Source organism: Mesoplodon mirus (assembly GCF_964341445.2).
Source record: "Mesoplodon mirus genome assembly, chromosome: 11".
Taxonomy (NCBI): domain Eukaryota; kingdom Metazoa; phylum Chordata; class Mammalia; order Artiodactyla; family Ziphiidae; genus Mesoplodon; species Mesoplodon mirus.
Window position 1 is genome coordinate 26,912,526 of NC_138987.1, and position 144,179 is coordinate 27,056,704.

General features: G+C 44.2%; 2 protein-coding genes and 1 long non-coding RNA gene across 3 annotated transcripts; 1 reads left to right on the forward strand and 2 right to left on the reverse strand.

The window, feature by feature from the left end:
- Window positions 1-1,348: 1,348 nt before the first annotated feature.
- On the reverse strand, window positions 1,349-19,113 carry LOC309811641. The gene is made up of 3 exons (XR_014295220.1): window positions 19,029-19,113; window positions 3,050-3,182; window positions 1,349-1,780 (listed from the first exon to the last, which is right to left on the reverse strand). It is a non-coding gene; the product is annotated as an uncharacterized lncRNA (long non-coding RNA).
- Window positions 19,114-26,706: 7,593 nt separating this feature from the next.
- Window positions 26,707-98,160, reverse strand: PAH (phenylalanine hydroxylase). The gene is made up of 13 exons (XM_082634617.1): window positions 98,043-98,160; window positions 90,511-90,618; window positions 77,495-77,678; window positions 62,299-62,387; window positions 50,297-50,364; window positions 42,808-43,004; window positions 40,549-40,684; window positions 39,413-39,482; window positions 35,831-35,887; window positions 33,379-33,474; window positions 32,766-32,899; window positions 29,684-29,799; window positions 26,707-27,628 (listed from the first exon to the last, which is right to left on the reverse strand). The coding sequence occupies exons 1-13, from the start codon at window positions 98,094-98,096 to the stop codon at window positions 27,585-27,587; spliced, it is 1,353 nt and encodes a 450-aa protein (XP_082490743.1). The 5' UTR covers window positions 98,097-98,160; the 3' UTR covers window positions 26,707-27,584.
- A 19,384-nt stretch (window positions 98,161-117,544) lies between these two features.
- On the forward strand, window positions 117,545-118,219 carry ASCL1 (achaete-scute family bHLH transcription factor 1; the record flags this gene model as incomplete). Its single annotated transcript, XM_082635963.1, has 1 exon — window positions 117,545-118,219. The coding sequence occupies one exon, from the start codon at window positions 117,545-117,547 to the stop codon at window positions 118,217-118,219; it is 675 nt and encodes a 224-aa protein (XP_082492089.1).
- Window positions 118,220-144,179: the final 25,960 nt, after the last annotated feature.

Below are 144,179 nucleotides of genomic sequence, written 5' to 3' on the forward strand. Positions count from 1 at the left end.
CCTGTTTTTTGTCCTGAATTCCTTTCAGGGTGTATTGTCATTCTGGAACTGCGGTGGCTAATGACTTAATCTTTGTAGAACAGGATGATGGGCAACATTCTTTATTTTACAGTCCTCCCTTTTGGTCATAAATTCGACCAAGGTGTGGGAAGCATTTCATGACCAATTTGTCTCACAGTCTCATAGTGCTGTGAAGGCTAATTCCTAAGTCAGGTGAGGGTTTCTTTGATAGGCCACTCAATGTGCTATGACTGGACTGGACCTTGTTAATGGTAGCCATAAGAGTCTCTGGACCACTGGCCTTACCAGTCTGTTATGGTCCAGGAAATGATTCTCCCTTGTTGCTTCTTCCCACATCTAGAGTTACACTATTACAATAATTTTAATCTTATATGGAACTATATATTTGGCCAAACATTTTGAGTCTCTTAGTCATCATTATTTTTGTCAGAGACTCAGTTATGCATTAGGTAATACAAGAAACAACAATCTTATAAAATAGGCAGAATACAGTATATAACATAGCTAGTAGCGTAAATTAGGTCATAAGTAAGAATTGAAGCCAAGAATTTCCATTAGATGCAGCCAAGTATATCCCCGGTTGTCTGATCCAGTCTGTTCCGTACCCATTGCTATTTTTAAGGGTAATGATATACTGGAATTGTTCATAAGGGATCTAGCCCAGTTTCCTAGCGTTATTAGGCTGATTATCCTTAGTATGATCTAATTGCCCTAACATAAGGGGATCTTTAAACTTAAATGACTGTAGCCTGTATGTATCCATCCCATAGTTGAGGGAGAGTCCCTCATAATAAATGGGTAGTTATGATTTTTTTTTTTTTTTTTTTTGCGGTACGTGGGCCTCTCACTGCTGTGGCCTCTCCCGTCGTGGAGCACAGGCTCCGGAAGCGCAGGCTCAGCGGCCATGGCTCACGGGCCCAGCCGCTCCACGGCATGTGGGATCCTCCCGGACTGGGGCACGAACCTGCATCCCCTGCGTCGGCAGGCGGACTCCCAACCACTGCGCCACCAGGGAAGCCCTGGTTATGATTTTTGACTGAAACTTAGCTCATCGCTCTGATTTAGCCTGAGTAACTTTTAAAGAAAATTCATATTTATGGCCAGAGTCATAGCAAGTATGATTGACTGGCCAAGTGAGGGGATCTCATCTAATAATATTAATAGTATCCTGAATAGACCTATAACTTCTTTCTTCGAAACTAATTTTCTAAGGACCATCTAATCAGAGCCTTAGAGAGGAGAAATCCACTGAGGTAAACCAGAAGTACTAGATGTAGATAATTGACCATAAACCCAACAATTGGATTAATTTTTATGCTCTGCATAGGGTCGTGCCCATGATAGAAAAGCATTTGATTCATAGGCAAAATGTCCAAGAAATCAAGAAAGTACTATAAATAATCATATGGGTCAGGTCCAGCACCTTGGGATAGCTGTCTACTTCTATGTCATCTTCTGGTCCTGGCATGGGTGTCATTTCTCCTCTGTTTGAGCATTATTTTAAGGTGAATTTGAGGTCAGCAGTCCTCTCTATAGACCAGTCCAGTGCTGGGTCCCCTTTAATGTGGGAAATATGAATCCAAGAGCCAATTTCCTTCTGGTTTTTTTTCCCCCCCGCTGCACATAAGCTAGTTAAGAGTACATGATAAGGGCCCTTCCATCTAGGTTGGAGGGAGTCCTTTAAATGATGTCTTTTCCAATACACAATTTCCTGGTTGCAGGTCATACGGCATCTTATCTTCATCCAAAGATAAATTACCTTAAATAAAAAATAGATAAGCTTCAAAAACAAGCTTAGAATGTGTTTTTCCTAATTCAATTAAGCTTTACAATAATGCAACATAGTTACAAGGAGCCACCTAGGAAGTGAGTTTAGGCAGTAAACACCAAAATGCAAAGTCAATTAACAACACTAGAACTTAATATCCACTGAAACATTTTTTTTCCTCTAAAATTAACCCTCATTTTTTATCAAATAGAGCTGAATTAAGACAGTTTTCCGCAAAGTAAGCCTGGTTTCAATAAACTTGGTTTGACTATTTACGTAAGTGTAATTGATCATAGGCTCTTTTCAATTGGCTTTACTGGAACTTTTCATAAGGAATCTCAGACTGAACTTTAAAAGGCCTCTCAAGGCAAAGAAAGCCACGCCAAGTACTTGACTTCAGATTTTGCCTGCAGTACCTACAGATTTGGGTGAATTCCCCTCTTCTTGAGGTCCCCAAAATATTTTGAGGTTCTTGCATTTGCCAGGAAGTAACTTCCTTTATTCACCTTGTAAGGATGCTGGGAACCCTGTGAGCAAGGTATCAGGTCATTTTTCCAAGGGGCTTTATGGCTCCATAAAGTCCACCTTAGTTCTTGAAAGCTATCTGGTCATATTTGATTTTGTGTATATTCTCAAACATATCATTCCAATCAAAGCCACGGTGACATACCAATGTTCCCAATTATGGCTAAGAAGAACAGATTCTTATTGAACTTATGCAAATAACTATATTACTATGAAAATAAGAATTCTCACTAAGAGTTTCCAGTTCTGGAGGGATCAGGTAGAGAGAAAAAGATAAAGGTTTCAATTCTGTTTACAGAAGTATAATTTGCCAAATTGTTGTAAGCTATAATTAGTTTAAGGGGAAATGTTTTCTATATCTGGAAAACAAAGATGAAAAGCAAGTAATATTTTAGACAAAAAGTCATAAAATTATCGTTCAGCCTTACATAACTAATTCTTGTTGATCTTCTGATAACAGTTTTATGAAGCCATCAGAGCTTTCATTATAACTCTGTAATTTCTTATCCAGTTCAGTGGTATGACCTGAAAGTTATCAGAAACCTGTACTTGTCAAAAAGTCCTTTCTATGAATCTTCTAGAAGAGAGGCATTTTTATTAAAATAATAACAGCCTATAAATGACCAAAGACTTTCTCAGTGTCCTTCAACTATGTCAAGGACCTCTTTATCCACCCCAGAATAAAACTCAGGATCGTCAACCAAAATGGGAGATCTGAGAACAAGAGAGACTTACTGAGTCGTCTGGACTTGCCGAGGAGGCAGATGGGCATAAGGGGCCCTTAGCGGTAGTATGGCTTTGGATCCTCATAGCGTCCAGGAGAAGGAAAGAAGTCTGCTCTGGTCCCTTCGTGGTCATCAAAAGCTGTCTATTGAAAGGAAAGCGCACAATGTAAGAGCTGTGGGTTTTGGTTTTATTTAGGGATCTTACTGAGGACTATAGCCTGAAAAACAGCCTCTCAATAGCTCTGAGGGAACTGCCCCCAACAGGTAGGGGAGAAGTCAGTATATATATGATTTTTGACTAGGGAATACATGTAGTTAAGCATGAATCTCAGTAAAATATTACTGCTAGTCACAAGGTCAGATATCTCAGTTAATGATTTTAGAGTGTTTCTATGTTTCTGTGGAAGATGCAAGAATCTGGGTTCATTAAAATTCTTCCTGAGATATACATCAGCTCTCTAAGGGGCCTGTTTTTCCAAAGCACAGAGTGCCTCATCCTGTTTTTTGTCCTGAATTCCTTTCAGGGTGAACTGTTCGTCAACGACTGCAGTGGCTAATGATTTGATACTTGTATAACTGGATGGTGAGCAACATTTTTTGTCTTACAGATGTTTTAACTTTGTTCTAAAATGGCCTGTGTTCGTCAGAGGTGCCACTCTTATTCCAGCTCTAATGCTCCAACATTATCTAGAATCTCGGTCTTAGTTTTGGATTCCCATGAAGAGGTGAGTATTTCCTCATTTTCCCAGAACATTCCACACTCTGTTTAGCTTCTGTGCTGAAGCCTGTGGCTTTCTAGTTTCACCTCTCTACTTTCTATTTTTCTTCCCAAGAAAATTCAGTTCTGACTGGTATTTGATATACTTTAAATACATACTTTAGTCTTGGTTTAGTGACATTAGCTTTGAGAATAGAGATTAACATGATAGGAGCCTTCCCATCAAATCAGAATTCAACTGAATGTTAACCATTCAGTTACATAATGGGCCTGTGGATTTATATTTAGGTTAAATTTTAAAGAGGATTTATATTTAGGTTTTAGGTTAAATTTTAAAGAGGGATGGCATCTGTCATCACATTATGGAAGCATTTCTCACAGTGTGTTCTGTTAAACACCAGTCCTCTATGTTGACCAGCAGGAAGAAAAGAGTTCCAAAGCCAAATAAATGTAGGAAACAGTGACTATTAAATTCTTCCTCTTGGAGTCTCACATTGCAAACATTATAGTGTAATGGTCAAATATGCAAGTTCTGTAGCTAGATGGCCTGTGTTTGAAACTCAGCTACCACGTAGGAGCTCTGTTCCTCTGTTTCTTCATTTGTACAATGGAGACTTGTATTAGTGCCTGATCATAGGATGGCTGTGAGGATTAAATATATCAATGTAAGTAAAGCACTTCGCACAGTGCCAGGCACAATGTGAACATGCCCTGGTGACAAAAGTCTTTTAAAGTTTCTGAGAGGTCTTGCAGGGAAGACACCTTTTAACTTTACTTAAACCAGAGTTACCTAAACTTATTTGACTATGGAACCCTTTCTTCAAGGATAAGTCTTCAGACTGAATACTTATTGGGTCAGTCATTTGGGAAACACTTCTTGAAAGGCTTGTGTTTGAAAGCCAGGAGCTCAGAAAGCCAGTCGTTTCCTTCAAGGTGCTTTTCTATGTAAGGATATGCTGCCCCCAGGTGGACAGAAAGGTCTTGGCCAGAAACTTGGAGCTGAAAGAGCCAAGCTCTCCACCGGTGCAGTTAAGAGAAAGTGAAACACACAAACAAATGTTTTTTTTTATAAGACATATCTTAAAATAATTTGAAAAAGAGTTCTTTATTAAAATACTGAGAGTAAAATAGATATTACCAGGCAGAGGGAACACTAAAGGGCTAAGGCTGTAAGACACCTCCCATGAAAAGATACTGTTTTCATTTTTATATGCCCTGATTGGACCACTCCAGGCAGGCACAACGTAGGTGATCAACAAATGTTTGCAGAATAAGTGATTGCCTGGTTGATTTCTCTCAACGAGGGGCAGAAAATTCAACTGAGTTGTGTCTCTCCGATCTGCTCTGTAGGGACCTTAAGCAACTGCTGCAGATCTATATAAAATGTCAGATAATATGGCTTGGAATCTTTTTCTCTGGGATGATTCACTACACACTAATGAAGGGAAATAAGCTAATAGCATTTAAACAAAGGTATCAACTAGAATTAAAATTCAAAGGTGATGAACAGTTAACTAGCAAATTCAACTAACCAGAAGAGCGAGCTCTAAAAACTTACAAGCCTGTAATTAAGTTTTTCCTGAAAGAGCTATATGAGAAAGTGGATGATGGGACCAGTGGTTCTCAACAGGAGCACATCGAAGACGTTCCCACTTTCCAAGTTCTTAAAATCCTTCTTGTTCTCTTTCTCCTCCTCTTCCCACCCTTCCTCCTCCTTCCCTTCTCCTTCTCCTTTTCCCTCCCCACCTCCTTCCCCTTCCTTCCTCCTCCTTCTCCCTCCTCCTCTTCTTCCTCTTCTTCTACATAAGTTTTTTTTGGGGGGCGCCTCTCACTGTTGTGGCCTCTCCCGTGGCGGAGCACAGGCTCCGGACGCGCAGGCTCAGCGGCCACGGCTCACGGGCCCAGCCGCTCCGCGGCATGTGGGATCTTCCTGGACCGGGGCACGAACCTGTGTCCCCTGCATCGGCAGGCGGACTCTCAACCACTGCGCCACCAGGGAAGCCCCCTACATAAGTTCTTTTCTTGAGCACAGTTGGGAATATAGACATAAATGCAGTGATCTAAATGCCAACCCTAGAGAGGGCTAGGATGACTGAGAGAAAACTTGGGCATTGTTTCATTAGGGACCTTTTGTTACAAGCCACACTAAATGACTTTGACTGGGTTAAGCAGAAATAAGAGACTTGTCAGAAACATCCTGGATTGCTGAGCAGCCAATGTGTAGAAGGAGTGGAAGCAGAAAAGCTCCAGATTCTTCAGCAGCATAAATTCACGGACATTCTGTCATGAACCATTAACAGTAGTCCTTTTTTAAGGACAGTTTCTGTGTCTGTTTCCCACCTCAAATTCTAGAAAGAGAAGAGCTAATTATCCAAACTGAGATCACATGTGCACTGAATATTTTCTGTTTTCTCCTCCAGATCCATTCTCTAATCTTCTCCATCCTGTCTTGTGCCCCAGGGAAGTCAACCTGTATGGACTGAATCAAGGATCTCTTGTCTTCTGACTTCCATTTGGGTTCAGCTGATGGAAAGCACTGCAGGAGACTGGAGGGAGGTAGGCGAGTAATTGCGGGTATTTGTTCTCCCAGCTGCCTCCATGATGGGCCATGAGGCCTGGCTACCTCTCTGTACTCAAAGTCATAACTCCTGGCAGATGTCTTTCCTTTTATGCCTAGGGCCAAGGTACTGCCTATCCTTTTTCAATTTCCTTATACCTTGCCCACACTGTCTAGTGTATCTAGTCCCAATATTAAACTCTTCCCCATTTACCCAGTTTGAGTATCTCTTCTGTTTCCTGCTGGAACCTGATAGATACCAGAGACCTACCACAGAATCCACCAGGTAATTACTTAACCTCTCTGGGCTACAGTCTCATCAGCTGAAAGACTGGATCAGTACCTCACAGGGCATTGGGTTAATTAACCCGATAATTATTAACCCTTCAATGAGTTAATAATACATGTAAAGCTTGGCACATAAAAACTCTCAATAAAACTAGGCTATTATTATTATTTTGTCTTTGCAGTGAGGTTATTTAAAAAGTATATATATATGTAAATGTGATTAAAAATGTTACCTTTTTGAAAACTTTTGCACAAGCACTTTTCAAAATCAGGAAAAATGTATGTGCTGCCAAGTGTCTATACTTGGGGCAGGGGAAAGTGGGATCACAATGGCTTGGAGCCCTGCCCAGTGGTAGGTAAGTAGCAGGTTCTCAGCAGTTATGCACTGATTCATATTCATATCTTAGAGATGGGCTGCAAGCAGCTAATCCACCCACTAATCACCCTCCACTGCTGAATGCCATGAGAGTGGGTCTTCAGAAGAGTACCACCAGCAGACACTGCCCCTTCTTCTCCATGGAGCAACACTACGTGCTGGCCCATCCTACAAGATAAAAAATATTCCCATGAGGAAAATAATTCTCTTTCCAGGAAAAGCTCTGGACCCAGGAACACTGCCCGGGTGGTTTGCTTACTCTCTGTAGCCCAGAGCCTTAATGTATGCTCTTAGCTTCTGTACTCCAGATCTGTGTTATCCTAGAAAGGAAGAGACTAGCTGAGAGAGCTCCATCCTTGGGACATGGTTCCATTCGTTCTAGAAGAAGAAGTTACAGCAGTCCTAGTGTTGAGGAGTGTCATCCAAGAGAGGCAGCATGGCCCAGTTGACAAAGGATGAGCTACAAAGCCAGAAAGACCTGAGTTCAAATCCTAATTCAGTCGATTCATAGCTGGATAATCTTGGGAAAGTTACTCACCCTCTCTGGGCCAAAGGATCCTCATCAGCAAAATGGGGGATACTTTCTATTTTTGTAGGATTCTTGTGAGGATTAAGTGAGAAAAGATGTAAAGTGCCTAACATGGTGCCTGGCACATTAAATAAATAGTGACTACCATTGGCTGGAATAATAGTCGTTTTCTACTTGTTAATTGTTAATGTCCTTGCCTTTCATGGTAAGTGACCCCCCAAAGCAACTCGTAGACCCTTAGACTTTGAGTTGGAAGGGTCAACTACTTTAACATCCCCACCTTCCCAAGCCCATTCCATAGAGAACTCCAGAAAGCCAGTTGGACAGAATGTGGGGATACTTCTGAGACATCCAGTTGGCTTAAATCTAGACACATTAATAATAGTTTGCATTTACTGAGCGTCACTCTGTGCCAGGCACTGCACTAAAACCTTCATAAACATGAAGTTATTTCTAAGTTAATCCTCAAAACAGTCTATGCTGTAATTCCTACTATTGCCCCTCCCCTATTTTACAGATTATGAAACTAAGGTTCAAAAGTGTTAAATGACTTTCCCAAAGTCACATAAGCCCATGAGTGGACTCAGAATTTGACCCAGGCAGCCTGATCTCAGAGCCCCCGCTCCCAACCCTTATATTGTAAGGCCTTAATACCTGGCTGCAAGACACAGCAAGGCACAACCACATTCCAGGATAGCTATTTGGATTGAACTGATGAATTAACCAGCAAAGCAAGTGATCTGATTGATTTGGGCATGCTGCATCTACCAGAGATATAAGTATAATCACTCAGAGAGCTTTTCAAAAAGTACCAATTCCTGGACCTCACTGAAAGATTCTTATTTAATTGCTCTAGGGAGGAGTCTGGGTGTAGAAAACAATTAAAGCTCCCCAAGTAGTTTTAATGTGCAGCTAGTGTTGAGAACCACTGGTGTAGACTCTCCTTGCCCTTGATGGGCACTTGATGTTGCCACTTAGTCTTGGAGTCCCTTAGGGATGGTCTGTTTATCTTCACATTTAGTTCCCAATTAATCCTCATACATTAGGCAATAATACATTGTGTAAATTCTGACTTACGATACCGCTTTGCCTAGAAACATGAGAATTTCCAAGGAGAATATTTTTCTGTATTACTAAGTGTAGTCAAGTTTTCTTTGGAAAATGGCAACATCCAAATCCTTTCCTACTAATCATGTATTACAAAAAAATTGCTTTGAAACATTGCAAGGCAGCCAACACCATTCAGTAAATTACACCATGTAACTGGCTTAGGCCTCATTAGGCTTGCCCTCTTTGGCTTTATCAAGGGAACAGCCACTTCTCTTTGCAATCCCTTATGGGAATGGATTTCTTCACTTTTCTTTGAAAGGTCAGTACATCCCCCTTTCCTGTATCCCTCATCAAGTAGTGGCAGCTCAGTCTTTTGTTATCTTCTTGTGCAGCTCCCTTGGGGATGCACTTTACTTACAAATAAGAGATGTTTGCAATTTTAGATAATCTATATTTGAAAAAGAAAGAGAACAATGTTATTTTTTAAAGATTTTTTTTGATATTGACCATTTTTAACATCTTTATTGAATATGTTACAATACTGCTTCTGTTTTATGTTTTGGTTTTTTGGCCATGAGGCATGTGGAATCTTAGCTCCCCTACCAGGGATTGAACCTGCACCCCCTGCATTGAAAGGCAAAGTCTTAACTGCTGGACCGCCAGGGAAGTCCCCAGAACAATGTTATTTTGAACAAGGGTACTTCTGGTGAATCCTGTTAGTTATCTATCCAGCATTTCCTTCCTTCTTTCCTACGAGGACATGGTTTTGTTTAGGTATCATTCCTCTCCCTTGAGCAGTCTGAGTGTGCTCAGTATTCCTTCGTGCTCACTATTCCAATTGCTCCCCCAACTGCATTTTATCCTTCTCCACTCTGATCTAGGGCCTGGGCGCCTGACCTGGTGATGGGCATGCATTGATGGCATTAATGGCTCCTGGCACTGTGGCTTTCAGCAACTGGAAGATGAGTAAGGTTGGGGTATTTATTCTGTTGGCTTCATCCATGGCTAAGTAGTTGCAGGTAGACAGCATTCCTTTATAAAAAAGATCCTCTTGGATAGCCCTCTCCATCCAATTCTCTGTGTGTATGCTCTAATAAGAGCTCCCTACTCCTCAGGCTGAGGGGCAGTAGTGGCTCTCTGTAGTTGCTAGCCCCTGGGCACTGCACCATCCCTTGCTGAGTTCCTTCAACTTTGCCCACAACTTCATAAGCAGTCACTTTATTAAATTTTCCTCATTTACCTAGTTTTAATATGTCATCTGCTTCCTGCTGGGACCCTGACTAAGAAATCACGTGACTCACATCTCCAGTTTCAGGGGCTGGATACTGATTAGTCTAATCTAGTCACAGTATCCCATTTGCCAGCAATCAGTTCAGACAACCAGGATTAAGGCAGTCACTGCATGGTACTCCCTTAACCAATGTTTTTGATCCGGAGATGGGCACCTATCTTACGTAGGCCAATCAGATGGAAGGTGTTTCTTATTCTGTCCAGGCTGCTGTAAGAAAACACCACAGACTGGGTAGCTTATAAACAACAGAATTGTATTCCTCACAGTTCTGGAGGCTGGGAAGCCCAAGATCAAGGCCCCAGAGTTCTAGTGAGAGGGTTCTGTGCAAGCCCTCCTTCTGGTTCATAGCTGGCATTTTCTAGCTGTTTCCTCCCATAGTGGAAGGTGAGATGGATCTCTGTGGGGTCTCTTTTATAGGGACACTAATCCCATTCATGAGGGCTCCACCCTCATGACCCAAGCACCTCCCAAGGGCCCCATCTCCTCATACTATCATCTCTGGGGGTGAGGGTTTCAACATACAAATTTTGGGGGGACACAAACATTCAGACCATTGCGGAAGGGAAGAAAAAGTCTTCAGCTTCTTTCAGTAACCATCCTGTGAGCGTGAAGGATGTCATTGTAAAGACAAAGCATACTCATAGGGCAAAGCCAAAGTAATGTCACTGGAGCCCCAATTGTCACATCTGTGGGCTTACAGTTATGGGAAATTATAAATCCTCTTACAGGTTAAGCCGGTTTTAGTCCGTTTTGCTTTGTAATTTGCTGCTGAAAGCACCACAACCAATATAGTTTTTTTTTTAACCAATATAGTTTTATCAGTATTTCTTTTATTTGTGTAGCAGCCATAGGGCCCATTTGATTTTACATGTCAGTAAACATGTGAATGATTATAATAATAGTAATAACTAAGGTAATATGTACTAATAATAGCTATGTGCCAGGGTTATTCAAAGCACTCTATCTATAAATATTAATTTGGTTAATCATCACAGCAACTCTATTTGGTAGGTACTATTGTTGATCCTATTATGCTTTTTAGGATTATGCTTTTAAATGACAGACAGAAGGCACAGAGGTATAAAATACATACTTCAAGTCACCCAGCTGGTAAGTGGCAAAGCTGGATTTGAACTCAGGTAGTCAGATCCTGGGGTCTGTGTTCTTTATCACTATATTCCAGCACACTGTGGATTAGGGACAGTAGGTTTTATGCCCATATTTCAAATGGGGAAACTATGGTTCAGAGAGCCAAAGAGCTAGTTACGAGAAGACTCAAGACTCACATTAGATCTAGTGCTATTTCCACTATGCGGCCTTTCCCTCCCAGTGAATTTTCCATTCAGGGTCTTTCTAATAATTTATGGAACAATCAATGCAAGTAAGAGTTCTCTACCCTTCTAAGCTGTCCTCAAGTGGAACTGGGAAGGGACTCCCTCTAGGGGCCACTAAATATAAGACAGCCTACAGATAACACACACAGTCTTTATTCAAACTTTTATCTCACACACTCCCTAAAAGAATTCTTTAAAACCATATACCCCATATATATATATATATATATATATATATATATATATATATATATATATATATATTTTTTTTTTTTTTTTTTTTTTTTTGCGGTATGCAGGCCTCTCACTGTTGTGGTCTCTCCCGTTGCAGAGCACAGGCTCCGGACACGCAGGGTCAGCGGCCGTGGCTCACGGGCCCAGCCGCTCCGTGGCATGTGGGATCTTCCCTGACCGGGGCACAAACCTGTGTCCCCTGCATCAGCAGGCAGACTCTCAACCACTGCGCCACCAGGGAAGCCCCCCTTATATATTTTGAAGTTATTATTTTATCATATGTTGCAAAGAATATAATTCCTGGTGTATTAAAATATTGACATTTAAAATAAAACTGTAGACCATACGTCTATAGGTATCCAATGAAATCTGAATTCCACTGCAATTTGGTACTCATCATAATCCATTCAAAATATGTGAATAAACACTTTGCTCATAGTTAGAAAATTTATATCTTTCTATTTTTTAAAAAAGTCATATTTCCATTCCATATTGCATGCAGAATTTTATCCTAATGCAGTATACTTCATTTCTTAAAGCATTTTATTGATCTTTGCAATAAAAATATGAATATAAATTAAAAGTAAGTATGTTTTTTTAAAAATTTCCTGCAACTATAAGATCCTAAGGGTTAAAATATTTCTTTTGGATTGAGTAAAATGTACGAATGTTAATACACAATTTATAAATAGTTAAAATCTACAAAAGTTCACTTTAATTGGAAATGCATTTATTAATTAGATAAATGAGGGGTTTTTTTCTACCTCTATTAGTTCACATAGAGCTAGTTTATTTATTGTAGAATGAGTCAGGAACCAGTATTGATTCTATTTGTGTGTTTTAAAAAATTTTATAGTTGTAGGTACTGAGAAACCTTATTGATGTAAGTAGGCAAATGAGAATATAAGGCTTATCATGGTAATGTCCCTCAACTATCTGAACACCTTCAGATTATTTGCCAAAAGTATAGAGTGATCTATCATCAGAAATTATTTTAATGAACAATCAGATGTTTATTTTCTTCATAGCCCTTATCACACAAAATATTGGGTTGGCCAAAAGGTTCGTTCAGGTTTTTTCCATAAGATGGTACGGAAAAAACTTGAACGAATTTTTTGGCCAACCCAATAATTGCATTCTTTATTTTATGTCTCCCCTCCTGCCTCCTTACCCATATATCAGGATGCAGACGTCACAAAAGCAGGAAACTTGTTTGCATTCTTTGGAATAATGTCTGGCACATAATACGTAGTTAACAAATATTTTTTGAACAAATGACTGAGGCAACCTGGTCCCTAAGGGGAGGCAATCCTAGTGATTCTGTTAGGACAGGGGATGAGGGAAGATTGGATGTATAGGTGACTGGGTTCTCCGTGAGCTCAACTGTTGAAGCTTCTTTCTTCTCCATAAGCAACCTCTTTGAAGTACACTGTTGTTTCAGTAAAACAGAGGTTCTCTTCCCATCCTCAAATGTGAAGCAGGGGCAGCTCTCTGATTCTCCCATACCTCTGGCCTCAGGTACCTTGGCAGCCCTCCCCTGTCCGCTCCTCAGTAGGTCTTCTTGATAGATCTCCCAGTAGACTGAATGGCCATCTATGGTGTCCTTGGGTAATTTTAGGGTGTCTGGTATGTCCACCAAACTTTGCTCATTTCCCTACTGTGTGCCACAGCTTCTAGAAGGCTCCAATGGTACCTTAACTTACATTCCCTTGCCGTTTGAAGGTCTACAAGTTGCATTGTCATATTTGAGTTTTATTCTTACCCTGGCTTTGTGAGGTGGACAGGACTGGTTTTATCATCCTTAATTTAAAGATTAGGAAACTGAAGCCCAGGGAGGTAGAGAAATATGCTCAATATCATATCATTAAAAGATGGCTGAGTATGGGTTTGAATGCCTAGTCTAGAAGTAGTATAGATTTAAATTTAAATCTAACCTGCTTTAGCAATTTACTAATGTGACTACAGTACTAGGAAAGTAACTTAGCTTCTCTGAACTTCAGTTGAGGAAATTAATGTATTGACAGCTTTACCACTCACAAGTACATTGTCTTCCCTGCCATGAGAAGGTATTATATTTATCCCAATTTTAAAGATGAAAAACTGAGGCACAGCGTAGAAGAGTAGTATAGCCTCAAATAGTATGGGCTTTGGAGTCAAGCCACCTGAGCTCAAGTCCTGTCTTTGTCACTAACTAGCTAAGTCACCTTGGGCAAGTTACTTAAAACCTGCCTGGCACAAGGTAAAAGTCAATATATGTCAAATAATATTATTAGGCAACTTGTCCAAGGCCACAAACAAACAATGGCAGTGCTAGGGTTCAAAGCTAGTCAGTCTGATTCCAGAGATTATGCTTTGAACCATGACACTATGTTATCTTTAGAGCCAGAAATTTGGAAGGAGATAGGAAGGTAAATATGAGAGAGAGAAAGAAAAGTTTCATGGGGTGTGTGTTTGAGAGTTATTAAGTACAGGAGAGAGAAAGGAGAGAAATTTGTGGAGTATCAGGGTATTTTGCTGTAAAGAAAGAAATGGTTTCCTTTAGATGCCCTTTCCAAAGATTCCAGTAAGGAATTAAATTGCTCAACAGTGCTTCTTTGCCACCAGTATGATGTTTCTTTAGAAAGCAATACTGTGATAAGATAGGCCATAAGGCAGTGCAGCTTTACTTGGGTTTAAATTTCTGAAAGCATTCCAGCAGTTCACTCTGAATAGGGCCTCAAATGTGAGGCTTTGGAGATAAAGGGGAAGAAATTACTAGGGCAGATGCCAGTGTGTGTTCCACCAGCAGCAATGGGACCTGCATATTATGGATACTCATTCTATCCTGGGAAATGATCAACCGGCCAATCAAGATTTCTACCCGGTAAGCGTGTCGAGGCAGGAGCCATGCTCCTTCTCTGCTCCTGTGTACTTCCATCTCAGTGCCACACTAATGAAACCCACCCTTCCCTCTGGCAAACGGCACCCGAGGAGCCCTGCCTCCCCTTCCAAGGTAGCGAGGTCCCTGCCCACATTCTTGGCCTGGAGAAGAGAGGTGGTCTCCTTTTTTCAGCTGGTGTTAGGTGTTACCTATGGCCACTTGCTGGGTGAGAATGAATAGGCTCTGCGCTGGCCTGTAGCCTTAATACCTTCCATCAACAAGCTCTACCTTTCGCCTGTAGGTCCAACACCAGCACCAGCAACAATCACATCTAACAGGTGCTGAACAAATGGCTCCAGTTGCTTGCTGAAGCCAAATATGTGTGCTGTAGAGTGCTACCTCCCTTTATCTCAGAGGAATGCTGTGCTGCAGGATGTCTATGGTCTCCTTCCCGTGTCCAGATTCTGTAAATTTATTGTATACTATACGGTCCTTTATGGTTCTTCTACAAGATGCTTTTGTTATTATTATTAACAGTTAAAACAAGGGCTAACATTTCTTAGACACTATATGCCATTGTGTTAAGTACTTAATATGTATTAGCATATTTCATTGCTAAAAAAAACCTGTGAGGTATGTATGTATGTATGATTATCCTCAATTTGCAAATGAGGAAAACCAAAGTTTAGCAAGATTAAATAAATTTCTCAAGGTTACACAGCTGTGAAAGAGCCAGGATGAAATCTCAGCCTGTCTGACTTCAGGCTACCAACGCTCCTATGTGGAGTTTTTCCTTCCCAGGTACTCATGAACAAGAGAGTTCAATTTCCCTTTATCTGTATGTCTGGGGTTAGAGTTTGTGCAGTACATATACATTGGCCTAAATCCACGTTCACATTTCCAGCCTTATTATTAGGAAAGATAGGGGTCTGCCTACATGACAGATTCCTGCATGACAGGGACAACGATTGTATTTATTCTCAGTGCAGATGAGAAGCTTCCTGGAGTCCCATTTTAGAACTTTGGAGAGTGTAAATTGTAAGCTCTGGAATGAATTTCAGACAAACAGGGTGATAGTGGTCCAAACTGTGTCCATGCTTGGTTGCCAGATGGTGGCGGTTGTCGAGAGCTTATATTTTCCTTGGAATCCAAGCAAATTTAAGAAAGAGAAATGAAAACATCTGAGTAAAGCGAGGGCAATTACGTCATAGAATAAGGTTTAAGGATGGTGATTGTGGAAGAAAATATAGAAGCTCATATGAGCAACACATGGCACCACCATAGTCATCACTGAAACACTATATTCCTCTCTTACTTTGGGTTCTCCCAGAAGAAGAACCCGAGAAAAGGATTCTAGTGCAAATAGTTTATTTAGGAACTGAAGATAGAAAATTAGGAAAGAGAGATGGGGAAGGAAAGGCAATAATTAAAGGGAGTGTTATCGAGCAGCTCTTACTGTGGGCAACTGAGCTTAACCTCACTGAAGAAATTCTGAGAGCCAGTGTATATATACATTTAAAAAAATCCTCGGGGCTTCCCTCGTGGCGCAGTGGTTGAGAGTCCGCCTGCCAATGCAGGGGACGCAGGTTCGTGCCCCGGTTCGGGAAGATCCCACATGCTGCGAAGCGGCTGGGCCCGTGAGCCATGGCCACTGAGCCTGCGCGTCCGGAGCCTGTGCTCCGCAACGGGAGAGGCCACAACAGTGAGAGGCCCGCGTACCGCAAAAAAAAGAATACAGGTGGATTCTCCCATGATCCTAAAAGGAGTCACAGAGTATAAGAACTGAAAGGGATCCTAAATCACCAACATTCTCATTGAATAGATGAGGAAAATGCTCAAGACCACACAAACATGCAGTGACAAGCCAGTGATCAAATTTCACAGTCTGGACTCCCAGGTCCACTCCATAATCCTATATTCAGGTATGAGCCCACATGGTCTTCAAAGTCCAACTATCAGGTTTGATTGAGAAAGCAACCCCATGTCTTCAGGGAGGAAAAGGAATCTCATTCACAAAGCAAGAATCATCAGATGGGGCTTCCCTGGTGGCACAGTGGTTGAGAATCCGACTGCCGATGCAGGGGACACGGGTTCGTGCCCCGGTCCGGGAAGATCCCACATGCGTGGAGCAGCTGGGCCCGTGAGCCATGGCCGCTGAGCCTGCGCGTCCAGAGCCTGTTCTCCACGACGGGAGAGGCCACAGCAGTAAGAGGCCCGCGTACCGCAAAAAAAAAAAAAGAAAAAAACTTTCAGGAAAAAAAGTGCAGGAGCTGGCAGCTGGGAGTCAGCCTTCCTGCACTGAAGTGGATAGGGCACAGGGATATGGGTGGATCACTGACAGTGTCTAAGCAATTTTGCTTTTAGAGGGCAAGAGAAACAGAGTAGCTAACACTTCTTAATGATTAGCCTCAATTATCACAGCCACTGTATAAAGTGGGCACTATTATTGTTGTCATTTTGTAATTAACGAAAGGTACAGAGAGGTAACATAATTGCTCGTATGTAAATAGCTGGTAAATGGTAAAGCCAGGAGTTGAATCCAGTGGGTCTGATTCTAAAACCCATTATCTTATTGCATCTAAGTAGGCAGACTGTAGCTTCAGGCTCCTTAATCAATTCCCATTTCTCTAGCTCCATCCCTCTTGGTTATGCTGGGTATTTTTATCCAGGAAAAAAAAATCCAACAGTTTTCTATTGCCCCTTTATTAGCATTTTTCTAGACAGGGTTATTGATAATTAATGCTGCCACTTAGCACTCTCCTAAGCTCTTTAGAGGTTTACCCATGAGGCATTTCCTGTTGTATTCCCATCTTACTGATGAGGAAACAGAAGAACAAGGTGGTAATAATTTGTTTGAGGCCATATATTCAGTGAATGGGAAAACCCAAGTTTCAAACTGACTTGATTCCCTTGCTTAATCACTAGGTTCTGCTGTCTTCTTAGTCAGAAAGATTTACAAGAACAAAATTTTGAGTAGGCTGTGGCACTTGGCAATTCCAGGAACTACCTTTAAAAAGAGACAAAGTTAGTGAGTATAGCCAATCCAAGAAAATGTTATCTCTACTCAGTTTTGATTCAGAAAGTATGAACAAGGAAATACAATGATATGCCTCTGGGTGAACTTGTGTATTTCTGAGCTCTTGTTTTAAGGCATCAATATATAGGCTGACACTGAACTTAGAAATGTCATATTCATGTAAATTTCCAGCTGGGACAAAGCACCCTTAGCCTTGGGAGCAGGTTTGGATTCTAGACCACAGAACTTTGTTTCCAAGGACTAAAAGGGAGAGATGTATCAGTAATTGACATCTTCATGTACTTGTTTTTTCTCATTTCAGTGGTATTTGTTTTTACAGAAAATATTGAAATAAAGAAAACAAAATCAACTGAAAAGTTGAAATTTTGTCTTTAATTGCACCATTTTTTTTCTTTTCTTAAAACCACTATATAAGGTAAAGAATGAGAGCAGTCTCTGACCCCCTATCCCAGCCTCAGAAGTAACCACTGTCAACATTCTGGTGCTCACGAGTCTTTTTTTTTTCCTCTGTGATCATAAAAATATACCTATAAACTAAGTACATACATGTACACCATTGACAGCTTTTTTTTAAAAAAAAAAAGAAAATGTGATCACGCTTTTTTTTTCACTTAACCATACCTCCTAGACTTCCCTGATAGTATTAACAGATTTACCTCATTTTATTTTGAGCCCCTGCACAATGCCCCAGTATATAGATTATAATTTATCTAAACAATCTGTTATTGATGGACATTTGGCTTGTTTCAAAATACTTATTAATACAAAAAGTGCTACAGAAATCATCTTGGTGTATTTTTTTACATTGCCCAATTCAGGTTTTTTTTAGAGCATTTAGCACTTGCCTGAAGGTGTCAGATGGTTGGGATTTCCAACCCCCTTGAACCACCCAGATAAAGCTTAACTGAATATTTTCTTTTCAGAGTCCTAGACTCCCTTCCACAAATACTTCCTGCTTCTGATTCTAGTTTAGATGCCCACAACCAGTAGCAATAATTTAAATTATAAATCCCTAAAGGCAAGAGTGTGTCTGCATTCCCATTCTGACACCCAACCGGGAAGAAAATCCAGTGGGCATCTTCCCTCCTCCCTTGTCTCTTCCCGCCCCCCTCAACCTCGTCATAGGTCCAGCCTTCCACCCTGACCACTGTCTCCTGGGCCAGCCCTGAGTACTTTTGGGGTTCACAGAGATCAAAACCTTAGAAGATGCTGCTCAGTTGAATTGAAATATGCCTCCCGTGTGCTTCCTGCCACCCACCGACCCCCCCCACACAAAGAAAGCTCCAGCTCCTTGAACAAAGGTTATATCTGTGGAAAGCTTCTTCAGTCTTGGATGAACAGGAAGCCTTTTTCTCCTTGAGCTCTGCCCCTACACTTAGAATGGAAGCCAGCAGAGAAGGCCAACCTGAAGCAGAAGGGTCTCACGTTCTCTTCCCACCTTCCAACAAAAGGCAAGAACCCCCAGACCTCAACCCCAGCTGGGCCCTGGTAACCAGACCTCCCTCTCAGTTCTTTCTACAGGACCTGGGGATCCTGGGATCTGGAAAGAGAGGAGGTGGGCGTGAGGCAATCACCCAGTGGTTGGCGAAATGGGGACACTGGGACGAAAGACTAATATGGGTGAGGGAATTCCACACCTGGCCACCCCTCCCCCACAAAGAGCCGTGTTAAGAGGGATGGGGTGTGGATGGGGAAAACGGAGGGACTGAGCTTACCTGGGAAAGCTCAGCTGGGAAATCTCAGCTCCACTGCACAGAGAGGCTTCCAGCACATCTCTCTCCCTTCCCTCTCTTTGAAGGGAAGGGGTACCTTGACGACTTGGGCAGCCTTTGACAAGGCAGCCGCCCTCGGGGAGGAAAGCAAGGTCACCTCCGCCCTGTCGTCTCCTGGGTCCTGCGGCCGCCTTTTCCCCTCTGTCATCTCCCTGGGTGCTGCCTCTTGGGCGCGGAAGCTGAGCTCCCAGCGCTGCAGACCTCGGTACTCATGGGGCGCCCCTTCTTGGCTCTCCGGCTCTGACCGTTCATAGGGCGCTTAGCTCAAGGCGGGACTCCAGGCTCCCAGAAGTTACCGGCGGTGGCGGGGAGAGCAGAGCAAGACAGGGCCGATTCCGGAGCCACAGTCCTCCCGGGTGGGACTGGAGATTGCCCCGGGCTGGGAGGACAGAAGGACCTGGAGGCGGCAGCTCTCCGTGGTCCTGCCCGACGTCAACGCGCGGATACTTAAGGCCAACAGCAGCCCGCCCATCTTCCGCTAAAACGGATGGAGTCCGGGGCTGTGGTACCGGAAATGGTTTTAATGAACCCGCTGGCAGGCGGGCTAATTGAAGTCTGCGTGCCGCGTTTCCGCACCCTCCCAACCGTGTGTCAATTGCCAGGGCGAATCTGAAAGTTTCTTTTCACTTCCCACTCAGTGCTATCTCCCCTTGTGAACTAAAACGATGTGGACGCTTCCCACACTCTCACCCTGCTTCCTCCTCGAAGCAATTCCGCCTCGGGCACCCTTACCTGCCCTGCCTCTCGGTGCAGGCGGAAAAGCGGAAGGTGAGGGCTGCGTAGCCACGTGGTCGTTTCCTGCTTTACTCGTGATCCCCAAGCCGCCAGCCTGGTCCTGGAAGCTGCAGGGCGGAATGAGTCTGGGACCGGCTTAAAACCCACAGCCCTGGTCTGTGTGTCGGGGGATGCAACTTGAATTTCACCAAATAGAAACTGGATCTTTGGATCGGTGAGGTTTGAACCCCTTAAAAATGGAGCGTGTGTTTCGGTTCCGTCCGAGCTGAATCTGAGCCAGGACTAAAACACGGGAAGTGCTCCCTTTTATGGAGCACTTCCCGTGTTTTATGTGGAAATATACCAGCTAAACCAACTTCCGCGTTGCCCTCGCAGTAATCATTTTGATGCGCCTGGTCCCGGGCTGAGCTGGAAGTAGACAGGCAAATAAATACTTGTTGAATAAAACGCAAAAAGTGTAATACATTGCATTTAAAAGCTTTGTATATTAGTTGATTCTCTCTTCCCTCTGTCAAAGTATACAGCCGATGGCAGATTTTGGAGACATTTATTCTACGATCCTTTTATGAGGATGCTTTCTTACAACGTCCGCATCTTTGAGGGACTAATTCATTCTCTTCTATTTTGCAAGAATTGTTATTTCCATTTGGCCCTCTACATTGGCTGTTTCTTGGGTCGGCTTTGGAGCAAAATGTTCAGAGCGGGAGATGGCTTGACCATAGTACCAACTACTTTTATTTTAAAAATTGGTCTCTACTTCCTGCCCCTGGAAAGACAAAAAGCCTGCCAACTCTCATGTCCCAAGGCGACCTTAAAATTGGGCAGCAAAGTGAAGGTAGGTTTTCTTGTGTTGGTTCCTCAGTAAAACAACATATCTAGAGAATGATGATTTTCAAGACAATTTCGTTTATGTTAACCATTTCACAGAATGAGCACAACATGATATTCCCAGCAGAAAAGAGTGGCATTAGCAGCAGAGTGAATGCTGGCTTTTTGGAGGTTACGGTTTAAAAGAGTGCTGGTTATGCCATAGGTCCAGAAGGAAAAAGAGAACACACAATGGTGTGGGAATGTCAGAAATGGGATTAAAGGAGTGAAGGTCTATTGCGAGCTTTAAACAGGAAATTTCCATCTCAATCTCCAAAGTTATCTTTTTCAAGATATAGTTTTAGCTTCAAGTTGATGCACATTTTATTATTTTATTGCTCACAGCTTTAATGTATATAATATATACAGCTGGATTGTGTTGAAAGGTTTAAGTTCTGCTTTAGTCAAACTCCTTTCTCAAGTGTAAGCCAAAGAGTCTTTATGTAGGGCACCTCCACAATCATCCGTCTCTTTGGAATGATGGGTCAATTGGGATCATGTTGCTGGACCCAAACAACCATAATAATAATAACCAGTCCTTATGGGAGTTCATTTGTGCTTTATGCCAACATAATAAACATTTAAAATTGTTAGAATGTTACTGAAAGTGGTTGAGAGGCATCTATAAACAAAATATGTTATTTGATTTTTGTGACAATCTTATAAGGTAGGCATTTCTCTTCCCCATTTTACAGAGGAGGAAATTGAGACTCAGGGAGATTAAGAATCTGTCCAAGTAGGTTCAACTTGATGGAAAAACTGGCACTTGAATTGAGGTTGCCAGAGCAGTGCTACTGAAAGATGCTACATCTTCCGGTCTCAAATAGTATCATGTGGGAGTGCACCACTAACGAAAACACGATACCCAGCTTTCATTTGTATAAAGTGTAAAACACTGGACGTTGTCACCAAGGGGACCACATCACACTTGTCCACTTTGCCTTTCCAATATTCAGCCAAATTTTTTTTTTTTTTTTTTTGCGGTACGCGGGCCTCTCACTGCTGTGGCCTCTCCCGTTGCGGAGCACAGGCTCCGGATGCTCAGGCTCAGCGGCCATGGCTCACGGGCCCAGCCGCTCCGCGGCATGTGGGATCTTCCCGGACCGGGGCACGAACCCGTGTCCCCTGCATCGGCAGGCGGACTCTCAACCACTGCGCCACCAGGGAGGCCCCAGCCAAAATTTATTCAGATTCTGTAGTGAGCAAGACTATCATCAGAGTCATGCCTCTTGATCTTTGTATTTACTCCTTCTAGACTCTTTACCCCTCCTTACTTTTGCTCAGTAAAAGGATAGACTTCGGGCTTTTCCATCCTCTTCCAGGCCAGTAATTTCCATTCTGGGTGTGGGTACTGTCCGCGGTGCTGAGAAACGCGGCTTAGGGAGGCGCGGATAGTCTGTTCCTCTCCCTCCGCTCCAGCCTCAGGCACGTTCTAGCTCTCTTACCTGGCACTTCGCTGTCATAAAACCGCTCTTTTATAATCCCAGCCTGCCCTTTGCGCTGGGAAGCGATTTTTTCTCCCTTTCGCCAGGACATTCTGGGAATGGAAAGTTTGGGAAAGGTTCTGTTTCCTCCTTCCTCACTCGGAAATGATTTTTTTTTTTTTTGCCAATTTTAGATAGTTAATTTTTATTCTGTTTAAGGGGCAAAATTCTTGCCCATAAATATAGTTCCACAAAGATCATCTATTTCTTTTTTTTTTTTAAACATCTTTGCTGGAGTATAATTGCTTTACAATGATGTGTTCGTTTCTGCTGGAAATTTGATTTTTTGTTAGGCCAAGGAAACAGAGCTCATTGGGCTCCACAGCTTTAGGCCTGGCGGCGTGAGGAGTATTTGGACACTGGAGGAGATTGAAAGCCTTTCTGTGCGAACAGTTACCCTTTGCAAGTAATGCTGTTGTTCCAGGCTGATTCTCTACTTCTGGATGGTGCCAATGGCTGGAGGCTCTCTAAGAAACAGATTTAAAACATGGTCTCCTCCAAATATGTTCTCTGTGCCTTCGTTGGCAGAGACCTTAAGTCAGCCCCAACTCATCTTTTATAAAATCTCTTAGAGATCAAAGGAATGATGTGTGTGTGTGTGTGTGTGTGTGTGTGTGTGTGTGATAGGATGAGTGACTTTTCAAAGAAACCCAAGGGCTTCCCTGGTGGCGCAGTGGTTGAGAGTGCGCCTGCCGATGCAGGGGACGTGGGTTCGTGCCCCGGTCCGGGAAGATCCCATATTCCGTGGAGCGGCTGGGCCCGTGAGCCATGGCCGCTGAGCCTGCGCGTCCGGAGCCTGTGCTCCGCACAGGAGAGGCCACAACAGTGAGAGGCCCGTGTACCGCAAGAAAAAAAAAAAAAAAAGGCAGTTCAAAGAAACCCAAGGGCCGCAATTTTGAAAACAGAGACATAAGGGAGAAACTCAAAAACACAAAGGAATATACATTCCTGATCACTTCTTTCGAAGTCCAAACTCCACTCTCCCCTGACAGCTCACAAGGAATAGTGGAAATCAGCCTTTTGCCAGCACTCTCTCCATTTGAAATGTGATTGCAGAAAAGGACAGGATGCAGCTGACATTTCTTTGAGAACCTTTAGGAATAAAGAGGCCTCAGAGAAGACTAAGTTTATTTCTTCTTTCATAGATATTCCTTAATTTGCTTCTGGGAAGAATAAACCATAGGCATCCAAAGTATGCACTAATTTTAATAAGCTCCACGAAAGAGACTGATGCACTTACACTCACTGGGCATCACCCGCCTCCTAAGAACGATCTGGGGAAAACTACAGACCGCAGTTCAAGCGAATCACCATTCACCGTTCATCCATTTCGACAAACCTGAAAGTCAGCAGGTATTATGTTTCCTGCAGTGTCATCTCCTTCTTCTGGAAGACTGAAGTCCATCTCTCAGAGAAGCACATCTTCTTCTCTTTATTTTTCATAAATGTTCTATTAGTTAGAGATTGTTGTCATAAAAGAAACAATGTGCAAGAAATATACAAAACAAATATTGTTAAAGAGTACCCTGGGGCTTCCCTGGTGGCGCAGTGGTTGAGAGTCCGCCTGTCGATGCAGGGGACACGGGTTTATGCCCCGGTCCAGGAAGATCCCACATGCCGCGGAGCGGCTGGGCCCGTGAGCCATGGCCGCTGAGCCTGCGCGTCCGGAGCCTGTGCTCCGCAACGGGAGAGGCCACAACAGTGAGAGGCCCCACGTACCGCAAAAAAAAAAAAAAAAAAGAGTGCCCTGAACAATTATGAATAATGTTATAGAGGAGAGTTGTATATACCCTGGAGGTCTAGAATCCATCTTCTCTGCAATTGCTTATCACTCTGAACTTATTCTTTAAAGCAGCGGTCCCCAAACTTTTTGGCACCGGGACCGCTTTCGTGGAAGACAATTTTTCCACGGGGAGGGGGAAGCGGGGGGGGAGGGGGGAGGGTTCAGGCAGTAATGCAAGTGATGGGGAGCGATGTGGGGCAGCAGATGAAGCTTCGCTCGCTCGCCCACCGCTCACCTCCTGCTGTGCGGCTCGGTTCCTAACAGGCCAAGCACTGGTATCGGTCCACGGCCCGGGGGTGGGGACTCCTGCTTTAAAGGAATTGTGCTTACTACAGGTGAGAAGGTAAATTGTGTCTTGAAGCTAGCCAAGTTGCAAGATTATAAATGAGGAGAAAATTCAAGGCACAGAAACTACTAGGTTCATTTATAGCATGTATCAAACCTACCACTGTTTATAGTTTTTGAAACTGAATGGGAAAGCTATTAAAAAGCAGTGACTGTGTGTGTAGGTGCAGACTCCATTGAGAAGAGAAAGGTTTGATCACATTTCTTTTTCTTTTGAAAAGTCCATTTTTTACTAAGCTTTATTCTTTTGTCTCCTCTGTGCCTTTTTGCAATTATTAGGCAAGTCACTCATTGCTTTCTGACCATTTCAGCCCCACTGTGGATAACTAAGAAGTTTCACTGATGCAATTTTGTCCCCTTTATTTTGACATTTATTAAGCACTACCATATGTCAGTTGTTGAAGCAGTATAAATACAAACTATCTGGCCATAACCTAGCCTATACAAGGGATAATATCTTTCTTTAAAAAAAAATCATAGCTTAGACTAAGATGAAAAACTTTCAATAGCTTTTAAAAGGGAAAGTTGCAAGTTTAGTTGTTTCTCAATTTTTTCTTGCAAAATAGTTTATTTGTGAGAGACAATCTTCACTACACTCCCTGTGATTCAACTCAGAAATTTTTTTTAAAAGATTTTGAGCACCTACCATGTGCTACATGCTAAAGCTTTCAGAGGTGAAGAAGATAATCAATGCTGTTGTTTTTATGAAGCTGATATTTTAGTGGTAGATTCTTTGAAGCACAACTAAATGATATATCTTAGAAATCTAGAATTAAAATTTAGTTTCCTCCTTTCAAAAACTCATTGAACACTAATGCTATGCAGTTTTAATATTCTTCCATATATTTCTTTTGTTTGGACACACCAAGATTAGCTGTCAATAAAACATTAATATTGTTTCTTTTAAAACTGCTCGTTTACTATATATTAAATAGATAGTAATACTAACACATGGAAATATATTGAATTCCATCACTATAGCTTTTATATCCAGATAAAAAGTACTGAGTAACACATGAAAATTTCAGAGACTATATCTTCCATTCAGTGTGTAATTTCTTCCTGCCAAAATTACAACCTAAACCTAAGCTTTGACTTAGAACATACTAAATTATCTTCAGTAGGACTAAAACTCACTATAAAATAAAATATCCAGTCTAAAATACTATATAATATTTCAGTTCCAGAGTCAAGAAATTTTCTAATTTTCATTTAATGTAAAGAAACATTTATCAAAATAGTCCCTTTGCAGAGTGTTTGGGCACTAAAGGAACACCAGAGAAAAAGCCCACTTCCACTTTTAGAATCAGTGCTTGTCAGTGGGTTCTTCAAAGACATGAGGAAATAACATACAGACAAGAAAATCCCAGCTTCAAAGCAATGTAACCTTAGACACATTCAGACCAAATTGCTCTTTCCACCCTGCTGGCATACTTAGGCAGGTATTATTACACCCTATTAATACATTAGGGACAGTTGTTTAAAGACACATGTTAGCATGTGAAATGTATTTCAAGGCTGGAAGGGATCTTGAGTCATCCAGTTTAATGCCTCATTGTTAAACTGAGGTCCAAAGAGGGAAAGTGACTTATGCAAGGTGACCTAATTGGCAAGTGGCAGAACTGACCACCAGAAGTCAGGTTTTCTCAAACTTGATGTACCCAGTAGATTTGACTGAGCATAAAAGAATCGCTTGGAGTACTTAAAAACACAGGTCTCTGTGTCCCATCCCCAGATATTCTATTTGGGGAAGCTGGGATGGCACCTAGGATTTACTGTTGATGATGATACAACAGGTCTGAGAATCACACTTGAAGAAGTATTACAAAAATCCTTTAACTATTTCCAAAATAATATGGTAGAGTGGTGTGAAAATTTAAAGCAAAGTTTTTAAGGCATTGTTACTCTCCCCACTGTTTCTCATATTCGTGTGTTCATGTAAAGTGCACAACCAATAAAAGTAAACATCTGTTGACTTGACTTGGATTATCACAATGAGCCCCTGCGATGGGTTGGAAATCTGAGAATCTGATCATTCTTTCAACACAAGTTTATCCAGATAATATATTTCTAAGGGCAATGAGAGGACTATTTCATTCCAAGAAATATTTGAAACTACAAAATTGTGTAACCCCTAAAGTTTTTAAAACATAATTAAAATTCTCACATCTGTTGAAGATTTCATGTTTAATAATGCATTCCTCTATTCATTTAATGAATATTTACTGAATATCTACCAGCCAGGCTTTTAATTAACATCTATTGCATCTTAAGGGTCTTCAAAATGTCTCCAAAAACAGACTTGACAATCAACTGGAGAATGACACTGCACGTTGCAGGAGTTAGATGGGGAGTTCTACTACTCTCCACAGCAGCATTTATGATTACAGTAAAGCATACAGAAATATTTTGATTTTACACTTTGAACTTTAATATTTATAACTATTTTAATAGGCTCCTGAATTAAAGAAAATCTCCACAGGCAAAATAACAAAGCAGTAATTAGAATCATAGTTCCCTGAAATAGAAAATGACCTTTGCAACAGGAATAAAGACGCAGACATAGAGAATGGACTTGAGGACATGGGGAAGGGGAAGGGGAAGCTGGGATGAAGTGAGAGAGTGGCATGGACATATGCACACTACCAAATGTAAAATAGATAGCTAGTGGGAAGCAGCCGCATAGCACAGGGAGATCAACTCGGTGCTTTGTGACCACCTAGAAGGGTGGGATAGGGAGGGTAGGAGGGAGGCTCAAGAGGGAGGGTATATGGGGATATATGTATACATATAGCTGATTCACTTTGTTACACAGCAGCAACTAGCACAACATTGTAAAGTAATTATACTCCAATAAAGGTGTTAATTCAATTCTGACAGACTTGTGTTTCACAATGAGTGATATATACTCCTTTAGGAATTCTCTAGAGCAAATAACCAAAGTATTTAGGAAGGTTGAATGAAGCAGGTCCCGAATTTTCATTAACTCTGATGAAATGTGACAGGTTATTGATTTTTAACTCAACTGAGAGTATGGGATTATCATCTCTAAATCAAAGATGACCCCAAAAGATCTACCATTATGCTTTTGGGTATGTATTAACATGCTGTCATTTCAGATTATTTTGATTTATTTGTTGATCCTCCATCTTGTTCTAGAAAGGATTCAAGGCTGTTATTTTGAATTAAGGTTTGCTTTTCAGACTTTTTCAGATGAAATGAAAGAAGTAGTTGGATTTCCATCAACAGATTCTCAAGTTGATGGATCAGGTTCAGTGCATGGCTTCACTTTAATTTCTGGAGGGCACTGCAAAGGATTCCAACTTCACCTACAAAGAAAAACAAAGGAGCCACTCATACCATGAACAAACACCCTTCAAGTGTCCACAGTGTGTAAAACACTAGGCGATCAGTGGGGTGTGTGGATATACTAGGTACCACCGCAACCTTCAAGGAGCTGGCAGCTTAGTTAGGATGATAGGATTTGGGCTGTTATAGGCGATTCCAAGTTGTAGGAAGCACTAGAGCTATTAATGTAATTAGTTTCCCTTTTCCATAGGCTGTTTCTCGGGGAAAGAGTTAATCGTTTTCTCCCTAGGAAATCGCTAGCTGTTCTGTTTCTCTTTTACACGACCAACCATAGAGGCTTGCAAGGAGCTAAGCCACAGAACCTAAGCCACACAAACCCACTGTGTCAGAATCACCTGGGGCCTTATTACAAATACAAACTCCTGAGTCATATCACACATTCAGTGAATTTAGTCTGGGGATATGACTCAGGACTATTAATTTCTAACTAGCTCTCCAAGTGATTCTAAGGGACACTAGGTTTGAGAAGGCATGGTCTAAGCAGGTAAGTCAGCCTAGATTGCCAGACCACTGGACTAAGGAAGGTACAATGGAGTTGCTTCCATTCATGACATGTTCTCACATGCCAAGGGGCCACAGGGACATAGACTCTTCATAGAAGTGGAAGGGGCCTTGGAGACAGACCCGCCTCACTCCTTCCTAGATCCTGAGGAAAGTATAGAGGTGATGGGGCCTTATATTAGGTCACATAGCTCTAAGGACCCTTCAGTTCCTAAATTTGTTGTTCTGTGATTTTAAAAATTTCCTTATAAACAATAGCCTATGGAGTTATTTTTGCTTCCTCAGGGGAAATGAGAAAGAGAGAGAAAACAGCTATGGCCTGACCCTTCTATCTCACACCCCAGCCTCCAGAGCCCTTGGCTGGCCTCTTTGGTGAGCAGATCTGTTCCAGCCGAGTGTCCAAATGGTGTCTGTGGGGGAGAATCAGCCTTGGGCTTTTTCAAGATGGCTGATTGCAGGGGGCCATACCTAAGGAGGAATGACTATCATGGGCTAGCTCTATGTATTAGAAGTGGCCTCAGGCAACATAAGAGGGGTATGAGAGGGATACTTCAAGCCCACCTGCCCTTTTGGCCTTTGTTAGCATTGTTTGAGATAGAAACCTCCACTTGGCCTAGAGCTCCTCACTTTAGGCTTGATCCTTTGGTGGTTTTACCCATTTATTCAATAGCTCTTGAGTACCTAATATGATTTTTAGGAATAGGGCTAACTGCTAGGGGTCTGACGGCAAACCTGACATGGCCCTCTGCTCAGGTCTAGTTGGGGAGACAAGTAAACAATTACCAAATTATAAAAAATATAATGATAAATGCTCTGAGGGAGGGATCTGTGGGAATGCCAAGATGTAGGAGGGCCACCCAAACCAGTCGTCCTATCAGAAGAGATATCTATGAACGATTCAAAGATGAACTGGGGTTGGGACTGCTAAATGAGAGTGGTAAGGAGACTATTTTAAACAAGAACTGTATGGGCGAAGGCCAGGGCCCAGGGGAAAGCATGGTGGGTGTGGCTGGAGGGGAGTTTGAAGGTTAGAAAAAAATTGGGCGATGAACAAATAACACTGTGATTTTTTAAGAGCAGCTATGATAACATCCTCATTGTCCAGGAAGAATAAAAGGTCAATAGATGAGCTACTCTATGGTTGATAAAGTAGATAGAACCTATTCCTTAGGGGTTGGTATTCCAGGCAGAGCAAGATCCAGTGGACACTTAGAGAGAAAGAGGTGAAGATGCAAAGGAGAAAGAAGAATGTGGCAGCGACAAGCCAGAGTGGAAAAGTGGTGTGATGGTAGGAGGTGCGGTGGAATCTAGGAAGGTCAAAGGAGAAAGGACACGCAAGGCAATTCTGGCCTTTTTGCCAAGTTTTTCTCTTTCAGTAAATCAGTGGCTTCCCTGGAGATGCTCTTCTTCTTAGTTAAATATTTAATATATCTCTTATTGTTCCCATGGTGAAGGTAAGAAGACACAATCCTCTATTTATGGGAGAATGGCCTCAAAGGGTGTAAATTACTTACTATTGATGGAGTCAGCCAAAATCTTAAGTTGTTCGGTATTGTCCAAGACCTCAATCCTCTGGGCATAGGGGTCATAACGAACTGAGAAGGGCCGTGGGATTATAGCAGCAAAGTTCCTGAAACCAAACCCATAGATCTAAGTGAAGGGTACCGTTTGGGGAAAAATAATTTTAAAAGATTTTTCTGTTGCATTTCACATGGCTCTTGGTAGCACTGAAACCTCACTAGAACAGGGGCTTTAGAACCAGGCTGAGAAGTGAAATGGAACTTTAGTGAGGTCCTCTTAGGAAGCCTTTGTGTGCAGTAGGTGTGTCTTATGTGTATATACAAACACACTTTCGCACCTACCTCCAAAAAGTCAGAAGTAGCCTACCATAAAAGCACACAATACAATAAGGTCAAAATTTTTATCATGAAATAAAATAAGAAGAGTAAGTAAAATCCAGCCAAAAAGTGTTATAGAAAAAAAATGGATCAAGAGCCTCCTATGTCCCAAGAACTAGAGCAAGTCCTAACTGTGCTATACTCTTCACAACTAATATCACTAACTTAGTCTTCATAAAAACCTTAGGAGGAAGGTACCATTACTATTCCCATTTTACAGATGAGGATACTGAGGCTTGGGGAAGCTAAGTGACTACTGAGGTCATGCAGGCAATACATTAGAAGCTGGGGAAGGACACAGGTAGCCTGACTCTGGCCTGGGCCCTTCACGTCCATGCCTCCCCGATGCATCATTCCTGGGTCTGGGAGGAATGCACCATGAGGGCTTTATGAAACATAGGAAGCAACATCATTAAGAAGATATTCCCAAATGGCTTATAAAATGCAAAGACATCACAAATGATATTTCTAATTGGCTTCTGGTGAGAATAGAGGCTGCCGTACTGAGAAGACAGTTATAAGAAGACTGCTGGGCTTCAATCCTGCCTTTGCCAATCGCAGCCCTTGTGGCACAGGCAAGGGGCTCCTGTGCACCTCGGTTGCTTTATTCTTCCATAAAATTGGAACCTGAGCACTATGTGAGTGTTAGCTATTATCTTTTTTTAGTGACTGGGGATGCATGAAGAATAAATGGTTAAGTATCTCTCTCCCTCTCTTCTTTGAAAAGAGTTTTCTCAGCCCAGATGGTGACACAAACCAGATAGTACATACCTGTGACTTTCCTGCTCTTCACCTCTTCCCTCTTATTCCCATAGTGCACCTCATTTTTGCTTTGGCGAATCTACTTCTGCTCCACTGGAGCTACATCAACTGGGCTGTCAGTCTCAGGCCCAGTCCTCATCTGGCCAAGGAGTGGGTGTGTGACCAAACTCAGCCTCATCTCTGCTAGAACTAAATCTTGAAACTGAAAATGGTTGGCACTGGTTTCTTTTAGCTGGGATGCTCTGAGGGTATCCCAGAGATGCTCAGATCCCTTCCTTTTTGGAACCTTGTTCTTTAGAACTCTCATTGGCTCTTCGAGCCACCTCTCAGCAGATGGGAGCTTTTGTGGGTGTCTCCTTTGGGTCCTGGACACTAGCAGGTGGAACTTCAAAGACCTGAGAAGCCCATGTGCTGGCAAGGCCTTCCCTGCTGGCCTGGGGCTGATCACTTCCTGGGTTAGGGAGTCGTCTCCAGAAGGGCCTGTACATGTGGGATCCCAGTGTGACACAGCGGTTAAGAGTACTGGCTCTAAGCCCCACTGCCTGGGTCCAAACCCTGGGCCAGCCACTTACTAGCTGCATGACCTTGGGTGAGTTACTTACCCTTTCTATGTTTCTGCACCCCCATCTGCAAACTTTGTAGTCCTATTTGATGATTAAGGGAATTAATACCTGAAAAGCACTTAGAACAGTGTTTGGTACAAAATAGGTGCTAGGCATCTTACCTGTTACTACAATTACCTAGGTGGAATCATTCATGAATCCACTAAAATCCATAACCCTAAAGGGGCCCCAGGAATGGCAGAGTGGAACCTTTAGGGATAGAGGAAGACTAGGCTCCCAGTAAGGGTAGAAGTTTAGGAGAAAACTGGAAAAGAATGGCAGGAAGGACTTGAGGGCCCTGGAGACAGGGGGTAAAGGGAGTCATTTGGGGCCAAACAAAGTGCATATGTGGGCTAGCATTTTGCCTTTGCTTACCTAAGCCCAGTGCATTGAAAGCTGACATGCCCAGCTTCATAGGATCCCCGAGGCCTATATGCTTATTATCCATCACTGATAAGGTATAAAAAAAAGTGGTAGAAAATAGTATCATGGTTGCCCTGTGCTGGTAGACCCTCTGCCTGGCCTACCTCCTGCTGGGAGCACAGTGGCTCAAGCAGGTTGATGGCGGGGCCATCGTCGCGGAGGGCTGAGAGTCTTAGAGTCCTGGTACCACTCCATCAGCCTCTTGCTGAACTGCCTCTGAGACTGGCACGTTCGCTAATTCCTTACTGAGGGCCTACTATGTGTCAGGCGCTGTGCTAGGGTCAGGGAAAGAGCAGGAAAGAGAGAGGACCAAAATCCCTATCCTCGTGGACCTTAAATCATACAAGAGTTTAGACATTAATAAGTGCTAAGGAGAAAAATAAATCACAGAAGGGGACAAGGAGTGCTGGCGGGAAAGGGCTGGGTCGTGACTGTAAATAAGCTGGTTAGAGAAAGACACACAGAGAAGGTTAAATGCCGGTGAAGATTGGAAGGAGGGGAGGGGGCGAGTTATGCAAGTATCTGGGAGAATAAAGCGACAGGGACTTCTCCAGGTTAGAAGACTTCTAGCGCTGCTCGGTGGGGGGACCTCTGTGGCCGCCCTGTACACAGGAGAGTTTAGGTGTGGACTGGGTGGCGGCAATAAGCAAGGATCGGCTGGCAGCCTTGTCTGCAGGGCTCGGCACAGTTCAGCCAATAAGCTATGAAATAGGGTCCTGCGAAGGAAACAACTTCTCTCAACAGAGAGTGGAAAGAGACAAAGGTGGGGAGGCTGGGGAGATAACGCGGTCTGATGCACGCCCTTGCTGTAGTCATTGGAGTCCACTCTCCAGGCCACCCACAGGTCAGTGGCACTAGGACAAATCAGGAGGGTCCCAAGGGCTGTTGACCCACCTTGGTCATCACCTCACCTCACTTTCTCCTTGGCATCATTAAAACTCTCGGCCACGTAATACAGGGGCTGGAACTCCGTGATTGTGTACTGCTGAAGAGCGGTCTTCTCCAGTTCCAGAGGAAGGAGCTTCGGCTTGCCTGACAAGCAATACTGCAGGTCCCAGATGGAAAGTTTTCATGGTTAAACCAGGGCTGGTGGTCCCTGCCGCATCCCAGAGGCCATTGGTGCATCCCCTCCCATCTCATTCTGATTTCTTCCACACCCCAGCCCAAATGCAATAAACTAAATTATTATGCATATACTAGGTAACCTTTATAACTCATCTAAAGCCAGCAGTCAAGATAGAAAGGAGTATTTTACCCCAACCACATATTCTGGCATGTGTTTGCATATATCCCAATGTACAGTTCAACCTTGGGCTCAGGAGGCCCCTCTGCACTGGAGACCTACCTCTAACACCCACAGTCATGACCAAATCACAGCCACTGAGAGATCAATCGCTTGAGGAGAAGCCCACAGGTTGAATTTCAAAGTGAATACAAATGGGTTTCAACAGCACAAAGAGAAAAAGAATGGTCTGCTGCACCCACCACTTTCAGATCCATCCTTGGTTTCTGTTAGGGTCATACCTGTAATTCACCAAAGGATGACAGGAGCCCAGCACCATATGCCTTTATGGAGTCTCCTTGCTTGCAGAGCCCAAACTCCACAGTAAACCAGTAAATCTGAAATGGAATGTCAAGTTGAGAGCATACCTTAAGGAAGGGAAAGGCAACAGATGACCCAGGGCCAAGGACAGGACTGCCCAGGTGGGAGATTGTGCAGGTCTGTTCTCTGAATCAGCATGACCTGGGGTCATGGTTTTGTGCCCTATGTCTTACCCTATCCAGTTACCTGTTGAATCAAGAGTTGGCTGAATGCAAAATGTGATGGGATGCAGTGGTGGAGTACTGAGGAAGCCCCCAGAGGATACTCCCAGCAAGCAACTCTCTCTATGACAGGAACTCCTCCACCCCTTTTGCCTTCTTCTCCATGGCATCAACTAGAGTGAGATGCTCCCCTAAGTTGGTTGGAGTTACCAGACAATCCCATCAGGCTCCACAGGGGGAGGTAGGGGATTGGGTCATGATAGAATCAGTGAGGGGGCATCTTATCATCTGTGTGGCTGAACCACACTGACTCCATTTTGTCAGCTCCATCTAAGCCTGCAGTCCTAACCCCTCCCCTTTCTGCAAGACTGAGCTTTAGCCTATTCACAAGGAATGCACCAGACAAGTTCCTCATCTACGTTTACCCTTGCCTTCATCTGATATAAAAACTTCACCTGATATAAAAAATTTTACTGACGCAGATGGTTAATGGCTCACGAGGAATAATGGTCATGAGACGCCCTGAGGGGATGAAAAAACCCTGGCTCCTGACGGAGCAGACATGCTTCTCCCTTAGTCAGATTCTATCTTTAGCTTTGGCCCCTTTAAATCCCCCTGTACCCTTCTCGTGGCGCAGAGTGTGGCTGCAAATGCCTTTGGATCGTTGTCCACCTGGCCCTGCCTTTGTGTAAGTTACCCACAATAAACTTCATCATTGCATTTTATGGAGTTTCCTGCTTCCTTTTTTGGCCTCAAAGTTCCTTCTCAGTTCGGAGGTTATTATTTAATATCCCTACCATCCAACAATCTGTATTAAAACCCTGTCAGTCACTGCACTTATCCTCCCCAAAAACCAAATCCTTTTCTTTCAATAGCTCCCAGTGCAACGTGCCCTAGATAAATGGCCTGGGCAATAAGGTCCTGGAATTCTGGCACCACCCTACTGAATAGAGCCAAGAGAAAGCCAAGGCCCAGTTAGTGCTAGAGATCGTCACAGTCTTGGAGAATTAGGTGTGGGTTTCTAGTTAAGTCCGTTTATTGCACTAGAGAATGCTAAACCTGCGAAGGCTGTCAGAACTTAGTCTGGCCTCTGCACATACAGATGAGGAGTCTTTAGCCCAGAGAGGTCAAGCTACATGCATACAGTGGCACAGCATCTCAACGGCAGAGCAAGGACCCCAAGACTGTTTCCAGCTCAGTATATCAATAATAAGATTTTTTTTGGAGAAGCTATGTTGGTAATGAGTACTTTTATCATTGTTACAGCAAGTAACATGATGCTCTGCACTTGAGTTTCTTTTTTTCTTACAAGTGAGAGATTCTATCAAGCTCTGCAGTTTTCTTTGGAAGTTGCTTTTTGTATCACTACAGCATCTGGCATTTAAAAACTCACATTCACACAAATTTAACTCTTCAGACCCTCAAGACCCTCATGATATACTTTTGAGATGGGCAGAATATAAACGATTGTATCTATTTTTAGAGATGAGGAAGCAAAAGCCACTTGCCCAGGGTCTCAGAGCAGCTGGTCAGTGAGAAAGAATCTGGGAGTTTGGGGCCTTCTGATAAACTGAATTCATAAACTTCTAAACTGATACATCTTCATGATATATTTGCATTCATCTGCGGTCCCTAATTCCATTATAAAGTTTTATTTCTCATCTTCCCAGCTGAGCACATTATAAGAAATGTGGCTTAGAGGCTGGGGAGGGATGCACGCAAGTTGGAAAGGGGTCTGTAGGAAGGAAAGCCCTGCTGTGCAGAGTCACTGCCTCCATGGCTTCCATGTGATGAGTCACCACATCCACTGGGGAAGGAAGTGTTCAGTTAGAAGGGGAAAGCCCACTCCCTTTTCTACCTTGTGTCTGAGAAAGGAAAGATCTTAATGCTGGCTCCAGTGTAAAGGTAGAAAGTAAATATTCCCTCTTCAAAGCTGTGAATCCAGACTACTTCCCACCTACTTAAAGGAGTTCTCAAGGACTATCATTATAGCCTGTTGGTGTTTTCAAGACACTGTTTAAAATTAAATGTCTGCATACAGTTGATTTCACAATTGAACCATTAAGAAGTCAAAATGTGAAATGTCACTTGCACAAATGTAACCCAGGGCATTCTGATTTTTTTTCTGCAAATGACCTGGCTTTCAGGGAAGGAGCAAAGCTTCAAAGACCTGAGGCCCTGCCACCATCTACCAGGAAGAGAGAGAACTTACTGTTGCGAGTTTCTCCATGTACTCGTCCGGGGCACCCAGAGAGGCGAGGCCGATTTCCTGTAATTGTGGAGAAACAAGGTCACTGGCATGGCTGGGGTCTGCCTATCTTCAACCTTTACCCTCGGGTCCAACCTCAAACTTGACCACAGGAAAGGGATGGTGGTTAGATGCCTTGAGAAGGGTCCAGAGAGACTCTCATTGTTCTGTCAATCTTCCTTGACCACATTTCATAAAATCACAGATCTCTAGAATGGGGGAAGGCTTTATCCATCACTTGGTCCTTTGTATTCACTTTGCAAAAGAGAAAATGGAGGCACAGAGAAGGGAGACGACCTGCTCAAGGTCACACGATAGGTGGCATCTAAAGTTTCCTGTCCTGATTATTCTTCCATAGTCCAAGTGGAACATTCCTGGAGCACTAGATGAGACTTAATCATGTACCCTGAAGACACCACAGGAGACTTGCAGAGAAGTGCTTGACATCTGTCCAGGTATATACATAGCTGGAGAGTCTGAGATGTCATGGACCACCTCTCATCACAGCTCCAAATCCAGGATCCCCTAGTAGTCTCTGTCTCTTTTATAGCATTTGCTCCAGCCTACCTTGTATCAGACATACCATATATATGCAAATATATATGTTTCTTTCCTACTATATGCATTTATTCATTCCTACTATATGCATTTATTCATTCCAAAAATATTTATCAAATGCCTTCTATGTGGCAGGCAGTGTACCAAATGATAAAGATCCTTGAACTTGTAAATAGTGTCTAAGCGGATAGCGAAAGACAGTAATAATAAGCATATACATAGGTATGTTACAAGGTGGCAAGTTCTTTGGAAAGAAGAAACAAAAGGAGGAAGGGACAAGGGGGATCCGGAGTACCAGGAAAGCGGGGGTGGGGTGCGGAGGCTGGGATTTTAAATAAGCTTCCAGGGTAAGCATCATTGGGAAGGTGATATCTGAGCAAAGACTTGATGGAAGAGAGATTGTTGGCATTGCTGATATTTGAGGGAAGAGCATTGTGTAGGCCAAGTGTGCAGCCCGTGAAAAAGCTCGTGAAGGAGGGGCAATGTCGGTTGGTTCAAATAACGGGGAAGGACCACTGTGGCTAGAGCAAAGTAAGTGGTAGGGGTGACAGCAAAGAGGGATCTGCAGCTCAATCATGTAGGAATTTCTTGGCTGTTTTAGGGCTTAGGATTCTCCTCTCAACAAAATGGGGAGCCAAGGCAGGGTTTTGAACAGAAGGGTGGCAAGATCTGATTTGTGCCATCAAAGATTCACTCTGACTGCTGTGTGAGAACTGACTGTAGGGGGTCAAGTGTAGAGGCCTAAAGACCAGTTAGGAGGCTACTGCAGTCACCAGCATGAGAAGCGATAGGGCTGAGATGAAATTCGGAGCAGTGGACGTGATGGGCAATGGTCAGACTCTACATATTTTGGAGGTAAAACACAGAATTTTATGCAAGATTGATTGTGGGGTATGTCCGAGAGGAGTCAATAATGCTTTAGGTTTGAGCAACTGGAAGGATGGAGTTGCCATGAACTAATTCAGGGAGAGCTGTGGGTGGAGAAGGTTTGAGTGGGAAGATCAGGAATTCCACTTTGGACAGGATGAATAGAGATGTCCATTGGACATCCAAGCAGAGATATTGAGTAGTTGGTTGGATATGTAAGCCTCAGTTTTGGGATTGAAGTCTGGGCTAGATATATAAATGTGTTCATCATCAGAGTGGAGATGGTACTTAAAGCAGACAGAGAGAAGGACCAAGGACCGGGCCCACTTGGAAGCAAGAGGCTACATGGTCTTCATCTCTGTATCCCTCCCTGGCCAAGCCCATTACATGCAAAGAAAATGCTGTCTGATTTAGAGTGAATCAAATTCAGACACTGACTTAGCCTGGCTCCACTCTCCTGCCGCTTCCCCATCTGTGTTCCATCCACCCAGCTCAGACATGCCACGGTCCTGAATGGAACAGAAGTCATAGACAAATGCAAGGTTGAAAGGGTGCCCTGTTCTCATAGTCACCATTCTTTGTGAGCCCCTATCTTGCCTAAAACAAGAGGTCCAAAGTGCTTCATCCCCACTCCATCCTGCACTCCAGTGTCCTGCTTTTAGATCAAAAAGGAATATGCTCAGGGAACTCAAAATGACTCCCTGCCTTGGAACTGTCCAGGTCAAAGTTGGAACCGTGAACACTGATGACCCAGTAGCTGACTCTGGTAATTGTCCTGTCTTCTGTGGGGAGTCCCCAAAATGGAACCGGCTTGGGGAGAATGGCCACTTAGCCTCTGATTGGGCAGAATAACCTCTGGTGATAAGAATTAAAAGTTCTTATTCCCCGAGGAAGAAACTGATCCTCCTTTGGCCATATGAACAAATCCTGGTTTGAAAGCTATCCCAAGCAATCAATGACATCTTAGCAGCAGCAATCACACTTCTGAAAGTCAGCTGGTCGGCAAATAGCCCCAGTCCCATGGTGACACTTCCACAGTTAAAGTTCACCTAATTTCTAAACACTCCCACTTCTAAAAGTCCAACAATCTCTGAACTTCACAATCCCCCGAAACCCACATAAAAGCAATCATTGTCTTTGTTTAAAGAGGCGGTGTCTAACAAGTGCAGTTTTCCCTTGGTTAGCAAGCAGGTAATTCTGCTTTCTGTTTGTTAGTTTGTTTCAGCTACTCAGTGGTAGCCTCTTCATTCAAGAGTGCAAATAGGTATTTCTTTCTGCTGAGGGGAAATGCTGGTGAAATTCACACACACGTGGCCCAGCCTTTGCTCATGGGCCATTCCATTTGATCCTTATTCTTCCTTGTGAGGAAGAAGACTGGCAGGAAGGGCTTTTATTGGTCCACATCTCTGTGACCTAGGCACAGGGTGGCCTGGCAATGTGCCCCCCAGCAGCACCATTCAACTCTCCCCTGATCGCAGCTACCCAGTCATGGTTTAAGGCTGCCTCTCAGTGCAAGGAGAGAATTACTAGGATCCTTTCATTCATCCAAAAAGCATTTTCGAGCCTGCTCACCACTGTGCTAGATGAATCAAAGCTTAGCCTGCTGCTTTGATGATGGTGACGAGGCAACTGGCTCTTTATTTTTTGTCAGCTATGAGTCAGGCTATTGGCATGGGATTCTTGTCAAATGCCATCTTACTTAATTAAGGTATATACAAAACTGACTGCTTGACAGGGTAGAAAGTGGCAAAGGCCCTAAAGAGGATGGGAAAAAATGCCCAGAGAACTTGGAAGACGGTAAGGTTACTTCTGCATGGGGATCAGGGAGGTTTTCACGGATGAAAAGGCTCTTAAACTACACCTGGTAGGACAAGTGAGATTAGCTAAGTCAATAACACACAATTCAGAGGATGACTGAGCCACCAATTCCATGCTGTGGTCCCTGGGATTGGCAATTGGCCAGCTCCATGGGACCACATACCCATCTGTGATGGGATCACAGAACTGTACCTGGTTTCTACCCTTGCAGAGGACATGAAGGCCCCCCCATGGATTCAATTTATCTTGAGCAGTTCAGGTCTCACCCCTGTAAGTAGAGGGCTAGAGAGATCCGTTCCTCACCTGCGAAAACTGGGCAAAGCTGCGATCTGAAAACAAGGGTACATGTCCCAACAGCTCATGGCAGATGTCACTGAAAAACAGAAAGCACAGAGCTTGGAGGGGAGGAGGGTTTTAAGCCATGACAGACTCAGTCTTTCTACATGAGGAATGGGTGGAAGAAAGGAAGCAACTCATTCGGTCTTACAAACTCATTCCTAAGAATAAGTGGTGTGTAAAGCTTGGGATCAGTTGAGACAAGGTACAAGAGAAAAGGGAGAAGGCGAAAGAAAAGTAAGGGACAGGGCAGGGCACGGCAGTCAGGGGTTCTTAGGTGTACGCCCAGTGGGATGCAGAACAAAAGAGGTGATATTCCTATGAGCATCCTCCCATACACCTCAGCGAGCTGTGGATCACAGACACTTCCCATCCCAAGTCTTCTCATTGGTATTGACATGCCGGGGCAGATACAATATGCTCAGTTAGTTATTCTTCATGGGAACTAAATAATAACAGTGATAATAATAATAATAACAGAGTCCTCTCTTATTCTGGAGAGGGCAGCCATTGGTCAGAGAAGAAAACTTAACATTTATTTAACACTTTCGGCACCAGGTTTATTAGGAACAGGTCTTTTCTGATTTATAGTAATGAACTTTGAGGGCTGGGAAAGATCATTTGGGGCACCCTGCTGGCTTTTCATATCAATTGCTTAAGTTCTATCTGACTAAGAAGATGGCTAAAAGCATGGTGGCCAGTCATTCACTACCTCCAGCCAAGACACAATCTAGGCAAAGAGAGATTAGAATCATCTAGGTGTGATTCAGGAATGAGGAGGTGTTGAGACAGCCTGGCCGTCGCTTGTTCCTGTTCCCCTTGGGCACTTCACAGCTCTGACTTCTACCCTCTCTTTGGAATTTGAATGTGAGCTCTCATTCTCTCATTCAGAGGAGATCTGAACCTTTGAGTCACAAGATACCTAAATCTCCGATCAGTACGATCTATTCAGACAGAGAAAATCCCCAGAAGAGATGAATTTCCCTTGTCATACTGTCATCATCCAGGCAACTGGTCCCATGGACCAGCCCACAGTGTACCTGGAGCAGGGAGAGATGGCACCCACTGTGGCTGGCAACTGACAGCAGAAGGACAATACTCACGGTTCAGGTGTATACATGGGCTTGGACCCATGTCTGATGTACTGGGTGCAGTGGAAGACACGAAAGGCCAGGCCACCCAAGAAATCCCGAGAGGAAAGCAGGCCAGCCACAGGTCGGAGGCGGAAACCAGTACAAGCTGGGAAGCAAAGGAGAAAGAAAACTGAAAACCCATTACAGGGAGCCAAAAGGGCCTGAAGACCTTTAGGGAGGGAACCAGTACACTCAACTGTCCAGGAGCATGGGTGTTGATGCCAAGCAGACTTGGCTTCAAATCTATGCCCCAGTACTTTCTAGCTGGGTAATCTGAGTCAAGTAGTTTCACTTCTCTGAGCCTCAGTTTTCTCATCTGCAAAATGTGGGTAGATACTTCTTAGGGTTATTCTGAGAATCAGAAGAGCTAATAAATAGAAAATACTTAAAAGCCTAGCACATTGGAAACATCCAATAAATTTAGCTTTCATTATTGTTTGTTAGGGTGGAACGCTTATTCCCTACTTCTCATGTTTCCAGAGTGGGGAGGGAATTTTCACTCTACTTCCCAAGACGGAAAAGTATGAAAGGAGCACTTCTAGCTTTTCTATATGTGCTTCACACAGGACACCCCATGAGGAACAGTGACTTCTCTGATTGAAGGGTTTGAGAAGAGGAAATGAATATTCTCAATTTAACCCTCTCTGCCCTTTCTCTCTTCACTGTCCACACAGGAGCTCATTCTGGTCTGCTCTTGGCCAGGCAATGGACTACACACTGCACCAATGAATTGGCAAGTAAGTTTACCTAATCCAGGGGTGAAAATATTAGGAAATCCATTTTGGCTGCACATCTATACCACATTCTCTAAGTAGCTTCTATCAGTAATACAGCTGACATTTTGATCACCCATCTCTCTGGTTCCTATATCTGTCTCTCAATTTGTTCCCAATCTGGAAGGAGAATAGTAATGACAGTGATCATGTTCATAACAGCTAACACCATATAATACCTACCACATGTCAGACACAGTTCTAAGCACTCTATATGTACTAATTAATCCTCATCCTAACTCTAGGAGGTAGATGTTCTTATTATCTCCACTTTATAGATGGGGAAGCTGAGGCATACGGAGGTTAAGGCTCCTGCCCAAGGTCATAGCTACCGGCAGTCTGGCTTCAGAGTCTGTTACCTTAATGGCTACTCTATACCTCCCCACCGCCTACTATGACTGCTGTGTTCTTCTTGTTATTGGCCATAGCAACACGGGTCATTAGGCAAAGAAGGTCTTTAAGACCCTTTGTCCCTCTGCTTATGTGCCTTAGACCCACAGGCTGAAGTTCCTTCTGCTTGGGCCCCCGCTCCTCTCTTTATCTGAGAAGTCAAGACTCTAAACAGAAGGGATTCAAAAGGTCATCTAGCCGCCCCCTCTCCCAATCTATCCTAGCTACCCTCCCTGCGACGTAGCTTCCCTGGCTTTTTGCCCCAGAGCTGGCCATAGCATCTCTGCATAGTTCAGAGGCACAGAAAACTCTTTCTATAACCCTGTGGGCTATACCCCCACTTTCCCTCATTTTACCTGGCACATAATAGGCGTTTAATATGTTTTGTCTGTTTATTTTGATTTTGCTGAGTCAACGCCACCTGGCAGAAAGGAAAACACTTATCTCCCCTGGAAATGATGGGCAGGTCAACCCAGTCACGAATGTACCCACTGAGTTACTCAGATTCCAATGAAGCCCAAATTCAATGAGCACCTACTGTAACACTAGGTAACACTATTCTTTCACATTCAATATCTTATTTCATTCTCACAATTTCCCTAGGAGAAAGGCTCAAAGGCTGACAGTCTCCATTTGACAGATGACTAAACTGAGGTAGTTTCTCCCAACTAGAGAGGATCAAAGTGAGATTCCAGATACCAGATGCATAGACTTAGAGCTCAGGTATCTCGGCACAAATCTCATTTTCTTACACAAACGCACACTGCAGCCAGCTCGTAACGTAGCAGGAGCTGCAGGAAGAACCCTGACGAGGCCCCTTGGGCTTTGAGTGTTAAAAAATCCTTTCAGGAATATGGATATGGCAAAATCCACACCTGATGCCTTTTCTTGGATGACAGTGGACTAACAGTGGGGGCTGGAGGGGAGGCAGAGGCCAGCAGTGAAATCCCAGTTTTCCTGGGACAATCAACCTGCCTGCATCAGCATGAACACACTCACTTCCATTTACTTTTCTTCCCCTCCCCATCCTCCCCACACCAACCTTTTGACCCTGATGTGGACTTACTCTGCAGAAATTGAGAAACCTCTTCGAGCTGGGGAATGTTATCTTCGCGGAAGCCACAGTACTTTTCCAGAAGTGGGAAAATGTGGTTGTGCTCGTAGCAAGCGTGGGTTTTGTACAAGGACTTCAGGGTCCTGAACACTATCCCCCATGTTTTCTTTTCTTCCTCTGTGTATTCCACTCGAGGGATGGGCTGCCCACTAGGATACAGACATGAAATATTTGTCTGCATCAGGACAGGTGCAAGAGTAGAGGATGAAGGAGCCTTAGCAGAGGGAGACGGGTTCAGAGTCTGTGAGCTGCCGCCCCCGACCACAGCGGATTTCATATTTCATAAGTTATTTGAAAGGGGAAAATTCCATTTCTTCATACAGCAAACATTCATGTGACTTGGTTAAGCAAGGATACAAGCTCTCACCTCGTCCACTGCACCAAGGATTTCCTCTCACTTTGGGAAACCACTTGGCTTTTCTGCTCTCCTATCTCCTATTCTTTACCCAGTGTGGAAATGCACTTACCTGAGGGAGCCTGTAATATAAATGTGTAAAGTAGCAGGTATAGATAATAGGAGGGTGGAGGCTGAGTCAAGTGAAGAATACACCCTCTTTCTAAACAAAGGCATCCAAGTTCAAGCAAACTAAAGCAATTCTACCTGTTGGCTAAAGTGGATTTAATATGTGTACCATGAGTTTGAGATCCCTTGTTTAATGGGCATGTACTTGCTGGATTTGATATTTCTGCCCCTAGGAAGTTGTAAAGGTACTTAAATGCATGCTAGGTACAAGATCTGCTCACCTAGCATCTTCCACTATGACATAACAAAAGTACAGGGAGCTTATTAAAGTATGTATGTTGGACCTGCCCCTCAGATCCGGAACCTGTGGGGAAGGGGAGGGGCCAGGCATCTGGATTCCAATAAGCTCCCAGGTGACACACTATGATTTGAGAGTCATTAGTTCGATAGGTCCTTTTGAAAACCATCTAAGAGTGAGCTGTGTTCTGAACAGTGAAAACAAATGAAAACCAAACAAAGCCTGACTTCAAAGACCTGTGACTGTTCTCTGGGCTACAGGCCTGTTTCCTAACAGGATACACGGTGTCTGGGACAAGGCGAGACTGTTTACCTTAGAATTATGGATCATCCTCAGGCTACAAACTAGGTCCCTCCTGCCCTTTCAGAGTTGTCGCTCTTCCAAGGACATTAAAGCAAAGTCATTGTTATGTTCCACGGAAAGATGGGCAGGGATTAGGGAAAAAAAGACCGACTGTTGCTTAAGAATTGAAAGCAAGACAAGCCCAGAGGGTTCTATAATGGCGTAGGGACTGTGAAAAGAACATCAGGAAAGCCCCTGCCTATGGATGCACCATTGTTTCAGGGCTAAGTGCCGATGCAGGGAAAGAACAGGCTTTGGAAACTGACAGAGATGGGTTCACTGCTTCGCTCAGCCATTGCCTAGCTGAATGGCCTCAAGCAATTTAGTAAAGCTCTCTGAGCCTAGTCTGCACAGCCATTAGGTGGGCTAATACCAACTAACTCTTTGAAGGGTATGGAGGAGAGTTAACTGAAATGCTACGTATACAATAAAGATGTTAAAAAATAAAAAAATTTCTTTAATTAACAAAAAAGAAATGCTATGTATAAAGTACGTAACACTGGTGCTGACTATAATACCATTGGATAGTTGGTAATTATCATGATAATGGATTCTCAGTTAGAAAGAAAGGTATCTGCTGTTTCTGCAACAAATTTTCAAGAGTTAGTAGTGTCCTAGGCACCGAGCTGTCCCCCTGGTTGACATTTACCATGACAGGGGTTCAATATCCATTCCCATTCTTCCAGTAAAGCACCCTTCTCCCATCTCAGTCTGTAGGTTCAGGTAAGAGGAGACTCCACCACTCCTACCTTCAGAGGTGGGCATGTGACCAGGCCCGGTCAATTAGAGTGTCTCATTTCCCTGGCCACAGTGACTGACTGAGAGATGGGCCCATGTCCTGATGAGAGCCAATGAGACTCAATGAGAGAATTTTTTTTTTTTTTTTGCGGTACACGGGCCCCTCACTGCTGTGGCCTCTCCCACTGCGGAGCACAGGCTCCGGACACGCAGGCCCAGCGGCCATGGCCCATGAGCCCAGCCACTCCGCAGCATGCGGGATCCTCCCGGACCGGGGCACGAACCCGCGTCCCCTGCACCAGCAGGCAGACTCCCAACCACTGCGCCACCAGGGAAGCCCAATGAGAGAACTTTTGTTGATTCTGTTGAAAAGAGACAGAACCTCTGGTTGGGCTGTGGTGTCAGCCTGGCGGTGCTGGGGTCCACCTCCAAGAGACATGAGGCCAGTGCCTCTGAGCAAGGCCACTACAGAGGACACCAGAGTCAGGGGGATGGAGAGAGAATGAGACACTGAGTCCCAGACCCACCTGTGCCTCAACTACTTCCCTTAAACTTTTCACTTATAGGAGCCAAGAAAAGCCTCCTTTTTGTTTGAGTTGACTTGTAGCTGAAAGATATAAATCCCTACAGTCCATTTAGTGTATTCTTACATAAAATTTTAAAGCCTAACCCCCACCCCAGTAACATAATCCAAACCTGCTGCACCTGCCTTCTAGGTGGTTCTAGGCACAATTCCCAGCTCCATCTCTGACTTACCGCTTTGAATCTTTACTATCATATGATCTCTTAGGTTCATACATTCATTTATTCATTCAACGAATATTTATTGAACACTCATGATGCTCTGGGAATATAGCAGTGAACAAAACAGTCAAAAATCCCTACCACTTACAATGGAATGTTACTCAGCACTAAAAAAGAAGGAAATCCTGCTGCATGCAAACACATGGATGAACTTTGAGGATATTATGCTAAGTGAAACTAGCCAGTCACTAAAGGACAAATACTGCGTGATTCCACTTACATGAGGTACATAAAAGAGTCAAACACACAGAAGCAGAGAGTTGAATGGAGGTTGCCAGAGGCTGTGGGGAGGGAAAAACAGAAGGTTGTGGTTCAATGGGTATTAAATTTCAGTTATGCAAGATGATTAATTTCTAGAGATTTGCTGTACAGTATCGTCTATAGTTAATATTATTGTATTGTATGCTTAAATTTTTGTTAAGAAACTAGATCTCATGTTAAATATTTTTACCACAACAACAAAAAAAGAAACATCCCTGCCCTGTGGAGCCCACATTTCTAGTGGCGGGGGAGACAGAAAATCCACACAATTCTGTTAGATGGTGAAAAGTGTAAGGGAGAAAAAGAAGAGCAAAGGTCCCTATGGGGAGTGTTAGGGAGGGGTTTCAGTCTTACATGGGACATTGGAGAAGACCTGGCTGAGAAGGTGCCATTTGAATAAGGACCCAAGGAGGCGAGGGTTCACTCTGGAGCCCTCCTTTCACCTGCATTTGCCTGTTTGAGGTTCTGACTCAGACTTCCTGCAGATTCAGCCTGACAGCACCCATCCTTACAGTCTGAGGCAGTGACAGCTCTGTGCTCTTTACATGCCTCCTGGGGCAGCTCATCCCAACCTAGACGTGAGTGGCCCAGGGGCCCCTGCTTTCCTGGGAAGAGGCAGAAGAATCTGAGCTGTAACTCTGCAGCTTCCCAGCTGTGTCAGACCTTGGGCAAGTTATTGCCACTCTCTGATATCTATATCTATATCTATATCTATATCTATATCTATATCTATATCTATATCTGTACCTGTATCTGTACCTATTTTTTTTTCAAAATAAAGATAATCAGACCTACCTAGTAACATTGTAGTGATAATCAGGTAAGCAGTGTGTGAAATGCTGCCTGGATATAGTAAATACTTCAGAATTTAGTTTTATACACACACACACACACACACACACATCCATCCCAGCTTCCATGGTCTACTTAGGAATTGAACTCAGCACCTTTTTTTCCATCTTCTCCTTCTACCAAGAAACCTGAGGTTCTACAAGATCCTCAGCCTTTGAATATATTGTCAATTATTTTTATAAAACTATGATCTCATTAAGTAAAATAAACTAAGATATTTTGGGAAGAGTATCAATTTGGCTTGAAATAAAAGGATTTCTAGTTCAGCCAATTAGGATCCCTCTTCCAAAAAAAAACAAAACAAAACATGTTTTAAGGAGAAGACACTGCTTTTGAATTATTCCACCAACCAAAGATGGCATTCAAGGTACTCCAGCACCTGGCATAGCCTTCCTCACTCAGTCTTATTTTACACCAAGTCCCCACACATGGAATTATTACCAGGACAAATAATTTGGTGCCCCCAAAACACAACAGTAATCAGTGCCTCTTCAAAGTGATGTTTTAAGACTTTTGTTAAATATTCTTCTGGAGGAGAGTCAAAGCATCACATGGTAGATGGGCCTAGAAGAGGGTGGCAAGCAGGAGCAGGGTTTAGCTGCTTCCTTACTGTCTCCAGTAATTCAGCTCTGGCCCCAAATATATACTGATACATCTACTAATAAAACAAAATCCCACTTTTCTAACCAGACCTGCCCTCTCATCCACTACCCTCATTCTCTTCAGCTGATAAACTCCTACTCAATCTTCAATTCTCAGTCTAAATATCACTTCCTCTAACCAATTCCTCTGGTCTACATTAAAGTTCCTAATTATGTGGCCTCATGACACTTGTGTTTTGACTTTAGTCATACCTATTGCATTTATTGTTCTTTTTGTTATTGTCTGTCTTTCTCAATGATCCCCCAGAAGACAGAGTCTGTTGGTGTTGCTCTTGGCATGGGTCCTGGAACACAGTAAACACATGGTATCAACTGATCCTGTGATTCTAGCACTCAAGGGGCAGGAGTTTGAGCCCCATGTGGTAGGATGACTGGGAAGGCATTAGAGACCAGAATGCAGGGCTGTTGCCATGTAGGGTGGCACAGCCCAAGGAAGAGGGTCAAAGCTGAGTCCTGAAAGGCATGCCAATTTCTGGGGTGGGAGGAGGAGGCCAGAGGAGACTGAGAAGAAGTCTCAAAGAGGAAGGAGGGAAACCAGCACAGAGCCGAGTAGAGCTGATTCTCCTTATTGGCGGCAGTTCTGTTCCATAAAGTCACCATGAACTCTGAGTGAGTACTGAACCATAGCTCCTGTGGGAAATGCAGGACACAACTGATAATCCCTCCCTTGTCTTGTGTGTGCTTCTGGTTAAAGACACCTTGGTTAACGTATATGTTGATAGATTCACACTGAACTCACAGCCAACAGCACTACAACAACTCAGGCCTGAAGGAAGCGTATCTAACACATTCTCCCCATTAAGCACGTCAGAGCCGTCCTGTACTTAGGAACACTAGCCAGCACTTCAGCACTACGCTGGAGGGCCATTTTAAACAGCAAAATTACCGACAAAACGAACAAAAATTCAACAAATGTGGCAGCGGACTCACATTTTTCCCCGCTCTGTGCATGTCTGGGAATGAGTGTGAAAGTGCCCCGAGTTTGGGGGTCTCAAATAAATTAAGTGAGTAATCTTCAAAGAATGAGAATCAATTGTACCAGATACGGAGATAAAAGACAATTGCAAAGAAGGAAGGGGTAGTAAATAGCATCAAAAGTTCAAGAGAGATGAGCTGAGATGAGGCTGGAAACAGGCTTTGAATTGGAGGACACGTTCAGTCCCTAATGAGATATGTGACCTTGAGTACCTCACTTAACCATTTGGGATTCATTTATACAAGGTGGAAAACTAACTGGAAGATCTCTTGGTATTCCTCTGAGTACCAGCCATCTATGAATAGTTTTCAAAAACCAGTTTAACTTATCTGATGACCACCCAGAATCATGAGGCATTCAACCAATTCCATACTTCTTCATCAGGTGTAACATTTTTATGGAAAGGAGGTGGATTTGAGTTTTTCCCTTCAAATCCCAACAGCCAAGAAGGAGTGAATGTATCTCATAAGCAGTTCCTGGATTATGTGGAGAAGTGTGGTCTCCTGACTCAGAGATCCCCAGACACTCAGGGAAGTGGTTGAGAACAACTTTGCAGTTAAACAAGCCTGCATTCAAAACCAGACTATGCCACCTACTAGTTCTATAACTTTGGCAAGTTACTTAATCTTTTTTAAGCTTTAGTTTTTCCACCTGAAAAATGGGGAGTTATTATTAAAACTAAATGAAATAATGTAAACTAAGCATTTAGCAAAGCCCCAGACACAGCAAGGAGATGATAAATATGACCTATTATTACTGACTATCTCAAGAAGGACTCTTGTCTGTACCTGATTTAATGGTGTTGACCTGTCCATGCTGGGGCCACGGTGGGGACAGGGGAGAGAGGTCACCATGTTCTGTGATTACTGCTTGCCACAAGCCAAGGCCCAGCTGGGTCTAGATATGACCAAGGTCTGCACTATTCTGGATCTTTCTATTACCAGGACTCATTCAGAGAAAGGAATTTTCTCATTTTCTCTGGAAGTCTTTCCCTTTGGAAGGTAGGCTTTTATTCAGTATACAGCATCTCCTTTATCTCCTCATATTCTAGCAAAGCTGTTAGAATACCATCACCTCAGTGTTCTGAACAACCTGTTCCTTTCTTCCTGGGCATGTCTTTTCTCACACTCTTAACTCAGGAATGGAGCTCAGGTCCCAAAACACTGAGTTTCTCATGGGAGCATTTCTGTAGTTTCCAAGGACTCAAAATAGCAAAGTGGTTCTCTTCCCAAATGACATATTTGATATATGCATTTTCCTTTGACTGAAATCTGGTAGAGGAGCACAGAACCCCAGATAGAAAAACATAAACTCATCCTAAAATTGCCCTTCACATCTGGGTCACATCAGATAAAAGTAGAACCCTGAGGCTTGGCTCTCCTGAAACCTCCAATGATTCACTATTTCAGTAAAGCAGCCAACTCCTTCTTTTTTTTTTTTTTTTTTTTTTTTTTCTTTTTGCGGTATGCGGGCCTCTCACTGTTGTGGCCTCCCCCGTTGCGGAGCACAGGCTCCGGACGCGCAGGCCCAGCGGCCATGGCTCACGGGCCCAGCCGCTCCGCGGCATATGGGATCCTCCCAGACCGGGGCACGAACCCGTATCCCCTGCATTGGCAGGCGGACTCTCAACCACTTGCGCCACCAGGGAGGCCCAGCCAACTCCTTCTTGAACGTAAATGATTCTCTTTTGCCAGCCTCCGGTTCAATGTGGAGAATACCAGAGGCTGTTTTATTCAGGACTGAGGCCTTTTATAATTACTTCAGACATCCCTGCATAATCACACAACAAAGCCTGGGAGAGAGCTGGGCCCTGGCACAGAGGGTAATTTTGTTTTGTGTTGCGGTCGATTTTTTTAAATGTGTATTATTCAAGGGAGGGTTTAAACATACACACACACACACACACACACACACACACACACACGGGAGGATTCTCTACACCACACCGGTAGTTTCCCTTTGGGCGAGGGAGAGGCAGGCTAGGAGTTGTTCTTCTCATGCCCCCCACCCCCTGCTCCACCTCCCACCATGAAGAGCAAACTTACTGTCGATAGCTGTAGGCAATGTCAGCAAATTGCTTCCGTCTTGCTCGGTACACAGGATCTTTAAAGCCCTAGGAAGAAAGGAGATACTTGATTTTTCCAGGCTTTCCTGGGAGAGACCTGGCATATCTATGCATGTTTTGAATGGGGGTCCTTGAGCTCTGACGGTGCATCTCTCCTTCCCCTGCTTATACTCTGAAAATAAAGTCTCAGTTAAACTGAGGGTAAGCTCTCCCACTAAATATCATGAGTGACACATTACTAGCAATGCTTTCAACTCAGTGTGAGCCTCTGCCTTGGGATTCCAAAGTGCAAACAGTGTCCAGGTTTTAAAGATATCTCATCTACAGCATCCTAACTTGTAAACTTGCTAAACTCGGCAGAGTTATTAGGATGAATGTCTATGAAGAAGATATACAATAGCCGCTAAATTCCTGACCAATAGTATGTGTCTAGCACTGCCTCCTAACTTCTTGAGAGACAAACAGGTACATGCTTACTGCTATTGCAATTTAGAAAAAAATGCCATTTATTGAGTGTCTATTATGTACTAGTCTATGCGTGCTACGAACTTATTTTCTTTACAACTCTCACAACAAATGTGTAAGGTAGACCAGTATGATTATCCCTTTCCTTCCAGAATAAACACTGGCTCAGAGAAGTGCAGTCCGGCGAAGTTGAAGCCAGGATTTGAATCACCCAGTTCTTGCTCTTTTCACTTCACTTCAGTAAATGTCAACCTTTACAACTTGGCAGGGGCTAAACTCACTGCGATTCTGCCTCAGTACATAGAAAGGATGATAATTTCTCCTCTGAGGCTGAACTGCAGGCAGCCTTTCCTCAGCAATTTTCAAGCAGCACACTTCTGGGTGAAGAGAGGCCAAGTGTGTCTTTCAGTGTTGGGGGTGTGGGGGGAGGTCACATCCCTGAGATGGACATGATCCCAATTGGTTAAAAGGACATTTTCCTTATATTTTCTTCTTAGAGTTTTATTGTTTCAGGTCTTACATTTAAGTCTTTAATGCATTTCAAATTCATTTTTGTGAGTGGTGTAAGATAGGGGTCTAATTTCATTCTTTTGCATGTTAATATCCAGTTTTCCCAACATCATTTACTGAAGAGACTATTCTTTTCCCCATTGAGTATTCTTATCTCCCTTGTCAAATATTAGTTGACTGTATGTGCATGAGTTCATATCTAGGCTCTTGATCCTGTTCTATTAGTCTGTCTGCTTTTATGCCAGTACCATGCTGTTTTGATTATTATAGCTTTGTAATATAGTTTGAAATTAGGACATGTGATTCCTCCAGCTTTGTTCTTCTTTCTCTAGATTGCTCCTTGACCTTGGTCTAGGGAATGAATTTTTGGATATGACACCAAAAGCACAAGGAACAAAGCAAAAGTAAATAAGTGAGACTCCATCAAACAAAAAAGTTTCTGCACAACAAAAGAAACAACTAACAAAATGAAAAGGCAACCTAGAAAATGGGAGAAAATATTTGCAAACCATACATCAGATTAGGAGTTAATATCCAAAGTATATAAGGAACTCATACAACTCAATAGAAAAAAAATCAAATAATCTGATTTAGAAATAGGCAGAGGAGACATACAAATGGCCAACAGGTACATGAAAAGATGCTCAACATCACTAATCATCAGTAAAATGCAAATCAAAATCACAATGAGCTATCATCTCATACTTGTTAGAATACCTATTATCAAGAAGACGAGAGATAAGTGTTGGCAAGAATGTGGAGAAAAGGAAACCTTTGTGCACTATTGGTGGGTATGTAAACTGGTACAGCTACTTTGGAAAACAATATGGAGGTTCCTCAAAAAATTAAAAATAGAACTACCATATGATCTGGCAATATCACTTCTAGGTATATATCCAAAGGAAATAAACTCACTTCCTTGGAGAGATATCTGCACCTCCATTTCATTGCAGCCTCATTCAAATAGTCAAGACATAATAAACAACCTAAGTGTTCACTGACAGATAAATGGATAAAGAAAACGTGGTATATACAAACAATGGGATATTATTCATCCGTAAAAAAGAAGGGAAACCTTCTGACAACACGTATGGAACTTGAGGACATTTTACTAAGTGAAATAAGTCAGACAGAGAAAGACAAATACTGTATGATCTCACTTATATGTGGAATCCAAAAAAGCCAAATTCATAGACAGAAAGTAGATTGGTGGTTGCCAGAGGATGGAGAGCGGGATAAACAGGGAGATGTTGGTTAAGGGGTCAAACCTCCAGTTATAAGACGAATAAGTTCTGGATCTAATGTACAGCATGACAATTATAGTTAACAATAGTGTTTTATATCCTTGAAAATTGCTGAGAATAAATCTTAAATGTTTTCACCACAGGAAAAAAATGGTAATTATGAGAAGTGATAGAGTTGTAAACTGACCTTATTATGGTAATCACTTCACAATATATACATGTATTAAATCAGCATCAAGCTTACATGATGTTGTGTCAATTATATTTCAATAAAGCTAGAAAAAAGGTCATTTTCCCCCCAAAATTGATTGTGATCTGAGTTTTAGTAAGACAAGACAGGTGTCACCACTATAGAACTTTGCTTTGTCCCCTGCAAGCATTTACCAATAAACCATGCCGTCCATCACTTTAGCTTGAAATTTCTCTGTCCCACCATCCCTCCAAACCAAGACATTAGTGAATCAAAAACAAAGGCTAATGTTGCGGAGAGTAATATGTAAAGACTTTTTTTAAAGGATAAGTACTCCCTGACTTTCAGATATTGTTTTTTGTTTTGTTTGATTAGTTGGTTGGTTATTTTTTTGTTTTTTTAAAATCCAGCTCTACCAGTAATTCCAAAAAACCAAGGTTCATGTATATAATGCAATTTCACCTGAGAATCCATGGCATAGAGTCTGGCATACAGAAAGAACTACAAACACTTGCTGAAAGAGGAAAGGAAGAAAAGCATAAGGGGGAGGGAGGGATAAACAAAGAGAGGGAGGGAGGGAAGAAAGGAGCTCCCTATTTTGTTTCCCAGGATATATTTTGAGAAACAGAGAAATCTAAATGTTTCACACTGGAAAAGTAAAGTAAAATTACCATACTGTTTAGTTTTTTGTTCTAAAACTAAATCTCAGATAAATTAAGTGATTACTCAATTCAGAAAAGATTCCAGGACATGGTCATTACAAAGTATAACTATCGTGTTTTCTCTTAAGCACTGAATGGTTTTGAATAAACAAGCTTAGGAATCTGAAAAATTAAAACTATGCTGGGCCCTGTTCTACTGGGTGAAGGTAAGTTGCTGTGGGATGATATAGTAAGAAGATTGGGCACTATCATTTTATTTCCAAGCAGCTCTAACACCCTTTTAGGAACCTGTCTACTGGGCTAAATGAAGAACACATCTCCACACTTAGGACTCAAAATATAACATTAATGTTTGTCAATCATTAATGCTTGACCTTTACAGTCATCCTCACCTACAAGTCTTATTTAACAGTCATGGCCTTCTCTAGCCATAGACAAAGCATAGACTTTTGCGCTTCTGAGGTGCCTTGGAGAATATCTATATTTGTATTTTGATTCAGATATGAAGAAAGTGAAGCCCGTAGAGCCAATTGCCCAGGGGCCCTAAACTGCAGAACCTGTACCTCCACATGGGTTTTCTGGTCCTAGCCAGGTGGTAAGCTGAGGTTTGAGGGTTGAGACAGGTAACCAGGGAGACAAGCGAAGAATTCCCTTAACCAGTGGATTTCCACTTCATTATACTGTCTCCAGAATGGGATGCCCATGGCAATTTCTCTTCCCATTTATCTTTAATCTTCAATGTACTTTGTCTAGGCAGTTTAAAGACTTTTCCATCAGTGAAAAAAAAAAAGCTTAATATAAAATTATATATCCAGTAGGTATCAACTATGTCAGAGGGATTATATAAATAGTATAAAAATGAAATGATGGAATAAATACAACCATATCCAACAAAAGGTATGAAAATGGGAACTGTTTTATTCTTCTGTACTATTTAGGCTTTTGAATTTTTCTCCTGTGAGTGTGGATTTCTTTTTCCTTTTTACAGTTTGAGTTTATTTTATTGTTTCACTTTTATTTATTTGAAGTATAATTGATTTATAATATCATGTTAGTTTCAGGTATACAGCACAGGGATTGTTATGCATACATATACATATATATCTTTTTCAGTCTTTTCCCTTATAGGTTATTACAAAATATTGATTATAGTTCCCTGTGCTACACAGTAGGTCCTTGTTGGTTATCTATTCAATATATAGTAGTGTGTAGATGTTGATCCCAACCTCCTAATGTATCCTTACCCCTTTTATAATTAGAAATAAAGTAAAATAATATTAAAAATCCATCTCAAATTATTCTGGGAGATGACAGCAGATTCATACACTGAGCTACACCAACGCATCCACATATAATATAATACAAAGGTCTTCCAGATGGGAAGGTTTCTAACCACGGTCCTTTGCCAGCTCAAGTTTCTAAGAAGTCCATTATCAGCCTGCGAAGGGACACTGCCAACTAGGCGGCTCTCAGTTAGCAGCAAAAGTCTGGAGTCCATCTCTCAGAGATGTGGTCTTGCATCCTCTGGGCTGCCAGGTGACCACAGGGCTCTGCAGACATGTGGAATACACTCTGAATTAAGCTACAGTTGGTGATGACTAATCATCCTGTCTCAATTTAGACTAATAGCAGCAATTTCAGTAGCACTGCATGTAATTTATTTATAATCACCCTGTCTCAATTAAGCTAATAGCAGCAATTTTGGGTGCACTGCATGTAACCAAGTATGTTTTGACAGGAAAATATATTGCTGGTGGAGGAGTGGTGAGGGGGAGGGGGAAGAGAGGAGGAGTGGATGGGAGAAAGGGGAAAGAATTCTACAGGGTGCGAAGTTGTAACATCACCTGCGGTCCACATGCAATCACTTTCCTTAATCTCAGCATTTTTGTTACTTGTGGTGTTGAAGTCTGTGCTTTTGCTTCAGTGGGGATTTTGGGGAGACGGTAACCATATGGAAAAGTCTTCCGAGTGAGTATTCTTCTAGACTGAGATCTTTATCATTTCTTGATATCATGGCAGAGATTAAACCTCAGAAACGCCATCTTTAGACTACTGAAGTTGAACACGCTGGGTTGGATTACTCACTCATTCAATCCCTAGGAGCATGGCCTGACGTTGGTTAGTTCACCTCTTAGAGCCCTAGTTTCTTCATCAGTAAAATGAAACTAGTAATGGTAGTTACCTCACAGTGTCGGGTGGATTAGATTAGGTAATGTAAGCTGGGTATCAAGTAAAATTCCGAGTGCAAAGGAGACAGTGAAAAAATGATGCATTTGTGCAAAATGGTGGGAAATCCACAAGCTGAGAAGTCTGGCTCAGAATATGAAAAGGATGTACTCTGGAATGGTTCACTCAGTCCCGTCACCCATCCCTGGGCTTTTAAAAGAGCATCTGCCGAATTCTTACCTTGCTATTTATATTGCATCTAGGGCAATAGTGAGAGGCTTTCTGCATTCTATCAGTCCCACACCTACTGGAGGAAGGATGGTACACAGGAGACAAGAAGTTCAAAGTCGTATTTTTTAACTACCTGCCATCGCCATGCTGTAGACACTCACCAAAGACTTGCAAGTCAATAGACAAGGACAGTGCTGACCACAACCCCTCCTCTTGCCCACTCTGCATTGCTGGCCATGGTCACCACCAATAAGGCCAAGAAGACTATTCTGGAAAAGATTCGGATACCTGACTTCCTAAGTCAGTAATCTGGGAATTGTTTTACCTCTCTCCTCTTCACGTTTGATAATTTTTGTCCATTTTTCCTTCCAAATATCTTGAGTTTATCCTTTTTACTTTAATCTCACTGCTACACTTTGATTCAGGCCCCCATCATTTCTCTCCTGGACTACTACAACTACTTTCCAAGTGGCCTTTCTTTGTCTGTTCCTCATAACCCCCTCCCACACTTCAGCCCAAGGAGACTTAACAACATACAAACCTGGTAGGGTCTCTCCCTGCTCTACAGACTTTCAATGGCTTCTTACCACTTTTAAGATAAAGTCCAAAATCCTTAACATTGTCCACAAGGTTGTACGTGATCTGGCCCTGCCTACGTTTCCAACTACAATTGCCTGTATACTATGTCTCCAAATTTATCCAAATCAGTCTTATTTGAATTCTTTGAACACACTATGCTTTTTCCCATGTTAAGGCCTTCACACATGCTGTTCCCTCTGACTGGAACACTCTTCCACACTCTCTCAGACAAACAAGCTACTACTTGGTCTTTCCAACTTGATTTCAGCTTTTAGGAACCTACCTTGATTGTCCTGAAGTTTATTGGTTTCTCTCTACAATAGGTTCCCTCAGCAAACTGAGTGTTTCTCCTTTCAATCATTATATTTGTTAATAATTACTAAACTCAGGAATCTGTTTATCTTACTTATCACTGGATTTTCAGGGCAAAGCGTACTTAGCATACTCCTGAGTAGGAGCTGTTAAGAAAAATTATGCAAAACTTAGGCAAAAAAAAATTACTGTGTGCCTTTTCAAAGTCCTATTAGATCACTGTCTAAAAAGCTCACTGCATGCTCTAGGGGCAGGTATATTTGTTTGATGTGCAACTGACTACTTAGTAAGGCCCAGACTCTTCAAAGTTAGATGTTGACTTATAGAAGATTGGTAAGTTTCAAAACATTTATTTTATGATCGAGTTGCAAATGACTTCTGTCCAATAGAAAACACTCATGGTGACGGCTTATTGTTTTATAGGACGTTAATCACGTGTATTCACCTTTTCAGTCTCATTCCGGCGTCCTACTTTTCAATGACCGTATATATGCTTTGGTCTCTTGTATCTTCCTTTGCACCATCTTTGTCATTTTGTTTTTTCCCTTACTAACTGAGTCAATGGATTTTTGACAGATGTTCACTATCTACCTGTATCTCTTTAAAAATTATGCTTTGACAGAGCAGCTTAGTAGAAGTGCAAGAAGTCTTTGATGAGGGACTTCCCCGCTGGTCCAGCGGTTAAGACTCCATGCTCCCCATAAAGGGGGCCTCGGTTCGATCCCTGGTCAGGGAACTAGATCCCACATGCATACCTCAACTAAGAGCCCTTGTGCCACAGCTAAGACTCAGCAAAGGCAAATAAATAAATAAATATATATATATATATATTTTTTGTTTGTTTGTTTGTTTTAAAAAAGGAAGTCTTTGATGATTCAACTAGCTGGCTAATCCTTAGAACAGACTTTGACAGGGTCCTCGGGTGGAGAAGGATGGATGGGCAAAGGAAGAGGGAAGGAGAGAAGTACTGGAAAGACTTCCCTGCTCTTGGGGATGAGTGGGGCTCTTTTTGGAGAGCAGGGAAAACCAATATCCACAGCTTGAAAGACTGAAAAGCAGTTTGAGAGATTTAGATCAAGAAGTAGAAAGAGACACAGAAAAGCAGTTGTATTAGCTAATATTTTCTCCACCCGAAAGCCTCCCCTTGTGCAGATCTTCAGCTTAGACACAGGTGCAGGTGCCAGGGAAACTGGAGGAGGGAGCTCTGGGGTTTGGGTCTGTGTGGCAGAGGTTCCTCGTGCTCCCCAAGATCTGAGCCCCCCCTTACTTTCAGAGAACATTGCTAAACCACTGTTCCCAGCCTCCTTCGCAGGAGGTAGCAGCCCTGTGACTGAGCTGCAGTCGGTGGAATTCGAGTGAAGGTATGTGAGTCACCTTGAATCCTGGATCATAAAAACCTCCCAGGTGGGGCTTCCCTGGTGGCGCAGTGGTTGAGAGTCCGCCTGCCGATGCAGGGGACACAGGTTCGTGCCCCGGTCCGGGAAGATCCCACATGCCGCGGAGAGGCTGGGCCCGTGAGCCACGGCCGCGGAGCCTGTGCTTCACAACAGGAGACACCACAACAGTGAGAGGTCCGCGTACCACAAAAAAAAAAAAAAACCTCCCAGGCGTAATTTTTACTTTTTCTTCTCCCATGCCTGGGAGAATGGAGACAGCTTCCAGGACCCGGATGAGGGTGCTGCCATGAGATGGAAGGAGACTTGGTCTCTGCCAAGATTGCATAAAGCAATTTCCCTATTGACCAACACTGGAAATGAACTTTTATTGGGTTAATCCATAGAGATTTGGGGGTTGTTTGATAAACAGTTGGCCCTACTGACCTTGTTACTAGAGGGCTCACCTCAGACCTCCCTCTTTCCCAAAGTCCTCCTTAACCATTCCAGTCCCAAAACTGGACTGAACCTTAGAACTGATGATGTGTAGTGTATGCTATCTGACTCATTAAACCTCATTAAATGCTATCTGACTCATTAAACCTGGTGTTTAATCATGTACTTTGTGTGTTATGATTTAACCAAATATTACCCAAGCTGTGTTTCATGGAACACTTACCATTTAAGATAATATTGCATGGTATTCCATGAAAAAGGGGTTCCATGGGTAAATAAATTTAAGGGGCATTGGTTGAATGGGTTTCATTTTTACAGGATTTTCCAAAGCCTCTAATGAGATAACGGGACTTGTAAATGCTTAAAATGAGGCTCTAGAATACAGCCTTTCTCCCTTTGATCATGAATTTCTTTTCAAAGACTACAATTTGAGAAGCATGCTCATGACCCTTGTAGAAGTCCTATGAGGTAGTGAATTTATTTTGATCTGATACTCTGTGTTCAAAGTATAAAACACAGTGCACACAGTTCTGCAGCATCGGTGTGAAAAGCTTGGCCTAGGGAAAGAAGTAGGGGGAAGGCTTTACGGAAACCTAGATATATGAGTTGGGCCTTAAAAGATGAAGAGAGGTTTGCCAGCAGGGAAAGAAGTGAGAGGATAAGGAAAAGTGTCCCGGGGAAAGGAAATGACATGAACAGGAGCACAGAGGCTGGGAGATGGTCAGAGAAAGGAGAGTCCGTTTTAGAAATGGGAATCCCGCAGAACCACTTGAATTCCGCCTGCCAAGCTGTATCCCAGTCCCCTCCAGCATCCCTTGGGAAGAGTGGGCACCCCTCCCTGCTCTACCCCGAGACTGAAGGCCCCTGGAGGGCAGGAACCATATCTGATTAATCATTTCAACCCCCTTTCCTCTACGCGGCTTGGGACACAGTTCACATACACGTGAGTCCACACAGCCCTCTTCGTCTGAGATTTCTCCTCTGAAAATGAGAAAATACAATCCTCCCAGGATGGTTATAACGTTTAAATTTGGAAAATGTGGATAAAACATTTAGCACAGTGCCTGACATACAGTCCACGCTTAAGAAACGCTAGCTGTGAATGTCATTTGCTTAATAAATGTTTGTGGAAGGAGGAAGGGAAGACGGGAAGGCGGGAGACTGCTGGCAGAAGAAAGGTCAGCTACCCCGTTTCACGGTCCCGCTTCACTAGCGAGCTGAAAGGCAAAGGCCCTTTACCCTGCATTTCAGGAACAATCTTCCTTGGCCTCGTTTCTCAAAGTGGCTGTTTTGGAGGCCTTGAAGTGAGTTGCTGGGTCAAATGTCAGCACATGCTGCCAGGGCAGGGGGTCAGGGGAAGATCATCCTGAACACCAGGGGGCCAGGAGGAACAGAGGGTTCTTTCGGGGAGAACACCCAAGCCACTCCTCACGGCGAGGCCAGGCCCCGTGAGGCCCAGAGGCTGCAGGGAAGCACCCTGGAGGGTTTACTCTTGACATTGGCCCGTAAGTTCCCGGGATCTGATGAGAAGCCACAGGAAGGAACAGAGAGAGCCTGGCCTCCTCGTCAGGGGGACTGTGTACCTGGTAAATTATAGTTTTATGATAAAATGCATGCCATGGAGAGGCCAGGGAGCCAAAGACATGGGCTGGATCTGTAAAGACAATGAATTCCAGTGGAGTTTTAAGCCCAGACCCGACTGCCTCTGAGGAGACACGAAGATAAAGAGAGGGAACAGGCCATATCTGAGGACTGGCCTCTTCCCCCACTGTTCCACATGAGCCAGGCACATGGCCAACAGAAGGGACATGAGACAGGGGAGGAGGAGGCAGCTGGGGAAGAGAAGAAAATACCCCGATGGGGCCCATACCAGGTACAGGGTCAAGGGTGGCCAGCTTTTCTTAGAAACAGTATTTTTAGAGATGCTTTGCTCCCAGGGCAGAGCGGCCCGACACCGACTCGTCAAAGGGGATGTAAAGCTTCTCCTTGTACGACATTTGCCATCCCCAGGGCTCCATGGGACTGGGTTGCATCCTACCCAGGAAGATGAGACCGGCATCCAAACGCTCTGACTTTACCTCTAGTTTTTGCAGGGAGAGGGTATTTAAATAATAAAGATGAGGAGCCTGAAATCCAATGTCTATCCTTAGATTAAGTAACTTCACAAGTAAGAATCAAAGAAGCTCTGGGAGTTCACACACACAGGCAGGAAGATTCACTGCCAAATTATCATAACAGTGAAAGACTGAAAACCTCCTACAAGCTTGCTGTTGGGGGCTGGTTAGTAAGTTATGGCACTGCATTTAAAACATATATATTCATGTCTGTCTAAATAAAGAAATAAAATATTGATTATTTTTGGACAGTGTAATAGGTGATTTTTGTTTTTTCTGTTCTGAAGCCTAGGAGCAGGGGGGGAATTCACCTTTGCTTCTGTTTATAAAACACTTTCTCAGTGTAAAAAAATGCAGAATAGTACCAAGAGAAAAAAGAGAAATAAAAAATAAATAAGATAAAAAAAGAGATGATGGATGATCTTCATTTTCTTCCTCATGCTTTTCTGTATTTTGGAGTCTACTCTAAGGGGTTTATGATTTGAACTGGAACAACAACTGTTCATATTTTAAAAGGCCAGCCTACCCCCGAAATAGCTTGCTCTTTGTCTCTGTGAAGGGGCCTGAATTTTTCTGCCACTGGCTAGACTTTTGTCCTCAGGCACTGTGAGCACTGAGGTAAGAGTCAAAGGATCCAAAGTTCAGCATGGGACCTTAGAACAGTTATTTACTCATGTTGGGCCTTAATGAATCTGTCTGTAAAATGGGAACATCTGCTTTGCTTACTGAAAAGGGCCCTTGTGAAGAGCAAGTTCACAACCTGCTCAACTGTAAAGACCACATAAATGGAAGAAGAAAACGGAGTCCTGATGAAATGCAGAGGCTCCCAGTAAATTACAGTAACCATCGCTTTTGTGAAGGAAAACAGCTTCCACATCATTTAAAGATTGAGGAACCATTTGCCTGGGCAGAGAATAAAAGACCGTCAACATGATGGTGGCATTTCTCACCTATGGGCTGCTCCTCCCTGGAACCCTCCGCCCTAGAAAAGGGAATGATTAGGATCCCTGACACCAGTCCTTCACTTAGAAATATTAAAGGACACGGGACACAGTTCGAGTTCTCTGTCAAATACATCAGATCTTTTCAATTCTGACCACAACCCACCGCCCAGGCTCATCTTCTGACACTCTCACGCTCACACCTAACACGCCAGCCAGCCATTCCCCAAATATTCCAGATACTTTCAGAATGCTGAGCCTTTGCATATGCTGTACCCTCGGCTCATAAAGCCTCTCAGTTCCTTTATTGGACTAGCATCTTGTTCTCAGGCTTTGAAATCCAGTTCCAGTGTCACCACTCCCTACAGCTCCACTGTACCTGGCAGAGTTGTTAGTAGTTTAGTGTTTCCCAAACGCTTGATTTAAACCTCTGGGATTGGACCAAGTCAGAAATAAAGATGATTTACATATGTGTGTGTGTTTGTGTGTGTGTGTGTATACACATCACTGACATACATATATGATACATAAACAATAGTTTCTGGATGTGGATAATGATCTGTATTTGCTTCAACAATAGTAACCATGATAACGATGATGCTGAAGATGTCTAAGTAGGCACTCAATAAATGTTTGTTGTACAAGCAAACAAAGACACATTGCTCCAAAGGAAGGGAGGGAAGTCTGGTGCGGGAGGGGAGGTACTAATAGAATCTCATCAGAGGGGCCATGGACTCACGGGGTGGTCTGCATCCAGTTCCGCTCCATAGCTGAGAATCTGATTGGCAAATTTGTCGAGCTCTTGAATGGTTCTTGGGAACCAGGGCACTGCAACACAGAAAGGGCAAAGTCCTGAGCAGCAGATTGGCAGGACACGGCCAAAGGCCTCACCGAGATCAGAAGCTTGGGACCAGCTCCAATTAAAGTCCATGGTGGTGGCAAGTGGGGTCTCAGATAACCCCTGAAAGTCAAATCTTATTTTCCTTGGAAACTAATTTTATTTACTTACTTGCTTATTCAACTTTACTGAATAAGTAAAGTTATTTGCTTATTCAACTTTACTGAATAATCAACAAAAATTTAAGGTATTTTAAGCATATACCGTGGGGATTTGATAGACATATACATGGTGAAAGGATTCTCCCCATTCACATGCATCACCTCACATATTTATCTTTTGTTGGGGGAGGATTCTACTCTCTTTGCAAATTTCATTGATTCAATACAGTGTTATCGACTATAGTCATTATGTTTTACATTAGATTCTCAGACCTTAGTCATCTTATAGCTGAAAGTTTGTACCCTTTTACCAACCCCTCCCTATTTCCCAACCCTTAAGCCTCTGGCAACCAGTTATCTACTCTCTGTTTCTATGAGTTTACCTTTTTACTTTTTGAAGATTCCACCTAGATGTGATACCATGTAGTATTTAACTTTTTTTTTTTTTCTGTCTGCCTTATTTCACTTAGCACCTTGGAAACTAATTTGAAAACACATTCCTAAACATACTCTCTTTCCTGGAAATTTTCTCTGAATTATCTCAGAATTCACCTCCTTTCCACCTATCGTGGCATAGTGGAGTGGTTTTTGATGGTTTACTGTAGCAGCAGAATATTTCATGTAATATGTGTTTCAGGTATATTCCAGAATATAAATTAGGTAAAACAGAACTGTTCTACTGTAAGCACAGATGAGCCCATGAGTTCTTTTCTCATGACCCCATCTTCCTATCATGAGTCTCCCTCCCAAGGGCCCACAGGTACCCCGGCAAAACCGTTTGATGCCAAAGCAAATTTGAAAGCCACTGGTGACATAGAATGAATGCAGTCCGGCAGTTTGACGATGGCTTGCAGCACCTAAAACTCTGTGGGCTTGTTCTGAAGCAGCAGCATAGTGGGAGAGAAGATGGGGTCTGCATTGTGTGATCCACAGTGACTGGGTCCTGCAGAGGGACCCCAGGGCAAAGCGCAGGTGGTAGCTCCTAAATGTATGTGGCCTTCAAGAAAGAAGACACACTGGGAGGGGAACCATCCTAAGAATGAACAGACGAGGACATTTTGAACTTAAGTTCCAAGAAGTCAGGAACCAGGCAGGAGCGCACTGTAGTTCTAGGTGCATGGAGGGAAAGGAGGGAGGAAAGTTTAGGGGAAAAGATGCTGAACTTACAGCCAGTTAAGTCTGGCTTAGAATCTAGGCCCCAGCTGCCTATTCATCTTCTCTGTGTCTCAGTCCCAACTCCATAAAACTGAGAATAGCAGCAACAGCAATAGAAAGCATCCCAAACATTTTTTGAGACCTTACCATGTGCCAGGTACTGTGCTTAGCATCTTTGGTGAAATATCTCCTTTAATCTGGGGATTGTTGGGGGGGTGTAAATGAGAATGTAGGTAAAGGGTGCAGCCGAGTGGCCCACAAAAGCTAGCTTTCCATCTCTTGCACGTTATTTCTGATTCTGACCCTGCTCCGGGGGGGCAGGAAAGAATATGTATGCCATCTAGTGGCCAGAGTGGGGAACTGTCTTCCATGGTCTACCATAACGGCATCAGACAAGCATCAGCTGCATTCCACCAAAAGAAGATGCTTATCTGAATAGCAGTAATAACGGTCCATTTAGAGCCTCGTTTCCATAGATCTGAGATGCTAAGCTTTCTACTTCCTATGTTAATAATAAAAACTAACACTGAGTATCATTGTAAATACTTTACTTAGTATTTGTACTATTGGTGGGTACTGTTGGTCTCCCCATGTTAAAAATGAGAAAACTGAGATACAGAGAGGTTAAGTGACAAACCCAAATACACACACTGCTAGGAAACAGTGGATTCAGGATTGAAACTTGGGCTTGGATGACTCTGTGGTCTCAAGTCTGGACCGCAAAATCTGTCCTGCCAGGTATGGGGGTGGGGAGCACAGTGGTTGTGAGGGCTGGAGCCTGACGGCCTGATTGTCTTTAGAGTTTCCCACCTGAAGGCTTCCATGCCCCTAAAACCAGCCCACTTCTCAAGGTGGGCTCCCTATAATAGTAGCAATGGGAACAGACGTAGTTAAGTCCAGCTAATGCTTATATAGCTCTTGCTGTGTGCCAGGCACTGTCCTAAACACTTTACATACCGTACCTCACCCAATTCTCCTAACAGGCCCATGAGGTAGGAGTTATTATTATCCCCATTGTACAGAAGAGGAAACTGAGGAACAGGGAGGGTAAGTCTCTTCATGGACCTCTGCGGTCCCAAAGGCTAGACTTTGGAGTCTGGGATGACTCAGCACCATGTTCTGCTTACTTAGCATGGGACCTGACTCCCCACTTTGTCACCTGAATTCTCCTCAAGCTTTTCTTTCTCCTTGAATCCAGTGCTTCCCTTGCACAATGGACCTCTGTTGTCAGCAATGAAAATGGGGTCTATTCCCTACCCGAGTTTGGAAGGGCTTGAGGAGGGACATCCTATTGCAGTCAGCCAGGACTCGGGATTTCCTCCAAGACCCTTCCTGGTTCTCTAGCATGTTGTCTCCCTGTCACCTCACTTCCAAGGCAGCCCGTCCCCGCTCGTTCATAGTCTCTCTTTTGCCTAAAAATTATCCATAATTCTGGCAATAACAGCTGCCCCCAGCCCTTTCCTGTGGCACCCCTTTCTGACTTGGAGGGGCGGGGCGGCCATTAGCCTTGCCAAAGGCATTTCCATGATTATGTACTGAGCATCCACTACTACCAGGCACTGGACGTTGAGAGGTGAATACAGTGGAGTCTTCATGCCTGTGGTGCTTATATTCTAGTGAGGGTGACAAAGAATAAACAATAAATAAATTTAAATATATAACAACGCTGGGAAATTCCTGAAGAAGAACAAAGCAGTGCAAGGAGATGGGGACACTATTTTATATAACATCCTGTGGCTCCAGACCCCAGGGTGAGGGTCCTAGAGACATGACACGACCTTGCCATGGCTCAAGGGGACTGTAATAGTCAGAGCCTGTTCCTAGATCTGTCCCAGATCTGGTTCCCTATTTGCCTCAGGGAGACACAGACTGGTCATGGTTAAGGGCCTGGATAACAGAGCCACACAGCCTAGGCTTGAATGCCGTCTCTATATTTACCCTCTGTGGCATCCAGGACAAATTATTCCTCTTTGTGCCTCAGTCTTCCCATAAGTAAAGTGGGGATAATAAAGTATACTTTATAGAAACAACATAAGTTTAAAAGAGTTAATATGTGTGATTTGTTGAGAACAGTGTCTGGTACATAGTGAATACAGACTCATGTTGGAAATATTGTGGGTTCGGCTCCAGACCACCGCAGTAAAGAGAATAGCACAATAAAGTGAGTCACGTGAATTTTGTGGTTTCCCAGTACATATAAGAGTTATGTTTACATTATACTGTAGTCTATTAAGTGTGCAATAGCGTTATGTATGAAAAAACAATAAATAAAAAATACGTTATTGCTAAAAAATGCTAACCGTCATCTGAGCCTTCAGTGAGTCACAGTAGTGATAGCAAAGATCACTGATCTCAGAGCACCATAACAAATACAGTCATGAAAAAGTTTGAAATATTGTGAGAATTACCAAACTGGGACGCAGAGACAGGAAGTGAGCCAATGCTGTTGGGAAAATGGCACCAATAGACTTGCTTGACACAGGGCAGCCACTAACCTTCCATTTGTAAGAAACACAGAATCTGTGAAGCACAGTAAACCAAAGCACAATAGAAGAGGCACTTCTGTACTAGTATTATTCAGCTGCAAGCTCCAGGGATTTTTTTTTTTTCCTTTTACTCTGCTGTTAATATAGTGCACGGGGCAGAGTAGAAAGCCTTTCAGCAAGGCCAGGAGGTCAACCACTTATTCTGTTGTGTAACTGAGTGCGTATTTTATCGCTCAGAGCCTTAGTTTCTTTAGCCACGAAATGGATTAAAACTGTCATTCCCTATTATTGCCACCATTGCATACATTAAATGCTACAGGAAATGGGACACATCTTAGCAGAGTGACCGGCCCACACAGTAAGTGTTCAGTCGGTGTTTACAATTAGGATGGGAAAAAGTTTAATGATGATGATGATGAAGAAAAAGGAGGAGGAAGAAGAGGAGGAAGGAAGGGAGACTGGAGTTAGAAGCTCCTTTTCAATCTGGCTCTGATGTTACCAGGATTCCTGATCTTGGGTCTCAGTTTCTCCCTGTATAAAATTCGAGCTGGGGGATTCACTAGCCGCTGCAGTCCCTTTTGGGTTTCATATTCCAACTATGGAGGGCTGAGGCTGGCCAGAAGACACATGAAAATATATTGATACTTCCAGTCAATTAATGTGTCGGCCTCGCTTGTTTCTGGAAGTAGAGCCACTGCATTTCTTCAGCATCCAAAATGCATGGCCCCCACCATTTCCCTTTCTCTCACCCAAGAAACAGGGCTCTCTATTCCAGAGAGAAGCTTTGTTGTCCCCGCCTTGGTTCACAGCTGGGTGTGCCGGCCGGCTCCCAACTGAACGCCAGAGGGCAGCAGAACCAGCATATTTTCAGCTTTGGCTGACTTTTTTTTTTTTCTTCTCTCCTCCAAAGGGAAAACACTTTGTAGTTGGGCCACATGGCTTGGTTCAGACCTCTTGGTGGAAAAAAAATATCAGAGAACTTGAGAGGGCTGCAAAGACTCAAAGGATTCAAGTCTTGGCAAAGAGAAGGCAAAGGTCGAAGCAGCTAGGACCTAGTCAGGGAGACTGTCAGGGACCCCCAGGGGAGGGGGCACTGCGAGGCCATGGGGTGCTCACCCAAGTCAAGGGGCCTTCGGTGGCTTCTGGGCCCCATCATCATCCAGAAAAGACCCAGAACAGAGCAGGCTAGAGAAGTGGCAAAGCTTTGTGGCTAGTCACACAGACTCTGGAGCCAGACTGCCTGGGTCCAAATCTCACCTCTGCTACTTTGAGATGTTGAGACTTTGTGCAAATTACTTAACCCCTTTGTTCCCCAGGTTCCTATCTGTAAAATGGCTATAATAAGAGTATGTACTTCAGAGTGTGTGAGGATTAAATGAGCTAAGGCAGGACTAGGACAGTGCTTGGCGCAGATACTCACATTATGAGCATTTGGTATTATTATCACTATAGCGATCATTATTTTCATTAGAGAAAGCCAGGTAATAAGGGGGGATGGGCCTGGTACACACTTTCTCCAGGCAGCAGCCCAGTCCTACCTTTGAATCAGTTCCCCCATCCCCTCCCCAGACCTCACGTGACATTAAGGTGTCGTCTCCCGGAGGCCCTTGGGTATAGCCTCTGCGGTAGAAAAGAGGACCCAGGCTGGGCTTGACGATTAAGAGAAGTAGTTCACCAGCTATCAGCCCGGGGAGCAGGGACGAGCAGGGCTTAAGGAAATGAGACCCAGGAGAGGCAAGTTCTGGGTGTTGGGGGTCGGGGGGGACCAAGGTCCTGCCATGGCTCACTGCCTGGGGAAGAGGCCCAGCTGAGCAGGGCTGGGAAGCAAAACAGGGTGCGGACCGCAAGTGCTAAAGGCAGGAGACTGCAGAGAAGCGACTGGAAGCCGGTAGGTCTGCGTTCAAGTTTCAGCTTTCCTACCCATCCCTCCCACAGAGAAAGTTCCTTGATTCCTGAGTCTCTGGCTTCTCATCTGTGAGACAGGTGCGGCAGCCAAGCGCTCACCTACTCTTTGGTTAGGATGAGAAGCCTCTGACCCCCAGTAGGTAGACCTGTGTCATCATTACACTTGAACCTCTCAAAAAAAAGTCCCAGGGACACTTGTCTGGTTAAGTAAGGCTCCGCAGGCCACTGGTGGCAGGGCCAGGGCTCATACTTGTGTCTGCATCCTCGACACCTGGGCTCTTCCAATTTCCCCAGCCCCAAAGTTACAGTTACCGTTTTTTCCTTTAAAGTTACATTTTTTGTGAGCTTCCTATACTCAGATGCTGCACTAAGCACTTTACTTCCATTGTCTGTTTTCATTCTCAGAGTAACCCTAGTAGGGTAGACACGATTATTTCCGCTTTACTGATGAGCAAACTGAGGCTCAGAGAGATGAAGCGACCTGTTCAAGATCACAGCACTGGCTGGACGGGAATCCGAACTCTGTAGCTTGTGCACTGAACTTGTGCGCTGAGCTGTGCTAGGCTGGTTTAGAAAAAGGTGCAGGTGAGCGGCCCTTGACTTTAGATTTCTGTTCTCCTGCCTGGAGGGGGGAAGGAGATGACACACTACCACAGGAATTTACAGGGGCTTGAAGAAAATCCCTAGGACAGCCCCGGGTCCTCACCACCTTCCATCCCGAGCCCCCCTGGCTTTAGGGGCGGTAACTATTTAACACCTAAGTCCTTGGTTCCTCAAAGACACCTTCACATTTCCTTTCTCTTCTTCAGTGACACTCACAGGCCCTTCCCCTCCCACCCAGTCTCACTCACAAAGCCGGGAATCGAGACTGACCCCAGCGACCCAGGCCTCTGTTTTGAAAAGTTAAATCAGATTAGCTCATTAATGACCTTTGCAAATACATCCGCGGTGGGCTGGCCCCTGTGAGCCCCTCCACAGCCTCCCGGGCTGCGGGGCTCCTCAGTTAATGAATGGCTCGGGCAGGCTGGGGCAACAGAGGCCCTCTGTGAAGAAAGAAACATCCGGGGTGGGGGCGGGGTGCGGATCATTAATAAATATTGATTTGGCTCCAAGGGAAGCAGCCCGAGGGAGAGCTGGCCCTGGACACCCACGTCGTGGTCTCATTAAGTCGGGGTCAACTGCTCAGCCTGGGCGCCGAGGAGCGGCTGGCTCAGGGGTGCTCCTGAGCAAAAGCCTTCCTCAGCCCCCAGGCCTGGCTGGAGCCTGCTTCCCGGCCAGCGGGTCAGAACTGGCCCATTAAATTTATAGCAGTTCAAGGTGCAGCCTGGGTCCTATCTAACCCCCTCCCTCCACCAGCCCCAGGGTGTCGCCAACAAGGCACCCAGGCTTGCCCCAGACTTCTGTCTCCAGGCTGTCTCAGGGAGAGCCATAAATCCTCGGCTTCCTAGGCCCAAAATAGAAGGGTGTTTTGCACCCCTTTTTCCCAGGCTCCTGGATGTCCCCTCCGAAGCCTCCGACGGCCTCCAGCTGGGCAGAGAAGCCTTTGCTGTGCTGATCACAACAGATGAAGACTTCTGAGGGGGTTAGTTTTCTCTTTTAAGGAGCTTCCATTTTCTTTTTTGAAGAAGGAAAGCCCTTCAGGAAGGTCTTGGCAAGAACGGGTGAGCCAAACGCTGGCCGACGGAGCCAGGCTGGTCCCTGCCTCCTGGATGGAGCGGAGGCGTGGTCGGGCAGGGCCCACTTTTATCACTGACAGCCCAGGCAAAGCCTCTGATCTCTCCGTCCGCATGTCAAAATGAGAATGAGAACCAGATGAATAAAAGGAACCTCGCAGGAAGTAAAGAGTGAAATGGTGTGGAAATGAATAAATGGATGGAATGAGTGAGAGATACAAGGGAAATAATGAATAAAGCAAAGGGCATTGATTCCAATCACCAATCTAACCTGGAGCCATCCTCCTAATAGCCTTTTTAAGATGTCACTTATCTTATAAACTTACCTATTGGCAGGTTGTCCACCATATTCCCAAATACTGAATTCTGTTTTCTGAGCGCTCACATTGCCCTGAGATCTGATTACTGGCAACTTACAGCTGGAGTTACAGTCAACCGCCATTGGATCAAACAGAATGCATCTAAAGCCTTTTCCATATGTCTGTCCCCCTCCAGGAGCCCCTCCTTGGCCCTGCTCCCCCTCTCCCCACCATGCCCAAGAATGACTTCAGTGTATCTCCTAGGTGCTCCTGACACACGCCCACTTCCCTGTCCCTGTATAGACATGGCCAAACAGCAACTACCTCCTACACCATAAGACATGTGAGTCAAGGCACCACGTGTGTTGTTTTCCCTACTGCATCCCTCATGTGGCTGCCACTGAATGGATGCTCAATACATATGAGTTTCATGAATGAATGATCAACCGAATTAGGGCATAAATGTGAATGAAAGAGAAGAAGGTGGTAAAGCAGACTCTAGTTTTTGAGCAGGAGTAGTAAGAGAAAAAGGAAGAAAACCCCAGTTGTCAGGATTTTAATAAGGAAGAGCCACGTAATTCATAAAATACTAAGGAAAAAGAGAATTCTAGGGGGAAAATGGCGTCAAATGCTACAAATATTTCAAAGAGGATGAAAACAAGAAAGAGGTTACTGCTTTTGGGAATGGATGTTGTCAGAGTGGTAAGGAAGAAGGAAGAAGAGAAGGAAAAAAAGGGAGGGGGGAAAGGGAAGGAGGGAGGGAAAAAGCAGGAAATCTGAATGTGAAGCTGTTTCCTAGACCAGTGCTATTTCCAATATAACACATGGCCAAGTGCATAATGACAAGCATCTAAACCATGTTCACAGGAAGTCATCTTTGGGAATGAGATACCATTCCCAGGGCCCCTCACATCATCCCACAGAGGAAGTTATCTCCCTGGCTGCCAGGTGAGGCTGGCCCCAGTGAGGGGGTGACTGCCGCCAACTCCCTCTATTTTATTAGCCTGGTCAGTGTCCACCCGATGGAGCTGGTGGTGGCAAACAGTCTGACATTAAGCTGAGGTTATGGATCATAAAGCTCCCCCCTTATTGAGGCTTAAGGAGGAATAAGATCAAGGGCCTATTCAACTCAAGCAAGTTCAACTCAATCCATCAAACACCCTAACACACAGAGTGTCTTGCACAAAGACCCCATGAGCCCTAGAAAGTGGCCAAGTGGGTCTTAGGTCTATTTCACAGATGAGGAAGGAGAGGTAAAGAGGTCTTCCAGCTGGTAGGGAGTCAGATGGGATTCAAACCTAGCTGGCAGTGTACAGAATAGGAATCCAAATCCTGGCTCTCGACTCTAAACTAATTGCTCTTTTTGACTTGCTATGATAGTCCCTCAATCCAGCATGAATGGCAACTTGACATTCAGTTAAAATCATTTCATATTTCTTTATTACCCCTTCAGTTGAGGGAGCACACCTGTCACAGACAGAAAAGGGGTTCTCAGTCTAATTATTCACAATCCAAAAAGCACATCACGGTGGCCTTTCTTTACCAAAGATCAGGAGTTTGGGGATTCTGGCTTTGCCTCAACCGTAAGATTCACCGGGTATCCTTAGAAAAGACTCAGGGACAAGTTTACTGACCATTTTGCATGGATCCTTTATGCCAGGCACATTGTACAGAGTATATCACAGAATCCACACAACCGTACTGGCACGCAGATATCTTCCTTTTACAGACGAGAAAAGCTAGGCCTACAGAGGGCCAGCAACTTGGCCAAAACAACTACAGCCCTGGAACTGAACTGGAAAAGTGAAGACTGCAAAATCCACACCACGGTGCAAGTGTACCTCTATCTCACTTCCTAATGCAGAGAATGAGAATCACGTTATCTGTTGCCCCAGCTATCTGAGTTGACTGTTGCAAAGCTTCAGTGAGACAACCTAAGGGGAAAATCATTTGCATTTGGCATGCAAATAAGGAATTCCTGTTAGAATGAAAGCCTGCTTATAATCTTACGATCTTCCTCAGCTCGAAGCCCTGCGACCTGGCAAACAGACTGGCTCCAAATACAGCATTTACTCGGGATCTTCCCTTGCCAGCGAATAGAGCTGCCTCTGACAGATTGCGAAGGAGCAAGCCCTGGACCGGCTTCCAGCTGCAGGGTTGATGCCATCTTCCCCTCAATGGGCTTATCCTCTCAGCTGCGGGTCTGCTTGTCTCGATGAGGCAGTGGAAACAAAAGTCCCATCCTCAGCTGCCAGAGGACTTCCGGCAACATCAACACAGGCAGCAAGCATCCCGGTAGACTGGAAAAGGCTGTCAATCAATCCTGTGTGTCTTTACAAACATGCAGACCCTGGGACTCCTGCAGGCGCAGGGCCACGAACAGCTACAGCCCCGAGGCACACTTGGGGCTGAGTGAAACGCATGGGAGGAGGTTTGGAAGTGAGGAGGGGGACAAAGGAAAGATGATGGAAACAGAACAGAGGAACAGAGGGAGAGAGAGAGGAAAAGCAGGCACAGGTGACGGAAATGGGGAAAACCCCCGACCATCTGGCCCCGCTCCTGCCCTAAGCAGCTTCTCTCTACAGGGTCTCAAGTCTTTGGGAACAATGACCCTTTTGAAAATCTTCTCTCCTAAAAAATATGCATGCAGGTGCACATGTACCAGTTTGCCCCAAATCCCAGGGGCTTTTCAGACTCCTCCGAGGAGCCCTATCCTTCCTCCTCCCACGATGGATCTGAAACTTCAGCCTTATCATGGCACTGCCTTTCACGGCAGCAATGTTGAAGCAGAAAAGGGAAAAACTCAAGAGGGCTGGGAGGGGAGAGGGGCATATAAGAGGGAAGGAATAAATATAAGGATGTTACTTTGTCTTCTCACAATTAAATCTTTGTCTTCTCCACTTAAATCATTGCTTCAGGAATTAATCCAAATAAGAAGACACAGAAAATCATAACAGCCCCTAGGCTAGATATAGGTAGTAGATAGATGAATAAATAAAAAAATAGCCTTTCTACTCCCCATAGAAAATTACAGTTGTCCTGGCAGTCTGGACTCTCTTTGTTTCCACAGCAAGACCCTTACAATCACCACAGCATGAACAAAATCTACTCAGTGGCCAACTGCTCTTGGAAAAATAATGCCAAACAGATACATTTCTCAAAAGGTGATGATCCTACACCTCTGTCTAGCCAAGTCATTTTGTCCATCTGCTTCTCCTGGCTGCAATCTGGCTCCATGTAGGAATTTTCCATCCCCCCCACCCCCCGCTCAATGTAATGTCATGCAGAAGACTCAAAGGGAAAGGTAAAAGGATTAGTAGATTGATCGATGGAAGATATTAACGCTCTTTCATGTTGGGTTGAAGAAGGATTTGAGGTCATCAGGAGAGAGGGTAGCAGGAGAATAGACCTCAAGTATTCAAAAGACTCTCTGGATTAAAATCCTATTAAACTCCCATCAGCTTCTCTAGGAGGCATTTTAGAAGGTTGGGGTTTCTTTAACATGTCACCATAATTAGCCTTCCCTTAAGCTGTCTTGGGTGGGGAACTTTAGCAATTAAGAAACTGAAAACTTTCATTTTCTAGCGCCCACACGGCCTTTTGAACGGTTTGAAAACTAGAATGGAAAGTGGTTTAGCCTAATTGATTTGAGGGGTTCAGATCTCTCCCCTTCAACCTGCTGTCAGACTCGCCCCTGAGATCTGAGCCCCTCAATAGAAAGGGCATTTTGTCGAGTGAAAGAATCAAAGGTTCGGATCTATGATGATGCTTTTCTTCTTCTAATCATCCTCCCGTGGAGTTCGACAGAAAGAACAACTCTGCAAAGGAATGGTTGTTTCCCCTAAAAAGGTCTGTTTCTGGGCCCAGATTCCAGTTCACAAAAACTACCCCAGAAACCCAAAGGGCCTGTGTCTCTCAGCAGGTGCAAAGCTGGGCTGTTTCAGCATCACTGCATCGAGAGCAACCGGTCTGTTACGTGGACATGAAGGTCAGGAAACCGTGTCAGGGAGTGGCAGCCCATATGGGACAGGGTGAACAACCATCCAAAGGAATAAGGGTCGAGAAACACGTGTTGTTTTAAAGGGTTAGTCTGAGCAGTTTTTTCCTCACTAGGTAACATATCAATCCAACGTTAAACGCCCTGCCATTTTGAGCCCCGCCAGGGAATCAAACCTGTGCCACGTTCCACCTCGGATGAGCCCCACCCTGATGACGTGGCGCCTCTGGGTCAGAACGCTGGCTTCTTCACTTTCACACTTGCTGGGTCCTCAGAGTCAAAAGTGGAGAAGAGGTCCAATTCCACCAGCCGTGTCTCCATCACAGCACCCGCCCCTCTTTTGTATTCACCTGGCTGTCCCGTCATCCTCGCCAGCCTATGAGCTCACGAAGGACAGGCCGTGCTGACTCTCTCTCCTTCCGGCTCCTAGCACGGTGCCAGGCACAGAGCAGTGTTAGACATCCGCTTGCCCACAACTGCACAGAATTCACTCTGTGCCTTAAGGCAAGTCACGGCCTCCATTTTTTATGATGAAAAATTAAGGAGTCTGTTGGGCTGCCTGACCTGTGAGGTTATTTTCTAGTTCCCGGAATCTCTGAAAACGTAGTTGTGTACAGGCTGGCTTTTCATGGCTCCCGTGCTCAGGTCATAATTTATAATAACAAGGACGATAATGCTAAGAATAGAGAACTTCTGTTGAGCCCTTAAACATGCTCGGTGCTGTTCTCAATGCTCCACTGGTGTTATTTCATTAATCCTGCGAGGCAGAGACTCGTACTCTCATCTGATACAGTGATAGACTGTGGTGATCAGTGATTTGCCCAAAGTCACACCAAGTGTGTATCCTGGTTCCGGAGTCTGGGCTCCTAACGGTTCTTTCACCTCTTATTTCTGAGCCTCCCGTTCAGGCTGCCAGCCCTTCAGCTGATCTCTATGCATCTTCCCTGTCTCCCCAGGGGGCTGCCTGCCTGCCTGTCAGTTGCTTTGATTTCCTAACTCAGGGCCCCAGCTGGCCTGGCCTCTACCTGCTCTAAGCAGAGGCAGAACTTGACCCACGATTCGGCAGGCCCTTTGCCCTGAGGGCCTGTGGCTCCTGTTGGGAGCAGGTGGCCAGAAAAGCAAGAGAAGGCGGACATCAGGGCAGCAGCTCACTTGGGAGGTGGAAGAGGAAGGAAGGCAGACAGGGTTAATGTGAGGAGGAATTCCAAGTACCCGCCCCCAGGGACCAGAGACCGTGCGCATCGCTGTCCACCCTTGGCAAAGGCAGAAGCCCAGGATGGACTTCTTCGTCTTGGTTACAGCCACAGGAGGACACGAGCAGGAAGAGAGAAGGCCTCCTAGGATGGCCTTGGAGGTGTCTTTTGGAAAATGTTTCAATGGCCTATGCAAAGAGGTGGGTCTTGTCTCATTTTAAAGCATCTCTGCCTAGTAACATACTATTTTCAGGTACGGAGCCTGAAGTCCTCTTGAGCTAGTCTTCAATGTTTTGGCAAGAAAAAAAGCTTTTCATTTTATAGTAGAAAAAAATGTTTGATTATATAGGAAAAAAGTAGTTCATCTCAGCAATCACACTTCTAAGTATTTAATTAAATGAGTCAAAAACTTATGTCCACAGAAAAACCTGCACATGAATGTTTAACAGCCTTACCCATGGATAAACAAGATGTGGTACATCTATACAATGGAACATAATTCAGTAATTACAAAAAATGAGCTATCGAGTCACAAAAAGGCATGGAGGAACCTTGCTAAATGTAAAAATAAAACAGCCTAAAAAGGATATATTCTCTATGATTCCATATTCATAATGCATGACATCCTGGAAAAGTCAAAATCATGGATACAATAAAAGATGAGTGGTTGCCAGGGGGGAGGGGATAAGGAGGGAGGGCTGAACAGGGGGAGCACAGGACATTTTTAGGGCATTGCAGCCATTCTGCATGAGACGTAATGGTGGATACATGACATTATGCATTTACCAAAACCAACAGAACTACACGATACAAAGCATGATCGCTAATGTATAGCCTCTAGTTAATAATAATGTATTAGCATGGCTCATCAATTTAACAACCATCACATACTCTCATTTATCCAGCTGGGCACTGTTCTAAGCACTGACTATGGAAGATCTCATTTAATCCTCACAAAAGCCCTATGAAAAATTGAGGTCAGAGCTGTTAAAGAGACTTGTCAAGGGTCTCAAAGCCAATAAGTGGACAAAGTAGGACTTGAACTGAAGCCTGTCCAACCCCAAGCCCATACTCCTAATTCCTACACTCTACTGCCTTACTCCCCTCCAGGGCACATCAATTACATTCTGTAATAGGGAAGAACAAATCTGACTCCATATTAGAGCTGTTTCTTTTACTTTAACTTTTGTACTCTGTTGCTTGTGCTTAGTCATGATGGCTTTGCTCCTTTTGTAAAACAATGTTGCCTATAGCCTGAAATTTACAGGATAGCCTATTCTCAGGGCTCCGACCTTTAAGAGTTCATACATACAGGGATAACTAGTTACAGAACAGAGAATAGTATTTGTTTTGTTGGAGGTTTATAGGAATATCATGACCTGACCTATGTGGACACCTGCAAGAACAAAGGATTCCTGCACCACGAAGTTTGCAACAAACAAACCCTTTCGCCTTTTTAGTATCAAAGAAGGCCTGAGCGCTTTGATAAGGTAAGATGGTTCTTTGAGACACTAGGCTGCTATAAAGTCGTTATTCCTTGCCCTAACAACTCGTCTCCTGATTTATTGGCCTGGCATGACCCCGAGCAGAACAAGTCTGGACTCAGTAGCAATTTCAGTAAGTAAATAAAGGGTCAGAGCAAGCCTTGACAACTGCTCTGTTCAGCCATTCACTCACAAGCATTTGCTGAGAGCTGTGTATTAAGCACTGTACTAGACTCTGAGGATATTAACATAGGGAAGAGACTCTCCCTGCCCACCAGGAGCTTGTAATCTAGTGGAGGAGACAGAGAGACAGTGAAAGACCTAAGAACAAGGAGTCAAGGAGCTCCAGCTCCAGAACTGACATGTCATGAGAAGGACTTGGGGAGAGGCTATGAGATGACATGGAGATAACTAAAGAATTTGTCTTGAAATTATATTTATATAGAAAGCACCCTGGATACCCTAATCATCCTACCTCTAGAAATTAGGAAATTGAGAGCAAAGTAATCCACGAATGAAAAATATATGAAAATTGCAGCAGAAGACAACTAATATAAGAAACAGCTATCTTGAGGAAGGGGGAAAAGAACACTTATTAAATGTCTAAATATGCCAGGTACTCGTCTGAGTCCCTAACCTATATCCTCTCACTTAATTCTGGTCTTCCAGGGTAGAGATTATTTTTGCCATTATTTTATGATGAGAATGTAGGGTCATCTGTGTTGCAAAATTTCTCTCTCTTACCTGTGTCTTTCTTCTTATCCCGGGAAAGCTCATGCACAGTGGCACCAATGTCATGCCTCAAGATTCTGATGATGTTTGCCAGAGTGGGCATGCTGCGTTTATCCAGATAGGTGAAAAATTCATACTCATCTTTCTTTAAACGTGAAGGTCTTGATTCAATGTGGGTCAGGTTTATATCATTCTCCTAGAAAATAGGTGAAAGGGAGTATATGAAGGAGGCAGTCACTGGAATTGAAACAGACCAAACACTTAAAACCAGAGCAAAACACAATGAAAGGAGGAGAGATGAGGAAGAGGAGTTCTTTTTTTTTTTTTTTTTTGTCTTTTGTTTTTTAAATATAAGAATAGAAGGGCTTCCCTGGTGGCGCAGTGGTTGAGAGTCCGCCTGCTGATGCAGGGGACACGGGTTTGTGCCCCCGGTCCGGGAAGATCCCACATGCCACGGAGCGGCTGGGCCCGTGAGCCATGGCCGCTGAGCCTGCGCATCCGGAGCCTGTTCTCCGCAATGGGAGAGGCCACAACAGTGAGAGGCCCACGTACCACAAAAAAAAAAAAAGAATAGAAGAAAGTCTTTAACACTGCATAAGTTGTTTACCTTTTCTTCTGCAAAACCAAATAACTAATCACAAGAGGTGGGGGAGATAGTTCAAATGCCACAGAATTTAATCACGTGTAAATCTGCTCAAGGCTTAGAGTTGCAAACATAAGATTTCATTGGGTCAGTGGTTGCCAAAAATATTTACACAGGAAAACCTCCTTTCCTGAATGACATCTCACAGAATCTCAGTAATAGTACCTCAATAAATAAATCAATAAATACAAGCAACATTGTTCTGCTTGAATAGAGTCCACAGGAGTCAGGCTTTTTGGGTTTAAATCAAAGTTCTTAATTATATTGACTATGAGACCTTATAAAATGTACTTTCACATTTCTAACCGTCAGTTTCTCCACCTGTAATTTGGTGGTACTATGGTACCTGCTTCATAAATTTGTTGGAAACATTGGATGAGATGATACAAACACATTGCCAGGTACTTAGTAAATGCTCAGTTAAAATTATCCAGTATAATACCATTCATATTTTTATATAATTACTTTTCATTCAAGTTATGCCACAAATGTATATGTAGCACCTACTAGGTACTGATCACTTTGCAAGGTGGTTGGGATATATCAGTGAACAAAACAGACAAAGATATTTTCCTTTACAAAGCTTCCATTCAGGTTGTGAAGAGACAAACAACAAACATAAAAGACAACCGATTTGTGTATTATTTTATAATGATTATAATGATTAAGGCTGAGGGAAAAATACAAAGCAGAGCAGGATGAAGGGAACAGGCAGTCCTGGGATGGAATGAGGGAGATTTTTGCAGTATTTAATAGAGTGGACACATGAGGCCTCATTGAGAAGGGAAGGCTCATGTACAGGCATTCATTAAATGCCACAAAAATAATACTCACTTAATAAAATTTCTCACCTTCAATGTCTTTAGCTGGTGGTACTTTAGTTATTATGGGGTTTGTCATTTAAGAACTATTTACTTAAATTGGTCCTCAAATTTGAATGTGTGGTACTCATCTGCTACTTATTCAAAAGTCTGATTTCATTGACAGTACTGTTCTTTGTGAAGAAAACCAAGCCTCTTTACTTTATTAAAATAAAAAAAAGGGGGTTGCCCCAAACGTTGAAATGGACAAAATGTACCCAGAAAAAATGTTTAACTTGAATAACTCTATAGTTTCAAAGAAATGAAATTCATTGACCTTGTAGTTCAAGAAGTGTATCTTTTTTCTTGATGGTTAGTGGCATATGGTTGAAGAGCACAGGGATAATTACAATAACAATACCTTTTTGCATTTGAATATCACTTTACAGTTTAGAATTCTTTTCTGTGACCTTCCCAACAGACCTCTGAAGAGGTTAAGGAACATGTAAAAAATGAAATCAGAGATAAAGATGCTTTGTTAAAAGTGGCTGGAGAGGGAGGCCCTTTTCCTCTAATCTCAGACATTGGTCTCCTAACCACACAGCCTTTCCTGCCAGAGATAACGGTGAGCATCCCTCAAATATCAGCTTTTATCATTGTTATTGCTATTATGCCAACCCCCCGCCCCAAATGAAACCTCTGGGCATAGTAAACACAGTAATAAGCATTCCTACGCAGGCACCCTTCCTGCTCTTTCTTCCTCATAATTTTCAGGGGTACATGATGGAGCTATTATTTATGGGCACCAGCTGCAGAGAACACAGCCTCTGACCAGGTCACCCAATGTGGGAGTCCCGACTAGAGAGAGAGAATGTGGAGGAGAGAAGGCCAGAGAGATAGCGGTGGCTCTAAAGCTTTTTATGCAAACAGAGGTGACCTCCTAAACGCAGCCAAGAGCCATGTCACCCTTCTTGGCTCAGGATGATAGAGAATGCTTAAGCTCCGCCCACTATTTACCTAAGTTGAAACTTCAAATGAAGAGATAACCAATGTCTGCCTTGTGTAGAGCAGAGAAAACAGCAAAGCCAAGAACCAGGAGTGCACACACCGTCGGCATGGTTATTTGCGAGACAGTATGGGAGGGCGGGTGGCTAGGAGGTGAGAAAGGGTGTAGAGTGAAAAAAAGGCTGGCAGGCAGACTACAGGCTGATAATGTTCCCCACCCATACCCCACCGCTCGCAATGTGACAGCACTTCCAGAGAGAAGCCTCTCACTTTGGGAATAGCCATAAGACAATGTATGCCCCAGGACTCAGTCTTTATAATTCTGGAGACCTAACTAATGGGAAAATTTTTTACCTAAATTTGTAAGCTGACTAAATTCCCATAATAGGGGAATGGTTAGGTGGACTGCAGTGTAATCATTCAGTGGAGATTATGTAACTATTAGAAAGAAACCAACACAACATGCATAAAATACAGCGCCAGTAAGCACGCCAAGATATGAGTGATAGTCTCTAGATGACGGACCTAGGGCTGATTTTTGTCTCCTTTCTATTTTCTTTTTTATCACAGTTCAACTTTTCTAAAAACAACATTTATTACTTTTATAATGAAAATTTAACTTTCTCTCTTAAATGGTTATAATGACAGCCACTTGGGAAAATACGATGGATATAGATATGTGATCATTAAAATATGTTTCAAAAAATTATGCCCAGGCCAAGGAAAAAAAAGGCTAGAATGAAATGCATCATGATGAGTTATGACGAGATTATATGTATCTTCTATTTATTTGCCAAATGTCTTATAATATTATGCATATAATGAAAATTAAATTATATCTTTTAAGTGAGTGAAATTTCTGGCTAAGAATATCCAGCCAAATTTTTTAAACGATTTCTTTCCCATTTGAATCAATTTGTTAACAGTTAACTCCCTAGCTTGGCATGCAATTTCCTTAGTGGAGTTTTTCCAGTTTAATAGTGTGGATCCTTAGATAGATACCAATAATTTTGGTGGTTGCTAAGAGAGGCTTTAGAAATGAACCTCCAAACCTGATTATGATCTTAGTTACCTTTTAGTAAATGAATTTTTATTTTTAAACAAGGGCTCTATGCAGGTTAAAAATTGACCCCTACACACTCAGCACGTCTTGGGGGAGGGATAAAGAAAGAATTCTTTGTGTTAATACACGTGGACATCTTAGCAGAGGCAAGAAAGGTTTAGAGTTAAACATTCCAAAGACAATTTCACAATTTGTCCAGTAGTTAATTTCTGCGTACAAGATGGCTGAGCAACAACTTGATTACTCAGGACCCTTGAACAGACAGTGTGGGGATCAGAGAAAAGCAAAGTGGAATGAACAGTCTATTTGAACAAGGATTGACCAGATCCATGAGGAAATCTTTCTAAAAGGGGATTCATCACAAGTGGATAAAGCTATAGATACACAGAATGAATATGATGAATTGTGAAAAACAGATTCATGCTTCTGGACCTTTTCTTGACCTCCAGCTTAGGGTCCCTTCCTCTCCTCCTCCATTTCATTCCTTGAGGAAAGAAGAATGGTACAGCAAAAAGCATGTGAGCTTTGGAAGTAATCTGAGTTCAAATTCTGTTCTGCTGTTCACTACCTTTGGATACTTTAGTTGGCCATTCTCAACTTTTGTTTGTCTGTGTTTAAAATAAAAATCATAATATTACCTGGCAGCTTAATGAGAATTAAAAAGAGGGAAAGTACCTAGCACAATTGTGGCTTCGTTCACAGATACTCAGTAAGAATCATTATACACTACCTTTCTCAACCTGGTGTAGAGACACATTTCCCTGGGAATTGAAACACATTAAGCTGATGAGTCATTTTACCCTTTCATATTTGCTTTACCTTAAACTTTTCTCAGCTTTTTCCCTGAGAGCATGTTTTAGAAAGGAGAAGGAAATGCTGGGCATATTGTTAGATGAGACTAGACTGGAAAGGGGGAGCTTCTCGGACCCCCTACATGCTGTTGCCTTGGCATAAGTGCAAATGAAGTTATGTCCTGGCCTGTTTCAGAGCTTTCTGGGGGCAACATCAAAGACAGTCACAAATGATGTCCCACGTCATTGGTCTCAAGTAAACGGACAGGAGGCCTTCATAACTCAGCCGATCCAACACCTTCCTTGTACCAAACACTGTCCTAGGTGCTGGGCTACAACAGCAAACAAACCCGGAAAAACCTGGGGACTTCCCTGGTGATCCAGTGGTTAAGATTCCATGCTCCCAATGCAGAGGGTGAGAGTTCAATCCCTGGTCGGGGAACTAAGATCTCACATGATGCATGGCATGGCAAAAAAAAAAAAAAAAGAAAAAGAAAAACAAACAAAACAAAAACAAAAAAGCAGGAAAAATTGCTGCCCTCCTGAAGCTTACATTCTTGAAGGAAAAGACAAACAATGACTATGATAAACAAGTAAAATATACTGCCTTCAGATGGAACAGACAAAAATTAGCAGGAAAGAGAGACAGAATATTCCAGGGGTTCAATGGAAGTGCCATTTAAACAATGGGGTCAGGAAGTCCTCAAAAAATAAACAGGTGACATGTAAGCATAGACCTGAAGTCAGTGAGGGAGTAGGTCATGAGGGAACAGCAAGTGCAACGGTCCTGGGGTCAGACATTGTGCAATATGACTGAGGACCATCAACGAAGCCAGTGTGACAGGGGCAGGGTGAGCACGGGGCAGAAGGCAATAGGACATGAGGCAGAGAAGTAACCAAGAATGACCTATCAGCCGTCATCTTAACTTTGATTTTCACTTGGAGTGATATTAAGAAGAGAGGTAATAGGGCAGAGAGAGAGACATCCTTTGACTCATGTTTTCAAATGAGCAGTCTGGCAGCTATTTTAAGAATAGACTGGGGACTTCCCTGGCGGTCCAGTGGTTAGGACTCTGTGCTTCCACTGCAGGGGTCATGGGTTTGATGCCTGGTCAGAGAACTAAGATCCCAGAAGCTGCATGGCGCAGTCAAAAAAAAAGAAGGAGAAGAAGAAGAAGAAGAAGGAGAAGGAGAAGGAGAAGAAGAAGGAGAAGAAGAAGAAGAAGAAGGAGAAGAAGAAGGAGGAGGAGGAGAAGGAGGAGAAGAAGGAGGAGGAGGAGGAGGAGGAGGAGAAGGAGAAGAAGAAGAAGAAGAAGAAGAAGAGACTGTAGACTGTTGTGGGACAAAGGCAGAAACAGTGTGGGGACTATGTCAACATTTGGGGTGAGAAATGGTAACTACAAAGATAAGTCTCACGGAAGTACAGGCAGGGCTTCCTGTATATTTTACTGATCTCTGCTCACGAGAGGGCCAGCAACAGCCCTAGCGGACCAGGAGTCTGAAAATTAAACCCACTGGGCTGAACAGGAAAGCAGGAGAAGCACAATTAAATTCTAGAGGGAGCTCAAGATCATCTCCCACTCTACTGTGGAGGAGAGATCTTGGGCAGGTTCAAGCTGAACTTTCAGAAGGATTCACGCCCTGGAGACCATCTTTTGGGATCCCACTCTTGCTTCTCCTGGAAGGGTCTCTGTTGTAATCTCTTGGTCTTTTCTTCCCTCGGTCTTGTCCCTCTTTGTTAGGTTATTTCTTCCCCCACCCTCCCTTCCATGTGGTTGGGATTGTGTCCAGCTCGGAGGGAACTCCTTCCTGGCGAAGAGCCGGGCTAGCAGCTTAATCCAGGCTCTTTTCAAGGCTTTAGAGAAAAGAGCTTTTTTGTCCCGAGTTCCCCTTTCTCCCTTTTCTTGCCACTGGAGAGAGAAAATCAAAATGGCCCAGTGGCCTTTTTCAGTCCAGGCTACTGATGCGCAATCACAAGTCATGTGCCATCAACGGACCACAGCACTCTGTCTACATTTTCACAATGTGGGATCTAACTTCATGATGAAAGTTTAGAAAGTCAGCTCTGTGTTGCTGTTTCTTCAATCTGGAATGTACGTCCCCCCTTCCTCTCCCGTGGCCAACCCTCTAGGTTTCAGCTTAAACATTATATCTGCAAGAAACCTCCCCTGGCCAATTTTGCCCTAAGCCTGGGTTAAGAAAGCTCATGGAAGCTTGAGCTCCTCCACGTTCTAAAGGGGCAGAGACTGACTGCCTGGCTCTTCGCAGTCTCCTCAGCTCTTATATACGGTCTGACAACAGCCAATACCTAGAGACTGTCATACAGAGTGAAGTAAGTCAGAAAGAGGAAGACAAATACTGTATATTAACGCATATATGTGGAACCTAGAAAAATGGTATAGATGATCTTATTTGCAAAGCAGAGATAGAGACACAGACGTAGAGAACAAATATATGGCCACCCGGGGGGAAAGGGGGGTGGGATGAATTGGGAGATTGGGATTGACATATATACACTATTGATACTATGTATAAACAAGATAACTAATGAGAACCTAGTGTATAGCTCAGGGAACTCTACTTGATGCTCTGTGGTGACCTAAATGGGAAGGAAATCCAAAAAAGAGGGGATTATATGTACATGCATAGCTGATTCACTTTGCTGTACAAACACAACATTGTAAAGCAGCTATACTCCAATAAAAACAAGTAAACAAACAAACAAAACCCAGCCGATACTCAAAGTACATTAATTGAATGCATAAATGAGAAAATAAGAGCTCATTGACTATCTGATGAGGGGAAGGCATGGGTCATCTGGGCAGAGGTCACACATAGAAAGTGAATGCGACAAATATAGACTGTATATGTCATATTTAGACTATAAACAAATATATAGATTTGTTTTCAAAAGACCAATCTACCATGAAAATGGAAGGTGAACTTGGAAGCAGTTTTTACCTCTAAGTGTCTGGCCTTGGGCAGCTTGCTTAGACTGAACCTCTGTGTCTCCATCAATTAAATGATGACAACTGAATACACCCATGTATTGATACTTTAGATCTCTGTATATCTGCCTGTTTGCTTGTTCCCTCCCCTGGCCAATTCATGGGAAAACAATTAGCGGAGTGCTGGCAGGGGAAGGGAGACCTCTTCTTTGCAACTTCCCCCAGGAGCCTGCTTCTAATTTTATAGCCCATTACTAAGCCACTCGCAGTAAAGGCTCTCAGGAGACTACTGTTCTAAGAAGGCACGGGATGTGAGCACGTAGAGGCTAAAAATATAGAGAGGTATGGAAAATGCAGAGAATTGAGAGATCAATCTGCTGAGGACAGTGGGATGTTTGTGGGTTGGCAGATAGAGGGTTGGGTATGTTTCTCATCGTTTGGCCCCAATTCACTAAACCATCTGCTTCACTGTCCCTACCACCCACCCAATACATGTAAACACTATACATCTGTATCTTCATTATAATAATCAAGCCTATTGTGTTGCATTCTGATGTTGTTACTAGCTGAAGTCTAATAGACCACAAGCCCATTGGAAGGCAACATCATCCCTTAATGGGATGATGACTTTGGTGTTGATCATCTAAGGAAAAGACAGCAGTGCTCATTAAGCATGGAGGTGACTGCAGGAGTACTTAGCAAGGGACTCACAGGGAGCAGGTGATTCTCCCATATGGCATGTTTCTCCTCCATTGCCAATCTTGGAGGAGCTGGAATTTTTTTTTTTTTATCTTGGCCATACTGTGTAGCTTGCGAGATCTCAGTTCCCCCCAGGGATTGAACCTGGGCCACGGCAGTGAAAGCCCAAATCCTAACCACTAGACAACCAGGGAATCCTTGGAATAGATTTTTTTTTTTTTTTTTTTTTTGCGGTATGTGGGCCTCTCACTGTTGTGGCCTCTCCCGTTGCGGAGCACAGGCTCCGGACGCACAGGCCCAGTGGCCATGGCTCACGGGCCCAGCCACTCCGCGGCATGTGGGATCTTCCCAGACCGGGGCACGAACCCATTTCCCCTGCATCGGCAGGCGGACTCTCAACCACTGCGCCACCAGGGAAGCCCATAGATTTTTATCTTCTGTCTTTATTAAGGAAAGGTAAGTTTATTTATACCATAATTTTTGCTTTGATTCTGCCCTGCCTTTTATTAGATGTTTTGATAGTAATAATGCTTGAAATCAATGGCTTCCAGCACCCTTCTACAGTAGAGATGTTTCCTTCAAGTGATTTGAAATATGCTTCCTATAATTTCTATGCTTTGGCCTTTTGCCATTGAAGTAATAAAAAATAACTAATATTCTTCTTCCACAATGGCCCTTCAAATACGTGAATGAACCTATTGTTTCCTCACCCCATCTTCCCTCTTCAAGCCAATTAAACTTAATCCTTTTTAAAAAAATATTAATTAAATAATTTATTTATTATTTATTTATTTTGGCTGCGCCAGGTCTTACTTGAGGCATGCAGGCTTCTTAGTTGCGGCATGCGTGCAGGATCTCGTTCCCCGACCAGGGATCAAACTTGGGCCCCCTGCATTGGGAGTGTGGCGTCTTACCCACTGGACAACCAGGGAAGTCCCATTAATCCTTTAACTATTTCTCATAGAGCTAAGAATTTAAGAGTCTCTGATGCTCCACGACTCTCCAAAATTATGGTGCATAGAAATAATGAGAGCAAACATTTATTGAGCTCTTACTATGTGCCAGATACTATAATAAGTACTTTGCATGTATTAATTCATTTAATTTTCACAACAGCCCTATAAAGCAAGCTTATTATTACCTTCATTTTAAAAATGAGGAAACTAAGCCACCAAGAGGATAAATAACTTTCCTAAGGCGACCCAGCTCATAGGTGGCACAACTGGTTTTTCAACCGAAACAGTTTTGTTCCAGACAATATAGTCTTAATCCCAATGCTGTTCTACTCCTCAGGGTCCCAGACCTAGGTTATAACTGATAGTCTGGAGCTCCTAACTCTAAAATAGCATAAGTTCAGTGGAACACGAGTGCCTGCAAAATGGTAATAGGTCTTTCTTGAACAAGGTTCCATGACCAAAAATGTTTGGGAAATTCTGAGTAAGATAGCATTGAATAGGTTTCCACTCTGCAGGGCTTTCCATAGTCTTTAATATTTTCACAGGCATGATGGCTCTCCAAAATCTAGATGCAGAATTTTCCAGCCATATTTTCCCCTGTAACTCTCTAGTAAAATATCTACTAACTTGTGGCATTCAATAGAATATTGCTTAGGCAACACTGCCCAAAAGTGTAGTTTAGATTTTTCCTGTTTCTTTTTCTTTCTTTTTTTGCCATTTATTACCTTTGATTTCATTTTATATGGTCTAGAAGTTTAGTGTCAACTACACAATTTAAAGGGTTTGTCTGTAATTTTATCTAGCACTTACTTCTCCATCTCGTTCAAGATACCATGAAAGACATGAAGTACACAAATACACTGTGGCCACCATAATCCCTTGGTTCTACTAAGCTACTCTGCTTTTCTTTAACGGGGCTGCCCTGACTCTTGGTCATTGCCATTTGCTATAAATGTTCACAAAATATACAACTAATTCATTCTAAGTTTGGGGTTTTTTTTTTTACTTTTTTGGGAAAAAAGTTTTTAAGTCAAGGCTTTTGACTGTCTCTAGTCATCTTTCTCCTCTTCACATGTTCTCAGAGATTTCTGATAGGTTTCATAGAACACATGTAGAAAGAGTAAAGGAATAGATATCGTATGAGCATCATCTGTGGGCTCAGTCATACCATGCATTTCACATAGCACATAAAGTCTCATGGCCCCAGGGAGGTATGGATCATTAGCCTTACTTTATAGATGAGTAAACAAAAGCACACATGTTAAACAACCTGTCAAGGTCATGAACTCTGGGCTTCAACCATCCCACATACAGTCCATGCTCCTTGGGTGCATTCATCCTAGTAATTTAGTTACTTGTGGCTTATGTATTAGGTTGAAAACATCCTGTTAATTTACTATTATTTAATTTATTAACCCTGACTAAGGCCTGACCTCTTAAGAGGAAAATGATGATGAACTGTATAACACAAAGACTAGAATGTGACATTCCTATATTTTACAGATATAGTCTTTCTTACAACCAGCTTGTCATTCAGACAGCACTCTGTCTCTCTTTTCTACACTCATTTCTTGATCTCATTCAGGCAGACATTTTCTTCCTCCTTTTGGATAACCAAGTTTAATTTCTTTAAAGTAGACTATTTTTTTAGATCAATTTTAGATTTACAGAAAAAATTGAGAGGATAGTACAGAGAATCTCCATATACTCTATATCCAGTTTCCCCTAATATTAATGTCTTGTATTAGTATGGAACAAGTGTTACAATTAATGAACCAATGTTGATACCTTATCACAAACTAAAGACCATACTTCATTTGAATTTCTTTAGTTTATATCTCATGTCGTTTTTCTGCTCTACAGTCCCACTCAGGACACTACATTATGTTTAGTTGTCATATCCCTTTAGGTTTCTTTTCACTGTGACAACTTCTCAGACACTTCTTGTTTTTGATGACCTTGACAGTTTTGAAGAGTACTGTCAAGTATTTTGTATTCTGTCCCTTAATTGGAATTTGCCTGATGTTTTCCTCATGGTTAGACTGGGGTTATGGGTTTGGGGGAGGAAGGCCACAGAGGTAAAGGGCCATTTCATCAAGTCACTCTTCATGGCCCAGACCTAGGGAGTGGGGAGTTATGCTCTCCTTCTCTGACTCCAGAGGATCTACTTAAATTATTTGGCATTCCTCTGTCTGGGAGATTTGTCTCTTCTCCATCTATTTATGTATGTAGTCACCAGGTAGAATTTAATTAAAGTACTAGGGGTAAAAAACTACTTGCTTCAAAAATATTCCTTCTTAAAATCCAGGGCAAAAGTGTTGTTTTTTGTTTGTTTGTTTTTAAAGACCTTTTTTAAAAAATTAATTTATTTAATTTTGGCTGCATTGGGTCTTTATTGCTGCACACAGGCTTTCTCTAGTTGCGGCGAGCGGGGGCTACTCTTCGTTGTGGTGCATGGGCGTCTCATTGCGGTGGCTTCTCTTGCTGCGGAGCACGGGCTCTAGGTGTGCGGGCTTCAGTAGTTGTGGCTCGTGCGCTCTAGAACGCAGGCTTAGCAGTTGTGGCACGTGGGTTTAGTTGCTCCGCGGCATGCGGGATCTTCCCGGACGTGGGCTCGAACCCATGTCCCCTGCATTGGCAGGCTGATTCTTAACCACTGCGCCACCATGGAAGCCCCCAAAAGTGTTTTTGAAAAGTCTAATTTCCTTTGCTCATATTTAAATTAAATTTCATTCTTAATTGAACATTTAATATATATATTGAAACTGAGCCTGCCAGCAGTCCCACTACTGGGCATATACCCTGAGAAAACCATAATTCAAAAAGAGTCATGTACCACAATGTTCATTTCAGCACTATTTACAGTAGTCAGGATGTGGAAGCAACCTAAGTGTCCATAGACAGATGAAGGGATAAAGAAGATGTGGCACACATATACAATGGAATATTACTCAGCCATAAAAAGAAATGAAACTGAGTTATTTGTAGTGAGGTGGATGGACCTAGAGTCTGTCATACAGAGTGAAGTAAGTCAGAAAGAGAAAAACAAATACCATATGCTAACACATATATATGGAATCCAAAAAAAAAAAAAAACCGGTACTGATGAACCTAGGGGCAGGACAGGAATAAAGACGCAGATGTAGAGAATGGACTTGAGGACATGGGGAGGGTGAAGGGTAAGCTGGGATGAAGTGAGAGAGTGGCATGGACATATATACACTACCAAATGTAAAATAGATAGGTAGTGGGAAGCAGCTGCATGGCACAGGGAGATCAGCTCAGTGCTTTGCGACCACCTGGTGGGGAGATAAGGAGGGTGGGAGGGAGACACAAGAGGGAGGGGATATGGGGATATACGTATGCATATATCTGATTCACTTTGTTATACAGCAGAAACTAACACAACACTGTAAAGCAATTACACTCTAATAAAGATGTTAAAAGGAAAACAAACAAACAAACAAAAACTGAGTCTGACACAAAGATGACTCACACAAGGCTCCTTGCCTGAAGAAACTATCCTCGGGGTCAGACAGAAATGTATACATTTCACAAGGCAAATAAGTGCTGCAGTTAAAAGTTAAAGAGTGCTTCGCGAACACTGAGAGGATAGTACAGGTGTCCTTCTGTACCCATGCAGAAACAGTTCCAGGACCCCATGGGTACCAAAATCCTGGGATGCTCAAGACCCTTATAGAAAATGGTAATAGTGGTACAATGAATACAGTCTGCCCTCCCTAACAATGGGTTGCATACCTGCAGATTTAGCCAAACCCAGATCGAAATTTTGGTTGAATCCGAGGGATGTAGGGCTTGCAAACATGAAGGCTTGACTGTAATTAATTCAAGGAAAGTTTGATGAAAGAAGAGTGAGTCCAACACTGGCTTCCTGGTGTGCAGCCTGTGATTTTGAATGATCCTAATTATGAAATGGAGAAGCCTTAGCTCAGAGAGAATGAAAGACTTAACTAAGTTCACACAGATGGGTCATGTATGAGCCTAAGCTGAAAATCAAGTCTTCCAATTCCAGATCCTATGTCCTTTTCACTACATCAAACTAGAAGATAACACAGAAGTCTGCTATGCTGTTATTCAAGGCAGAAATGAATAAAGCACTTACCTCAAATAAACGTAAGACTTTGGCCAGCGCACCAACTTCTTCTTTAAGTGAGAAGATCAGTGATATGGCACCATTTTGATTGGAGTTGTCTTCAATATAGCTTGTTTCCTACAGGATTAAATGCATTTGGGTAAAATGTTTTTCACAGCTCAGCAATTCATTCCTGTGAAACATCCAAGGAAGAGGCGAGCATGAACTTTCTCTTCTAGTTAGTCTTGGAATACAATGAGCTACATATATTCTATACAGAAGTATATGTGTGGTGGAAAATAAGTAAATCAAGGGAAGTAAAATGTTCAGTGGTGCTCTTAGATCAGATATCAATTTTAGAAAGCTCTAATTATTCACAAATGTCACCAGTTACACTATAGATTCACTACCTTTTTAATGAGCACCTACCAAGTGCTAGGTACAGTTAGGGCTCTGAGAGAAATAAAGATGAATAAGAGAATGCCCCATTCATCAGAAGTTCAAATTCTGACTTAGTAGACACATACACAACAAACGAGATAAATTTTAAAAGATCTTAGAGGTGGTATAATACAGTGCAATAATTGTTCCAGGAAAACATTGAGAAATACAGGGTGGAAAATACTAAAAATAGAACAGACACAGGCTTTTGAGTCCAAAGACATGGGTTGGAATCCTCTCTCTTCCATTTACCAACCAGAACACTTTGGGATAGCTTAGGCTTCTTAACTTCCTCATGTGTGAAAGCAGGCTAATCTGTAATCATGACAAACCCTGTCAAAACAGTATTTAGATGATGAAAAAGATAAAGCTAAAATAGTTTAAATATAATATTAAGAGAAATATGTAAAAATGATGGAAATATTAAGAATACCCACGAATGTCTTCTTGGCCTTTGGCAAAGATGTCACGGGAACATTAAACTTGTTCCCAGATGCTGGGATCTGAGACACCAATTGTTGAAAAAGAGTCACTAAGTACATAAGAGCACATATATAACTTATTGGAAGATGGATGCCTTAAAACAGCAAAGAATGTCAAGGACCTCGCAACTTTCTACATGCATGTGACAGCAAATTAAGGTGGGACTAGGGTTGCCATTCCAGAAAGGGTTTGCCAAAATCTTTTAAAATTTTAAAGTTAAGTGTTAAATTAAGTTTTACAATAATACATAGAGTTCCATGCGTGCTTTCAAATAAACAGCATATACCTAAAACTGGGGAAAAAAACAACCCCATGCAGAACAATTACTCTCTTGTAAGCAAATTAATGAAATTAGTGGAATGGCTGTTACATCATCTCCATGAGAAGGCTGTGCTGGGCAGGGTCTCAGTGACTTGGCATCATAAGCCCTGTATGAACACGGATGACCCTCAGGATGAAATTCTTTTAATTCAGATTTTCCCAGAACCTCACCTGAAACAGAGGTGCAAGGGAAGAACCAGAATTATCAGCAAGTGTAATTAGAGGAAGCCTTATATGAATTGCAAAACCGAACTGTTATATATCCTTATATGGACCATGATATTATCTTTCTAAAATTTTTTAATCTACCATACATTAAAATCCCCTATAATGTCCCAGCTATTATAATAAGCACTTGATTTAGATTATCTCATTTAATTTTGATAACAATCTAGAAAGTAGGTTTTATTATTTTCCAAGTGCCCCTTTTATTGATGGCAAAATGAAGGTTTAGAGAAGTTAAGTAACTTGTCCAGAGTTGGACGGTTAGCAGTGGAACCCATGCCACAGGATCCCAGCATGCTGTCCATGAATCACAGCTTCCTGCAGGCTCTGCTCTACCTTCCGTCTCTAGTAAACACTGCCAGAGACACGCAGAGCAGTCTCTGATGTCAGTCTTCTTCCTAGGAGAGGACACTGAGCCTTCAGTTCTTTCCAGTTTCCTTGAAATGACAAAAGATTTCCATTTCTAGTTCACTTGGCAACATTCTCCTCTCCTGTGGGCCTCCAAGAAAGGGAGCATATTTCTGACACACCTCAACGGATGTCACCTATGACTGGGGCAATTCAGACGTGAATGCACCGTGCTCGAAACTCTGTCATCCACCACTTTCCCACTCCTGTGTGTGTCCAGCCAGTCACCAAGTCCAGTCTGACCTTCTCCAGAAATGATTCTCGGGGTCAGGTCCTTCTTTGCTTCCCACTGCCACCACGATAATCCAGCTCTTAGTGATCTGCAGTGATTGAGGCCTCCTAGCAGAATTTTGCTCGTGTCTTTATTCTACTCAGAATTCTTTAGGGGCTCCTCATGGCCAACAGGATACAAGACTTCTTTCTGATATTCAAAAGTCCCCTTAGTACCCCACCTCCTGAGCTTCACCCACAGGAACCTTCCCTCCAGAAAACTGATTCCTCCTTGCCCTTTCAATTCCTCATTAGAGTAAATGCACTGCATCCCTCCCTCTCCCCCTTTAAAATACATCATCTTTCCTCAGAAGCCCTCTTGGGTCTCACTTCTCTCAGAAAACCTATGTACTCCTCAGCCAAGGTGAACAATCCCTCCTTGATCTGTTTGTTCCATTTGGCCTCTGATACCCACATGGGAGTTGATAATTGACTCAAAGAGGTGGACTTGTCTTAAGAGTTCGTCTAGTTCCACTCTCTCATTTTTCAGATGGGGAAACTATGGGCCACCTGAGATCATCACACAGGCAGTGGGTGGCAGATTAAGAGCTCAGACTCCTGCTATGGAAAACAGTATGGAGTTTCCTCAAAAAACTAAAAATAGAATTGCCACATGATCCAGCAATCCCACTCCTGGGCATATATCCAGACAAAACTCTAATTCGAAAAGATACATGCACGCCAATGTTCATAGCAGCACTATTCACAATAGCCAAGACAGGGAAACACCCTAGATGTGCATCAACAGATGGATGGATAAAGAAGATGTGGTACATATATACAATGGAATATTACTCAGCCATCAAAAAGAATGAAATAATGCCATTTGTAGCAACATGGAAGGGAGCTAGAGAGTATCATATTAAGTGAAGAAATTCAGACAGGGAAAGAGAAATATCATATGATAATGCTTATATGTGGAATCTAAAAAAAAAATGAACTTATTTCAGACTCACAGACTTAGAGAATGAACTTATGGTTGCCAGTGGGGGAAGGGTGAGGGGAAGGGATAGTTAGGGAGTTTGGGATTGACATGTACACACTGCTGTATTTAAAATGTATAACCAACATGGACCTACAGTATAGCACAGGGAACTCTGCTCAATACTCTGTAACAACCTAATTAGGAAAAGAATTTGGAAAAGAATAGATACTTGTATATGTCTAACTGAATCACTTTGTTGTACACCTGAAACTAACACAACATTGTTCATCAACTATAGTCCCATATAAAATAAAAAGTGAAATAAAAAAGAAGTGTTATGACGGAGGGAAAAAAAAGATGTAGTATATGTATACAATGGAATACTACTCAGCCATGAAAAGAATGAAATAATGCCATTTGCAGCAACATGGATGGATCTAGAGATTATCATACTAAGTGAAGTAAGTCAGACAGAAAAAGACAAATACCATATGATATCACTTGTATGTGGAATCTAAAATATGACATAAATGAACTTCCAAGAAATAGAAATAGACTCACAGACATAGAGAACAGACTTGTGGTTGCCAAGGGGGAGAGGGGGGTGGGGGAGGGACGGATTGAGAGTTTGGGATTGGCAGATGCAAACTATTATATATGGAATGGACAAACCATGTCTTACTGTGTAGCACAGGGAACTATATTCAGTATCCTGTACAAACCATAATGGGAAAGAATATGTATGTACATGTATGGCTGGATCACTTTGCTGTGTAGCAGGAGCTAGCACAGCATCGTGAATCAACTATACCTCAATAAAATTAATTAATTAACAAAAAGAGAACCCAGCTCCTAAATGTCACTCATTCTATACAATTCCCTCTGCTATGGACACAATGTCCATATTAAAGCCTCTGTTTCTTGCATAGTAAGGGCTGTACTCTGGTCCAATCACCAGAAGGTTACTCAACACCACTCCTAACAGCCTATACCTTACCCACGTCTGTCCCCTTTCACTTTCGTCATTCTCCCATATACTTTCTAGATCAGGGTTTCTAGGTGGGGGTTCCTTGGGTCTCCACTCCAAAATCACCTCGTGATTCCTTGTTTGAGTGCAGATTCCTGGGCCCCACCCAAACCTACCAAATCAGAATTTTGGTGTAGGATCTTAGAATCTGCATTTTCAAAAGCATCGCAGAGGACTCTTAACCATGGAAGATTTTGAAACCACTGATAAATATATAGCCTATTTTTTTAAAATTATGCCTTTTCTCATCTGTGTCTGCAAATTCACATTTACCATAAGGCACTACTCTTTATTGTTATTCATATTGAAAGTAGAGTCGGCCATGACTGAATACCCACCATGTGCCCGGAGCCATATCTGGTACTTTTTACAGTTAATAAACATCACCATTGGTAGAAACTAGCAATGGCAGAAAAAAAAGAGTTTACATATAATAGCTTATTCAGTCCTCACAATCGCCCCATGAGATGGGTGCTGTTATTTTGAAAATAAAGGAATAGACTCAGCAAGATTAAGTGGCTTGTCCTAGGACACTCAGCTAATGAGTGGCAGAGTCTGTATGTGAACCCAGGTCCAACAACTCCAAAATCCTTAATCCACCTCCCACCCAACTGGGACAATAGCTCCCCTTTTCAAAGCTTGAGGGACTTGAAATGAAAGGAAGCTCATGGAATTTTGTGAAATTGTGTGGCCTTGAGTGGATTCTGATTCCAGCATTGTTATGCGGATCAGCATGAGATCTTGGACAAACCTCTTCCAGAACATGTTTATAATGGCTCATAATCTATACTTTATTTGTTTCCAATAGACATACGAGTTGACTTTGAAAGACATGTACACTCAGGATGCATAAAGGTAGAGAAAAGAAGCTCCAAAACTAGAAAAGAAGGAAGAGGACAGGGAGAAAAAAGTTTACTAGCAACCAAGAAGGAAAGGATTTTGATCACTGAGCAACACCCTTAACAATAGAAATACATTCTCTTCGGTTGTGTCTAATAAACACATTCTGTTATCTTTGGAAAAGAGCAGTTTTCACAATTACCAACAATTAATCTGCAGCAAGGATATTCCAGTGGCACTGACTTTCAATCGTGGTGCTTTTTGGGGTCATGGGAGGAGGTGTGTATTCACATGTGTGATTATACATACACACATCTACAGTGTAAGACACCCAAAACCAAGATGCAGACATCCTGCCTTGGACATACTCTGCCTCTGTATTCCAGAATTTATCTACAGGAGGAAGCAGTGTGGGGGAGGAGTAGTACACAGGGTGCTGGAGTCACATCTGGGTTTGAACCCTGGCTTTGTGCCATTCAGAGCTGTGATTTCTGAGTTCCCTTAATCTTTTAATCCATCCCCCTGTTCTATGTTCTTTACAGCACTTATCTCTTCATGACAGTATATGTTCATGTGGTTAATTTTTTTTACTGTCTGTCTCCTCCACAAGAATGTCATTTTCATCAGGGCAGAGGTTCTACTGTGCCTGGCTCAGAGTAGGTGCTCAGTAAGTCTTTGTGGAGTGGATGAACGAGCTGAACACCTTTCACAGGACTGTTGTGCTTGCAGGTGGAGACCAGCCTTATGTCAGGATTACATCTAGTGTGTTCTGTTCATCTGGGTTGGAGCTTCAAGAAGGCATAAATGTGTCTTTTTTGCAGATTGTCAGAGCTGGAAGGAGTCCTGAAGACTATTCTAGTTCAAAATCCACCCCCCCCAATTTTACAGATACCAAACTGAGCCTCTCCACCCCACTTAGGTGACTTCCCAGTACATAGCTTCAGTAAAGCAACACGAGAGCCCACAACTCCTAATTCCAGGTCCGAAATCTTTCCACTGCAAAGCTCCACCAGCCACTGTGCTTGACTCAGTGTGTGTTCCTCCTGCCAATGTTCTGATACATTTTGTTGAACAAACAAATCATTTCTGGCTAGACACCCCTGGCACTTTCCTATGCTCCAGGAAGTGTGCTAAGACCTTTACAGACATTATTTCACTTGATTTTCATACTAACTCTAGAATGTGGATATTTTTATTCCAGTTTTTCATATGAATAGACCTGAGGATCTGCAAAGTTAAATCCCTTGCTTTCAACACACGGGTGTTACCGAGCACTCGCTAAACCCTCCTCTTTACCCCAAGTCATCGACAGTGACAATTTGTGGTTCTCCATCTTCTAAGTGCTCTACAAATAAAACTTTAGTCCCGGCTTCCCTGGTGGCGCAGTGGGTGAGAGTCCGCCTGCCGATGCAGCGGACGCGGGTTCGTGCCCCGGTCCGGGAAGATCCCACATGCCGCAGAGCGGCTGGGCCCGTGAGCCATGGCTGCTGAGCCTGCGCGTCCGGAGCCTGTGCTCCGCAACGGGAGAGGCCACAACAGTGAGAGGCCCGCGTACCAAAACTTTAGTCCCCAGAGCTCCCTAACCAGATCGCTGCCCTTAACCTCCCGCCATAGTCAGGGGGGCCCCACGGCCAGCAGCACAGAAGCTAAATGATGGCACAGCTGGCATCTGTTCTGGGATCTGTCTGACGCCCATGCTGTCCCTCTTCTACATGAAGTTCTGTCTCCCAAGCCCTACGTACCATTTTCAAAGGAAGCCTTTCTTTCAGGACTCAGAAAAAGTTAGTCCAAAGTTCTGCAGTCTCTAGTTGTACTAAAACATCAATCATCCTCTGCTGTCCAGGCTCCCTGTTCTCTAGATTGTCCTCACTAATCCTACAGTTGACAGATGCCTTAGACCCACGTTATCTCCCAGGGCTGGGCTTTAAGTCTGAACCCCAGAATCTGGGAGTGTGATCAGTCGATTAAAGAGTGTATTCTGCAGTTGTTCACCTCAAGGGAAAGGCAAAAATTCTAGCGAACGGAATACACTCTGGACATTATCCCTGCCACATTTAGGGCTCTCTTACATTCCAAGCCCAAGGCTAACTCTTGTGCATTTTCCTCTCTTTTTAATTTTCTTCTTCCTCAGGTCTGAGTAAGTCTGAGATGTCTTCATACCCCATTTTCTCCCAAAGATGCAAAAAAGCTACAATTTCTCATAATTTTGCCATTTTGATACCTGGCTGAGAACACTTATAAACAAAGCAGAGCAGATCTGGATGGACCCCAGCTGCCACTCCAGATGTCAAGGACCAGTTTACAGAAGAAAAAGGAGGCCACACGGGCAGTGATTTGTCCAAAGACAGGCAACTAGCTGGTGGCAGCTCTGGAAGCCAGATCCCTGACTCCTCCAGCCGTGCTCTTTCCCTGAAAGCCACACAGGACAGATGTCCTCTCACTGGGAAACATTTGTTGAGCACATGTGTTATCTGTCAACTACCTACACATTTTCATCATCTTCAAATGAATTCAGCCTTCCTGGTGAGCTCACGGGAGTAGGAAAACCCAACACTCCTCAGACCTCTTTCCACCGGGGGCCAAACTCCCCTCCCTGCGCAGCTAAGGCCCGCCCTGGCTCACCTGTGCAAAGTCGCTGGGTTTCTTGACCGAGCCTCCGTTCTCCACGGCTGACATGCTAGCTCCCAGCGCGTGTGGTCTCCGGAGCTCTGGGGCGTCAGTCGCAGGGGGGGTTGCAAACAGTGCAAACAGCACGTGGTGCTGAGGTTTTTAACCTGGCGTTAGGGAGGAGAGATTCCAAAGTGTCTCCGGCCACGCCTACCCGCCACAGTCACGCCCCCGGTGGGCGTTGTCCTGACGCGGGTCACCCCGGCCTGGACCGCTCGGAGGGGAGGGGCAGGGGGAGCGGGCCGGGGAGGGTGTGGCTGGTGACGGGAGTACGGATTTGGCTTGCCTGCCTTGGATGGAGGAAGGCCAACAAGAGAACGCAGGGCTACATGTGCCCTGACGATTAGACAGGTTTGGCACTTCTGGGACTCTCAGAAGCCTGGGCACGGGTTCTCTGCGTCTGATGTAAACTTGTGACACCCTGATGATGCCCATTATAAGAAACAGCCAAGATCTTAACTGAGATGGGGGGGGGGGGATTACTTTCTATGCTAACACTAAGGAAACTGCCTTTTTTGTGCTCTGACTTCAGAAAACTACATATAGGTGATGTTGTGAACGCTGGGCACAGTTGCTAAGGAGCAAAGATAATAATAAGAGAAACGACCTGGGTTGAAATGCAGCCATGTGTCCCGGAGCTGTTTACATCACTGCTGGGAGCACCCAGAAGAGGATGGAAGCTCAGTCTTGCCAGGATGTTTTAAGAATGTGGATAAGAGAAAGAATGAGGTGATGCATTTAACACTTAGTACAGTTCATGCCATATAGTTAAACACTCCATAACTAGAAGTTATTGCTTAAAAGTATGCAACAACAAATGCTTACTGCGGACCTGTGTTGCATGCCAGGTGGTACTGGGGATACAGCAGTGAATGAAGTGGAGGACCCTGCCTCCTGCCCCTACCCATGCTGCCATTCTGGGAGGGAGACAGAAAACAAACAAATAAATAAGTTTAGGCAGAGCTAAGCCTTCTGAAGAAAATAAAATAGGGAGATGGGCTAGTAGGCAGGAAAATGTCATTCACCTCCGTTTTTTCAGACCCAGAAACTGAGACGAGGCATTCATTGCCACCAGGCAAAACAAAATATAAAAGAGCACCGCAAAGTCATAAGTTCAGAAAGGATGTGAAAAATACCAAAGGCATCAAGACCTTGAGCGCCTGCCTAATATTTAGCCAGGATAGGGCAATGGGCTAAGAGAAAACAAGCCAATAATAGAGGTTGCTAGAAATCCGCCCCCTCCCCTCCCCTAATTCTTTGACGGAATGACCAAGCACCTGCCAAAAGAGAAAAAAAAAATCTCAGATTCAGGATTCAAAACAAACAGATGAACTCCTGATTCCACCACTGATTCACTTTGGTCAAGTCCATGCCTCAGTTTCTTTGTCTTTAAAATGGGGCTTTAAGGGTTGTTGTTTAGGATTCTTTGAGCCTGTATGATGTGCCAGGCTTTCTACTGGCTGCTAAGAAGACAGACATACGTTAAGTGTAATTTCTGTCCAAATGGAGTCCTTGGGTGTGTGATTAATATTCTCTATGGTAAGTTGGAAGATCAGTGTTGTTGAACATGGAAGGGCAAGACCTTGACTTCCACCCTCAGGAGAATCGGTATCCTTTATCTGACTCCAGTGGTTTTCTAGTGAGGTAGACATGAAACGAAGAGTTTTACTCCACCCTAGGATTGCCTTGCAAACATCACGTCATCCCTTGATGTTGCTGTCACACTAAGGAGAGCAATGAATGTGACAGCGCCTGTTGTATTGCCATATAACAGGCATGCAATGAATGGAAACAGCAGTAACAGCTACTTACTTACATGTACATCGTATGTTAGACACTGCCAAGCTCTCCCCATGCATGATTTCATTTCTTCCCTCAGAAACTTGAACCATGCATCCCCACTTTATAAATAAGGAAACTGAGACACAGAAAGTTTGGATAAGTAGTTCAAAGTCAAACTACATTTCACCCAATTCCAAGACACTGGCTCATAAATACTCTTCCTTCCCTTTTTAAAATAAGAACAACAGTGACTTTTAGGACAACAAAATAATAGCACTTCTCTTTTCTTTTCACACCTACTAAAAATGGAATTCTTAATTTTCTCTCACATAAAAATGCCCCGGATCTGTGTTGGGAGGAGAGCGCAACTAGTTGTCTGCTACTTCAGAGAAAATCACTTAATAGCTTCTTTTAAAAAGTATTCTGGCAAAAGGGGAACATGTATCCATGAAACAAGATAAAAACTCACTTAAGATGAGATTGATGGTGACATGAATTTTGTAGATGATTTTCAAACTATCATTTTAATTGGGATGGAATATAATGTGTTGCTGTTATGAACAAGGGCAGTGCTGAGTCCTAAGAAAATTGATGTAGAAGGAACATCCAAGAATTCAGCCTATAGACCACTGAGATATTGTGAATGGCCAGAAAGAGGTGGGCACCGTGTCGCAAGATGTGCAGTTGTGTACCTGGTAAACTTAGGGTTGACCTTCACTGATTTGGAAGTTGAAGATTTCCCAATCACTGCATGTTACCAATCGCTTTTCATTTAACCTCAAAGGTAGAGAGGTAAGTTAATCATAATCTCTGAGTTCATGGCAAAAAAATCAAAGCCTCCAAGGCCCCTCTCTTGTTTTATTTATTCATTCTCTTTTATCTTCATTCCCCACTCCCATTCCCTTCCCCCAGAGGCAACATCCTTAACATGTTTTAATATTTAGCCATGGATTTGTTAAGTGCAGGGAAATATTGGAGTGTGTATGTATTTTTCATGGATATGAGTGATGTTGTGGTATAGATTTACTATAGTATATACATGTACTATAGATTTCATGGTTTCTAACTTTTTTCTTTCAGCTATGTTCTTAGGATGTAGCCATGCTGCTGAATGTACTGGTTCTTTGTACTTTTAACTGGAGGAGAGTATTCCACAGTGTGTATCCACCACATTTGATTTCTCCATTCCCCAGTGATGGACACCTAGGCTATCTCTAATTTTCCACCACTCCAAACAATACTGCAGTAAACGTCCTCATCCTTGTCCGCTTATAAACCTGTGTGAGAATTTTTCCGGGATAGAAGGGTAGGGTCCTGAATCATGGGGAACATGTGTTCTTAATTTCACAAAGTACTGCCAGATTGCCCCTTTGAACAGCTTGTACTAGTCCACACTCCCACAAGTAGGGCAAAAGAGTTCCTGTTGCTGGGTATCCTCAGTATTTGGCTTTTTCCAAGTGTCTGATTCTTTGCCAGTCTACTCAGTGTGAAAAGGTATGTTCTTGCTGTTTTTAATTTGCATCCCTCCTCTAACGAATGAGTTTGAGTACCTCTTTCTACACCGTGGGGATGTTCTTTAAGATGGATTTATCTGTCCAAGCACTACTCTTTCCTTATCAGAATTTAAAGAACAATGCAATGTCTCATTGGAAAAATTTAGGAATCCCACCCTTCCACCCCGCACCCTGCACAGGCAGCTGGCTGTGAGCTTCTTCAGAGCCTCACTTCTATGGTCTGCTTCTTTTTAGTCTAACTTTTCCCACACAGACAACCCAGAAATCTGAAGATTGCTGTCAATCAATGCCCACACAAACTAACAATTAATGTATGAAGAGGTTTTCATCAAAATAAAAATTAAGGCAGGCTATTCTAGGAATTCTTAGCAGAACTTAGACATTTCCTTGGGGTATAATAAAATCAGTTGGTAAACCAAATGCACTTGATCAAATTTATTAAATGTACATATATAAAATCTTAAGACTCTGGAGCCATTACTTTAGCATCCTTCTTGGCAATAAGATTGAAGTCACTGTGTTGTCATTCATACACTCATTCATTAAACAAATATTTGTTGAGTATATTCTATGTGTCAGTCACTGTTCTAGACAGTGATGAGAAGGACATTCCATGCTCATTGATTTCACATTCTATTAGGGGACATGATCAGTAAACAGGAAAAGAACAACAACAAAAAAAAAACAAGATACACTCACTACTGATATGGCCAAGAAGAGATCAAGTCTTAAAAAGAGGTATCATAAAAGAGAGAAACTATTTTGAAGAGGCTGATTTAAGTTGGATGCACAAGGAAGACCTGTTCAACAAGGTAATATTTGAAGTGAGAACTGAATTATGAGACAGCTCCACTCCAGATGCAAAGATATGAGGGGACAAGGGTCCCACTGGAGGAAACATCTGCACAAAATCTCTAATACAATGAACAGGGGAATTTTTTTTTTTTTTTTTTTTTTTTTGTGGTACACGAGCCTCTCACTGTTGTGGCCTCTCCCGCTGTGGAGCACAGGCTCCGGACGCGCAGGCTCAGTGGCCATGGCTCACGGACCCAGCCACTCCGCAGCACGTGGGATCCTCCCAGACCGGGACACGAACCCGTGTCCCCTGCATCAACAGGCGGACTCTCAACCACTGTGCCACCAGGGAAGCCCCCCAGGGGAATTTTTTGAGGAACAGACAGAGGCCAGTTGTGGCTGAAGTAGAGAGGAAAGGGGAGAGAGAGGGAAGAGCTGAGTCTGGAGAGGTGGGCAGGACCAGTTCATGTGTTTATAACCAGTGGTGTACTAAAGCCAGCTCATATAGCTGTGAGAGAGCTGATTCTTCAGTTTTGTGAGTCTATTGCTAAACACAACCCTGATTATAAACTAAATTATATAAACTTAAAATTAAATAAATTACATTTAAGACAAAGGTTATAAATCCTCAAGATTTAATTATTTCATAAGTATTTTACTAAATTTTATTATCCATGCTCTTAAGGTTATTTACGCCCATTTTATCTGGGCGGTAGAACTACTACATAAGAATATGTTACCACACCTCTCTTCTCAACTTCATACGTACATTGATAGCTTGAAATCTGCCCAAGTGGGAATATTTACTCCATGGAAATCAGCAAACACTACAGTCAGGGGTGAAGTCAGTGGGCTGTTAAACATTCACCACCGTCCCACCACCAACAGAGACAGCAGCAAAGCCCCAAGTAGGACCGGATCGAAGTCAGAGGCCCCAGAGGCAGGACAGCAATGTTGGTCAGGGACTGAAGACACGTTGGGGCAGGGTGGGCTCAGCTACTGGTCAGTAGAGCTATGGCATCAAATCCAAGCAGATAAGGGTAAGATTCGGTTTAAGAAAAGTCCAAGGTCAAAGCCAGGGGAAGCTGCCGCAATAGTGGGGCTTGGCAAGGGCTGGTACGCAGCTGGTCAACACAAGTACTGCCTCTTCCAAAAAGCACTTCTGGGCTTCCCTGGTGGCGCAGTGGTTGAGAGTCCACCTGCCGATGCAGGAGACACGGGTTCGTGCCCCGGTCTGGGAAGATCCCGCGTGCCGCAGAGCGGCTGGGCCCGTGAGCCATGGCCGCTGGGCCTGTGCGTCCGGAGCCTGTGCTCCGCAACGGGAGAGGCCACGGCAGTGAGAGGCCCACATACCGCAAAAAAAAATAAAAAAAGCACTTCCTCCAGATGGGAGGCATCACCCCTCCTTGACTCATAGCATCTTGACTTTTCTTCTGTAACTAAACACATAAATTCTCTCGTTGTCTTATTTTCACTATTCTGTCTCCTCCTTCTAGATGAAGAACTCTCAGACTAGAGACCAAATCTTAGTCTTTCTAAATTCCAGGACTAAGCACAGTGTCTGGTGCATAATACTAAGTATTCAATTCACATTAGTTTAATCAGAAATGTAGAAAAATGTGTACAAAAATGTTCAGGTCAGAAAACTTTGCGGGGGGGATGAAAACTTCATCAACAGGGGAAATAATTAAATTACATTTCGTTCACATAGTAGCCATAAAAATTATTTTTTAAATCACAAACATTTATCATACTTAAAATGCACACAATTCAACCCATGACAGATAAAAGTAAAATATAAAGTTTTGAGCTTCCCTGGTGGCGCAGTGGTTGAGAGTCCGCCTGCTGATGCAGGGGACACGGGTTCGTGCCCCGGTCCGGGAAGATCCCACATGCCGCGGAGCGGCTGGGCCCGTGAGCCATGGCTGCTGAGCCTGCGCATCCGGAGCCTGTGCTCCGCAAAGGGAGAGGCCACAACAGTGAGATACTTGCGTACCGCAAAAAAAATAAATAAATAAAATACATTAAAAAATAAAGTTTTGTATTCCCCATTGTGTAAATATGCCAGGAAGAATACAAAAACAACAAAAAAGAATGAGAAAGAGGTGTTTTCTTTAGACTGTCTTTGTTGTTATCTCTTCCATTTAAATGTCTATGAAGAAGGAAATTTGCAAAGAAAAAAGGTAGCTTGCCTAGAAAACTTGCCCAAAGCCATGCTGGATTTCTAATTAGATGTAAATGAACTATCCTTCAGCTTTATTCTTTCCATCTCATCCTCTCTGGAAAGAGAAAGGGACAAATATTTATTCTGCATTTAGATTTTTATTCAGTACCAGGCATATTGCAAAAGTTGTCTTACTTAATCCATTCTATTATATAACCCAGTGAGAGAGATTTTGAATATTCCCATTGTATGGATGAGGAATCTGAGATATTGTGGTTTTGTAGGATACGAGGAAAAAGACCTGGGGTGGTGATTAGTTAGTCTTCAGAAAAATACTCATCATCCTTTCCTGTTTACTCTTGAGCGACAGAATAGCTCTCTGTGGAAGGTGAGGATGGTATAAACACCCCTGTCCACTCAGAGACCCCTCTTCCCTGCAGAGCCTTGGTAGGTTTGACCATTTGAAAGCTAGGGTCTTGGTGGCTGCAGTCATTACTCATTGAGTGATAAATTTGGGAAACACATCTACCGAGGCCCACAGCCTACCAGACCAATGGGATGCTCAGTTTCTTGGTAAAACACATGCATGATCTTAGACATAGATTCTTTTTCTAATTCTTCTGCATCTGTCTCACCAGGGGGAAGCTGGCTGAACTCTAAGGTTGAGGAGACACTTGGAGGACTAGAAGTGAGTGAGATTCATCCATACAACCTAAAAATATATGTTAAGCTTTTGCTGCAATACTGGCACTGTTCTAGATTCAAGGATGTAACTGCCTCCCTGAGTTTATGTTCTTTTTAGGATGCAGGCCTTAATAAAATCACAGGAATAAATTCACATTTACAGCTGTAACAGAGGACATGAAGGAGATGTACATGATACTGAAAGAGCCTTTCCCCAGGAGGTTTTCTTTTTTTTTTGCGGTATGCGGGCCTCTCACTGTTGTGGCCTCTCCCGTTGCGGAGCACAGGCTCCGGACACGCAGGCTCAGTGGCCGTGGCTCACGGGCCCAGCCGCTCCGTGGCACGTGGGATCTTCCCGGACCGGGGCACGAACCCGTGTCCCCTGCATCAGCAGGCAGACTCTCAACCACTGCGCCACCAGGGAAGCCCCCCGCCCAGGAGGTTTTCTTGATCTCAGAATATGAAGTAGAAAATACCTAGATGAAGGGAGGAACCTGGAACTGTCTGGAAACTTCCAGGCAGAAGGAGCACCATATGCAAAAGTGTGTGATGGAAACAGTGGGGAACGTGGTTGAAGATGCAGCTGGAGAGCTAGAGAAAGCCAGACCATGCAGAGCCTTGTAGACCATTTTAAGATTTTTTTTTTTTTAATCTTTAGGCCGAAAGAGTTGCAAAGCCATTGAAGTATGTAATGAGAGGATGTTTCTCTGAGATTTGCATTATCTGGCTGAAGTTAGGAGAGTGGAGGTGGGGTTGGGGGCAGGGCAAGAGCAGTTAAGACGTGATTACATTTGTCCAGGTGAGAAATGGCCATGGTTCCTTGGACTAGAATGGTACTGATGGTAGAGACGAAGAAAGTAGGATGCATTTGAGAAAGACTTAGAAGGTATCCATTTAGATACGGTGGGTGAGGGTGAAAAACAAGTCAAAGATGATTCCTAGGCTGCTGAGCCGATGGAGAGAGTGTCATTCTCAGAGATGGCTCCATGCTTGCTCTTGACAGACCCAAGAGGTCCACTGAGTTGGGCTCTCCAGGCTAACCATTGAGAAGATGCCTGTGGAACTGAAACTCATTGGGATATTAAGTTAAAGGTGGAGAACCTAGACCTTCCTTTATGTGTGGTGTTTCTAAAAACAATTTTTCTATTTTGTATTTTACTTTTTGATTTAGAGAGTATTTTCACATACATTATCTGTAAGATACAAATTATTCTTTCCATTTTGAAAATGAGGAAAGAATTAAGTGATTTGTCCAAAGTCACACAGGCTATCTTGAGTCCAAATTCCATGCTTTTGTTCCTTAACTTCAGCCATTCAATCATTTATTCATTCATTCATTCAATATATGTCTACCATTTACTCACAGGCACTGGAGGCAGATTTATTATGGAGCTTATGAAGCTAAAGCATTAGGGTCCTGCACGTACATAGACTCTTTCACGGCTCCTGGAGGGCCTCTAGCAATGGTTCATATATAGACATATATTTCTGTAAAATTTTCCAAAGAGAGTTAAACAACAATCAGGTAAGACTGCCATCTCTTTCCACTCTGATGTCCTCTTCATCACACTTTTCATGCCCAGTGGCCCAGACATCATTGAGATCAAGCTAAGGAGAAGTTAAGATGAAGTTACATTTATTGAATAGTTTGCATTTAGTGGATGCATTTTGTCATCTGCAGTCATTTTCATGGATAGCTCTCACTGGTTGTCTAGCTGTAAGAAGGGTTTCAGGAACACTCCTACTGTTCACTGCCCTGGGTCACTGAGTCTTAATGTTCAAGGTCAGAAGCCTTGAGAGTGTGGTCCAAGTGTCCAGTTTTCTTCAGCCCCTGGTCAAAACAGTTTCCTTTCCAGAGATCTAATGCACAACAAAGTGACTATAGTTAACGATACTGTACCATATACGTGGAATTTACTAAGCAGGTGGATCTTATGTGTGCTCACCACATGCGTGTGCGCACACACACACACACACACACAGAAAAGAAGAAAAAGAAAATGGTAATTATGTGAGGTGATAAGTATGTTAATTAACTTGATTGTGGTGATATGAACAGCAAAACATCAAGTTGTACACCTTAAATATATGCAATTTTAATTTGTCAATTAGTTATACCTCAATAAAGCTGGGGGAAATATCATATGCTTGGGCAACTCCCCCTAAACCCCCAGTTTAAAAAAAACAGAATTTCTTTCCTTGTTAGGAATATACTTGATAATAAAGCATGAGGATGAGAAGGAATCGATGGAAAGTTAAGATTTCCAAGGTGGAGCTGTTCTGAGTGCAGACAACACCCAAGATATAGCCTCGAAAGAGGGCAGCCAAAGAGGAGTGGAGGTTAAGTTTGTTGGAGTCTCAAAAGTCGAGGAAGCGAGAGGCTCTGTGCTCAGTAGGTTGTTCCAACGGCCCTTTTCTTCCCACTGCAAATTTTTGCCAATTCTTCAGGGCCAGCATCAAAGACCATCCCTTAATAACTTACCAATCCTCTCCACCCCCTTCAGAAGTCAGCAGGACACCCCTTAACCCAAAGAAAGTATATTCATGGGACTAGTGTAACTTCTTTATCAGAAGAGATTAATTCTTCATAGCTCTGAACAATGGAGACTGTGTCTTATCACCTGAAATACCTCTAGAGTACTAGCTCTCCATCTTCAGTGTACAAAAGGACTACTCTATAGCTTGTTAAAAAGGCCAACTAGCCAGATTATGACTTGGTGGGTCTGGGATGAAGCTTCATAATCTGAACATTAACAGCACGTCTTGTATTTCTAATGTAGGTATTGTGTGGACGTGATACAGACAGCACTGTGCTCTGTGCTTGAACTGAATTCTATGGGATAGAACTAGTAAAATCAACTTGCAATGAATGGAATTACAAGATTTTCACGCAGTCCTCACTGCAGTTCAAGAAATAACCGGCAGGTGGCGAGAGACTCACACAACCCACCAAGGAGGACTTCGAGCTTCCATGGCCGCCAAGTCCCAAACCAAAAACTGCTCAGGCAGTCAAAGGGAATCCTGTGTCCCAAGCAAAGCCACCTTTAGCCAGAGTGGTGAGTTTCTTCTCTTTGCATGTGAATCCTGATGAGCCAATGGCCCATCTCTTACTCTGGCCCCCAGGGCTAAAGTTATGCTGACCCCATAATGCAGCCTCTGGCCCCTAGGAGCCATTATCCTGGCACTAGCAAGGGCTGGTCTCCATCATGAAGCGGTATGAGGTCATGTGCCTTCTGAAGGTCCTTGCAGTAAAGATCAGCAAAAGATGTTTGTCTGCTCAAAGAGGGAAGCTGTTGCCAATAGAGGCTCATGTGGTCGTGCCTGTATTGTCTGTGTAGTCAGAGCTGAAGGGGAAGCATTTTACTCAGTCCCCTCATTTTTTAGATGGAGAATTGTGTAGGAGAGACTAAGCAATTTGCCCAAGGGCACAGAGATAGAAAGTTCCAGAACCTGGAGTCTGTCTGACTTCAAGTGGCTTGCCTTTTCACTGCACTTGATACTACAGGTGGTAAGGGGTGTGTGTGTGTGTGTGTGTGTGTTTACTTCATTAGTGTCTGCTCATGATTATTGTCATACAGGAGAAGCTGGGGGTGACCCTCTGGTTGGGGAAGAGGAGTTGGATGTGTTTGCATCAACAAGTCCACTCTTTACCTGGATCGTGTACTTACTTGGAGGTAACCTGGAGGATGAGGGAGGGTGAGAGTACACCTAACAGAGCATGAGGAAAGAGGGCCGAGGACTCTCCATTGTTTTTAAACTGTGTTTTAATGGACCTTCTTGTCTTATACTCCTCCTTTTCTGTCTACTAAACTAGAAGCTTACTGAAGGCAGATTGTACTATTTATCTCTGATTATATTCAATAGTTATTTGACGAATCAGTGAGCAGGTCAACCTTGATCATTTTTGGATCAAAGTAATATTTTCTAACATCTGAGATGAATAGCGCATACCTCCTGTGATGTATTTCGGTATGCTTATATTTACTTGAGAAATGCATACACAGTGTTCACTCGGTGCCCAGCACTGTTCTCAGCATTTTACAAATATTAACTCATTTAATTTTGTTTTTGTTGCTGTTTATTTAAGGTTCCATGACAACGAATAACCATGTCTCAGAAATTACCCTCTTCCCCTCCCTCCACCTCCTACCCCAAAAGACTCCGCAAATGCTAGGTCTAGGGAAGGGGGAGCCGGGAGGAAAGAGTTCAACTGTCCCACCTTGGGGGCCCACAGTTGCCCAAGTAGACCCTGGGCCCTGGCAGCGGCCTCTTTCTTGCTAACCTGGTGCGAGCAAACTTTCCCCTTGGCCGGCGGGGGCCAGCGTCCAGGTCTGCACCGAGGTGCAGACAGCTCGCAGCCACTGGCTGATTTATAGGCCAGAGCATTCCCCGGCCGCGCCGCAAGGAGTCGGGCTGAGCTCGGACTTTGGGGAGGTGATGATGGACACAGGACACGTGGCCACACAATGGGGACACACGACTGACCTCAGTCACTTCGGCAAACTGCCCCTGTTTTCAGGAGGCGGCAGGAGCGTTTCAGGAGCTCCAGCTCCAGGGCCCCGGGCAGCGCCTGCGTTCCTCTCCCCAGCAGGCAGCGCCCCTCGCCCGCCCTGGTGAGCGCAGAGGGCGCCCAAGGGCCTGCTGGGCCCCCGGAGCTCTCAGAGGCCTCTGACCCTCAGCCCCAAAGTCCTTCCCTCAGCATGCGAGCCTTGGTGCGTTCCATATTTTGTAAAGAAAGGCACACGAACCATCTCCGCTTGGGGGCTGAGACGGGCCAGGGCGCGCTGGGAGTGAACTTTCCCGGCTGGTCAGATAGGGACACCCGGGGATTTTGCGATGTCACCAGGCGGCCGGGCAGGGCCTGGGTGGCAGAGGAAGGGTCAAAAGGGGGTGGAGTGTGCGTGTTGTGTGTGTGGCAGGAGGTGGGGGGCTGTGAGGAGAGGGAATCAGGGGAATGAATAGGGGGTTGGGGACGCCTGCATTTGAGAAGAAGCAATCAAGATAGGGAAAAAATAAACGGATTTTTTTTCTTCCCTGCTATATGCAAACTGTCACTTCGGGTTAGACTGAGCCTTTATCTGACTCATTAGCATGAGCTGTGGCTAACGCGCTTAAACCCTCTAATTATTTATCATGCCGTCACGGAGCGGGTCGCCAGCCCGGGGCGCATCGCCACCCCGGGGCGCACTTGCGGGGACCCGGGGCGCAGCGCGCAGTCTGGCTGTGCGCTACCGGGAAAGACCCTCCCCGCCAGGGCCCCGCGGGGCGCTGCTCCACGAGACAGCTTTGCAGAGATGTTGGGGTGTATCAGAAGTGCCCTCTCCCCAAAACTCACCCGCGGGGAGCTGATGCACCACTCAACTCTCGTCTACACTCGCGCCCGATCTTCTCTATTGCCACCCGAAGCTGGAGCGACAGGGAACAGGATTTTTGCAAAACTGGAAGGCAAACTAGGAGCTGGGTAGTGTGTTGGGTGCACTCTTTAGAACGACCTCTGGGAGAGCCTAAAGGCTGCAGGAGTCCTCCTTCCAACCCTCCTCCCCACCGAGTTCCAAGAGAGTTCAGAAAGTCGTGGGGAGGGGGGGGAACGCGCTGGGCTGACAGCCGGCCCACTCATGTCCAGGGTCCTATTCAGGAAACAGTTTCAAAATAAGTTAACCTCCATCGGGTTTTTTTTCTCCTTCCCTTTCTAATTGTCCCCCCTTCCCCCGCCGTCCCTCCGTTCTCATCTGTTTTATGTTCCTCTGCGTTCTGCCAACTATTTTATCTTTATTCCTTCTCTTTCTCTCTGGCCATTCATTCCTTTTTGTGTGTGTGGCTTCCCCGGCTGATGTGAGGGCTCGTTACCACCCACTGCACGCTCGCTCCTGTAGCTGAGGTGTTTCTATACAAACTGGAGCGTCCAGTTGTCATATTAATTATTACACTGAGTAATGACTGAAATGGTCAAAATAAGGGGAGAGTCGAGAGCGCTTTTTCTTGCTGCTCAAAGATTCAGCAAAGAAGCCGTGCAACAAAGCACTAATTGGTCCCCAGAAACACTCCGACAAGGCATGGAAGATAGGTTTCATAGAACCCGGCGATTGTGAAGGGGGGAAAGCGCTGAATGGACCCCACGCTCCTTTTCTAAACTCTCTTGCTGAGCAAAAAATGGACCTCTGTTTGAATACTGCCCTGATCCTTGAATACTATACCCAGCAGAGAAAAAATGCACCATTTATTGTAAGTTTTTTTTTTTCTTCTCCAGCTATTCATGGGTTCTCTGTGAAGAATCAGCTGGTTTTGTTTACCGTGAAAGACCTTTACTTTATTTCCTTTCTTGGAGGAGGTGGAGAAGCAGGGGGGGAGGGAAGGAGAGCCATGTGCCTAGACAGAGAGGAGCTGGTCTACTGTAACAAAATAGGGTGTAACAAATCCTACAAAAGTTTCAAATGTATTGATTCTTTGGAGAGCTATATAGATTAACGACTTTCTTTATGCCTATCCGAGGAGGGTATTTAATCATAATGTAAATGGGGCTTTAGAAAAAATAAAGACTTAGCAGCGTTATTTCTCCTTATTTGAAGAACTTCAAAAGGATTTGTGAGGTTGGCTGCAAATTACCCCCTCCCCCTCCCGGACGTCCCCTCCTTCACCAAAAAGCCACGAGAAAATAGTAGTTTGTGCTTTTTTTGTTTTGTTTTTCCAGTTTTGGGGGTTTTTTTTCCTCTGTAAGGCGTATGGAAAAAGCAAATAGATTGGTTTGGAGCCTGGATTCCTTACTGCAGGTGCAGGCCTGGCTGCTGTGACCAAGAAGCTCAGCCAGGTCTCTGGTTTGTGTACTTCTGCCCCCGACCGCAACAGCCCATCCCAGGCTGGTCAGACTCAACCCAGGCTGGGCAGCGCCGCTTCCGAACTTACCTTGGGAAGGGTGTATTGGAGACAGCAGACTTCACGGTAATGAACTTCTCATTTCCCCTGAGTAAGACAGTGTCAAGCACAGGCTTGGAGCTGCATACACCCCAGGACAGAGGCCCTGTGTTACAGCTCCTGGAGGTGGGTGTCTGCTCTGAATTCCTTGCACGCGCACTTTTCTCAAAGAACCCCGGGTTTATGGGGCTTAACACTCACCAATGTTGAAGGTTGCACCAAAAATCTCCTGTTCAAATCAAGGCTCTAAGGCCTGTGTTCATCTTTGTACTCCCTTTGGCTTTTATTCAGGATCCACTATAAATATAATTGTATTAAATGATTCATTCAGTGGGAAACCTAGTTTCACTTTCAATATGAACTCCCCTCCCTCCAGAGAAAAAGCACCAAAGGCACTTTTAGAAAGAGACGAGGCCTATCTCCCTTCAGCAGAGAGAAGGTGCACAATTATGGCGCCTGAGGGTAGCCTGAGTGCAAAGGTGGCCTGGGCTTCAGCTGCGGGTGGAAAGAAAGTGGCGGGGGACTTGGGGCCTCAGCACCTCAGGTCTGTCGGGCAGCTGATTGCTATGCATCACTAGGAAAGTCATCTCTCCATGTAGATCCTGGTGCTGAATGCAGTTTTAATCTAAGGTATGGTCCAGCTTCAGGATCCCCTAACATAGAAGAGGGGTCTGAAGGTGCAGAAACTGAGGCCTTTATTGTACTGGAGGAGAAAGAGGAACCTCCCCATTTTTCTGGGACATATATATTGTGGGTAATACACACCAAAGGGGGTGAGGGTCCTGCCTCCCCACCACAAGAATGGTAACCCCTGATATGCGTGGAAGAATTTGCAAGGTGAATTCACAAAAAATAACAAATTTAATTCTCCTGCAGGCCTTGACAGATAAGAAAAGGGAGTGCCACTACTCCATTTATGAATGAAAGCATGGAACCCTCCTTTTATGAGTTGTTTGCTTCTCCCTCCACTTCTAGATAAATGGGACCTTGAGTGTCCTGGTCAAGAAAAGCCTGGAAATTTGCACAGAGTCAGGCCCACTGGGTGTCAAAGGAGCCACAGACAGCTGGAGGGCAGGGCCACTGGCTCTGCTGAAGCCCTTTCCCTCTGCCAGCCATGAAGCTTGTCTGTATTCCATCTGACATGTTACTGTTTGTGTTTAAAACAAACACTTGGTTTCTATCTCTATCACCCTGATTTGCCAGCAAGCATCACCACCATTCCTCAAAAAGGACAGGAATTACCCATTCCCAGGTTCTGGGACAGTGGGACAGGGTGGCATTTGATCTCCAATGGCTGGAGCAATTAGCACGGTGCGGTTCCGGGAAGCTGACAGCCAGGCGTCCGCTTCCCACAAAACCCTTCCTGGGTGGGTTGTGTGAGCAGGGCCTTCCTCGTTGTTTTGGAAAAGGCCATTCCTGTTAATCCCTTTCCATTTGACCTAGTTCTGAGAGCTCCACGTACATCTCTTTGAAATCTCACAACTCTTGGAGGTAGGTGCTATAACCATGGGCCTGTAAGGGATGAGGAAATCGAAACTCAGAGTGTCGGCTATTTGCTCAAACTCCCAGCTCTGAAGTAATAGAGCCTGGATACCAAATTAAGTGCCTCTGCTTTATCCCCCAGTATAAGGTCCACAGTTCCCTGGGCCTGGGAGAGTATGTGGCAGCTCTCTTAGGTGTGTGAGTGTGTGTGTTGGGGAGGTCAAATGTAGGTCACAGAATCAGAGGCAGGATTCTGATTGGCCCTTGAGCCTCAGCCCTTTGCTCCAAATTGGTGAAACAACCAGAACGCCAATCTCAGTGGAAGACCATGTTAAACTACCCTTGAGGGCTTCCCTGGTGGTGCAGTGGTTGAGAGTCCGCCTGCCGATGCAGGGGACACGGGTTCATGCCCCGGTCCGGGAAGATCCCACGTGCCGCGGAGCGGCTGGGCCCGTGAGCCATGGCCGCTGGGCCTGCGCGTCCGGAGCCTGCGTTCCACAACGGGAGAGGCCACAACAGTGAGAGGCCCGCGTACCGCAAAAAAACAACCAACCAAACAAACAAAAAACTACCCTTGATAGTGCACAGTCCCCAAGGGCCGAGGCTAAGCCCCTAAGAAAAGATTCTAGACTGCTCTACCTTAGGGTTAGAGAAGGTGGAGAGGACAGCATCGGGCTGGGAGCACTCTTTGTGTTGAGTGGGAGGAAGAGAAAGCCTGGGTTCCTGGAGGTTCTGCAAAGCATGTAAGGAAATAGGCTGAGGATGTGGGAGTGGGGAGGGTGAGGACGGAATTTTGGCTCGGGGCTGGGGCGGGAAGAATAAGGACAAATGTTCCCTGGCTTTGGCCGGAAGGATCCCAGCGCCCGCTGTCTTTTCTCCTGGGCGGAGGCCAAAGCGTAGGGCCGCTACAATGCGCGGCTTCACTAGTTGGCCCTTCTCTTTGAACGCCCGTTACATGGCGCGCGTCTGTGTGTGTGTGTGTGTGTGTGTGTGTGTGTGTGTGTGTGTGTGTGTGTGTGTGTGTGGTTGGGAGTAGGCTCTGGCCTTGAAGTCCCTGATAATGAGCAGCTCTGTGCACCTGTGGAGCCCGCCCCCTAGAAGGAAACTGAGAACACGTTCTGGCCATCAGCAAATTTCCCCCGCTCGCAGATAACGGTTCGAAATGAGCTGGCGGATGCCGCTCTGGCACAGATGGGGAAACCGAGGGCCTTAGAGGTTGTTTAAGGTTACAACGCGAAATGGTGGTAGAGACAGGATTGTGGGCCTTTGTGAAGTGTGGGAGGATAGAGTCTGAATTGGAAGGGATACAGCCTAATGTGAAGGAAAGTGCCTTTTAGATGCGTTGATATTGACGACCCGCCCCGTACGCCACGCACGCCACGCCCCCCCCCCAGCCCCTATTCTGCTCAGGAGGGTGGATGCCTCCCAGCGGCCCGCAGCCGGGGCGCACAGCTGGGGCAAACGGATGGCGGAATGTGCCTGAATGCCCGCTATCCTGCCAGGTGGTCTGAGGCTTCCTCCTGTTGGAAAGCGAGTAATGCGACACTGCTTTAGGCTTCATGGCCTCCTATACTTCCTGGAAGAGGTGACAGATGTAATCTGGAGCCCTCTCAGCTCCTTTCCTGGGGTGGGACAGTGGTGGGGGGAGAGGCCAGAGGTGTAAATCCCACGGAGTTCACCCCTGCCCTTTGGGGTCAGCAGGCCATAGGCTACTGTAGGAGAGGGGGCCGTGTGGGTGGGAAGTTTACAGAACTGATCTCTGTCGGCCCCATTCAGTCCTATGCTTCCTAAACGCATCTGTTTTAAAAGAAGAAACTGAGGCTGAGATGTGATTCACCTCGGGACCCCGACCCCACTGCCCTCACCACCACTGTTGTTCCGACAGCACTCATAGCCCCTCGCCCATACCAGAGGAGGTTGCCCGGTCACCCACACGATGTTTTAGAGAGAGACCCATCTCCACAAAGGGAAGTTCAATGCGAAGCAATTATCGGGGTGAGTCAACACGAGCATCCGAGCATCCCTGTACCCAGGTCTCTAACCCAAACTGCCTATTTCTAGTGGACAAATCAACCGGATGGTGACACTCTGCTTTTTTCCGGTTGTGTAGACGCCACCTGAGACGCGCCCCAGTCTCCTTCTTCTCCGTCCACCAGAGCGCTACAGAGATGGGACCCGTTTGCTCCGTCCGCTTTCTCCGCAGCGCCGCGTCCCAAGGAGCCCCGAAGCTGGACCAGGCTCTGGCCAGACAGGGCCAGGGCCGAGGGCCCAGGAAGGGCGCCTGGGTGGGCGCCGTCCAAGCGGCCGAGCGACGGCTGCAAGCGCCTCCTCCTCCCTCGCGGCGCCAGCACGCGGCCCGGCCGGGCTCGGCTCCCAGTCGCCTGCCACCGGCCCGCCGGGCACACGCCTGGGGCGGGATGGAGGCTGAGCCAAGGCCGCCGAGATGCCTGCAGCGGCGCCGAACAACCAGCGAAGCTGCTCCGCCCCCACCCCCAAGCTCCATCACCTCCCCCCATCTCCTTTCTCAGATCTACCCTGGGAATACCCCAAAGAGCTCCCCGCTTTATGCATCCCCCTAGCCGGTCCGGAAATAATCTTTTTTGGGGGGCGGGGCGCGGCGGTGATGCTACCGGCAGCTAGGTCATCCTGGAAGAGTATCCCGGCCGTACACACCTGTCTCCCTACAGCTCTGGTTACCACCACCCCTCAAAGGGATCACTTCCCTTCTTCTTGGCCTCCTCCACACTTGCTCAGTTGTAGGGGGCATATCCTAGATTTCACAACTGGATGGGACGTTAGAGACCATCTTACCCAACCTTCTGTTGTTACAGACGAGGAAACTGAGGCTCAGAGTGGATGTCACTTACTAAGGGTCACGGAGCTAGTGAGAGGACGCAATGGGACCAGAACCTAAGTCTTAACAGTACTTTAACAGTCCCACGGAGTCCTCCCCATCTCTCGGAACTTCAGTAGCAAATTTCCTTCCGCTCCCAAGAGCATCGAAAACCCCCAAGAGAGTGACAGTGGGGTAGGAGAAGAAAACAGGAAAAAACGGAGCCTCACTTCCCCCAACTTCCACACCGCCCCGTGTCACATTTTCTGCCCAAACCCTTGCCTGTGATTTTCTCCAAGTTCTCAGGAGAATCCCGGGACACTTCACCCCAAACCTTTCCACCCATACACCCCCAATTTCCAGAGCTATTGGCCCGTCGGCGACGCTGCCCTCCCCCTCCCCCCCCCTTTCTAGAACCACCCCCGGCTGCCGCCCGCCCTGAGCGCGCCGCCTGTTTATTCAGCCGGGAGTCCGGCACGCGCCAGGCGCACGCACTGCAACAACAAACCCGGCTGAATGGAGAGTTTGCAAGGAACGGGCTCGGGGGACGGGCGGGGGGAGGGGAGGGGAGGAGGGGAGTTTAGGGAGGGGGTGGGAGGAGGAGGTAAGAGGAGGGGGGCGGGGGGGCTGCAGCCGCTCGCTGCAGCAGCGGGGAGTGGGGGGCGAGGCGGGGCCAGGGCTGCGCGTGGGGCTGGGTGTCCCATTGAAAAGGCGGCCGCACTCCAGCCGCCCAGCACTCTCTCACTTCTGGCCAGGGAACGTGGAAGGCGCAGCGACGGGGAGCCGGCCAAGGAGGGCGAGTGAAAGAAGGAAATAAGAAAGAAAGGGGGTTAACAAAATAATACAAACAGCCCGAGCCGCGGCTGGAGAGACCGAGACCCGGCGCAAGAGAGCGCAGCCCTAAGGGGAGAGAAACAGAAGACTCAGCAGAGCGCGCTCACCACCGACTTTTGCTTCTTCTGCTGTTTTTTTTTTTTTTTTTTTTTTTTAAACAAGAAGGCGCTAGCGGCAGCCTCACACGCGAGCGCCACGCGAGGCTCCCGAAGCCAACCTGCGAAGGGAGGAGGGGAGGGGGGAGGAGGAGAAGCAGTTGCACCTTCCTTGCTCCCACCCTAAGAAGTCTCCCGGGGATTTTGTATTTTTGTAACTTCCCCCGGGCTCCCTCTTCATCTCTCCCCTTCTCTCCCTCTCTGTTCGTGCCCCCCCGGTCCTGTCTGTGTCCCCCCCAGCGCGCGCCCCGCGCCTCGCGTTCCCGGATCGCTCCGATCCCGCGACTCCTCGGCGGCCGCTGCGCATGGAGAGCTCTGCCAAGATGGAGAGCGGCGGCGCAGGCCCGCAGCCCTTCCTGCCGCCCGCAGCCTGCTTCTTTGCCACGGCCGCGGCGGCGGCTGCGGCGGCAGCGGCGGCGCAGAGCGCGCAGCAGCAGCCGCCGCCGCAGCCGCAGGCGCCGCAGCTGAGCCCCGCGGCCGACGGCCAGCCCTCAGGGGGCGGTCACAAGTCAGCGCCCAAGCAAGTCAAGCGACAGCGCTCGTCCTCGCCCGAACTGATGCGCTGCAAACGCCGGCTCAACTTCAGCGGCTTCGGCTACAGCCTGCCGCAGCAGCAGCCGGCCGCCGTGGCGCGCCGCAACGAGCGCGAGCGCAACCGCGTCAAGCTGGTCAACCTGGGCTTCGCCACCCTTCGGGAGCACGTCCCCAACGGCGCGGCCAACAAGAAGATGAGCAAGGTGGAGACGCTGCGCTCCGCCGTCGAGTACATCCGCGCGCTGCAGCAGCTGCTGGACGAGCACGACGCGGTGAGCGCCGCCTTCCAGGCGGGCGTCCTGTCGCCCACCATCTCCCCCAACTACTCCAACGACATGAACTCCATGGCCGGGTCGCCGGTCTCATCCTACTCGTCGGACGAGGGCTCCTACGACCCTCTCAGCCCCGAGGAGCAAGAACTGCTCGACTTCACCAACTGGTTCTGAGGGGCTCGGCCTGGTCAGGCCCTGGTGCGAATGGACTTCGGAAGCAGGTAGATTGCATTATGGAGGGAAAGGGGGGATTTTCTTGCCTTCATCCTTTTTCTTCTGTAGGAGGAGGACTGTCTCCACGGAGATGAGGGAGGGGGGTTGATTTAAAGGATTTGTTAAAGTCCGTCGATTTCAAATCCTGGTATGTTAGTTTCAGCCTTGGCTTCTGAGAGTGGCTTTGTCCAGGTCTCCAAAACTGGAAGGTAGAGCTGAGGCGGGGACCTGTCAAAAGAGGCGCTCTACCTGACAGATCTTTCTCCAAACCTCCTTTTCCTCCCACTGCTGGCCTCCAAATGCACACTAACCTCTCCCGTTCTTCTTATGTTACAGGGCCACCGCGCAACCTGCATCTTTAGTGCTTTCTCGTCAGCGATGTTGAAAGGGAGAAAAAAGAAGAAAGAAGAAGAAGAAGAGAAGAAGAAGAAAACAAACAAATCCAGGCAACCAACCCCTACGCCAACTAAGCGCCGCGTGCCTGAGAAGCAAGGCTCTCGCAAAACAGAAATGCGCTCAGAACAGTATCTTTGCACTCCAATCATTCACGGAGATAGAAAGGGTGACTAGGACCCGAGTCAATGCACAAAATGCAGCCTGTGTGCAAAAACAGCGGGCTCCTGGCGGAAGGGAGCAGCACACGCCCTGTAGAAACTCCCACCCACCACTAACAGGCAGAGCTGACCTCCCCGCCCCCTCTGAAAGCGCAGTTCTTAGCCCTCTAGAAATGGGTTGGTGTCTGTCGTCTCTGTACCCTCCATCCCGATAAGCTGTGGACATTTGTCTGCAGTGAAAGTATGCTCTTTGAAACCCCAATCCTCTGCAGGAGGGGGGGCTCCCTCCCCAAGCTCCACTCACTCACACCATCTTTTCTACTTTTTTCATCATAGAATGCTTCCAATCTTTTGTGAATTTTTTTTATTATAAGAAAAATCTATTTGTATCTATCCTAACCAGTTTGGGGATATATTAAGATATTTTTGTACATAAGAGAGAGAGAAAAAATTTATAGAGTTTTGTACAAATGGTTTAAAATGTGTATATCTTGATACTTTAACATGTAATGCCATTACCTCTGCATATTTTAGATGTGTAGTTCACCTTACAACTGCCATTTTCCCTATGTGGTTTTGTAAAGAACTGTCCTCATAGGTGAGATCAAAAGGCCACCAGACGTACTTCAGCACCAATGTGTCTTACTTTATAGAAACTTTGTTAATGTATTAATGATGTTATTAAATACTGTTCAAGAAGAACAAAGTTTATGCAGCTACTGTCCAAACGCAAAGTGGCAGCCAGTTGGTTTTGATGGGTTGCCTTTTGGGAAATTTCTATCACTGCCTTTTTTTTTTCTTACTGTTTTATTACAAACTTACAAAAAAAAACCATGTATAACCCTGTTTTATACAAACTAGTTTCATAATAAAACTTTTTCTTTTTTTACAAATGAAAATAATCAGCTGCCTCTGAGTCTTCTTTGACGCTACTGTCCCTGCCCAAGTTATTATGAAAATGCCAAAGGGAAAGAGCGGGGGAGAAGAAGGTGGTAAGAAACATACTAAGTGGCAGAAATGACAAAGATAAGTGCTGTGACCAGTCCTATCCAAGATGATTCTATGATGAATGTACATATATATATATATATATATATATATATATATATATATATACACACACACACGTATATGTTTTTTCTCGACGTTCATGTTGCAAATGTACACAGACACCTAGAGAATAGGTGGTGATTAATGGCTACATCACCTTTTGATAACATGACTTTACATTGAAAAAATTCCTCCAAAAGTGAAATGGAAAGAGAGGGTCCTCAGCCCAGTTTCTAACCCTTACCCCCATTCCGAGTTTCTCATCGTGAAACTGTGGAAGGGCTGGATGAGATAACGAACGCTAGGGGTGAGAGAAAGGATGGTGGTGTGTCTGCGGCTGGGCTTGGGGGCGGTAGCCCTGTCCACACTCCCAGTGGTAGGTGTGTTCTTCTTCCTTCACTGCCAGGCATGCATTTTCCACTCCTCTTCCCCACAGCACACACTTTCCATATTGGTTTTAAGTAAAGGGCACGTATGATGTAAATTTCTTACCGGAGTTAGATTTAAATAAAAGCCTTAGAAATGTGTGGTCGCTTTGAGACACTGGCCTATCTAAGCTTGTGACTCTATCCGAATGGCGTGAGCTGCGTGTAAAAGTACCCAATTACCAAGATTCAAAAAGAAATTGGTGGGTTTTTGGCTGGCTTGCTTCTTGTCAGTTAGCAAGGACGTGATCAGAATCCTACTCCGCCTCTTGCCGGCTCCTCGCTCGCCGCTTGCATTACTTGCAGATTCAGTTAGCGTGTCTCCAGCCAAGCGGAAAGCCGAGCGCAAAATGCATCTTACAAAACCCAACAAAGAGCAGGGAGCCAGCACGTCTTCCAGAGTTAAAAATCTAGTCTGTGTTGGTACATCTATACCATTTAGTGGCACAGAATAATCATTTTTTAAAGCCGCGATGCGCGGAGCACGCCACAGCGTCTGATGTCATTTTGCTAAATGACCCTCTATAGAATGCACATTGAGGCTTCAGTCCCTTTCAAAGAGATGAGCGTAATTAAGGCGAAAAAAATCAGTAAATTCCTCATCGCCATAAATAATCGGACTTTCTGCCAGCAGTGGGCCAATTTAGAGCTTACTTGAGGGAAGTAATGCTTTTGTGATGCCTGCTTTATTTTTATCTTCTCATTTGGAGGACCAGAGCTGGGTCCCCCTCTCCCCACACCACCCCCGCCATGCATTTCTTATTCTTTTAATTTAGCTCCTTTGCAAGTTTCCAGATAAGGTACGCAAAGAAAGTGTAGCAAGTCATTTATGGCTATGAATATAACATTAGGATAATGTTTCAGTCCCCACAAAGGGGATGTTTCCCCCCTTCTCCTTGTGAAGACAGGTGTTCTTTTACTCACTTCTGAATGGGAGATATCCAGTCTCGTTAAACTCGGGGCAAAGTTAGCCGTTGTTTGCCACAATGCAGAGGCAAACTCTAAAAATTCACAAACACACACACAATTTTGCCGAAGCTAGGAAAGGGCAAAGCGGGGATTGGGCAAAATCTCATTACATCTGCTCTAATCGCTTAGCAACACAAAGCCGGGGCTTGTGCGGCGAAGGGAAGCCATTCAGGGCGCTCTGACAGGCCGCATTCAGCCAGCATTAGTCAGCTCCATAAATCACCGCTGCCCATTGGCTGCGCGGCGGGCTTTGGAGCGGCCCTGGGCTGTCAGCGAAATACAAAACGTAGACCCCAGCGGCTAGCAGTCGCGGCCTCTCCCCGTCTTAGCCCCAACTCCCGCTTTCTTTTCTGGGGGGAGGAGGGTGCTGGGGAAGAAAACTGCCTTGACTTTATTGACTGAGAAATCTTACCTATTCAAAAAAATGGCCTGGATACCACCGAATTCAGACTGGAGCCGCCTGAAATTGACCAGGAGGAGCGGGGAGTGAGAGAGAAAGAAAAAAATAGACCCGCCGCTGGCTGCAAAACTGTTGAATGCGAGTATTATCAGAGGCTGTGCTGAAGCTCCTGGGACACACGTCTCACTTCCCTTTGCCTTTCACATTGTTAAATTGAGAGTAGGGGGGTGTGCATGGAGAAATATCTATGTCAAGTTCATATCAGACGGGCCCACTGAAGAAGGAAGAAGGAAGACACCGGTCCGCCCTCTGCCTAGAGCGTCAAAGGGCTAGGACTTGCAGGGCTTGGAATGTTAGAGCAGGGAATCGACGTCCCCTTCCTTCTAAGCTTCAGTACTCTTGTTTACAACATGGGGTTGATGGTACCCACAGCAGCAACAGGAGGCTATGTAAAGGACTTAGCACAGGGCCTTGAAGGGGAGATTACAAGCTATATGTAAATATGAGCACTTGGTGGTGTTATTCTAGTCTCTCATTTTCATGGGGACTGGTTAGTTGATGCATCTAAATCAGCCCAGGTTTGAGGCTTACCCACAAACCACATGAAAAGAAGTCTGGGAGTAGATGTGGAGTCAAGGTAGGCTTCCCGGAGAAGTCCAGGTCACCTTAGTTCAAACACCACCTCCTCTGAGAAGCTTTCCTTGATCATCTTATCTAAAGCAGCTTCCCCCCACCCCCACCCCCCAGCCGGCCACAGTCACTCTTTATCCATTATGCTGTTTCTCCTTCCTGGCATCTAGTACTACCCAAACAAAATGAAACAAAAAACCCAACAAACAAACAAAAAACACCTGTTTGTTTATACAATTGCTATCAATTGCCCCCTACTAGAAGGTAGAAGGTACACTTCATGAGGACAGGAACCTTACTTGTCTTGTTCACTGGAATCTCTCCAGCTCCTGCCCTGCCCTGCATCTCAGGAAGCTGATTTTGTGGACCTCTTCACTAGGTCTCTCTTGTCCTCTGGCTTCCTGCTGGGTTTGGCGACTAGGAGGCACCACTAGGAATTTGTGAGGTAGGAGTGGGGGCAGGTCAGGACACTTTTATCCCTGCTCCTCCCTGCAAAGCTCCTCAGTTGCTTTGGCGGTGGCTCTTGGTCTCAGGACAGCTCTTGTCAGGAGGCTTCTCTCCCATAGCAACAGCTCTTGCTGAGGTGTGGTAATAGCTGCCTCTTCTGTCCCCTGCAAGCCAGCGATGGTAAGGCTCCCCCTCGGTCCTAGTCTCTGGGTGCTGCACCCTTTGGATTCCTTTAGTCCCACCCACCTCCGTCTCTCCATTAAACTCTTTCCATTTGCCCTTTCAAGTGTGCTACCGGCTCCTGCTGACCCTGGCTGATACCCAGGTTATTCTCCCACAGGACCTCAGGGATATACGCGTTTTGTGTAAGATTTTCAGGGACTCATAGAAACTTCGTAGGGCAGAGGTGAACCTAGCTCTATTCAAAACTAAACTCTGGAAGATCACTTTACCTTTTGGCGCTGGGAATGACTTACTTGAAAGTTTGTAAAAGAAGTCAGTTTCAGTTTTCTCTTCTGGAAAATGCCTTCCCTTGCATAGATCACCAGATGAATAGAAAATGAAAGGGCTTTAGAGCTGTCCCTGACTATATCAGCACAAGGGATACCACTTCTCACGAGCTTCCTGAACCAGGTAGAGAGGTGGTGCTGGGGACTTTTCACCAAGATAAACAAAGACCATGCTGCTGTTGGGCAGCCATTCATGCTTTCATTCACCCATTCATTCACTCATCCATTTACGCACTCATTTAAAAAGGGAGGGACACATGATTAAGTTTTGTCAACATTTCTAGGACTTGTCTTACTTTATATCTTCTAGAGCGAGCTCTCCGAGCTTGTTTTACGGCAACCTGTTTTTAAAACGCTATGGCTGCTTCTCTGATGTACTAAATGCCCTCAACGCTGTTTCCCTTTTCCTATTGTTGAGAAGTCTCTGAACTTTTTTCCCCCCGTCTCCACTCCTGGACCAAGAAATGATTTGTTTTCGGATTTCCTCAGAAACTCCCGGTTATGCGGACTCAAAGGTTAAGGAGGGAAGTGGATTCGCTGACAGTAACGTTCTTTTTCCCACTGCGAATGCCAAGGGCTAGGCTACAGCGCAGGTTGAAGTTATATTCCTACTTCCTTTGTATGCAAGATTAGGTTGTTACAAAAGAGGGTGTGTAGGTTAATGGCAGGAAGCAAGTTGCAGCGCAGAGCGCGGGCCCGAGCGCGTGTCAGGCTTAATGATTTATTCAAGCAGCAGCGCATCCGGGCATTGATTGGCTGCAGGCATGCGTCCGCTGTCAGCTGCGCGCGCCTGGGCCTCGCCCGGCTACCTGACGGCAGGGATGGGGGAGGTGGGGAGGGAGGGGAGAGGAAGCTTGTTCGCCCGCTTGGAGGGGAGAGGTGGGAAAAAGGAAGAGGACGAAGGTGAGAGAGAAAGAGAGAGAGAGAGAAAGACCAAGGTGGAGGAAGGGAGAGAGGGAGAAGAGATGGAGAGAAAAAGGAGAGCGAGAGAAAGAGATTGGAAGAGAGGGAGAGAAGGGAGGGGGAGAAGAGAGAGGAGGAGGGAAAAAAACGAGGAAAGGTGGGGGAGGGGAGGAGAGAGGAGGGATGGAGAGATAAAGACGAGGAGAAAAACAAGAGGGAGATAGAGACAAAGCAGGAGAGGAGAGAAGAATGAATGAAAGAAGAGAGAGAGGTTGGAGAGGGGAGTGGGACGCGCTCCCAGAACGTCCCACGTGCGCCCCCCTCCAGGCAGCCTGCAGGCGGCCGCTCACAAAGCCGCCTTTGATGCGCTGGCGACCAGGGCTATTTTGGGGATGAGATGGGGGAAAGGCGCCAACCCGCACTCCTTGAAGGGAGTCACTTTCTGCACAGTACGTTGGAGAGGACTGGGCCCTGGGTCCGGGCTGTCCGGGCAGGAAGTGGATGCAGGGGACAAAAGCTTGGCACCTGCCAAAAGCGAGAGGACTTGGAGAGCACCTCGCGCCCAACCCACTCGCTGCTCCCCTGCAGGCAGGGAAGCTGCACCGCCGCTGGGGTCTGCCCAGCACCACCACCTCTGGGCTCCTAAATCCTTTCCTGGGCGCAGCACTTCTGCCTGCCTTTCTTTGGGTCTCTAACTATCATCCGAGTCACCTTCTCCCTCTCCTTTCTTCACTTTTTTGCTCTTTGCCCTCGTTATTTACAATAATAATAATAATCAAATGCAGCACCACCCAAACACTTGTAGACTGGAGCCTTACTCCAGCCAATGGGCCCTTTGGAAGGAGGGAGTGCAGTCGGGAGACACAGCAGAAGAAAGCTATTTGGAGGGGAAGGGAGTGTGGCATTGGAACAGCAAACGGGAGAACCAGCAGCTGTGTGCCCTTTCATGGATGAAGTTGTAGAGCCTAGAAAGTCAGCAGTCAGAGGGTGACTGCCTGCGTTGGGGGGAGCTAGAACTTCTATCAGTAACCACCCCTCTGCCCAAGACCAGAACAGAAGTAAACCTGCCCCCCCCAGCCCAGCCCCCCCTTCCCACCTCCAGGACACACAGCCCTCGGCCTCCCCCAGCTCCGCTCTTTTACCAGGAAAAACAGTCTGCGTCCATTGTCCAGGTGCCAGCGGGGCCTTTGGCGAAAGGGAGGCCGGCCAGCCCTCTGATCAAACTCAAAGTTTAGTTAAAAGACAAAAACAGCTGAAAATCTTCATGAATAATGCTGGGCCAGCATCCCCCCCCCCGGACCCCCCTCCTCCCCCCCCAGCTCAGTGTAGTGCAAGCCCGGCTCAATGCCCTCCCATTTTGTTATGCTGCTCGCCTAAGTCAGAATTTCACAGAAAGCCCAAGAAGAAAAGCTCCCACAATTAGGGGTCGCCTGTCAGAAAACATTAACGCCTTCCTCTCCCAGCCTGTCAGCCCGGCTGCAGATACAAACCGCCATGGCGAATTGGCCCTCCACCCCTTGAAGCGCCCGACAGCCAAAGGAGCAGGGGTTTCAAAGCCAAAGAAGCTGGAGGCCACCTGAGTGTGGTTTCAGCAGTGTCAGATGCGAGGAGATACTCCCAGCTTCTTCTTTGGAAGAATCAGCACAAGATGCCTGGGAGAGGTCATAGGAGATAGGTGTGAGGATGGACAGATGAACAGACCTCCCGGCCCAGAGAAGGAGAGCAAGGCCTTTTCCTACAAAGGATATAGTTAAAGCGGCTACACCCTCATCTCCTGTTACTGAGCATTTTCCAAGCGTCGGGCATCTTATTTTGCTCATAATCAGGGCAATCCTATAAGGTGGTGTATTATTATATATATTTGCCTTATGGATGAAAAAACTGAGGGGCTGAGGGACGTTACGTGACTTGTCCATGATCACAAAGCCAGGTAGTGGCAGAGTCAGAATTTGAACTCAGGTTTGTCTGACTCTAAATTCCATGTTCTGTCCACCATAATCCAGCCCATAGTTTCTTCAATGAGATCCAAAGACCAACTCGATGCTTGTCTGCTTCTGAAAACCCCGCCAGTATGAGAGCATGTTCTCTGCCGTCTTCCTTGGAGTGCCAAAAATATTCCCTGCTTTCAGAATGTTCTGGCACATGCTTGATACTCGAAAACATGTGAAAGCAAGGGAAGAGGGAAGAAAGGGAGAAATGAAAGGAGGGAGGAAGGGAGGGATTCTTTAGATTCCTTTTGATTTTCTTTGAACATAATTTTGTTCTGGAAGACACTTGATTTGGGGATCAAGAGACTTTGCTGGGATTCTCCATGCATCATAGCAAATCTTGGTTTCCTCATCTGCGTAAGTGGAGATAATAACACCTATGTGTGAGGCTAATTATAAAGATAGAATGAAATAGACTATGCAGAAGTGCCTAGCATAGTATCTAGCACATAGTAGGTGCTCAAGAAAATTCTGTTGAAAATGAAATAGGATTTGGTCTTTTATTTTTGTGTATCAGGAAATTATATGTCACATATGCAATTACATTCATGAAACATATATAGCAAAAACATCAGGGAATTTTGTCTTCTGTTGTTTTGTGGTGGTCATGCCACAAGGATGGTGTGAGCTAAAGCAGAGTCCATGTTCATGGGTGTTAGGGAGACTGCCTGATGACATGGAAGTGTTTCAGTGCCTCTGAGAGGTGAGCGGTCATTCTCTGGTTTTGCTGTTGCTTACAACCCCTGGTGAGGCAGGGAGGAAATCTCAGCCCGGTTCGTGGAAGACAAAAATGAAGCTCCAAGGAGTGCTGGCTTTGCTGGAAGAAAGTGAGCACTAGAGGCTAGAACTGGCCACTGGGCTCCCCTCCAGGAGCCTTGTTCTCTCGGCATTCTGAAGTGCTTCAGAACTCTGGCCTCTTCCCAAGTCTTAGAAGGAAAATCTTCAGAAAACCATTCATAGAAATTCAAGGAATGGCCACCACTCCCATTGCATCTGTCACTATTATTTAGATTATTTAGATTTGCATCAACTCCCAAACCTCCAGGCTTGCTGTTGCCACCCAGCAATCAGCTCTTCCAAGTTCCAAGACACCAATTAAAAAAAAAAAAAAAGAAAGCGAGCAAGAAAAGTTTATAATCCAGGGAATGTTTCCCAATTCTGCAACAGGTGGTCAGCTTCTCAGTGACTGTTTTTCCACTGATTCCTGGTGTGAATGGTTTGGTTTCCAGAGAGGAGGGATGATCTCCATGGCCTTCTTTGTGTCTCCCACGTTTTCCTGTTTTCCTCCTTCTCTGAGTAACCTTCTTCATCTTCCCAAAGACAGATTCTGTCCTTGATATACAATCATTACCTCACAGACTGCTGGCCATGAATAATGGAGGAGTGTAAACACAAGGTCTACCTTTGAGGTATTTTATGAAAATGTTCCATTGGCTAAAGATGTTTAGAATGCAGTCATGTTTGAAATGCAGACCAACTGTATGAACACGCCATTCCCCAAGCACCTAATGTAAGACTGCTAAAGTGAAAACTGTACAGTCTGTATAACCACAGTGATATAGCCAAAGGTGGTTTGTATAAACTAACGATGGGATCTTTCCCATGAAAAGACAGAATGAGCAAACACCACAGCCCTAGGAGGGGGCCAGGCTGGACCAGTCCAGCATCAGCATACAAGGAAGGGGCCAGGCTGGACCAGTCCTGCATCAGCACTGAAGGAAGGGACCAGGCTGGACCAGTCCAGCATCAGCATACAGGGAAGGGGCCAGGCTGGACCAGTCCTGCATCAGCACTGAAGGAAGGGGCCAGGCTGGACCAGTCCAGCATCAGCATACAAGGAAGGGGCCAGGCTGGACCAGTCCAGCATCGGCATACAAGGAAGGGGCCAGGCTGGACCAGTCCTGCATCAGCACTGAAGGAAGGGGCCAGGCTGGACCAGTCCTGCATCAGCACTGAAGGAAGGGGCCAGGTTGGACCAGTCCAGCATCAGCATACAAGGAAGGGGCCAGGCTGGACCAGTCCAGCATCAGCATTCAGATAGTTCATAATATCTCCACTTCCCAAGGGCATGGAAGCTAAACTTGGGAGAGAAGCAGCATCTGTACTAGGCAGGCTCCTTCCCCAGTCTTTTCCTGTTGGACCAACCAAGAAGAGGCCTACACCCATCTACACCCATCTCCCCATTCTCAAGAATATTACCCTGCTTCCCTGGGACACACAAATGCAGGGGATTTATTCTGTGGCATCTGAAGAGGGTATATATTTCAGAGAACAGCTAATTTGTTGCTAGAGAGCCTCTACAGATGAAAACAGACATGCTAATTCTAATTCTAGGTACTTTTTCTAAGGAAAACCATCAGACATGCTCAGAAGACACACAGCAAAGAGTGTTTGTTGTTGTAGTAGTATTTTTATAGTGTTGAAGAATATAACACAACCTGACATTTCAGTGTGGAAGTACTTGTTCAAATATATATTGGCAGCCTCATAGAAAGCTATATGGTACCGAATTTTAAATTTTAATGTAGATTTATGTTTAATAACATGGAAATATATCTGTAATATAATAAGTATCTTGTTATAAGTGAAAAGAAGAGAATAGCCATCACCTATAACTCTACCAACCAAAGGAAACCACTCAGTCTAATTATCTATATATTTTTTTGACAAAGTGGCATCATACAATTCACTTTTTTAAATACGAACATATTTTTTAAAAATATGAACATTAATCCGTTTAGTCATTAATTCAGCAAATATTTTCCCAGGCCCTATTCTAAGCCCTCAGGATACAGTACTGGAAAAGACCAACACAATCCCAGCCCTTACAGTTGATGAGGTAAGAAAGACACTCCAAAATCTGGTAGTTACACATTTCTGAATCCTCAAATAGTCTTCTACAACGTAATTTTAAATGTTGATAGAATAACATCTTAAACAATCTGTAGTTTTACACAGAGAGGTTTCTGTCTCTTTATTTTATATTTTTGCTATTTGTGAATAAATTCTGAAATGAAAAACCTTATAACCAAACAATTACACAAGATTATGTCCCCAAGACACATCTGAAGGAGAACTGTTTTGTTAAAGGAAATGTGCTTTCTGAAAGCTTTTGGATTCATATCGCCTACAATTGTCTTCAGACAGGTGGAATCAGTTACAATTTCACCAGCAGTGATGAGTACCCACTAGATATTATTGTATTTTAAACAAACAAACAACTTTACCAATTGTAAGTGATGTCACATTCTTTCATGCTGCTTGTTCCCCATCCCAGTGACATTCAAATACTTTTTTATATCTATTTACATCAGTGATTCTCATACACCGGACTGAGACGACTGCTTTACAATGAACGCAGGAGGATGTCTGCTTGAAATACGTGTTCCTGAAATCGTGATTAACTACATGCTCTGGACAGTGATTTCAATTGTAGCCCTTCTGGAGATATGTCAGATAACTAACTTTAGAAGCAACAACAATGAGAAAACTGCCAGTTGGATAAAGGTGACTTCTATTCCAAATTTACTTTTCCCAAGTGCCGGGGGTCGAAGGTCCCCAGTGGTAATCCGTTCTTGGGGAATACAGAGGATTACTCTAGACTCTGACTCCCTTCCAGCCTCTGCCTATATCCACGCTGACCTCCCAGCCCTGCCCCCCACCTGCTGCTGGCCTGGAGAAGAAAGCCATTTCCATTGGCCTTGGCTGCCTGGGGAGATCTATATTACTCTGGGGAAGAAGAGAGCTGTCCCCATCTTGGTAAAGTGTGAAATTCGGTTTTGATTGCAAAGGGAAGCCATTTCAACGGGATTACACCGTGACCATGTAGATTAAACTCAGCCATATGGCCTGGGGACGCTTCTTCCTACTGTCAGGTAACAGTGCATTGCTAATGACGTGGTGATGACATTTTCAAATGAAAAAATAAAGCCACCTGGTCTTAGAATAAAGGAGGTGAAAAATGACAAGATGCTGGTAAGCAGAAACAGAGCTTTCAGCCCTCTGTGGGCTTTGAAGAAGAGACGGGATTTGTTTAATTGATAAGTGAAACCGATGAGCATGTGCCTGATGTTATATGAAAGGAGTTCTGCCTGTTTGGCACAGTAGACAGGGATTCCAGTGTTGACTCAAAGAGATCGCTTAACCTCACTTAGCCTCAGCTTCTTCATCTGTTAAGTGGGCATAAAACCACACTTCACAGGGGTGTCACAAGAACAAAACAGGTTATGTGATGCTGATTTGTAATCTGCTAGTTGCTCTATGAACATTAAAAAAAGTAGATGTTTTTATCCATCAGAGCTCACAGTTGCAAGCAACAGAAATAAACTCTGGCTGATTTAAGCTGAAAAGAAATGTATCAAGAGGCCTTGAGTCATTCCTGGAATTACTGAAAAGGCTAATTCGAGGGTCAGAAAGTGGGCTAGAAAAGGTGATGCTGAGCAGAAGCCAAAATCATGGATAAAACCATCCCCACAATCGCTGGATGAGGCTACTGCCACTGTGCCTCCAGCCTCTGGACACCACTGTCTATACTGACACCATCTCCAGGACTCGACACTGGATGTCCTGCTGGGACTGATGGAGCCACAGCTGCTTAGAAACTGGCTGGCTGTAGCCATAGCCCCAGCTGCCATTGTGACAAAGATGGATTCTCTGCTGTCCTTGCTTCTTTATGACACTAGCTATCAAGTCTACATCTGGGGAGGGAGCTTCTGATTACTTGAGACATATTATAGATGCAAGGGAGGCCAGGAAGGTGGTGTCTGACCTTGCCCACTTTTTTTTTTTTTTTTGCTGTACGCGGGCCTCTCACTGCTGTGGCCTCTCCCGTTGCGGAGCACAGGCTCCGGACACACAGGCTCCGCGGCCATGGCTCGCGGGCCCAGCCGCTCCGCGGCATGTGGGATCTTCCGGGATCGGGGCACGAACCCGTGTCCCCTGCATCGGCAGGCGGACTCTCAACCACTGCGCCACCAGGGAAGCCCCTTGCCCACTTTTATAGTAGGAGACAGACTCTGCTTTTTACCAAAATGCTTAAGAACCTCCAATGGAAAGGTGCTCAGATGCTGGGCAGCCGCAAACCAAACCAAACCAAACCAAACCAAATAACAAACAACAGCAACAAAAAGGCAAGCAGCTTTTAGAGCAGGGGTCAGTCAACTATTTCCATAAAGGGTAGCCAGTAAATACTTTCTGCTATTTTAGTACAAGAGCAGCAGGAACAATATGTAAATTAAAAAGTATGGTTGTGTTCCAATAATTTTTTTTTATACAGAAACAGGCTTTGCCTTTCAGGTCATAGATTTCCTATCCTTGCTCTGGAGTGTTGATGGTGGTGACAACTTAGGGCAACTTGAAAAACTTGCCTTTGAGTTCTGGCTGGAGATGGATGCAGGTGGTGATAGCCGCAGTTCTTTAAATTGCACTGTGGAAAGACATCTCTCATCTGATTATTTTGCTCCTGGCAACCGCTGGTTTCACTATGAAAACTCTTTCTTAGGTAGGGGGTTAATATTTTGTAAATAGAATTGTAGTTCAGATCTGAAGTTCAGTTGAGCCCCCTCCAGGTGAGGAGTGTGGCAGAGGAGAAGGAGAAGAGCCTCCTTCATCTCTGCCCTCCTGCACGATCACCCCAGGGTGCTCCTGGGTCTCCCAGGTGCCCCTCTCCTCAGCTCTGCTGCACTGTCACACCTTTTAGGGCAAGTGTCATCATTGCTGGGTATGGATGGTATCAGAAGGGCATTTAGTTTACTCCAGGAGCCTGGCTATTAGTTTTTCCTTAAGGGCATGTCAGCCACACTGGTGAAATAATCAATAGCTTCTTATGTGTTCTATGTGATGTCCCCATAGACTGGTTTTATGTGACCTGGGGAGGGAGGAGAGTCAGTCCAATAGACTTGATGGCAAATCATCAGGTGTGAATGTTTGCTATCATAGAGGTAAAATAACTCCTTGGTGGGAAAAGATTGTTTCCTCTTTTCATCATTAATTTAAGTCATAGAAATTGTGACCCCGAAGTATGCCATGTCTACACTGAGCAGTGGGGCTAAAAAGATGAATAAAACATGGTCTCTGTCCTAGAGGACATTCAATTAGTTTTGTCTTTTTTTTTTTTTCTGGGAGCACTCATTTATTGTATCTGTTTCTCCCCAGCACATGTTGCAGGGAAATGGGCTTAAGCATCACTCTATGAGGGAGGTCAGTCATCACTTTTACCAGAAATAGGTTTGACGGTTTGTGCAGGAAATCCAACCTGTGATGGTAAAACAAAATATGAGGGATCTTCCTTCCTTCCTCCCTCCCAAGGAAGAAGCTGGATATAGCAATCGAGGTTAGTAGGATGGCCCACAATGCCCTCAGGCCACAGGTGCTGACTAGCTTTCCATCCTTACTTAGCGTTGGCTTCGTGTCTTGTGGTCCCAGGATGATTGTTCTGGCTCCAGATCATGTCTGCTTTCTAGGCAAGAGGGGGAAAAATAAAGAGCAGAAGGGTTGTGCTGGCTAAAGCCGCTCTCCTCTAAAATGCTTTCCTGTAAGCCCCCTCAGTAAGTCCCAATTATACATCTTAGGTCAGAACCGTATCAAATGGCTAATGGAAGGGGCCAAAGAAGCCAGGAATAGGCTTTTAAAGCCAGGAATATTGCTGCTTCAAACACAAGTGGGATTCTGTTAATAAAGAAGAAGAGGAGGATGGATATTGGGTCTCAAGGAGATTCAAGGTCCCTTTACAGTAGATTTTACCCCAGGAGTTGCTTTGCACCAGGTCGTGGGCCCCACCAACAAGCTGGCATCCGCTCCCAGTCCTTTCTGTCTTCTTTATTGTTTGTACTTTGAAGTTGGAAAACAGGTCAGATTTCTCAACACAGTGTCATCAGTTTCACTTATGGAGCCATTGCCTGTTTAAAGGTGGAAGTACTTAAGAGGTCTCCTCTCTCAATCTCTTGAGCTACAGATGATGAAATGGCATCCTGGAGTTATCAAATGACTTGCCCAACATCACACAGCTAGTAAAGGGTACATCCAAGATTAGAACGCATGGAGAGAATGCCAGGTATATCCTTTTGAAATTATGTTCTCAGTCAGATTTCAAGATTGCAAGGATTTCAAACCATCAAGACTGTGAGAATCTGGACTTCCCTGGTGGTGCAGTGGTTAAGAATCTGCCTGCCAATGCAGAGGACATGGGTTCGAGCTCTGGTCTGGAAAGATTCCACATGCCACAGAGCAACTAAGCCTGTGTGCCACAACTACTGAAGCCCCCGCGCCTAGAGCCCATGCTCCGCAACAAGAGAAGCCACTGCACCACAACAAAGAGTAGCCCCCACTCGCTGCAACTAGAGAAGAGCCCTTGCACAGCAACAAAGACCCAAAGCAGCCGAAAATAAATTAAAAAAAAAAAAGACTGGGAGAATCTTTTCTAACTAGTACCTTTTGTTACTAGAATCTGCATTTAAGCCCGTAGCACTGGCATTGATGTTTGAACTATATTCTCAGTCTTTCCTATTTTTTCCCATTCCTATCACTTCTAAGGGTCTCAATCCACCCCTCATTAGGCGTTTTGTAGGCTCTGAATATGTTGGTTGAAAGAACATGCCAGTTTGCTTTCTAAATCTTGGTTTCTGGTATTGCAGTCACCCAATATCTTCAACCAGAAACTCAAGAATCATTTCTAATCCTCTCTCTCATCCTCTCCGACTGGCACCTGCTGAGCAACCCTAAATCCAAAAGATTCTATATTGTAATCTCTGAAAATCTATAAAAACAGGGAAAATATTCCAATTTTTTATTGGAATTTCCCCCCAGATTAATGATTACACCCATGAGGCTTAAAATTCTGAGATATTTTGCCTGTAAAGGTATCTGGAGGTTGAAGGAAACATACGAAGCATGTTATTTGAAAATGTAACAAATGTATTGATTAAATACATTTTTTCTCTGTTTCCAGTGTTTTAATATACCCTCTATTTATCTCTTAGATTCAGCTCCTGCTTTCTCAGCCCCATTGTTTCTGCCTTTGTTCAGGACCTTACCATTTCTCCTTGGACCTCTGACTCTTAAAGAATCTCCTTGTTCTTGTCACTCCAACCCATCCTCCACATTGTGGCCACCGGATTTCTTTAGAAACAATATGTAGACACAAAAGTGATCTTTCTGACATGTGATTATATCTCTCTCTTTTTTTTTTTTTTTTTTTTTGCGGTACGCGGGCCTCTCACTGTTGTGGCCTCTCCTGTTGCGGAGCACAGGCTCCGGACGCACAGGCTCAGCGGCCATGGCTCACGGGCCCAGCCGCTCCACGGCATGTGGGATCTTCCCGGCCCGGGGCACGAACCCGTGTCCCCTGCATCGGCAGGCAGACTCTCAATCACTGCGCCACCAGGGAAACCCCATATATATCTCTTGTTTAAAACATTTCTGTGGTTTCACCACTGCTCATGAAAGTAGCTAATTTACTGACCCTACAAATATTCATGGAGCTTCCAACTACGTGCCAGTATTAAACTAGGCAGTGTTCATACAATGCTGAATAAAGCAAACATGGTGGATACTCTCATGGAGCTTCTATTCTAATGAATGGTTGACGACCTAACTTCTGCTGCAGCCCCACCCAAATCTCTGTCATCCCTGTTGACCTTTATATCCTAGCAATACCAAACAGCGTGTAGTCCTGCACACGCCCTGCTTTTCCCTCTCACCACCTTTGCACACATCCTCTTTTGTTGGTCTGGTGTATTCATTTGCCCTTTAAGTTCCAGCTCAAGCATCACTTCCCCCAGGAAGCCTTCCTTGACCTAACCTTACACAGATTAATCACTTTTTCTCTGGAACTTTTACATATTCTGTTGTTATTTAGTTGCCCTTATCACAATTTTCCCTAACTTATTTGATTACAGTCCTTCCTTTTTTCTTAGAGTGGAGAAATGAGAAAAATAAAAGGATTGTTATTGCATTTAAAATCCAGAAAAATTGCCAGAATCACTTTTTTTTTTTTTTTTTTAAGTAGACTCTGCTGTATCAAGAGAAATGATGACAGTTTTTATATTGACCACCAGGAGTTTCACTGAGCATTTTGCAACTCTGAGAACAATAGCTCTTAAGAAAAGGAGCCAGGAAATTCCATGATGTCTCATCTCACTCAACTATAACAATTTGTGAATTCTCATTAATTGTCTAACAATGTTTCATGAGTCTTAAAAGTAACTGAAATAAAAGGGATCATTAGTGTGAGCTTCATAATAGGGAGAAACCCTCAATTTTCAGAACACAAAAAGAGAACTATTCTTTTTTTCTCTTTAGGTGTCAGAAGGTCTAGGAAACAGAAAGAATAGTCTATAGCAAAATGCAAACTGACTTGGGACTTTTTTTTTTCCTCAGCTTAAAAAAATTCCTAGCAGGAAAATAAACATGTGGAGGGAAAATTTAAGGAAAACTGATTCATGTAAAGGAGAAACTCATATTTTTATTATTCTCGTATGTATGTGTATATATATATTTTTTTCTATAAAAAGGGGCTTTTATATTTTGTTTTCACACTAGACTGTTAGATATTTGGGAAAGAGACTGTGCTTTATATACTCAATGCTTAGTGCAGACACATAGTAGGTGCTCAGCAAATGCAGATTTTAATTAAATAACATTGTAATGCTGGTGACTGGTTTTGATGGGAAAAGATCTAAACTCTAAGAAGAATGATATAAATGGCATGAAAAAATATTCACTATGCAAAGCCACAGGTCACAGGGGATTTCCTAGTTCTATATTTGGGGCAGGCAGGAGCTGGGCCCAGCCGTGTATGTACACACAGATAGCACAAGGCAGATGGGTCATAAACATATATGTACACATATACGTAACTTAAGACCTGTTTATCTGGAAGTCTCAACAACCCCCTTCTCTTTTGCTGCCTTGGTCAGTGACATGGAAATATATTCCCGCATTTTATATTCAACTTGTCAAACAGTCCAGGTGTGAAAGAAGTGGAGACGTCCTCTGCTTCGTTCTGGCCCATTGGGGCAGGGTTTCGGCTTCCATTCTTTCCATCCCTCATTCATAATTTTTCATTTTGTTCTTGGAGCCCTCTTCTTTATACATCCATTCAGCATTTTTTTTTAATTTATACAAATTCAGTGTGTGTGGGGGTTTTGGGTGGGCTGTGGAAATTGATTTACGAGTCAACCACTTTTTTCTTGCCATCTCCCGCTTGAGTGGTTTGTCGGCTCTAGGCCTTTCTTTCACTGGAGGAGAATAAGGTTGTCTGTGGAAGAGGTCAGCATTTCAAATGGGTGGAGTTCAACTGCACAAATGACATAGAACTGACAAGAAAAGACAGGGGGTTTGGAGGTCACAGACTGCATAGGTCTCGCTTAGGGTTTTTGCTTTGTGATGAACCCTGGCACCAAAATGAATTAAATAACAGGCTTAAGGACTATTGAGAGAGGACTGAATGCAAATCAAAGATAAGTAGAAGTTTTCTTTCCTAAAAGGGGAATGATTTTCTCCTTCCCTTTCCCCCTTCCATATCTATGCCGGCAAGAGCTGCATGTTAAACGTGATTTCGCTGGCATTATGCTGGGCGCTTTCACCGCGCTTGTGGCTGCGATGGCCTATCTTGGCCTATGATTAATGACCTGCTAGGCAATTTGGAAGCCATAATAACTCCACGGTCCACACACAAACTATATAGTCGCATTCCTTTTGCGGATTTGCCAAGCTGTTACCAAGGGGCCCGCGTAGGAGCTGGATTGCTTGAGAGATAGTGAAGCATTTCTGCAAATGCCATTTGGGCCTTATCTTACTGAAAAGTGCGATGAGCAGCGGGCTCATTTACAAAATCCAAAGCGCAGATCTCAGGGCTTTTTTTAAAATTTTTTTTCAGCCCAGATTAAGGAAAACAAAAAACCAAAAATTGCTCCAAAAAAAAAAAGCCTGGTAAAAACTGATCTCTAGGTTCTGAGTGATTACATGGACAGCAGACAGCAGTGTTCCCAAATCTTGAATCGGATTCATCAGAGCCTAATGCTGATAATGCCCTCCAAAAGCAAAAAGTGGATTTTTGAAAACTCTAGGTGGAAACAAAGGCTCCTCTTCCGAGTGTGCTGTTTCAAAGTGTTTGCACATGTCCAAACGGTAAACCTGTGTGTGGGAGTGAAAGTGTATAAGGCTGGTCGTGCGTTCAGCCACTGCCTTGCACTGTGACCCTGGATACATTTCTTCTCCTCTCTGGGCTGCAATTTTCTCATGAGTTCAATGAGAAGGTTGGGTTTAGCAAACAAGCCAGTAGGCTTTTTCTGGCTCTAATTTTTATTCATGTAGCAGATATTTACTGAGTGCCCACCATGTACTTGGCACTCTTCCAGGCTCTTGAGTTATTTAGGGAAGAAAGAAGACAAAGATCCCTATACCCAAGAAGCTTACATTCTAAAGGGGTGGGACAATCATTAACAATAAAGATAATTAATAAGTAAATTGTATATGTAGAAGATAATGAATACTATGGAAAAGGAAAAATTAGGACAGAAAAAGGGGGAACAGGATCATCATGAGGTGGGCATTGGAGGTAGACTGCACTATGAAATATGGTGGTCAGGGTAGGCCTTGGCAAGAAAGTGGAATTTGGCCGTGATCTTCAGGAGATGAGAGAGTCAGTCAAGCATATATCCAAGGGGGAAAGCATTCTGGCAGAAAGAATATTCTAGAACAAAGTCCTTAACAGTCTAAGAGTCTACTGATGCTGTCATTTTCTTTAGGATTGACTGGCTTTCAGTTACTTAGCTAGCTGGTGACAGCTTTATCACCAAGCTCCGTGTTTTTCAGCTTTGGCTGCATGTTGAAAGTACCTTGGGAACTAGAAAAATATAGAGGCCTGGGTCCCACTTCCAGACATTCTGAGTTAATTTGTCTGGGGTGTATCCTGGACATCAAGAGTTTATGAAGCTCCCCAGGTGTCAAGGTCAAGAACCACGGATCTAGAGCAAGCAGGTCAACTCCACCATAACCTTTCCAGGGCTGTCATTGAGGAAAGCCATCTTACAATTCACAGTGTGAGAACAATTGTCACTCAGTGCACAGGCAATATCTCATTAAAAGTCTTCTATGCACAGGAGAGCGAGCCATCCAAAGAAGAGTGGGATAGTCCATGCCTTTGGGGAGTTCACAGAGTATGGAGAAGACAGATGTAAAAACGATTCTTCAGACGCTGAGTTTGGTACAGAATAATAGAGCCTGTTGTATAATGCTGAAGATCAGTTTTTTTCAAACACAATTCATTCAATTATGACTTCATTACATTTGCCATATCCATGTAAAATTGACTCATGCCTTTAATTTAAATTTTTACTTTATCATAGTCTTAATTGATAACATCTGTGAAATCCCTTGTTTGATGTGCTAATTATATATATATTATAGGTCGGTGTAAATGAATCATCTCACTAAAAAAAAAATAGCTGCACAAAGTTTCAAAGTATGCATCTACATCCTAAAGACAGATATTGTTTGTCAGTGTTGCCTGAGTATCCATGCAAATACTCCCCTTAGCACATAACTTTGTCATACATTGATGAGTTTGTATCTAGGATAGATACTGAAAAGTAAAATTGCTGTGTTATAGGGCATTAGCATTTTTAACTTTAATATATGCTGCCAAACTGGCCTCCAAAATAACCTAACCAACTCACACCAGGCTGTAGGGTCATGTACCATTTCTCAGTTGTGTCTTTCATGCAGTGCCACTGTTTATAGGTGACACACTCATTGAAATCTTCTCACCTACTATAGTAGGGATTTATTCATCCAGATCTAGCCATGTTCTCATTTGCAGCACAGAGGAGTTTGCTAGAGGTGGTTGGAAACAGTGTGGAATTATCTAGCCCAGGCAGAGATTGTACTCGTGATCTGAGCACTGTGCCTTGGCCAACTGAGCTAAGCAGTGGTCCAGCATCTTAAGAGTTAAGGACTGAAAATCACAGTAACCATGACACCTTCTTGGCACATATGTGTTGCACTAATTAAGATATAAGATGTTAGGATATAGAACAGAGACCCAAAATAATAGTGGCTAAAATAAGCTTAGAAAATGAATTCTCTCACATAACTGTCGAAGTATAATAAGTTTGGGGATGGTACTGAAGAGTCACTTCTCTTAAGGTGTTGTCCTGATTCATCTGGCCCAAGATAGTGCATGGCCACATCCACCTTCCAACCAAGGTGAAGAAGAGGGTGCACCCAGAAGCCACATTCAATCTGCTGATACACAGAGTTTAGTCACATGGCCACATCTATCTACAAAGGGATCTGAGAAATTTTTTTTGATAACCATACACTTGGCTGAAAAAATCAGTGGTTCTACTATTGTGAAAGGCAATGTGAGAGCAAAGATTGGTGGACAATAGCAATCTTGCTGCATATGTCAAAAGAGCCATTACATGTACGTTTTTACAACGCATTTTCATATATGTGGTCTCATTTTACTCTCACATAACCCTGTGAATTAGAAAATCAAAGAGGGGAGAACTCAAGAACGAACAGAATGGATGGTTCAGAAAATCACACTATAAGCAGCCATGATCAACTGCTACACCTAACTCAGAAGCCTCATTGGGTCCTTAATGAAACACACACCTATTAGCCAAATAGTTGCTAATGCAGGAAAAGATAATATTTCTGAAAGTGGTGGAGAGCTTTCTTTTTAGGATGCAGAAATGAAAGCTAGTTGGAAATAACTATATAAGGAGGAGAGGTGGAAGATTCAGGGATCAGGATTTGAGGCTCTCAGCAGACCGACAGGACCACAGGGATGGATGGCATTTTGAAGAAATGCACTGATTTTATTCTGAAATTCGTGGCGGGTAGAGGGGCTGAGCAGAATCTACTGGAGATCCCTCCTGGGCAGCAACAGTGGCTTTCTGTACCTCTTGAGGTGGATTCTCGGTAAATGGGCCACCATTGTTCCCCTCCCTGTGTCCAAGCCCCTTTACCACATGACTTTGCCATCTTCCCATCAAAAGATGGATTTTATTTCCCCGGTTTGAATCTGGACTGGTCTTGTGACTTTTTTGGCTAATAGAATATGGCAAAAATGCCTCGCCAATTCCAACTCTAGATCTTAAAAGGCTTTGTGTGTTTCTGCCCTGTGTGCCTCTGGAACTCTGTCCTTTTGCCATCCGAAGTAAACCCAGCAAGGCTTCTGGAGGTAAGAGACCCAGTGATGCATCAGAAGTAAACCAGGAAGGCTTCTGGAGGATAAGAGACCCAAGGCTTCTGGAGGATAAGTAAACCAGGCACGGCTTCTGGAGGATAAGAGACCCAGTGATTCAGGGAGTCAGCTACTTCCTAGCTGACTCAGCAGCTGACTGCACATGCATGAATGAGTCCGCCAGGACTAGAAGAACTGCTCAGCTGAGCCCAGCCCAGATTGCTGACCATATAATCATTAGCTAAATAAATAGCTGTTGTTTTAACCCACTACACATTGTGCTGGTTTTATTTTTCAGGCAGTGTATATATATATATATATATATATATATATTATGCTTAGCTCAGTATCTGGCCATAGTAAGCCCTCAATGATGACCTATAGTTAGGTATTTAAAAGCATTTCTCTAAAGTGCAAAGTTCTAATTAATACCAATTATTAAAATAGCATTGTATTTTGGGTTTGATGGGACCATGTGCTCTCTGAGGCCACAGCAATTTCTCTGGGTTTTTTCCTAACTGAACATCACCCAGGTTTGACCATCAATTCTGAGTCAACCTTAAAGTCAGAGCTACTCTCTTGGTTGGAGATTGGCCGCATAGGAGGACGAAAGGTCCTGCCACAAAGTCCTGAATGTTCAAATCCTGGGGAGGGGGAGGGCCGTCGGCTCATCGTAGGCTCTGCGAGGTCTCAGGGTCTCTAACAGGTCCCTCATTAGTTCCTCCTTGTCTGCACACTTTGTGACCTGCACGGCCTCCATCAGTCTGGGGGTTATTCCAAGTTACCACGTGGCTGGCTTCTCTAGACCTCTTTCAGCATGAGCAGCTCAAGACAAGACAAGCTATCTATCAACGCGTTCTCCAGGGTGCTCTCTAATCAGCCTTGAAAACATTTGCCTGGCTCCCTCTGCTGATACCGCTGGGGATGCCTCATTTGTGAACTTGGCCATTTAGCTTCCATCTCCAGCCCTTCTCCATCTCACCCTCACTTCTTTCTCACTCAGACAAGGGCTGGTCCATGTGCAGGGTTCAGGGATGCTGCTGTACCAACAACCCTCTCTGAGGGAAGTCACTTTACACAGAAATCTTGATGCTTTCTAGCCATGTAAATTTGACCACAGCTATTTAGATCATGGATCAGTGCTGCCCCCAAGGGAAGCTATCTGTAGGTAGTCTAAGAAGTAGCATGGCTTAAGATTTCTGACCAGCAAGGGAGCTCTATGCCTTATGGTGACCCCAGCACCCAGAGAACTCTTAACTCCTGAGGAGGTTAGACTGGAGACACCCGAAAAGAAATATGGACAATGAAGTGGCACCAGCCAAGGGAAAGCCGTAAACAGAAGCCACTAGGAAGCAGAAACTAAGAGACAGAGGGAAGTCCTGTCCTGAGAGAAGTAGAGTAGAAGTAGGCAGAAGGGGAGTGAGTCTTGAATACAGAGGAGCTGTGAGTAGGACCATATAAGGAGACTCTAAGTCACGTGGCTTTTGAGTAGCCAGAAACTTTTCAAAGCATCCCGAAGAGTAATCTAGAGTCATCTAGAGTCTGTTATTTTGTTCTTAGATGGCACACAACAAAAACGAACTCTGGTAACTTGAAGAAACAGGAAGTGTGTTGGAAAGATGTGGGAAGGCTTTTAGAACTAAAGAGTCGCTAAAGACATAGGCTTTGTGAAGAGCACGAGGCAGAGGTCTCCTGAAACCCAGGAATCAAGACCCTCTTGAGTTTTAACTCTACAATAAGTCAAGTTCAACTCCAACTTCACTCTGCCTAAGAGTTAAAATCACTGAGAGAGTCTGAATGCCTCAGCTGGACCTGCCTATGGTTGGAGAATTGTAGAAAATCTTATTTGACAGAAATTAGGCTTCTTTAACTAAAATACAGGGTACTGAATGATGGCAGGGCCAATGAAATAGTCATTTTGTCCTCTGAGGGCTGGCTCTGTGGCTGCTGACACTGACTGCTGAGTTTTCATCTTTTCATTTGCAACCTCCTGTCACCTGAGATTACCTGAGCCTGTTTCACAGAAGTGGTACTCCTTTATCTTCTCCAGTTTTGCAAATCTTACCCATTCTTAAATGGTATTTTCTCTTTTGTTTATTGGTCAGTTCCATTCCTCAGGGGTTTTACCATCTTATATTCCCACTAGCAGTGTATGAGTTATCTAGTGTCTTCACACCCCTACCATCATTTTTTGTTGTAACAATTTTTAATTTTAGTCATTCTTATAGGTCTGTAGTGATATCTGCTTATGGTTTTAATATGCGTTTTTCTGATGGCTAATGATTGATTGATTACTGGTAAATTTGGAAAGTTTCTTACATATTATATATTGCTGTCTTTTGTTGTGTATATAGTTTGCAAATATTTTCTCCCAGGCTGCGGCTCGTCTTTTGATCCTTTTCACATGGGCTTTCATAGAGTAGAAATTCCTCAGTTTCTAATTTTGTTGCTGTTTGATTTATTAACTTTTCCTTCTATGGATCACACTTTTGGTGTCAAGTCTAAGAATTCTTTGCCTAGTCCTAGGTTGCAAAGATTTTCTCTCATCTTTATTTCTAAAAGTTTCATAGTTTTACATTTTATGCTTACATTTATGATCTATTTTGAGTTAATTTTTATATAAAGTGTGAGGTTTAGGTTAAGGTTCACTTTTACGACTATGGATGTCCAGTTGCTCTAGCACTGTTTGTTGAAAAGGCAGTCTTTCTTCCATTGTGTTGTTTTTACACCTTTGTCACGTGGGACTATTTTGAGGTTCTTTCTTCTGTTCCATTACTCTATGTATTGATCTCTCCATCAGTACCACACTATCTTGATTACTATTATATGTATATAGTAAAACTTAACATTGGGTAGAGTGATTCTTCCCACTTTATTCTTCTTTGTCAAGATGATTTTAGCTATCCTAGAATTCAGAGTCATGGTTGATCGTTTTTCCATTCAGCACTTCAAAAATGTTGTGCCACTTCCTTCTGACCTCCACTGTTACAGATGATAAGTCCATTGTCAGTCAAATTGGTATTTCCCTATAGGTACCGTGTATGTTCAAGATTTTATATTTGTGTTTAGTTTTCAAAGGTTATATTGTGTCTTGGCATGGATTTCTTTGGGATTGTTCTCTTTGGGTTTCACTCAGCTTCTTAGATCCATAGATTTGTGTCCTTTGCTAAATTTGGGACATTTTCAGAGATTATTTCTTCAAATCCCCTTTAAAACCCCTCTTTTTCTCCTCTCTTTCTGATATGAATATTGGATCTTTTGTTATTGTTTCACAGGTCCCTGAGGCTCGGCTCAGTTTTTTTTCAGTCTATTTTTATTTTGTTGATATAATTTTTGATGTGATCATAAACAGCAATGGTTTTGTAAAATTTCTATTTCTATTTGTTCATTGCTAATATATCAAAATACAATGGACTTTTGTATGTTGATTTTATATTCTACAACCTATTAGTTCTAGTTTATTGTAGCTTTGTTGTAGATACTGTCTGATTTTCCACATTGACAATTATGTCATCTACAAATGCAGATTTACATTATCCTTTCCAATTTAGATGCTCTTTTTTTCTTGCCTTATTGCACTTGCTAGAACCTCCAGTACAGTGCTGAATAGAATGCCCTTTTCTTCTGATCTTAGCAGAAAAGCATCTAGTTTTTCCCCATTAAGTATGACATTAGCTGTAAGTGTTTCATAGATGCCATTTACCAAGTTTAGGAACTTCCTTCTAGTCCTAATTTTCCAAGGGTTTTTCTTTTTTAAATCAGGAATGAATGTTAAATTTTGCAAAACACTTTTTTTTGTTATCTATTGACATTATCATAAGTTTTTTCTGTATTAGTCTATTAATATGGTGA

Bases quoted from the DNA above. Each gene is read 5' to 3' on its own strand.
- PAH (XM_082634617.1), bottom strand. From the start codon at position 98,096: ATGTCAGCCGTGGAGAACGGAGGCTCGGTCAAGAAACCCAGCGACTTT. The intron at 50,365-62,298 runs GTGAGTCCATGG...CTTTCTTCCTAG, and splicing joins AACTGGATGCAGACCACCCC to GGCTTTAAAGATCCTGTGTA. The intron at 32,900-33,378 runs GTATGACCCTAA...TGGGACCTGCAG, and splicing joins CATCCTTTGGTGAATTACAG to TATTGCTTGTCAGGCAAGCC.